This window comes from Bos indicus x Bos taurus, chromosome 4 (assembly GCF_003369695.1).
Source record: "Bos indicus x Bos taurus breed Angus x Brahman F1 hybrid chromosome 4, Bos_hybrid_MaternalHap_v2.0, whole genome shotgun sequence".
NCBI classification, from domain to species: domain Eukaryota; kingdom Metazoa; phylum Chordata; class Mammalia; order Artiodactyla; family Bovidae; genus Bos; species Bos indicus x Bos taurus.
The window spans coordinates 72,566,202-72,673,145 of NC_040079.1; the positions used below are offsets into that span (position 1 = coordinate 72,566,202).

The 106,944-nt window shown below is 46.4% G+C and overlaps 1 protein-coding gene, 1 long non-coding RNA gene and 1 pseudogene across 2 annotated transcripts; 2 read left to right on the forward strand and 1 right to left on the reverse strand.

The window, feature by feature from the left end:
• Positions 1 to 19,949: 19,949 nt before the first annotated feature.
• On the forward strand, positions 19,950 to 79,936 carry LOC113891544. The gene is made up of 5 exons (XR_003510792.1): positions 19,950 to 20,404; positions 38,610 to 38,807; positions 40,952 to 41,096; positions 44,809 to 44,917; positions 79,854 to 79,936. It is a non-coding gene; the product is annotated as an uncharacterized LOC113891544 (long non-coding RNA).
• CDHR3 (cadherin related family member 3) lies at positions 32,887 to 101,677 on the reverse strand. Its single transcript, XM_027539683.1, has 19 exons — positions 101,474 to 101,677; positions 86,069 to 86,271; positions 79,908 to 80,073; positions 76,458 to 76,555; positions 65,211 to 65,305; positions 64,369 to 64,473; positions 58,933 to 59,081; positions 57,909 to 58,098; positions 51,272 to 51,443; positions 49,914 to 50,016; positions 48,693 to 48,791; positions 47,021 to 47,247; positions 44,875 to 45,046; positions 43,086 to 43,336; positions 40,930 to 41,111; positions 38,828 to 38,841; positions 37,320 to 37,351; positions 35,627 to 35,675; positions 32,887 to 33,890 (listed from the first exon to the last, which is right to left on the reverse strand). Exons 1-19 carry the CDS (start codon positions 101,517 to 101,519, stop codon positions 33,586 to 33,588), a joined length of 2,658 nt encoding a protein of 885 aa, XP_027395484.1. The 5' UTR covers positions 101,520 to 101,677; the 3' UTR covers positions 32,887 to 33,585.
• LOC113891543 lies at positions 97,123 to 99,339 on the forward strand (annotated as a pseudogene).
• Positions 101,678 to 106,944: the final 5,267 nt, after the last annotated feature.

Consider the following 106,944-nt stretch of genomic DNA (forward strand, 5'->3'; position numbering starts at 1 on the left):
GCTCTCAGACCTGAGAGAGTTCCAGGTCAAGTTTACTCTAAGTCACCCATGTCACCATGGCCAGTGAGACCTTGTCCCTGGGCACTCCACCAAGGAGACCCCCCTCCACTGGAGGTGTCAGACTGACAGACAAGCTAAACAAGAGCCTATGGTGCCTTCCCGGGACAGATCCCTTCCATGCCCTCTGCCTGCCTCTTGTTTGTATGAAAGTTGTAGTCTCCCAAGTTGCCTCTGAGTCACAAAATTCTGGCTCAACAATTAACAATTGAAAGGATGTGAACATGTAGTGACAGAAGCAGCAATTGGGCCAGGAAAACTGGTAACAGTTTAAATAGTAAATCAGCCACATGGCAGTCATAGAATCCCTAGTTCCTAGCCAAAGTACCTGTGCTGTGCTGAGTTGCTCAGTTCTGTCCAACTCTTTGCAACCCCATGGACTGTAGCCCGAGAGGCTTCTCGGTCCACGGGGATTCTCCAGGCAAGAATACTTGAGTGGGTTGCCATGCCCTCCTCCAGGAGATCATCCCAACCCAGGAATTGAACTGGGGTCTCCTGCATTGCAGGTGGATTCTTTACCAGCCAAGTTACCAGGGATGCCTGAAGTACCTAAATAACAGTATCTGATGCACATTTCCTGAGTTGTTTTACAGATGCTAAACCCCCTACCAAATGGAAGAAGTTAACTACATGATGACCATAATCACGTAGTCCCCAGACTGGCTGAAGCCCCAGGATTGGTAATATCAACCCATGTGACACTACCCTATTACCTCACAATCAGAGAATTATGCTGTTGGCTAATCACATATCCTGTGACACACTGCCCTGCCCCCATCTTGCCTTTAAAACTGCTTTCTTGAAACCAGTCTGAGGGTTTGGGGATTTTTGAGTATTAGTTGCGCAGAACTCCTTGTCTGATACCTTACAATAAAACGCTACACTTTCCCATCAGCACAACCTGGTGTCAGTAGACTGGCTTTACTCTGTGTAGGTGATGGGACGCACGTTTGGCTCAGTAATGCTGCTTGCTTTCTGAACAAAGGGCAGGAGGTTGAGACTGGGCAAAAGGCGCCCCATGAGGGCAGCGGCTACAGAAGAGTGGATTCCAGCAGCTGCTGGATGAGAAGGGCTAGATGGCCATCCCCAGAGAAAAAGGCGGCTCCCAAGAGTCCTCGCCTCCAGGCCAACCAAATGGTGGGCAAGGCACCCGGGAGCAAGCTGCTGACTCGGGCAGCTCTGAGCAGTCTTCTATTCTACAAAAAAGGAAAGGGAAGGGAATAGCTCAGAATGCTGGCCTGGCTCCAAGAACCCGGGTCCTCCGGAAAGCGGAAACAGCTGCTCAGGCGGACAGCGGGCTTGTCCAGCACAGATGTGCGCAGACTCTGGAGAAGGGGGCGGAGCGCAGGCTCGAGTCCCTTAGCGGGCGCGACCGCGCCCACCACACCCCCTCAAGCCTTGCCTCACCAGTGGTGGATTACAGAGAGCCCTGGGCTGGGAGTTCGAGAGCTGGCTCAGCTCACTCGCTTCATCACCCAAGCATGAGTCGGTGACTCACGGGCGCCTCAGAAAGATTTGGCGGGGAGGACCCACACCTCCCCCCTAGCGGAGCTTCCAGGGCACCCTGGGCCTCGCGGCCCTCACGGTCGAGGGCACAGAGAAACGCACCCCCTGAAGGACCCCTGCAGTCCCCCTAGTTTTGTCCCACGCCGGGGAAGCCACGTTTTGCCTCTTGCACGGTTGGTTCACGTCCTCAGCCGTTCCTGGACCAACAGGTACTTAAACAGTGATTATTGTCTGATTAATAATGAGCGCTGTCAGAGGAGGCTTTGGGGCCCACGAATCTCGGCTTCCACTTGGAGCTGTGGGGCCGAGTTGGAAGCCTCCTCCGCTGCAGGGCTTGGCTTTGTCGGATGTAAAATGTGGCTAATACTTCACAGAGCGGATGGGTGCGTTAAACAAAGTAACATATGGCAAGCAGGAGGAGGCCCGATAAATGAGAGTTCTCTTTTTCTGAGCAACTGGAATCCTTGATCACTTCCCTCCAGAGGGAGAGTGTGAAGCCGGCTGAGCCTGTTGGGGCAGGGGCCTTCCTGGTTTCAGGGTCACATCCGCCACCACCAGGAGAGTGGGGCACATCTGCTAGGCTACTGAGCTTACCGAGAGCCCTTATGCTGCGGTTGTGGCCTCGAAGGGGGTGACAGGGTGTGTCCAGGGCCCTGTTTAAACACAGCGTGGTGTGACCCCGCCCTCTGGAAGGGCCTCCCCGAAACCCAGTCCTTAAGCATCTGTTCTCTCCCACTGCTCACCCCGCTCCTCCAGCCTCCCCAGCTTCGCACCTGTTGTTGGCCCTGAGGACGGGTCTAACCAGTAACGGTTCTGGAACAGAGTGGAGGGTTTGCAATGTGAGTGGCTGGTTCCAGGGAGCAGGAATTTTAACCCCTGCTTGACCTAAATCTATACAAGCCTCAGAGCTATTCCTTCTGGTGGAATTCTGTGTTTCAGTGGCTGTAAGAAGACGGTTGTGCATGTCACTTGACAGCACGGAGCGCACTCGGGTACACTTTCCTGAGATCCTCACCACAGATCTCAAGGCAGGCAGGAAAGGAGTTCTTTGCCCCATTTTACAGACAAAAGCATTGAGTCCCAGAGATGCTGAGCATCTTGCCCAAGGTCACACAGCTTATTACTGGAAGGATGGGCACTCATTCCCTCTAGGCTTGGTGCTCTCCTTATAACAGGCCAGGCAGAAGAGAGCCATTGTTCAGCCTCATGTATTGAGTTTGGGTAGATATTTTGCATACACACACACACACACACACACACACACACACACACGTGACACAGCTTCCTGTCACTGTGGGCAGGGAAGGGACATGGGAGGTTATCCCTGACTCCATTCTACAGACCTCACTTTAAGAAAACAGTAGGTAGGGCCTGCTGGCCTTGTCGCATCTCTGGAGTCTGAGAACACCTTTACTCTTGCCCCAGTCACCTTCAGGCTGGCCCCAGGCCCCAGGGCTTGCTTAGTTCCTGTTTCACTGAGGTCCTGGGCTAGGAAGCCTCAGGAGGCGCCTGGGACCTGTTCTCTCTCTCAGGCTGGTGGGGGCAGGGCCTGAGCTCTCCCTCCCCCCAACCCCAGAGGCTAAAAGGCAGGCAGCTGCTGCCAGGACCAGTGCCTTCTGCACAGAAGGAAAAGTGGTCATTTCAGAATCACTTGAGAACTCCTTTTATCACGTTATGTTCAGAAGCCATGCACCCACCCCCAGCTGCGGTGTAGTCCAAGGGTATCCCCTCACTGTGGTGCTGCCCAGAGGCTGCTGTGTGGGCACTGAACAGGGTCAGGGCAGAACCGGGAGGCATAAGAACAAGGACAGCAGAGCCCCAGAGCTTAGATTCAAATCCCAACTCCCTTTCTTAGTTAGCAGTTGGGTAATCTTAGGAAGCCCCTGAATCTGCCCACGTGCCAGATTCTCCATTTGCGGATGGTAATAACACCTACCATGTGGGTTGTTATGCAGTTTAAATGAGGTAATAGGTGTAAATCACTTGTTGTGATGCCTGTTTAGAGTGATTGCTCAAACCATGTTCACGTCACTCAGTGGTCAGTGACGTTAACTCTTTTCATGGCGGTGGTGCCTGGCACGTAGAAATCTTCAGGGCTGCTTACCACGCTTCCCATGTCATGGGTTTCACTTTTAATTTTATGTTGTATCTCCCTAATTGGAATGTCATTTCCTTGAGGGTGGGAATTTGTGTGATTACTTTTATATATCCTCAGTGCTTAGAAGACTATCTGGTGCCTAATAAAAGCTTGGCTTGATGAATAAAAGGAAAAAAAGAGAGAGAGAGGAAGACTGGGAAAGAAGGAAGTAAAACTCCTTAGGCATATGGTTGACAAAGATGGTCCTTGTCCTGGACAGACAAAGGACAGATCAAAGATCTACCCGGCCTGCTGTGTTTATAATGGCCATGCCGGTGGAATTCTGGTGTTTAAAATGGCCATGCTGAACGATGGCAACCATGGTGGCTTGGGCTGGCTTGGAACACACACAGGATGGGTCCTGAAGAAGTGAGAGGGGCTGGGATTCAGAGGTCCAAGAGCAGAGCAGGAGAGCCACCCAGGACCATGGCCGTCCCTCAGTCACACCTGACTAAAGGTCTCACCATTCTAAGAGCATTGAATTTGGAAGTGGCACCCAACCCCGCTCTTAGTGTTTATTTGTTGAACATATCATTATGCAAAATCTCACCGTAGGCTAAGCTGCATCTGGTTCTCACTCTAAATGTGGGTTCTGTCCCTTCAGGATATTCATTTAGCTGCCTATTTAGTTCTTAAAGGCTGACCAGGAAAGGTTTCTAGATTAAGCCTCAAAGGAAATGTGCAAGCAAGGTTCTGGAGTGGGCAGACCAAGGGAGCAGTGGTTGGGTGTGGGGCCTCCTCAAGCCAGCCCGAGTCTGCACGTGCTCCTTGTCACACGTGGCTTCTGCTTCAGCCGATGGCAAGGCAGTGCTGTCCACGAGGAAGGAGAAGGGCTTACAACTGAGTATTACAGTCAGGTACCAAGCCAGAAGTCGGTCTGCCCACGTGGGCACAGTACAGTCGATCTAGTGACATGGGGTTGTGGTGAAGGAAAGTGCACTATTAATTGCAGGGCCAAGCAGCTGGAGCTTAAAGGGCCTGAAATCCCATCAGAGTTTTTAAAAATAGGGTGAGGGAGAGGGTTGCAAGGTGTGTGATCAGTTTGTGGACATTCTTCTGCTTGGTGGTGAGGTAATCAGGAGTCAATACCATCAACCTGGTTCCAGTCAGTCTTGGAGGGGTCTTCCTGCTTGTGGACAGCATACAGTAACCTCGTCGACCTGGTGGAGATTTCAGTATAACACAAAGGACTTGGCTCAGAATATTATCTATAGCCCTTGAGGAGGAACTAAAGGTCCTTGACTTTGCTTAATGGCTGAACTATTATTATTTTGTCTTGTTTGGCTATTTTCTGTCTGCATTTTCTCACTTCACTGGCTAAATTTAGTCCTTAAAACTTGGGGAAGGCCTGGGAGGCCAATGTTTTTCTTCAGATAGGAGGCAGTAGGGGACCTGAGGAGGGTTCTGCCACAGGAAGTCCCCATAGGGTCCTACTTGGTTACAAGGGAGCCCCTCTTTTACCTGGACTTGGTCTAGAAGGTGCTAATTTTCAGGATACTTGTTGCTGTTCAGTCGCTCAGTCATGTCCGACTCTTTGTGACCCCATGGACTGCAGCACACCAGGCTTCCCTGTCCTTCACCATCTCCCAGAGCTTGCTCAAACTCACATCCACTGAGTTGGTGATGCCATCCAACCATCTCGTCCTCTGTTGTCCCCTTCTCCTCCTGCCTCCAATCAACCAGTGAGTCAGCTCTTCCATCAGGTGGCCAAAGTATTGGAGCTTCAGCTTCAGCATCAGTCCTTCCAGTGAATATTCAGGGGTGATTTCCTTTAGGATTGACTGGTTTGATCTCCCTGCTGTCCAAGGGACTCTCAAGAGTCTTCTCCAACACCACCGTTCAGAAGCATCAGTTCTTCAGCGTTCAGCCTTCTTTATGGTTCAACTCTTGCGTCAGTACATGACTACTGGAAAAACCATAGCTTTGACTAGACGGACCTTTGTCAGCAAAGTAATGTTCTGCTTTTTAATATGCTGTCTAGGTTCGTCATAGCTTTTCTTCCAAGGAGCAAGCGTCTTTTAATTTCAGCATATTTACCTTATCATAAATAGTCTGAAGTCCCCATGGGCTTGTGAGGTGATGTGGACGGATTATCTGTCTTAATTTCAGACTGAAAAGATGTTTTTGCAGCCCAGGTGACCAGGCTGAGACCTGAGAGAAGAGCCGAGGGAAGAGGCTAAGAATGAGGCCTGGGGGGGTGGGGGTGGTGATCTGCCTGGGACTGGGGGCTCTTCACCCCTACTGGTGGGGACAGGAAGGGAAAAGACAGGGGTCCCACTCAGACTCTGGGTAGGAAGGTACTTGGGGGAAAGACAAAGCAGACACTCTGCAGGACCCAGCAGGTCAGGCCCCCCTTTCCCTGGGAAAGGCCCAGGGTCACTGAGAACCATCTGAGGCGAGTTCTCCAGACCTGGAGCCCTTCATGTCTCACCCCAGGAGCTAGACCTCATTACGGTCTTGGTTTGCATTTTTCTGGATACTGACAAGATTGGCGTCTCCATGTTTACTTAGCTCTGTGTCTTTCCTCTTTTTCTAGTAACTGTTGGTCCCTTTTAGACCCTTTCCACGTGGCTTGGAATACCAGACTTCATATATTCTTGATTTGAATCCTTTGTCACTTATGTGTGCATATGTTTTCCTGGTTTGTGGCTTATTTTTTCAGTTTCTTTAAAGCACCTGTGGTGGACTGAGGTTCTCAAATTTAAAGCAGTTGAAATTATTCATTTTTAATTTTATGGTTTTTGATTTTGTGTGTGACTACTCCTACCCCATGAGACCCACTTCCATTCTCTTCTGGTTGGATATTGCATCCACAGGATGCTGCCGCTGTTTAGGGACCTGGCCCGGGTCCCATGTGGGATGGGCAGGCTCCAAGCATCCCTTGATGCCAGGAGGACTACCAGGTCAGGGTACACTCTTCACAGTTCCAGTGCTGTCAACTGCACAGCAACAGGCACTGGGCACAAACTACTACTGCTCTTGTGCCAGCCCGACCTCTGCTCTGGGTCAGTACAGAAGGTGCCAGTGAACCCGAGGCTGCAGGAGTCCGCGAGGAGGTGAAGGCATCGCATCTGGCTGGCAGTTCTCAGTACACTGCAAGCAGCACAGAGCTGTCTGCTCACCACATGCCAGGATCTGCCAGGGACCATCTCACAGCTAATGATAAATTCCTCCTGTCAGGGCCACAAAGCAGTGCTTTGTGAGGCCGCGGTAGCCTGCATCCTCCCAGGGCAGGGCTCCAGGCCGAGCTGGTCGGCCCAGGCCACCATGGACAATGGAGCTACAGTGGTGTCTGGGCAAGCAGAGTGGTCAGTGTGAGGAATGGCAACAACAGGCAATCTCTGGCAGCGGCCAAGTCCACACACACCTCCCAAGGTGGCTGGGAGGGCAGGGCGTGTCTCAACAGTCACCTGGGCAGCTTGAACCTGGTCAAGTTTGGCCAGCACCCAGGCAAGGTCTGCAGACACCACAACATGATTTTCCTGTTCTCAGTCTCCCACGTTCTCCAGGAGGCCCTTGATAAATAATGAATCACTCTGGTCCCTGGGCCTGTGTCTGAAGGACATGCTTAGGCAGTGAAGTGGAGAGAAGCTGATAGAAGCCCATGAAGGGAACCCCAATCCTCAGCTTGCCTTTCTGCTCTCAGTTTGGTTGGAATGGTCCCGAGGGAACTGCCCACCTGCAGGTCTAACCATCCAAGGTTGATGCTTGGGTTTTCTGAAGCCCAGCTCTCAGGCAAGAAGGGGGAAGTCTGGTTTTGAGAAGGGATACCAGTACATGTGGTATTTAAATTAGTGTTTTAAAACACCAATAGTAAATACAGTGGTATCAGGAGATTTTTTTTTTTTAAGCAAGATGCTTAATTGAAAAATTTGCATCTTCCCAGTCAGAAGAGCGAGTCTTGGTCTCTGTGGTTCCACCTGAGCGGTCCCACGGCTTGAGTCTCATTTCTGCCTCCACGCTCTGCCTGCCACTTGCCACAACTTCCTGCCCAGGCATCCATCCCTTGGCCACCCCTGGTCATCACACTTTCACACACGGTCTCTCCTCTCTTTCCATGGACTATGATTCCAACAGTTTGTGTATAAAGATTTCCATTTAGCTCAAAATGTTTGACAGACAACCTCCCATTATAATAGATTCATATGGAATCCAATATATATTAGTATTAGACTAATTATATATTAGACTTGTAAGATATATACAGAGAGAACATCCAGTAGGTGAGAAACTCTGTAATGATCAAAGAGACTATGAATTCAGTAACCACATAAAGTGGTATTTTATTTATCCAATGAACATGTAGGCACCTCTGAAAATCAGCAATGCATAGGTATGCACACTTTATTGTTTACTCAGGGGAAAAGCAGTGGAGAGTCTGCAGACCCCACACAAAAGCTCTAGTTTCTTGAAGGAGACCCCTTATCCTCAAGCCTGGGCATTCTCTTGATTCTTCCACTAAGAGAGAACAGGGCTTATAGACCCAGGTCTGGATCCAGCGCATGTGTAGCTAAGTCGCTTCAGTTGTGTCCTACTCTTTGCAACCCTATGGGCTATAGCCTGCCTTGGGATTCTACAGGCAAGAACACTGGAGTGGGTTGCTGTGCCCTCCTCCAGGGGATCTTCCTGACCAAGGGATCGAACCCTCAGTTCTTATGTCTCCTGTATTGGCAGGTGGGTCCTTTACCACAAGAGCCACAGGATCCAGGGTACCTGGTTAAGTGTGGATCTGGCCCAGGCTGTCTGAGCCCGAGCAAATTCTCATCAAGTCTGATCCTGGAAGGACAACTGGTTGGAATCAGAGGTTCTTTACCCTTTGGGGTGATAGACCCCTTGGAATTTTCCCTGAAAAGTGCTTTTTGCAATTCAAGAAATTCTCAGAATCCTGGAGTCCCTCCATAGATACCATGGACCCCATATGGCAACTGATTGGATTGGGAGATCTCAAACATTCTTTAATTTCTAAGAATCTTTTATGATTTCTTGATGCTTACTGGACTTCAATTCCCTGGCAGAAGCTTTCTGGAGGGGTGTTTGCCTCCTCCTCTGCCAGCAGCGTGTGTGGTCAACCATGACTGGGAGGGGTATCATGGTGCCACCTTGTGCTTCTGTTTTGAAACTGCACCTTTTATGGGACCAAGCTCAAGACCCCCACTGTCCACCCTCCACCCCCAATTCTCTGACCTCATTTCCTACTGTTCTGATACTGGACTAATTTTTTTCTGGCTTCTGAGCCTTTGCATTGACAGTCTTCACTGCCTAGAGGTGTGCTTTTGAAGCTATTTATGCAAATATAGTTAGTACTGTCATATAACAAATCATGAAAAAAGGGAGTTTTTTTGAAGCTGATTCTATTCTCATTTGACCTCATATTGAGAAAATATCACATGAGCACATTAAAGAATTTTTTGGAATTTGAGGGGGCTTTGAGAAAAGGCTAATAAAAATTATAGAGGGTATATTAGTCAGCTCTCATTAAGTTTTGCTGCAATAACAACCTCAAAATCTCAGTGACTAGCAGCCACAAAAATCTTTACACTGAAGTTATTTTTTTACTGAGAGTCAGCTATGGCTTTGCTTTCTGAGGCTTCTTCATTGCAGATTGGAGGAGCTAATGAATAGCAGGGCAGTCTCTCACTTTTACCCCCTTCAAGGAGAAAGTGATACTGAATGAAGTAGCCCCGAGCCCCCCTCTCCCCACTGCCCCCCATTAACAGCTTTTATAAGCAAAGAGGCTCAGAGTTGTGGAGTAGAACCTTCCTCTGGCAATGGGGATACTAGGTTCTGCCTTCCCAGAGCAGGAGTGAAGCTGTCACTGCCCCAAAGCAGGAATGGGCTACCGCCTTGGGTAAAGGATTGGAAGCCTGGGCACTGGAGCCTTCCTGGTGCCAGCCAGGACCCAGAAGTGCCCAAGGTTGCACAGTCCCTAAACCTTTCCACTATAATGCTACAGTAGGGGAGTAAGAGAGCTTCTGGGTGCTGTAAGAGGGCTTCGGGCAAAGGCAATAAGAAGGAAGAAAGAAGAATCATAAGGAAAGCATAGGCCAGGAGGAAAGAGGGGCGGACACGGAATACATGAGGGGTGTGGCAGGTCTCTCCAAGACAGCTCGAAACAGGCCTGCACAGCCAGCCTCAGCAGCTCTCTCCTTCGAGGAAGCACCATTAGCCAACAGCTAAGCCTAAACCTCATTCTGATCCCTCACCTGAACCTCTTCCCAAAAGTGAAGGGATGTTTGAACAGCCTACCTGGAACATAGATGGGTGGTTTGTGTCCCTCCCTTGAAAGATCTCTTTTCTCAGCCACAGGAAAACAAGTTTCAAAGTGGATTGAGAAAGAGGGGTGGGGTGCAGATATGGAAAGAATGAGGAGGGAACAGATGGTGCCTGCTAAGACAACCAGATTTTTCCCCCCAGTTAATCTGGGAATGACCTAATTTACATAGTATTTGCATAAATTTCCATTTCAAATTATAGCTGTCCTAACTTCAAGTATACAGGAGAAAATAAATGAGATCAGGCAATCTACTGTAATTGAACTCAAGCTGACTTCTGTGAAAGGCAGGTCAAGCTTTCAAAGTCTGGCAGATGAGAGGAAGGAATTTTGTGGCTGTCCATTAGCAAAAGGGGGCCTGGAGAAAGCCTCTCCACCTCTCAAATTAGGCAAAGTTACCATGGGTCCATGTCGGGTCAGAGATGTGGGGAGATGAGGAAATTCAACCTCTTCTCGATCTACTCCCCCTTCCACGGTGGGACCATCCTGGGAAGAAACAACGTTAGGAATGGAGCAGAAAAAGCAGAGGCCCTGTCCCGAAGTCAAGGTGGTGGCATGGGGCCCAGCAGGCTCTACAGTTGTATGGAAAGTGGGTGTTGCTTCTGCTCATCCCCGACATCTGTCTGGATACTTTGCTCTCCATCCACTCATTCTTAATTTCCACCACATTCCAAAGCCCATCACACACCCTCACAGACACACCAACTCCAAGAGAGTTAGAACACACACGCCCTGCTGCTGCTGTTGCTGCTAAGTCGCTTCAGTCATGTCCAACTCTATGCGACCCCATAGACGGCAGCCCATGAGGCTCCCCTGTCCCTGGGATTCTCCAGGCAAGAACACTGGAGTGGGTTGCCATTTCCTTCTCCAATGCATGAAAGTGAAAAGTGAAAGTGAAGTCGCTCAGTTGTGTCTGATTCTTCATGACCCCATGGACTGCAGCCTACCAGGCTCCTCCGTCCATGGGATTTTCCAGGCAAGAGTACTGGGGTGGGTTGCCATTGCCTCGTCCCACACATGCCCTAGGGGTACTGAAATGTCAGTCACTGTCACATACCAAGCCTGTCCCAGGTCGGAGAGGAATCTTAGGTTGGCTCCATCCACTAGATGTCCAGTCTTTCTGTCTCTGTCTCTCTCTCCATCTGGGATTACATCAGATCTGGGGAAGTGGCAGGGCAGTGAGCTCCAAGGGCAGATTAGATAAGGACAGAGCCATAGCTGGAGGCCAGGATGGTATCTTGCCCTGTGGAGATGTGTTGGCTGCTACAGAAGAAACTCCCACCATGAGGGGAGGCCAGCCAGTGCCCTCAGTAAAGGTCACTGTGTCTGCTGACAACTCCTGAGGACTGAACTCTGCATCTTCAGGGTCTGCATCCCTCCTCACCCCACTGATTTCTCTGCACAGGGCCCACCCCTCTGTTTCCACCCCCTTCTGCCCTGAGAACACGGTGGGGGAAGCCTTGAGCCTGAAACAGCTTTGGTCAAGAAGATTCCCCTAGAGAAGGAAATGGCAACCCACTCCAGTATTCTTGCCTGGAGAATCCCATGGACAGAGGAGCCTGGTGGGCTACAGTCTAGAGGGTTGTAAAAAGTTGGACAGGACTGAAGCGACTTAGAACAGCACAGCGAGTATAACATACACAACAAAAACTTGGCACAAACAATAATATAAAATATCTCATGAGTAACTTTAAAATCTTAATTATAAGTTAAAATGGTAATATTTTGGATATATTGGGTTAAATAAAGTGCCTTATTAAAATGAATTTCACCTGCTTCTACTTTTTTGTGGCCCCTAGAGACTTTAAAATTACATATGTGGCTTCTATTCTGAAGTTGAAGCCAGAGATGCTCCCTCATGGCAGCTGCCTCGAAACAGAGCACAGAACAGCTTGGCTCCTGGCGGTGACAGGGAGTTTGAAGAGAGGAGGTGTTAAAGTCCAGGGAGAGGGGAAAGACATTTATTAATATTTCCCAAAAAACTGACTTTGCCATATACTTTGTTGGGAAGGTGTGACCCAGAGACCATACAAGCCCAAAGAAAAATAAAAACAAGACCAGAGAAAGGTGTTGCTAGTAACAGCAAGATAATTGGGAAGAGAAAGGGCAAGGGGAGAGGTCTGAGTCTAGTGCTAGCCAATTTTTCAAAAGCTGAGCTTCTTGAGTTCTGGCCCCAACCTTCCCTGGGTCAGGCTGTGCAGTGCCTGAGGGCGGCAGGGGCCCCTGGACATCTGCTCGGCCGTCAGTCGGTCCTGGGGTTAGAATGATGCTCCTTCTGGCCAAGGAGAGGCTCAGAGGCAGCCTCAGTAAAGCCAGGTTATCTCATCCAGCTTCTCCTTTAAAGGCCCCTCACCGGCAAAACCATGTCTTTGGGGGTCATCCCATAGCATAAGAAATACCACACTTTAAGCCAGGGGTCAAGGCCCCATAGTAAATATTTTAGGCTTTGCAGGCCAAGCTCGAGTCTGCCATGGTAGCGCAAAAGTTACCCCAGATGATATTCAAACAGATGAGTATGGCTGAGATCCAACAAATACAGACACTGAAATTTGAATTTCATGTAATTTTCATGTGTAAGGAAATTTTTCTTCTTTTGATTTTTTTTCATATAAAATGATTCTTAGCTCATGGGTCTATAAAAACAGGCAGAGGGCTAGATCTGGCTGGTAGGCCATACATTATTCTAAGGAAACTCCAAAGCAGAAGGTTGGGTCCTCATCAATGCAAATTAAAAGTAGATTGATTTGATTTATAGAGGAATCTAAGGAGAATATTCCTTGAATGTGTGCATTTAAAGTAAGATTTGATTGTAACTGTTTCCTGACACAAAGTGTTACCTTGCTTCCTTTCCCTACTTTGGTGTTTTTTAAATGGATATTTGTCATCCTGCAATGGCACCCCACTCCAGTACTCTTGCCTGGAAAATCCCATCGACTGAGGGCCTGGTAGGCTACAGTCCATGGGGTTGCTAAGAGTTGGACACGACTGAGCGACTTCACTTTCACTTTTCACTTTCATGCATTGGAGAAGGAAATGGCAACCCACTCCAGTGCTCTTGCCTGGAGAATCCCAGGGACAGGGGAGCCTGGTGGGCTGCCGTCTATGGGGTCGCACAGAGTTGGACACAACTGATATGACTTAGCAGCAGCAGCAGCAGCAGTGTGCTGCAAAACTTATGACCAGTGTTTTTGGATAGAATAGGATAGGGTAGGATAGGATAGCATAAGAGAGAATAAAATATCAGAATTCATCATACATAGTAAAGTTTGATAATGGAACATTTTACAGCTGTGAGTATATTCATGTGCATATTTTATATATGTATATGTGTACTGGATTGTAATGCTAGAGATGTTTTTTATAGTGGATCTTGGTTAAAAAGTTGAGAGCTTGCCTTGATGAGTATTGGGGAAAAGAGGGGTTGAATTTCCAGTCCTCCTAGATCACCCTCAGGATCTGGAATTTCTCTCCCCACCCCTGTGCCCCTGGGGTTTCCTTTGCCGATTCACCCTGAGAACCACGGGTCACATGTCCTCACAGTGATGCACTGGCAGATGGGGTACTGAGATGAGGAAGGCACAGGCCTCACCTCACTGTCATTTTCAGAGCCCACCACACCATCAGCTAGTTCACCCTGCACCTTGAAAACAGTGGCTGGTGTGTAAGAGAAGCTTGGCAAATGTGTGTTGCCTGAATGAGTGACCAAATCTGGACAGCAGGGTTGCAGGTCCGAGTGCTCTGAGATGTGAGAAAGCGCAGCGCAATTGGGGAACTGAAAGAAACTCAGTGAAAGTGACCTCAATGGCTGTTCTGCCAGCTACCCCTCCCGCCTGAGCTTACAAAGACTGCTCATCAGGGCATAGAAGGTTTTGGGCGCAGACCACTCCTCCCCCACTTTTTCAGTTGTTGTTCAGTCGCTCAGTTGTGTCTGACTCTTTATGACCCCATGGACTGCAGCATGCCAGGCTTCCCTGTCCCTCACCATCTCTTGGAGCTTGCTCAAACTCATGTCCATTGAGTTGGGGATACCATCCAACCATCTCATCCCCTGTTGTCCCCTTCTCCCCCTGCCTGCAGTCTTTCCCAGCATCAGGGTCTTTTCAAATGAGTCAGCTCTTCGCATCAGGTGGCCAAAGTATTGGAGCTTCAGCTTCAGTATCAGTCCTTCCAGTGAATATTCAAGATTGATTTCCTTTAGGATTGACTAGTTTGATCTCCTTGCAGTCCAAGGAACTCTCAAGAGTCTTCTCCAACACCACAGTTCAAAAGCATCAATTCTTCGGCAGTCAGGATTCTTTTATGGTCCAACTCTCACATCCATACATGACTACTGGAAAAACCATAGCTTTAACTATACGGACCTTTGTTGGCAAAGCAATGTCTTTGCTTTTTAATAGGCTGTCTAGGTTTGTCATAGCTTTTCTTCCAAGGAGCTTATAATTTCATGGCTGCAGTCACCATCTGCAGTGATTTTGGAGCCCAAGAAAATAAAGTCTGTCACTGTTTCCATTGTTTCCCCATGTATTTGCCATGAAGTAATGGGACTGGAGGCCATGATCTTAGTTTTTTGTATGTTGAGCTTTAAGCCAGATTTTTCACTCTCCTCTTTCACCTTCCTTAAGAGGCCCTGTCGTTCCTCTTTACTTTCTGCCCTAAGGGTGGTGTCATCTGCATATCTGAGGTTATTGATATTTCTCCTGGCAATCTTGATTCCAGCTTGTGCTTCATCTAGCCTGCCATTTCATATGATGTACACTGGATATAAGTTAAATAAGCAGGGTGAAAATATAGAGCCCTGATGTACTCCTTTCCCAATTTGAACCAGTCATTGTTCTATGTCCAGTTCTACCTGTTGCTTCTTGATCTTCATACAGGTTTCTCAGGAGGCAGGTAAGGTGGTCTGGTATTCCCATCTCTTTAAGGATATTCCACAGTTTGTTGTGATCCATGCAGTCAAAGGCTTTAGCATAGTCAATGAATCAGAAGTAGATGTTTTTCTGGAATTCTCTTGGTTTTTCTATGACTCAACAGATGTTGGCAATTTGATCTCTAGTTCATCTGCCTTTTCTAAATCCAGCTTAAACATCTGAAATTTTTGGTTCACATACTGTTGAAGCCTAGCTTGGAGAATTTTGAGCATTGTTTTGCTAGCATGTCAAATGAGTGCAATTGTACGGTAGTTTGATTATTCTTAGGCATTGCCCTTCTTTAGGATTTGAATGGAAACTGACCTTTTCCAGTCCTGTGGCCACTGCTGAGTTTTCCAAATTTGCTGGCATATTGAGTGCAGCACTTTAACAGCATCATCTTTTAGGATTTGAAATAACTTATCTTCCCAAGGCAATGAGCTCACCTGAAGACAGGGCCATCTACCTTACTCAGTAAGAAATGCTAGTTATCTCAAAGACTTCAGAAAAATCCCAGCAACCCTGTAGAATTGTCTTTATGACTGAGAGTCATAAAGCAGGCAGTGATAGGCTGGGTGTTGAGGTCAAGCAAGGCTGGGCTTGTCAGAGAGACAGATGAAGAAGACTGTCCCAGGAGCATCACCATAAACAGCCACAGCTCCTTCCCTTGTGCAGTCACCACTCAAAGAAATTCCTCCCATGGCTCCTTGGAGACTCCTGCCCTTTGGCTTTGTGCCTCCAGGCTTGTGGTGGCATTAAAAGTGCTGCTCCTTGTCACTAGGCTCTTGTGGTTCTAAGTGTGGTGGAGGCAGCTCTGAGGAGTGACTAGATCCCTCATCCTGGGGTCCTGCCACGTGGGTCCTATCTGAATTCCTGCCCTCAGAAACTGGATTTGACGAAATCCCATAACATGAGTTAAGGAAAACTGGGGAGAGGGACGGAGAAGGCAATGGCACCCCACTCCAGTACTCTTGCCTGGAAAATCCCATGGATGGAGGAGCCTGGTAGGCTGCAGTCCATGGGGTGGCTAAGTCGGACACGACTGAGTGACTTCACTTTCACTTTTCACTTTCATGCACTGGAGAAGGAAATGGCAACCCACTCCAGTGTTCTTGCCTGGAGAATCCCAGGGATGGGGGAGCCTGGTGGGCTACCGTCTATGGGGTCGCACAGAGTCGGACACGACTGAGGTGACTTAGCAGCAGCATCAGGGGAGAGGGAAAGCTCAAGAGGCCATAGGAGAGCCCCAAGACAGAGGCAGACATTGTCACGTTCCCCCATCCTGTCCTCATTCCTGGTACCAGGGTGAATGGGCCCATAGGGTTCACCAAGTTGCTGAAGGAACATGCATGTTCCTGGGCCCCAGGCAGAGGAGATGTGCAGGCATTACCTGGGGTGTTGTGATGCCTCCTGGGTTGGGGGGTGGTAGAGAGGAACTCTCAGTCTGCACGAACATGAGCTTGGGTGTAGCCCCTCCTGCTGGGAGAGGAGGCTTGGTACCAGCTAGCTGACCAACCCCGCAATGCAGGGAGAGCTTCCAGGGACTCATTCCAGGGCTCCCGCCCTTTGCACTGTGACCTTCGGGCAGCTGCACACTCATTAGCATTCATGTCTGCCTTTGGCACAGCCCACTGAACACCAGCCAGCTGGCTGAGACCCTTCGTGTGCAAAGAGTCTGTGTTGTTCAAGATTTCGGATAGTCTTGCGTGTGTACTGATGACCTCAGCTGTGACTGCCGCTCACACCAAGAGCTGAGACTCTGTGACTGGACTCACACCAGTCTCTGCAACGTGAACTTGGAGTGGACCCGGAGAAGGCAGAGCAGGAGACAGAGCAGGCTTTCCCTTGCTGCTTTCACAGTCAGAGATTTGGTTGTGACATTTCAATCTGTGTTGTTCTATCATTTTATTTTCTTGAGGTGAAACAAACATCTGGTGCACAGATCTTCATACATTTTAAATGCCTCTCCCAGCCTCTGCACTGTTGTAACGCCGCCCCTTTCCTTCCCGCATGTTCATTTGAATATGAACTTAATGGACGCTAAATAAGTCAGCAGAGTTGCTGTTTTTCATGCGGTTGAGCAGATGTGTTTCTGAGGAAATGTGCTTGTATGGGCAGCCTCACCCTCTCCACCCAGACAGACCACAGGCACAGCCAGCCTCTGGCACCCAGGAGAGTGCTCCAGCCACCTGTCTGGGGGAATTGAAAGTGTAAATGGCACCCAGCCCCCTCTGTAAAGTTTCCTCCTCCCCCCATCCCCTCCCTTCCTCTGTATGCTAAGGACCGGTGGGGTTCTTCAGTAAGGAAGGGACGGCACGGCCCCTGTCCTTGAGTGGTACCAACCAGTCCAGTGCTGAAAAAAATCATCTGTGCTCCGCAGACTTGATGGATTAAAAGCAGGGATCGATCTTTCAAGTTCCACCCTAAGTTCCAGCACTTTAGGAGATTCCCGGAAAAGCAGGACAGGCCAGGGAATGCTCCGGGTTGACTCATCCTCGGGTTGAAAAATTCTTGCCTAAAATCTGTCATTCCCAGCCTAGGACTTGAGAAGACTCGTGGAGGTTCTTGAGGGCAGCTAAAAGCTGGAGCAATCACCTGGGCTGGCTTTGTCCCCTCTCCCCCACAAAGGACTGTTGCTGAAGCTGTGTTGTGATGGACCCTGGTGTGTGTGTGTGTGTGTGTGTTGCTCCGTTGTGTCTGACTCTTTGAAACCCCATGGACTATAGCCTTCCAGGCTCCTCTTTGTTCATGGGATTTTTTCAGGCAACAATGTTGGAGTGGGTTGCCGTTTTCCTCCCCCAGGGAATCTTCCCGACCCAGGGATAGAACCCGCATCTCCTTCATCTCCTGAATTGCAGGCAGATTCTTTACCTGCTGAGCAGTCAGGGAAGCCACATGCAACCTGGGCTCAGGCACAAAGCAGCCTCAAGCTGGGCATGGGCTTTCAGGATGTCTGTCTTCCCGGTCAGGCAAGGGTTCCCAGTCTTAGGTGCAGCTTGATGTGGGAGAGAGACAGAGGTCCCAGATAGTGAGCCTGGCCCTGCTTGCTCCTATTAACTCAGTCACCTAGCCCTCTCTGGACTTTCCTCTCTTCATCTACTTGGCAAAGGGGTTGAAGCAGATGACCTCAAAGCTATTCACAGATTTAAAACTCCACAGGGAATTTTCTCTCCTCTAAACTCTGCCCACCCCACAGAATTGTTCTGTGACTGGCCCGAGGCGCATCAAAGCCCTGCAAACTGCAAAGCGCTGGGCACACCAGCCTTTCTAGGGACGATGATTCTGGGAGCCCTGTTTGGTCCAGAAATCCTCCCAGATACTGTTCTTAATGGATTTGCCAGACTCTTAGATCAGCGATTTAACAAAAGCCTGGCTGAGCCCGGATTAGGTTTCTGGGAGCCAGGACCTGGGGGGCCTGTCCGGTTGAGCCACTTTCTCAGAGCCACGTGACTGTCACAGACCAGGAGGCAGGCGGGGTGGGGGTCCCTCCCCCATGTCTGTCCCCTGCTCTGAAGTCCTGTGCACAGTGAAATCGAGCAGCAGTGCACCTAAAAAGAACGCCCGATTGAAGAGTGGTGGGTCACTCACACCCACCGGTGGTCAACACACTTCCCACACAGTGAGGGGCCCCAGTCCAGACTTGCAGGTTCCAAGTTGGCTGTCACCTTGGCCATCTTCTCTGGAGCCCATGACATTGCCCCCAGGGAGGCAGGAGGAACAGAGCTGTGAGGAGAACCCTGTAGCGGCTGCTATGATGTATGACGTTTCTGCCACCTTTACCTAGAAGGGCTTCAAAGTGCAGGCAGCCCCAGAAGAAGAGGAACTTCCCCAGGGGAAGTTCTGGTGTCTCCTTGGAAAATCCCACTGAGCTGGAAAAAAAAAACACACACACACAAAAAAACCGGGTGTTTACTGCTTACATGTACAAGATCTTGTTTAACTTGCACACTTCTCCATGGGGCAGACTTACAGCATCATCATCCCCATCTTACAGGGTAGGAAACAGAGCACAAAAATGTTAAATGACTTACTCAAGGTCACAAATGTTTGACCCCAAGTATATCCAATATCAGAGTGCATGCCTTTAACCACTAAGCCACATCTCCTCCAGAGTGGGAATAAGTCACCTTGATTTGTCCATGTAGACCAGAGGCCACTTTTGACTTGAGATACTGTTTGGCAGCCAAGGTGAAAAGAGTCCTTGTTTGGTGAATTAAATACACAATGAACAAAGACCCCACAACTTTGGAGAAATGAGCTACTAAGGCAACTTCAGATACAACAAGGAATTAGACTTTACTGATGGTGTTCTAGACCTTGAAGTAGTCAGTCCAGGGGGAGAGGGTAATATCTTAGACCAACCACAGTCAATGTCAGGCCAGGGGAAACTCCATGTTGAAGCAAGGGGGGCTCTGGTGCAGCCCACCCTTCTCACCAGCTTCCTTCCCATTGCCAAGCCTGCTAGTTATGGATTTTTTTTTTTTTTACTAAGAAAGGAGGCAGCCTAGTATTTTTCAATTTGCTGAAAAATCACACGGTGAGTTAATGCTAGAGCTTGCAGTACTCCATATGTGTGGCTGGTCAGAGATGGGCCTCCCGGGTATGAACCTTTTGTTATTTTGAAAGCACTTTGGCTCAAAGCTGGATGTTCTGGAGTTGGCCTTAGTAGGCTGATGCAATGCCACAGACTAAGCTAGAAACAAGTGGGATACCAGCGCAGAGGGTATTCACAGCCCTCTCCCAGCGACAGGGGAAGTAGGCCATCATCAGGCTTAGGGAAAGGAGTTGAGAATGTTCACATATCTAAAGGCACTCAACCCACAATGAGGGTAGCAGCTGAGAGCTCTGTGTCAAGGGAAAGGGGTGTTTAAATCCAGGCTGTCTCCTCAGAGTTTCTCAAACCCAGTTAACCCTTTGGCTTATAGGAAAATAAAGCTGACAACTTTCAGAGACAGCCAGTACGTGTGATGCAGCAAGAACAGAGGTACTGAACCTGAAGCCAGTTCTTCAGAGTTATTATTAGTATCCACATCCCTCATCATTATGATTTTATTCTGTTATTTATAGGACAGGAGAAGTTACCAGACACATTGATCATGGGAGTGACCAAACACACCATTCCTGGCTGAGAACACTGCCGTGGTCATAGCCTCCAAGGAGAGAAGAGTCCTCAAGGCATTGCTCATCCAGACTTTGCCGTGTTTTGACCATACCATCCTTTGCCCACGTGTGATTGGACAGAGGAGGATGCTTGGCCCAGGACCTCCATGCATGGACCGACTGGTATTGTCAGATGTGGTCCAGCTGAATCAAAGATCATTCAAGTTAGATCTTTCTCTCTTTGGGAGTTGATTTTGGAAATGAAGAGAAAACAAGCCAGCTGGTAGCGGGACAAGAATCATGGAGACACACTTAGAAGAGGGGTGTGAAGATTGTCATCGCTGAGTCACCCTGATGCTGGAAATCCAGGACCAATGGTTCTGAACCCAAATGCCTGTGCACACGGGCTGGCAGCTACCCTCACAGGTGGGTACCATATTGTGTTCAAGGTGGAGGATGTGCCTTTTGTTGTAACTGAAGATATATATTGTTACAACAGTGCACCTCAGACAGAATGTTGAGAGAAGTGTTCAACATGTAGAATGGGAGGACCGCAAATGGGCACATTGTATGGGAGAGGTGTGAGAGGTAGAGTGGACTGACAAGCATGGGCAAAGGAACCTCGTGTTTCCTAGGGTGTGTGCAAACTTGGTTTTGTGAGTACAGAGCACAGTTGGGGCCATAGCAGTTATCCTCAAATGAAAACACAGGCTTGAAGAGTAATCAAGTGAATGATATAAGTGGGGATGTAATTTAATCCCTTTGAAGCCTTGCCAAAAATTCTAGTGTTTGAACATGCACCATGGAATTAGTCAGGACCCTTTTAGTTTTAAGTGACAAAGACTGAACTCAAATTAACTTACAAGGGAATTCATGGCTCATATAATTAAAAAATCTAAAGGATGGTACTGATTTTGGTCCTGGCTGGATCCAAATGTGCAGTATCATTGGAAATTAGGGGCTTCCCTGGTAGGTCAGTTGGTAAGGAATCTGCCTGCAATGCAGGAGACCCAGTTCAGTCACTGGGTCGGGAAGATCCCCTGGAGAAGGAAATGGAAACCCACTCCAGTATTCTTGCCTGGAAAATCCCAAGGACAGAAGAGCCGGGCAGGCTACAGTCCATGGGGTTGCAAGATCGGGCATGACTTAGTGACTAAACCATTGGAAATTAGTATCTATCTCTTACTCTTGCTTTCCTCCAATAGGGTTTATTCTTTGGTTGGCAGCAACTCCCACACTTGACATGATGGCAAGCACTGGCTTCATGTTTCATGCTTACCTCCCCCCAGCTGAGGAGGCTCAGCAGAGTAAGAGTAATTCCCTAGCAATACAGCCCAAGTTCCAGGGATGGCTCTCATTGGTCCACCTTGGGACATGTATCCATCCCTGAACCAATTACTGAGGCCAGGGAAAAGCAGCAACCTAATTGGCCTGGCCTGAGTCCTGTGCCACAGCTTTGGATCTAGGGCAAGATGTCAGTACTACCAGAAGACAGGGCTTAAATTAACAATAGAAAAATGGTTGTCCCTGGAGACATGTTGAATAGGCGGTCACACCAGATATCCACCTCGGCCCCAAACAAAGTAGTTGACTGCAATCTCTCTGAGGTAATGATCCTTGAACTCTTGACATGAACCTTCTTGAATGCTGAATGACTTTCTGATTCCAATATCCATGAAAACTAACTATAATTTAATGGCAGATTTATCTACCAGGGTTCTTATTAACAAACAACTAACTCACTCTAGTATTGTTACCTGGAAAATCCTATGGACAGAGGAGCCTGGTGGGCTACAGTCCATGGGGTCGCAGAGTTGGACATATCCCAGAGACTGAACAACAACAACTCACTCTACTTTGTTTAAATAGAAGAACAATGTATGAGAGGCTATTAGGGGCTTACAGACTCTCTGGCAGAGTTAGAGAAGAGGGCTTGAGGCTCTGCAGCTGTAAACCCTGGTCCAGTCACAGGCTTGATCCCACGGCCTCTGGCTCCTGTTACTGGGAGTATCTCTCCCTGTCCTGCCGCCTCTGGGGGCTCCACACTCCTTGCCATACTTCTCCCCCATCACAAAGATGCAGTCCTGTGTGGCAACTGCTCCCTTGCTTTTTACTCTTCTATTTAAGTTTCAAGTTGCTGCATCCAACTGGCAGAGCCCAGGCCACATGTCTGTGTCTGAGCTGCAGAAGTGATTTGGGGAACTGAGTTCTGATCTCCATCCCAGTGAGGCAATGGCCCTACCATGGCCTATTTCCATAACTTAGGAAGGTTATTCAAATGATCCTGGGCTGGCACCAATATGAGCCCCATCCACTATACTGCACTCCAAATTGTCAGGTCTTCTGCATCTTCTGGGTTCTGGAGAGATCACACAATGGGGCTAATGCTCTTTATTTCCACAAGTGGCTTCCCAGTAGATCTGTGAGTAGCTGATTTTTGTGACCAATGGAACCCAGTTAACATAGGTAATTTGGTGATGTAATTTAGATAAAATTTAGCTTGGGGATAAGTATTTCCTTGCCAGTAAGATTGGATTGCCAGAGCTCATGGTTTTTTCGTCAAAAAGAAAGCCCTCAGTGGGTCTCTTGATGGTCCCTGTAAAATATGGCCTCATGGAGCCCTCCCAGGAGTGCCAGCCCACAGGCATTTAATAGGCATTTTCACAGAGCTCTACAAGTGCCACCCTGGGCTACTATTTAACCACAGACCATCCCCAGCCATTGACAAGAAGCTGAGTTGCCAGGCAAGGGTCTTCTTGGCCTGATAAAGTCCCCCTGGAGTCTAGAATCCTATAGCAGCCCTTGCCAGGAAATTGGATTATCTGACCTCCCTCCTGTGCTCTCCACTGCCTGATCAGGAGCTGAAGTCATTCAATTAAGAGAGAGTTTTTGAGCATTAACTATGTCCCAGGCATTGTACTAACACTGGACATACTCTGCCCCCCAGGGAGCCTTCAGACAAGTAAATTAGCCAAAGCTCAAATGGCGCGAAGGGAAGCAAGGAAGGGGATGAAAATGTTCAAGTGCCATTATTCAGAAAGAGATGCTTAGTTTTCATTTTTAAGCAGACTTATTGATCAGAGTGATGATGGAAGCCATGGTCTTTGACCTCATGTAAAAGCATAGTCATATTTTCCCAACACGTGATCTAACAAAGAAATGTCTGGAATTGGTGAATTCATTTATGTAAAGGTCTTCTAAAGGTAATGCCATTAAATACATTCAGTTCGATTTAATAGATGAAAAGAATTAAACCGGAATAAATAATGACCACATCAGAAAATCTAGCCGCTGCAGTCAATTGAATATACATAACTGACTGTAGTAGGAAGTCTGGTCTTTGGCTCCTGGGAACGCGTGGAATTCCTCTCAGAATACTGACATATTCCACAAAGCAAAATATGGTCTTTGACAGCTAGGGTAAAGAGGACGTTTCTGCTCTAGACCCAGAATACCAGACCACAGGCCTCATCGTTTCCACGGAGGCGGCAGGTGCCCTCAGAGACCACTAGGTGTCGCTGTGAACCTGTGAGAACGCGGCCTCACGCTGCGGGCACATTTCAGCTGGGTCTGTTTTCAATCAACACGTTGTCAGTTTTTCTACCCGAGGCCCCAGGGGTGTGCTAGGAATTTTTATTTCCTGAGAAATCCTGTGATTCAGCTGCCCTTTGTTGGCCCTGCGCGAGAGAATGAAGGCTGTGCTTGCTCTACCAGCTCCCCAGGCGGGGGGCTCCCAAGCAAGGGTCTTCAGGCCACCAGCCACCTCTCCCCTCTCTCTCTCTCTGCTCTTCATCGTTTGCTTCAGCCCTGTTGTCCCCCTCCCTTTTTGCCTCTTCACTTTCCTTTTTATCTTTCTCACCTGGTGCTCAGTGACACTAATGAGCCCTCAGTTGCTCCATGGGAAGGGCCCCATCCTGGAAGAATGGTCCAAGCCCTGGTGAATTTCAAGACATCCAAACAAGCTCCAGCATCAACTAGCTTGTACATTCTGACCTCACCTTCCCCTTCTGATTCTACACTCAGCCTTGCCCCTTCTTCTAAAGCAACCCCAAGATTAAGGCAGTGTTGGGATGGGAGCAACAGGAGGCTAAGCGGAATTCCAGACCCTCGTCCAGCATGAAGGCGCTTAGAAGCCACACCTCCTTTCAGACCCCACCTGCCTCTGCCACTTTCTAGCTCTGAAACCTCTGGGAGGTAACTCACCCTTTCTAATCTTAAATTCTTCATAGGTAAGTGAGAGAGTACCTCCAGATGCGTTATATTAAAAAACATTATAAATACAAAGGACTCCATGAGATGTTCCACATTATAAGCATTCTATAAATGCAAAGTGATTTTAATAATTATTATATGGACACTTAGACACATCAGCATACACTCAAACAAACATTCTCTGGAACTTGTGGCAGGATCATGTGTTAAGGAAAAGAAAAGGGAAAGGGAAGTCGCTCAGTCGTGTCCGACTTTTTGTGACCCCTTAGACTGTAGCCTACCAGTCTCCTCTGTCCATGGGATTTTCCAAGCAATAGTACTGGAGTGGTTTGCCATTTCCTTCTCCAGCGATCTTCCCAACCCAGGGCTTGAACCCAGGTCTCCTGCATTGTAGACAGACACTTTACCGTCTGAGCCACCAGGGTCATGTGTTAAGGGAACAAAATCCAGGGGTATTTATTCAGAGATTCTAACCCTCTCTGTACTTAAGTCAACAGTGATTAAGTTGTTCTGAGTCTAGCTGGGAGATGTCTTCATCGATAAGCATAGTTTGCTTGGCAAAATGCCCTGATCACTGTCCTGTGGTCTTCAAGGAAAAGGCCACTCATGGGTGGAGTTGGCCACTCCCTCCTTCAGGTTTGGTAGGGCTGTCCTGGTTTCCAGCAACCACACTGCTGTTGTGGATTTCTGTGGGTGGCCACAGGACAGAATCCTGACTGTGGGAGCCCTGTGGCTGCTCTCTGCAGGGCCTGCGCCCTCATACTCTGAAAAGCTTGGAGGAGGTTTTAAAGAGAGGACCCAGTGTATTGGAGATGGTTTCTGGACCACTCAGAGGAAGCCAAGTGGCAAAAAGAGCCCCTGCTGACCAACATACATAACTGCTGCCCCTTCGCCTTGGGGAGGAGGAGGCTGTTTCTGAGTGAACCAGATCTTGATTTAACGTCTTTGGAAAGCACTTGAATACTCATAACCAAGATGAGGCTGCTTTTGTTGAGCAGCTGACTGGTAGGGAATATGTGTAGAACAGAGCAAAGAATAGACCATGCCTTTCGCACAGCCCAAAGCTGCATGCGCTGGGCTTGCAGGGCTGCAGGAGGCCAGTGGCTATTTCAGATCCCAGCTCAAGCCAGATGGGAGAGGACGGTCTCAGAGCATGTCTGCTGGTCCAGAAGCTGGTAGTGATGCTGCCTGTGTAAGGGTTGATTTCTGCAGCTTGGGCTTTCAGGGAAGAGATACTTGGTCAGAGGATCCGTCTGAGGGTTCAGTTATCTGACACCTTTCCACATCAGAACACAAATCAAAGAACATAACTGAGCCCTTCAGCATAGGCTCCGTGGAGGCACACCCAGGTTGGTGTCCAGGCTCTGTGACCTCTGGGCAAGGTCCCTTATCTCTCCACCCCTCAGCTTTCTCATTAAAATGCAGCTAACCAGGCTATCCTCAGAGTGCTATGAGGATTTGGAGTTCATGTAACTAGTGTACCGGAGAAGGCGATGGCACCCGACTCCAGTACTCTTGCCTGGCAAATCCCATGGACAGAGGAGCCTGGTGGGCTGCAGTCCATGGAGTCGCTAGGAGTCGGACACAACTGAGCGACTTCATTTTCACTTTTCACTTTCATGCATTGGAGAAGGAAATAGCAATCCACTCCAGTGTTCTTGCCTGGAGAATCCCAGGGACGGGGGAGCCTGGTGGGCTGCCGTCTGTGGGGTCGCACAGAGTCGGACACGACTGAAGCAACTTAGCAGCAGCAGCAGCAGCAGTGTACCCAGCCCATGTTAGACACACAGTTGCAATCCAGAGGTTTGTCCAGACCTGTCTGCAGACTGCTCAGGTGCAGAGGAAGCTCAGTGAGGTCAACCAGCACTCCAGACCATGGGCTACCTCCTCATGCCAGACCTCGACAGTGTTTGGGAAGGGCCGACACTATCACATCCTGGGCCAACGGATGAGAGAAAACATTTTAAAACATTTGTCTATTTCAAAAGTTTGTGACAGCCTAGTGGATTGCTGGTGAGAATGTAAAATAGTGCAAGGACTTTGAAAAAGAGTGTCATGGATTTTCAAAAAGATCAATATAGAAATATCATATGACCTAGCATTTCCACTCCTAGGTATGTAACCGAGAGAAATTAGAGTGTGTCCATACAAGAACTTGTACACTAACATCCAGTGCACATTATTCATAATAGCCACAAGGTGGAAATAACCCAAATATCCATCAGTTGATAAGTAGATAAATAAAATGTGGTATACTCATGCAACAGAACATTATTCAGCCATAAAAAGGAATAAAGCCCTGATATCTGCTACAACGTAGATAATTCTTGAAAACACGCGAAGTGAAATAAGCCAGATAATACAAAAGGACATATATGATATGTTTTCTATTTTTATGAAATAGCCATAGAGACAGACAGTAGGTTAGGGCTTGAAGAGTTAGATAGTGGTGATGGTTTCACAACTCTGTGAATATACTTGAAAACCACTGAATTTATTGGTATGTGAATTACATCCCAAAACCAATAAAAGTGTTACCAAATAAAAAAGACAGCTTAGCATATCATTTGGAGGGTGTTCTGACTGTGGAAGAACAGATGAGATGGGCAGGACAGGAAATGGAGGAGCTCTTGTGAGCCTCATCTATAAATTAGATTAACCAGCTTCCCTCCCTCGGCCACAGATTGTGTTTGGACCCTGCAGGAATCACAAGGCTTCTGAGTGCACTGGGGCCCCACATGGGCAGCGGGATGCTCTCGTCTAAGCACTGGGCCTGTCTCACTTAGCAGGCACCACACGGGAAAACTGCAAAGCTCACAAGCATGCTTAACACTTGCAAGGATCATGTTCTCCCAACCCCAAATCAGGACTGATAATTATGGTTCACGCTCACAGGAATGGTAGGAGATACCATTTTAAGTAGTGACTGTCTCCAAAAATCCCATCTTGAGGCTCCAGTTTTCTAGGACACACTCACCTCCCTATTTCCTTCTAAATTAATTTGCTAAGAATTTAGACTCTCTTGGAAGTCACAGGACACAGGTTTTTTGTTTTTGTTTTTGTTTTTTTGTACAACTCAGATCTCCTGGTAAAAGGCTTTTAATCACAACTGTATTTTTTCAGATTGTGAGCTAATCTAATGCATGGCTTGGATGAATAAGGTACCTGTGACCTTTTCCACAGCAGGGCACTGAGTTCCGATCGAGAAAACGCCATCCAAGTCTGTTTGCTCTGCTTCTATGAAGCCTGTTTGGAATCTTGACAGGACTCAGTTCAATGCATAGAAATACAGAGGGCTTCTCTCTCACAGTGTGCTTGTGTGTGTGTGTGCGCACACACACACACACACACACACACACCACCACCACCACCACAACCACCACCACCATCACCACTCCAGACAGCAATAACAGTAGATTTCACAGCCTGGTCAGGGGGCAGTTGCATTCAGGAAGCATTGTTTGGTGTTACGTGAAATAACTGTATTTGGAAGCTTCCACTGAGGGAGTGGCTAGACCCTGCAGGGGCACCTTTATTTAAGATGGGAATTGGCCCAGGAGAACTCAGGGCTTCTTTTGTAGCTGAAGCACTCCTTCCAAAAGGTTCTTCAAGGTTTCCATGTGCCCAACACCCTGAACCAAGCCACTGCCATCTCATACCTGGATTAATCCAAAAGCCACCTCATTGCCCCCCTCTACTTCCACTCCTGCTCCCTGCCTCCCTCAAGTGAATTCTCAAATCAGCACTCTGAGAGATGATTTAAAACAGAAAATATGTTGCACCCCTAACCCTGCCATGTCTCCTCATCACATTCAGAGCGAAAGCCGAAGTCTTTACCATGGTTTACAAAGCCCTACATGATGAGCCTCTCATCCCTCACTGCCTCATCATACCCTCCACAGACCACACATACCCAACCCTACCTCCAGATACGCGCCCACTTTCCCACAGACACCTGTGCAAAGGCGTTTTCTCCGGTTCTTGTGTTCATCACTGTTCCTCCAGCTAATCCTCAACTTGGTTTTCGCTTTGCACTCTCTGCCTGGGGTGTCTTACCAGTTACCTGCATGACTCTGCCGGCTTCCACTACTTGCCTCTCACCTAACTGTGGGCCTTCCTTGACCACACTATTTAAAGCAGCCATGCCCACCCTTCATAACCCTGACCTTGTTCATAGTTCTCAATAGCTCTTACCACCATTAAAATATCATATATTTATACATAAAGGATATATCTACCTATGACATGTGCATACATATGAAATATGCATACATGTGATATATATGTACATGTGTATAACCTGTTTATCTATCATTTCTATGGAAATAAACAAAGGCTAACTATATGAGAAAAGCAAAGCATATTTATTTGTACCTTACTGTAGTAAGCAAGTCAGCCACCATCACTCTTGGCAGAGACTCAAAAGCGGGCAGAGGAATGGGAAAGCTTTGTAGTGGAACAAAGAGAAGGCTTGGGGTGCTCTGATTGGAGGCTGTCAGCCTGGGGAAGCTGTCGGTGGGCTCACTGGAGGGAGTACATCCTATGGTGTACATTTAGTTTTCTCTGGCTGGTCCTAAGTTAGAAGTGGAGATAAAAATTAGGGAAGATGACTGTTATCAAGTCCTGGCCATTTGGGGCTGATATCCCAGGGACGGGGGAGCCTGGTGGGCTGCTGTCTATGGGGTCGCACAGAGTCGGACACGACTGAAGTGACTTAGCAGCAGCTACAGAACTTATTGTTTAGCTTCCTGGATTGTTACTAGAAACAGCCATTCAGCTTCCTGCAAGCCTGACTTATGGCAGGCTGGCTTCCCGGGCTGTTTACTGTAGATAAGGGGGTTGCTTTCCTAGGCAGGTTGCTGCAGGTTGTGTGGGCCCAAGTTCTATGTTTATATGTGGTTGGGCCATCGTCCATTTTCATATTCAGTCTCTCATCCCTCACTAGAATGTTAACACTAGGAACATTGTTTTATTTACTGCTGTCTTCCCAGAGCCTAAAACAGTTCCTGGGACCTAATCGGCACTCAGTAACTATTTGTTGATCACCATCACGTTTGTGTAAATCTAGTTAGAGAAGATGTACTCTGCTACATGACTCAGGTTGGAAACCAGCCGTCACCTTGCTTAATTCTATCCGGTTCTACAAATGTTTGTTGAATAGTTGCCATGCCTCCGGAAGGCTCTATATTGGCTGCGGTTATTCACCCCCAGGTGACACAGGACAAGCACTGGCTGAAAATTGATTGACAACCAAGAATCTGAATGCTTCAGCCTTCGCTGAACATTCTCTTCTCTCCCACTGCAGACTCACAGCTAGCTCTGAGAGTCCTTCAGCGTCCAGGTCATCCCTCACACTTTCAGAGACTGCTGTGGCCCCATCTGCTTTCTCCCATGCCCACTACCCACGAAACTCATTTATTTCACATTCAGTGCCAGCAGTCGGAGAAGGCAATGGCACCCCACTCCAGTACTCCCATGGATGGAGGAGCCTGGAAGGCTGCAGTTCATGGGGTCGCTGAGGGTCAGACATGACTGAGCGACTTCACTTTTACTTTTCACTTTCATGCACTGGGGAAGGAAACAGCAACCCACTCCAGTGTTCTTGCCTGAAGAATCCCAGGGATGGGGGAGCCTGGTGGGCTGCCATCTGTGGGGTCGCACAGAGTCGGACACGACTGAAGTAACTTAGCAGCAGCAGCCAGCAGTGGCTGCTGTCTTTTCAAAGAACTGGTTATCGTCTCAGTTGTATTATTCCTTTGAGCAGGTGCCACATCTCACCTCCCATACACATAGTGAGGTCTCGGTGATCTGAGTCTACCCCCCATTCCCCACCCCATCCTGTGACTGACCTTTTCCCTGGCCTCAGAATACATCCATCCTCCACATAAGGAAGTCACACCTGACTCAGAGCTGCCATGCAGAGGTTATAAGCAGTATGCTGTTCAGATAACCCAAGACTGGGGCCCCTCCTTGGGCATCTCAAGTATTTTCTAATAAAGGCTCCCTATTAAATTTGGTTTTTTGGCCAAGCTGAGCAACATGCGGGATCTTAATTTCCTGACCAAGGATTGAACCCTTGTCCCCTGCATTGGGAATGCGAAGTCTTAACCACTAGACCACCAGACAAGTCCCCACATTAATTTTTTTTTTAATATTTAAGCGATTCTGAAATATATCCTCTTCCAAAAAGGAAATTCCAGACTTGGGTTAATTTATCTTTCAAATAGAACACTCAAGGAACCAAGAAACAGACCAGGATGGGAGTGCAAATAGAATCTTTGAGGATGGGTCACAGCAGGCTGCCTGTGGCCACAGCAGGCCGAGTGTAAGCTCCGAGAGGGCAGGGCCCTGGGGCTGCTGTGTGACAACGAGTCAGCACCAGGCACATAGTGTTTGCTCCGTAAACATTTACTGAATGGATGGCAGGTGTAAACACACACGGTAAATTTGAAATCAGAAATGCCAAGTTTCAATAGCCATCATTTTCTAGATTCACTATTTGGTTGCTTTAATTTTCTCAGCCATTACAAAACACATTACACAAAAAGGCAAATGATAGATCTACAGACGTGAAGGGAAGTGAAGTCGTTCAGTTGTGTCTGACTCTTTGCAACCCCATCGACTGCAGCCTACCAGGCTTCTCCATCCATGGGATTTTCCATACTGGAGTGGGTTGCCATTTCCTTCTCCCTACAGATGTGAGACAGGGCTATAAGGAGCGTAAGCCTCATTGCCCAGTTTTTCTTCACACGTGCTCTGAACAAAACGGGACAGCAATGCAGACCCTGCTTCCTACTGAACACGAGGGAAAGCTCCAACTTCAGAATTCACCATGGGCTTCCACATCCCTCAGTGGATCCCTCTGTGACCTGACCTCTGAACATGTTTGCTTTAATTTTTAATGACTCAGAATCAGGCAAGTCAACATTAGATACAATAAATTTATATGTGATTAAGTCCTTGGGAAAGAAATGTGAGAGAACTTTTACATGGTTCCCAATGGAGAAGGAAATGGCAACCCACTCCAGCGTTCTTGCCTGGAGGATCCCAGGGATGGAGGAGCCTGATGGGCTGCCGTCTATGGGGTCGCACAGAGTCAGACACGACTGACACGACTTAGCAGCAGCAATGGTCCCTGGCTTGATTTTACTCAGGTAATTTATTTTTCAAACCTGGTTTAAATAATCTAGTCCTAGACCTGAGACTTCTGATTGCCCCTAATTGAATAGTCCAATATGCAAAAGAAAAAGGCAGTTTCTTTTGGCAGAAGTTTCCTGGTACTACTCCTGACCCATATCTTGGGCTCCTCAGTGTTCACATCTTGGGGCTTGGAAGACGAGTCTTCCTGCCCATCACCAGGGAGAGAAATGACTCTTCAAGCAGACCCTGGGCTTCGAGAGGTCCCTCCCTGTGCCTAACTTAAATCTCTCTTTCTGTCCAAGAAGCACGATCCCCTCCTGCCCTGTCATCTCAGGAGAAGGGAGAACAGCTGTTTGCCACCCTCCTTTTAATCATCCTTAATGGGCTCGTAAACAGTTATCAGGCACCCCCTTCAGCCTTTTCGGAGCTTCATTTTACTTACATTGAGGCTGAGAGCTTCTGAGGAAGGCCTTTTACTCGGGGCCCCACAGACTTGCCGAGTCTTAAATGGGTAATCAGCCACTTCACCCACTTTAACCTCCACAAATGAGCAGCTCTGCCTTCTTTGCAAAATTTAAACCTATTCAAGGGAGTTCCCTGGCAACCAACCCTTATTAATAAATCACACTTGCTCTAGGCCAGGATGGGGCATTTTCTAAATGTTTCTTTTTCTTGAGAAGTCACACCAACGACAGCAGGCACACAATAAACAGTGCAGCTGCTCCCTCCCAAGTTCTGCATTTGCAAGATGGATCCTGGCTGCCTCGTACAGGCCATCCTGGGCCTGGGAGAGTTCTCATCTGTTACCCCAACCGGGAAAGTGGGTACTGCTCCAGTGGACTCTCATCTAGTCCTTTCCTGTGGTCACAGCAGCTAAGGAGCAGGACATGGAGCGAAGGTGAGGATTACTTGGCCTCTACCAGGCACACACTGAAAATTTCCATTTTCTGTTCCATCACAGGGAGGCTTTATGTTTGGATCATTGCTTGTGCCCACGGTGAATGTCTCAACTGTATGAATGGCTAGGGCTTCCCGTTGTGTCTCTACTCAGTCCTGTGGTCTCCCTCAAGAGGAGGTAGAGAAGTAGCTGGGCAGGTAGGTTGCAGGGTTGATGTTGTTTTAGCTTTGCAAAAAAGAGTGGCTTTATTTCAAGAGGAATTTTCACCAGGGTGACTAAAATGAAAAGGACTGACGACACCAAGTGTTGACCAAGGAGGAAAGCAATCAGAGCCCTCCATCATTGCCGGTGGAATCGTAAACTGGGGCCACCAACTTGAGACTCCTCAGATTCCAGCAAGGGCTCTGGCCATCCCACTCCTAGGAATAGGCTCAGAAGAAACAAGTGTTTGTGCTACCAAAAGATGTGGAAAAGGAAGTTCACTGTGCTGTAATCTATAATAGTAAAAAAAAAAAAAACTGGGAGCAGCCACCTAAATGTGGGATGGATAAATGACATGTGGTAGATTCCCTCAATGGGATAAGATATACAGTGAAGAGATGGATGGTTACACACAGACATGATGCTTAGTAAAAGGAGCCAGACACAAAAGAGTGTGTTCTGTGTAATCCCATTTATAGGAAATTCCAAAAAGGCAAAAGTAATTTATGACAATAAAGACCCAAATAGTGGTTGCCTCTGGCAGGAGTCTACATGGTATCAAGCTGAGTGCCTTAGATCTGTGCGTCTTATTGCTTTATCAGTTTTACCTTAATGAGAAGGAATTAAAGGTATCTAGTGTGTTTTCTTCTTTCCAGATGAACAACTTATTATTTATTCATCCTTTTTTCCCCACTGCTCTGCCTCTTTAGAAAAAGATTAGAGGTGATTTACAATGGTGTTGAACTGTATTTATCAGTGAAGAAATCTGGGAGACACCAAAATTAAGGCAGGGAAAAAAAAAATGTGGAACCAGATGGGAGGGTAGCCCTCAGAATTTAGGCAGCAGGTCTCCTGCACTTCCCGAGGGTGAATGGAATGGAATGCGGCTTCCTAGAGTCAATACGAAGAAGAAACACAAGTCCACATTCAAGTTAACAGTCCAGCTGGTCAGAGGCACAGATGATTGAGCAAAACCACTCCTGGGCCATCTCAGAAAAAGGCAACTCTGGGATCAAACCCATTTCTGTTTAAAGTTTGTCAAACACTCCTTCTGGGACCCTGGATCCCCTACATTTTCTGCCTCCCACTCTGCCCTTGAAGAATGTAAGGTGAAGCGGCATCCAGACAGTCAAGTTCGCTCACTGCATTGCCTAGTTCACTTCTCTGGGTGCCGTTTGGGGGATGCCCCTCTCGTGAAGGCTGAGTTTCTGTTCTTTGGGGTGCTTGGCATGCTGTCCTGGCTCCTGGGCCCCAGGCCTGCATCCTCAGCCTGGACTTTGATGCTCAGACCATCTCTTTCCTTGTCAGTGCTCCTTGGTGTCCTGGTCCCTTCCTGAGGGACAGGTCTTCTTGGAGCAGCTCCCTGGGGGCTGGACTCTTTCCATTTTGGCATTTGGGTTAAGGAGTCTTTCCACTTTCTGGCTCCAGTTTTTGAGTTGAATTCATATATTGCCCCAGTAACTAGGGGGAAAAAGAAATACACAACCAATATATAAACAAAGGAATCCAAGTGCTTCTCTGCTTCCCCCCTCCACTCAGCTCTCATCTCACCCCCAGCTAGAAAGAAGGAAAGCAGGCTTGTGAAAAACACAGACAAGCTGCAACAGCCTGCCCTTTCCAAGAGCTGAGCTACGTGGCTCTGACCACTCGGGTTGCAGATCTCAATGCTTCCCTAGAAAGAAAGGTTTAAGAGAGTCTCTTCCCCAGTGGCTCAGATGGTAAAGAATCTGCCTGCAGTACAGGAGACCTGGGTTCTATTCCTGGGTCGGGAAAATCCCCTAGAGAAGGACATGGCAAGCCCCTCCAGTATTCTTGCCTGGAGAATCCCATGGACAGAGGAGCCTGGTGGGCTACAGTCCATGGGGTTGCAAAGAGTCAGGCACGACTGAGCAATTACCACATTCACACTTTCACAAGGTCACCTCAGTGGCAGGACTAGAGGCCACAGAAGTCTGGAACTCGATGGGAGCTTCCGATACATTAGGTCTATTTTCTCATGGAGTTACCCATTACGTTCTGATTTGTTTGTTTAAAAAGACCCCCTGAATCCCTGCTATAAGCAGGAACCCACCAAATAAGAAAAGAAACTTTGATTTTTATTTACGTTATGTTAGCAGAGATTTACAGACACAGACCCACAAATCTGGCCTCTTTTGAGATGATGCAAGGGAGCCATTTTTATCATGTCGGTGCCAGCAGACGCTAATTGGTGTTTGTTCACATTAGTCTAGTTGGCTCATTTCTTCCTTTTTCCTTCTCTCAAAAACACAGACGCAGGAGAACAGCCTCGGCCCTTCCTGGCTTTTGCCCCAGAAGATCTAGTTTCCAGCGTGCCCCTGCTCCTGCAGCACGAGTGGCCTCTTAGGCAGAGGATCCCACCAGCACTTATGCTAATGTGGGCACATTATGGTAACAAGTACCTAATAATAGAGGGAAATTTAATTCCAGCAGCAGCAGCAGCCTCCCCTGGAGAGGAGCCATCCTCCTTCCGAGGAGGACCGAGCTGAGCCGTTCACATGTGAGGGTGGCAGGAAGCCAACACACTTGCCTCCCGAATTTGGTTTCCTTCCCTTTATTCACGTCTATAATTGAGCCTTTGTAAGTGAAGGGATGTGTGTAAAGGAGCTAAATTTGGAGCTGATTTCATGGGGGTGATGAGAGCTCTGGAGGCCAGCTTTACCTTATGTTCATCTTGCCGACCAAGAAGAAATTCTTGGCCCTGATCAAGGGGAAAAAGAAGCCAAGCTTGCCATTTCTCCATATCTCTCATTACCAACAGGATGGTGTTAGAAGCATTCAGAAAGGATAGGAGGAGTGGGGAAGAGGGTGGGGGGAGATGGAGTCCCAGTAAGCAGAAAAAAAAAAGTGGGTTATTGAATTCACAAATTCCCTGAGTTGGTTTGTGATTCAGGAAAGGGAGGCTAGACAGAGGCATGGTCCTTGACGGGGAGCCTCTAGGTAGAAATCTTCTGAGGCCTCACACGTGAGATCGTATGCTTGAGAATCAGCCAGCCAGCTCTGCTTTGAGCTGATCTCATGTTATAGGGAAGCCTGGAAGGGTCAGCATTGTGTAGGCACCACAACCAAGTGGATTGACAGACTTGAGTGAAGAGCAGGACATCGGACAGGGTCCTCCATGATTCTATCAGCCTGGAATATGAAGAGCCCACTGATAGGCAGCACTGCCATGTAATTACCTGGGTCTGTGGCTTCTCCATCAAAGACTGTGTTCATCTGCATTGTTTCCTAAGGAAAAGAGACAGTTTCAAGCACAGCTCTACACTCTTCCTCCCAGGCGAGACTGCTCTTCCTTATAGCCCAGATTCCTCACCCAGGGCCTACCTGACATTTATTTATTCCATAGGTGCTGTGCTAGGTGCAGGGGACACAGCGGTGAAGAGGCAGGGGGGTTACTGCTTGCAGTCAAGCAGGAGCCTTTGACAAAGAGGCATTGCAATATACAGTGAGGAAGACTATGATGAGAGAATATAGGATACTATGGGGTCGTTGGGCAGGGGGTGGGAAGAAGCCATTTAATGCAGACTTGGGGGTAGGAAAGCATCCTGAGTAAATTCTATCTAAGCTGCACAGAAGGAAGAGCAGAAATGCCATGCAACACTGGCCAAGGTCGACATCATCCAAGATCTGCCAGGCAGATGTTATACTCAGGACAGGCACAGAGCTGAGGCCAGTGCAACGCTGCATCTGGGGCTGGCCTGCCTCACCTAAGCCTAGGGCTCCAGGCCTTTTTCTTCCCCAGATCTGTACTCTGTGCTGCCCCCCAGGATCTGACCTCTGCCCATAGAAACACCCCCACCCCTCACATAGTGCCCTTCCATGATGCCACTCTTCAGCAGGCTCACGAGGATGGTGTTTGGAGTTTAGTGGGCCTTCCACTCCTGTTTTCATCACATAAGCCATTACCTACTCACTTGCCCACAACTCCCTGCTGTGAAAAGAGAAGGAATGGCTTTCATCCATTTGATCTGCTCAGAAGCTTCACTTTTTACAGTCTTGGGAATTGATTTATTTAATCGATGAATTTCATTGTACATAGTTCTCAGTCTCTGTGTGGCATCACAATAAGATCCAGGAGACAGGGGATCACCTCTTCCTTCTGTTTGTACACAGACTGGTAGTTATAAGCAGCACTTCCTCCTCGTCCCACATATCATTTCCCAAACTCATGGGTCTTGGGTCATAACAGAATCCTATTATCAGGGGCTGGGGAAACCTGGAGTGGTCACCTTCAAAATCTGTCACTTCCCATGGGGTGCATCAGATCAGTGAAATAAAAACAAAGAGGTCAGGTGAAGAGGCAAATCCCCAGCTATCCTGTAATGCTTTGCCTTTACATGAAGTCGTCACAGTTTTCACAATATTTCCCCACCTGTTATCTCATTCCACCAATGAGGAATCTAAAGCTTAAAGAGGCTGAGGGATCCCCAAGGTCAAGGTCACATGGCCAAGCAGAGAGAGCCATTCCCAACCCCATACACTACTCTTTTTCTGTCACTTTTCCCACAAGGTTGTGGAAAAGCAAAGCAAAACTAAATCCTACTGAAGGCTGAAGCACCAGTTCTGGTCTTTAAGTTCCTCCCCACCTCCCCCAGCTCACTCTCCTGGAGAAGTGGTGTGGATAATAAACACCACTATTCAATATTTATGAAATCCAGTTCTTCTGCAAATATATCAGCAGACAAGTTCAGTGGAGGGAACAAATTCTATCAGGAGCTCGTCACACAGCAATCAGTTCCAGTGGCCACGTATAGGCATCTCCCTGAATGATAAACACTTCCACGGGGCTGTGGCAGGGCTGCCTGGGAGGAGGATGCGAGCCTACCACCCCACCCTCCCCCCACCAGGTATCCAGGGGTCAGCTGTCCTTACCACCATGACCTCTCTCTTTGTGTTCTTCATTTCTGCAGGGAAGAGGACAGAAGTTAAGCTTCTTGGACACTAAATTGACCTTAAAATTCTACCTCCACCATGAGACCTCATCTTCTCTGAGTTTAGTATTGCAGGCACAGCAAAGAATTTTCTGTCTCTAGACATGTTTGTCGACAGCCTTCCATCTTCTCAGAAACACACACACATCATACACAATTAAAACAATTTAAAAATTCTTTTTCCATGTTATTGTTATTACTAGAAATTAGCTTTTAAATGGCTTTGTACGTGCATGCTAAGTCGCTTTAGTTGTGTCTGACTCTTTGCGACCCTATGGACTGTAGCCAGCCAGGCTCCTTTGTCCATGAGACTTTCCAGGCAGGAATACTGGAGTGGGTTGCCATGCCTTTCTCCTGGGGATCTTCCCAATCGAGGGATCAAACCCAGGTCTACTGCATTGCAGGCAGATTCTTTACCGTCTGAGCCACCAGGGCAGCCTAGTGCCACTGGGAAGCTCAAAATGGCTTTATAGGTAAATAAGAAATGTGAAGTTGCTACATTGGTTGTGTGAGGATTCTTTGCATCCTTATGCCCCTTTAAAAAAGTAACTAGGATGAGAGCTTATGGAAACTCTCGTTTATTACAACGATCTCATTTGATATGATCACTAACTACTGCAGTCGAATTTCTAACCCTGTTAGACACCCCTTGTGCATGTCAGATGCATGCACCAATGGCTGGCGTGGTCAGAACAACCGCTTATCAAAAACACTCTTTCCAGGTCTTTGCCCATCCCTCCCCATAGCTTGGATTCTCCCTGAGGCCACAGCTTTGGTGGCAGTGGTGACCTCTCCTCAGATGGACCTTGCTCTATTCACCAATGCCCTGAAATCACTCAGGTCTCCCAGCGCATCTGACTGTACCCAGCCCTCATTTCTAACTAGCCTGACCTAAATAACATGAGAAAATGACCAAATCCATTACACTCTGAGAATAAAGTATCATTTATCCATAAAAAAAAGAGACATTGGTCTAATACGGAGCACTAGCTGTCCCCTCCGTGTGTGGCAGTGCATAGATTCTGTGTTTAACCCACAGAGAATTCTTCATTCCTGACCTGCTTGGTGGGGAACAGACCTTTAGATGCTGATGTTGAACTGACGGGAGGAGACTCAGTAAGGAACAGGCAGGACCAAGTGAGAGATCCGAGTGGGCCAAAGGCCCCTTGCAGCCCGTCCTGCCCTCCCCTCCCTCCAGCTGCGTGTGACCTCTGTTTCATTTCATCCACAGATGATGCGGCAGAAAACCACCAAGACAGGACTGTGCCCTGATTTTCCACTAAGTTGGAGTGCTTTTATATATTAGATTGGCTGAAAAGTTCGTTTGGTTTTTTCCACAAGATGTTAGAGAAAGAACCTGATTGAACTTTTTGGCCAACCCAAGAGTACAACAGAGCCAGCAAAAAAACAACAAGAGCAGCAAACAAAGGTAACTAACATCATACGTACCTACTTTCTTCACCCTGTGAGGGGAGAAAGGGTGGACAAGAATTAACCCGAGAGCATTCTGCCCTGGTTTACACTTGACAACATGGAAGCCTTTGGGCAACTATGTCCCCCAGGATTCAGAGTCTGATTAAGAGAAGGACCAGGGCTGGGGACTAAAGTGAAGACTGGACTCCCAGCCCTGCTTCATCACTATTGGGTTGGGACTAAGGAGGTTCTGAGAACTTGATGAGCTTGAAAACTACTGCTTTCTAGAACTTCAGGGACTCTATTTCCTCTGACACACTGAGGGAGGGCCATGACCACCCCCATCAGACGGCCGGGCCATTCTTCCTGGCTGGGCTTCTTCCCCAGCAGCCATCTGACCAGAAGGGGTGGCTCACCCTGGGAAGGTTCAGCGACTAGGAGTTAAATTTTGGCTTTCTGTAACATGAAGAGCTGGACGCTTGATGTTAATACCCTTCCGTAACAATCTTGAATTCTGTAGTTCTGTGACCTTAATTTTATTCTTTGTTACTGGACAAATGTTGGTTGCCTTATGATACAACAAATTGCCAGAGAGGCCAGGTCTGAATCTGAATCACCAGCTAGTTTTTCCTTTTTTTAAGTCAACCTTGTTGAAAACAATATTTCAAATGTAAATGAAAGCAACCAGGTTCAAGGTGCACATTTAACCATAAATTGCATGTGAGTTGCAGTGTCTACGGGATTACCTCCTTTAAGAACTTCTGCCCAAATCCCATTGCAGAGCACCACCATTCTTACAAGCTTAAGCATCACTCTTTTGGAGCCAGTTTTTTTTTTTCTCAAATCAATTTGTGAGTACAGTCCAAATAAAAATGCCTTTTTTAATTTCAGCAGATGCTCAGGGATTTCTTACCTTGAAGTCAAGGTTGCCAATAGCAACGAATGTCCCCAATAAATATGGCAAAATGCAATGCACATCTTTATGCTAATACCTTATACTTTTATACAGTCTTTCATCCATAGACTTAAAATTATTTGACAGTACTAGTTAATCTTCAAAATACCTTTAAAAGATGCATGTATCTTATCACCCCTTCTTTTTGCCAGTGAGAAATTCCAAAATTGGAGGTTCCAATACCACAAGATACTTGAGTGTAGAGCTAAACTTGGAATCTGAAGTCCTGTACTCACTGGGACTCAGCCATGAAAAATCATGCAACAAGATTTTAAAAACGTGTGTATTATGCATTTACTCGACATCAGGAACAGTGCTAAGTGCTTCCTTTGCATTTGCTCATTTAATTGTTTGGTTTTCAAATAAAGAAATTGAGATTCACAGAGGTTGTCATTGCTTAAAACCATGTACCCAGAAAATGGTAGAGCCAAGATTTGAACCCTAGCCTTATCTGACTCCAAAGCACAGGCTGAGAAACCCTCGTGTTCTCATTGTAAGAGCTACTGAGACTCAAGAAACTGACTCTGGAGAATCTTATAACAATTCAATGCTTTCTGCACTTCACTCTAGTACCTCCCTTTAGCTGGTAATAGACACTCTGTAGAGCATCACTGAAAGAGGCATATTAGTGAGCAGGTGAGGATCCAAGGGAGAAGAAGCTGACCTGCGTTTACAGCCCTTGAGAGGGAGGGATCAGGGCCATGTGCAAAAGAAAAATGATTATTTAGTCACACCAAAGCCCAGTTGAGTCACTGGAGCCAAAAGCTTAATTCCCTTATTAGTTTCTCATGCTTCTAATTCCATCCCATTCTTTAAATATTCCACAAATAACAGCACAGCATATTCCACTGCTACTCATGACTGGCCTTGTTTTTGAAGCTTTTATCCAGGGCAAGATTACCAAGAAGTTGAAACCCCAATTTCACTGAGAACACATCAAGGACAGGCAGGTGCCAGGGAAAAGCAAAGGAAGAGTTTTCAGGTCTGGTTTGGTGAAGGAGGTCCACCAGGACAAGGAGAGCTGGATGCCTTCCCTATATCTCTGTTTGCTTCCTTCATTCCAGACACCCTCTCTACCCTGTGGAGAAATCTGAACTGTCTACCTTTTCTTCTCCAGACATCACCAGAAGCAGTGTCCTCTGAAAGGAAATGATGGGAGGAACCCAGCCCACTGGCAACTTACAGAGTTTTCTTGTGCTTTTCAGTCTTGCAGGGACAGTGTCTGTGGATGGCTTTGGCCAGCAGGACGATCATGGACACCAGGAGACCCAGAAGCAACATGGAGCCCAAAGTGATGACAAAAGGCACATACCAGGCAGATGGAGAATACACGTTCTTCCTCAGGATCTGGTAGGTGATCCTTGGCTTGAATGATAGAAGCAGGAGAGTGAGTGGGGGCTGGTGGTGTCTTTGACTTCAGCACCCTCTCATGTTGGGTGGCTGAGTGTTCATTCTGCTCTTTGTTCTTGCTCTAAATATCTGATATCTGTGTGCTCATCATTCTAGCTGCTTTAACCCATCACCTTATTTATAGTCTTGCCATACATCATCCAAGGAAATGGCAACCCACTTCAGTATTCTTGCCTGGAAAATCCTATGTACAGAGGAGCCTGGAGGGCTACAGTCCATGGGGTCGCTGGAGTCAAACATGACTTAGCAACTAAACCACCATACATCATCCATTAGACCAAAGCCCAGCAAATGTAGGGAACTGGGAAGCAACTCTAGGCTTAATTTCATTCACTCTCTTCCCCTTTCCCAAAGATAAAAATTCCATTGGCATTTTTTTCCCTCCCAAATAATGGCATAATCTAGGGACTAATATAGCCATTGTCTTTCACTGGAAAGGCATGAGCCATGAAAGTTGTTTTTTTGTTTTTTTTTAAATACTTTGTAGGCTTCTCAGTGTTCACTCACTACCAGCTGCATTGCCAGCTGAGCAGGCTGTTATCACAGTGAGACCTCAAGTTCAGTGTTTGCTTCCCAGAGAGGGAGACAGATAACAAACAAGTTATAGAGATTTCCAGATGGGGGATGTCACAACTGGGTTGTGTAATAAGTCCCAGAAAGATGGCGGCTCCTTATTCAGAGGCACCAACTGGCTCCTACCATCACTGAAAGCCCTTGAGGACACCTAATGCCTCCATTCATTGGAAGGAGAGGAGAGGAATGTTGAGCAGCTCTTGGTAAGACTTGGAGAAGCAGAATTTGAACACCTATCATAGGTTGCTTTCTGAGGTTCTGATTCCTTCTGTGTACTCCAATTGTGGGGCTGCTTGCCAGGGGCACAACTTTTACTAGGAGCAGGAGGAAAGGGGACAAAAGAGTCTGTATGAATAGAAGCCAGTTGATCAAGGAGTCAGGGGTGATAATCCTCTTGTCAGATTCTAAGACTCTCCCCTCCTTTATTACACTGATGCTATTGTGGCACCTGCTTATTTTCTTCCTACTGTTTAGGACAATTTGTAATTAGTTTATTAATTTGCATCCCTGCTTGTAATCTGTCTCCCCCTCTAAATCAGAGGTGCTCAAACTTTGGTGCAATCTAAAGGCTTATTGAAAACACAGATTTCTGGACTCCATCTGCAGAGTTTCTCATCCAGTATACCTGGGGATGTGAAATTCCAGGTTTCAGCATTCTTCCCTGGAGGTCATAGTGATGATCATGGTCAGGAGAGGTATAACTTTAATGTTCTGGGGTGGGCTGAAGAATCTGGTCTTCTAATAAATTTTCAGGTGATGGTGATATTGCTAGTCTGGGGACTACACTCAGAACCACTGACCTCTACTCGTAATATAAGCTCCACGAAAGCAGAGATCATTTTTTACTTATTTACCTAAGTGCTTGCTTGATAATATAGGTATTATCGTATCTACAGATTGAATGAATGGAATTTTTTTGGGGTCGGGGTGGGGAGTAGAGTACAGTTTGGCAAATAATGACTCTTCAAAAGAAGTAGAGAAGGGCATCTGGCAGCTTAGCCGCTCTCGTGGACAATGATTCGCAATGGCTCTTAGGAGCAAGCAGAGGGGCTTGTGAAGGCAGCATGTCCATGAATATTGGCTCCTTTGTCACAGGACTCTGGATGGTCAATACCTGATCTTTCACAAGTCTGCATAAATTAGGAAAAGTTAATGGTGCTCTAAGCCCAAGGTCTCACCCGGATCTTTTTCTACCACCCAGTGACTAATCCTATCCAATCCATGGTTGGTGGTCCTGTCAGTATCCTAACACTTCATGTCTTTTCAGTCCATCCCATATTTCTCCTAGGTCAGAGGGCCCCACCAGTATCAATCACAGGGGATGTATCTGAGAAGTCCAGCTCCCAGAGCCCTTACCTTGGGAGTTGTGGTGATAATCGTGGTTGGGTGAGGAATGACACTAATACTCAGTGTCACGGTCCCGGTTTCAACAAGAGCCCCAGCTCTCTTCCTGCCGGACAGCAAGTTGTCATTGGTTATGTAGACAAGCAGTTTGTAGTTCCAGATCTTATCTAGCCCACTAGCATAGTCAAAGCGAGTCGCCAGGATCAGGCTTGTAACATTGGACCCAGCGTTGGGAGAGAAAGTGAAATGACTGTTGATGTTGCCTAAATGAGATTTGATGCAAGGATTTGGGGAAAAGGAAGAAAAGAGCATGAGAAATAAAGGTTTAAAAAAAAAAACCCATCCAGTCTTTTTCCTTAAACATCCACACTGCAGATGTAGGTTGTTTCTGATGTACTAGGGTGGGGTCAATAACAGAATATGATCCTTAACTGCTCCAGAGATTTCACGAGTGAAATCTGGTTGTGTTGCTCACAACCAGCTTGGCTGCAGTGAAAACAAGAGCAGAAAAGGGCACCGGCACATGTATCTCAGGAGAATGGCCGCCGTGCTGCTGAGTGTCAGGCAGAAACCTAACAGTCCTGGTGCGGTCAGTGACACTGTCAGCATTCGTTTAGTAACCATGTGTAACTCATGCTCAGACCAATCAGTGGGCAGCAAGAAGGAAGGGGGCACGGTCCCTAGCCATAGGCCAAATTCACTCCACGCTTTTCATGGAACGTGGCTGGTCACACCAGTGACAGATGACCCTGGAGTCCCCAAAAGGAAGGTACCGCCTGCTCAGGCAGGGACTGCAGTCCCCATATCTGCCTCCCTCCACCCTCCCTTGGTGGGGGCCGCAGGCTCACAGTTTCAGGAGCCCAGAGCAGAGAGGCTGCCCCTCCCAAGCAGCCCTTGCTCATTCCTCCGGTGGCTCCAGACCCGTTACCGACTGAAAACCAGTAAATGGAGCAAGGGATGATGCAATTCTTACTCCCTTAGCAGCGAAGTGCCCCGTTGTAAAGACCTGGAGGGTTCTCAGTATGGATTATTTCTATCTCTGGCAGTTGCAGTTGCTGTCTCCAGGCAGGCTCTGCCCCTGGTGACACAGCCTGCTCGAGAGGCTTCCTGCTGCTTGAGTTCCTGCTCTGCCAGGGCTCAGCGGGTGGCCGAGCTGGATTTTTACTCTCTCACGTGAAATTGCTCTGCTTGTTTGGGTTTAAATCTCTGGCCCCAGCACTTCATTAGATGAGCTATTTTGGTCTCATTTCCATTGAGGGGTGCTCTTTTTTCTCTCTCCCACAATGGTATATTTTTAAAGAGAGAAAATGAATGGAGCAGAAGAGAATTCCTGAGGACACATTTCAAAATGCATTTAATCTATTTCATCTATTATTATCCAGAGAGAGGTTTGGGATCCCCTGCCCCCACTACAAGCTTGCAGCAAAAGAGCTGGGGGAGGAGTTGAACTAAAATATTTTTTTAACTACACTAATCTGATTCATGAATCACGCAACAGGCTGGGAATAGGAGGGTGTGGAGTCACCATCAAAGGGATTCACCTTTCCTTGGGCCTTTGGGCAGCTAAGTATGGGAGTCTGGGAAGAATTAGGTGAGAAGGGGGAACCAAGGAGGAAAGAGGGGTTCCAGAACCATTAGACCCCTCGTCCCTGCTTTCCTCATTCAAGACAGCCTATCCTTCACACGGTGCCAGATCAGTATGTGAACTCTGACTCCACCCCTTCTACCTAAACAGCTGCTGCAGCCTCCAACACCAGGAGCCCTCAGCAAGGATCCAGGAACACTGACATCAATATCATACCTGCGCCAATGGAGTAACGAAAAGACCTAGGGCTGGAATCAAGGTCAGTACATGTGAGCTTGAAGTTGTGAATATTTGTGCCAACTTTCAGATCCACTGGGATGGCCAGGAAATATGAGTTTGGGGTACAAATTGGTTTTTCATCATTTTCTTCAATGATGTTCACAGTAACCTAGAGCAGCAAGAAAGTGGCCTTGTGAAGTAGTTATCATTTAGTCCTTACTGTGTGCCAGGCACTGGGCTGTGTGCTTTTTGTGAATTAGTGAGGTTTAACCTCACCCAAGATAGATAATATGATTATTCCCACTTTATAGATGGGGCAACTGAGGCTTAGGGAGATTAGGTAATTGACCTAAGGCTATTCATTCAGTTGGTGAGTGGTGGAACTGGGATTTGAACTCAGGTCTACCTTACTCCAAGTCCTGTGTTATTAACTTTATCATGTATGTGTTATGTGTACATGCATGTGTGATAATATACATAATAATGTATTTCCACAGCCCTCACACACATGCATCTAGACACATGCACTCATCCCCAGATGATGCTGAGTTGTTTTTTCAGTAACAATGATGGATCTGTGGTGACCCTCCTATGCTTCCTTGCTTGCTGCCTCTCTGAGTTGGAAGTTCTATCTTTAACTTTGGAAGATAAAGCAATGGCTCTCAACACTGGTTCCACTTGTCTGGCCCACTCCAAACCAAATGAATTAGACTCCCTGGAAGTTGGTGCCCAGGCACCAACTGTTTTTTACATTCCCCAGCTGATTCTAACACGCAATCAGGGTTGAGAACCACTGGGATAGAAGGGGGCGACCCGGCTTAGCCAGGCTCTCATCTGTAACCCAGGCTATCAGCACCACACTGAGCTGGTGGTGCTGGCAGGCCACAAGCAGGGGCCAGCCTGTTCTCTTTCATCACCATCTTTTATGCCTGGTGAATTGGAATATGGACTGGGATGCCTGCCAGCACAGAACATTGAATGTCAGCCCTGAAAGGGACTTATGTGATCATCACCCTTTTTAAAAGCTTATGAATTTTTGAGTCGTATTCATTCTACCTTTGAAATTTGGGGATTTCAGTTATTCCTGAGCCTGGCAATAAATTGAAATGTTCTCTCTAGTTAGCTCCCAAAGTGGACTCCATTCATTCCTCTCAAAAACCCAACCTAACAAACACAAAAATTACCTTCAACTAAGCACATCTTTTCCTTAGCTAGCAACGCTGAGCCTCACACATCGTTAAAAACATTGTCCCACTAATTCAAAGCAAGTCATCAGAGGAACTAGACTATTCAGGCATTGGGTTATGAGGTGATTCTCCAGGTGAGAGAGAGAAATCAAGGTACAAAGATAAGCATTGCTCAGACCCCCTTGGAAAATTGGGATCAAAGTTGAGAAATGAACTCTGCCTCCTGACTCTGAAACAGTCATTCTCTCTATCACATAGGGATGCCTGCTGCTAGCTGAGTTCATTTTGCCTTATGCTTTTTCACTTTATTAACAAAAAAGACCAAGAAATATTTCCCTCTTTGTGGCCCTCATATTATCCTCAAATAGTCCTAAACACTGTTAGCACAGATCACTTAAACCCAGGCTCCTCAAAGTATGGCTGTGGACTAGCTGCATAGGTATTGCTTGGAAGCATGTCAGAAATATAGGTTCTCAGGCCCTACTCAGACCTCCTGACTCAGAAATGCGTGTAACCAGATTCTCAACATCAGGGATGGCAAAGCAATATAGCCCCATGTCTAGCCAGATAGTTTTTTTTAAGACCTAGCTCACCTGCTGTGATGGGGATAGGGTAGGAATAGGGGAAAACTTCGAATACTTGGGGGTGATGCACAGCACCAGCCCACCACAAAAGCAAGGGGAGATTTAAGAGCAACAGAAGGAAGCTTGTCCCCCAGGGCAGCCTTCCATCTCAGTGCTTCTCGCAGTACACACAAATGTGGGCTTAAAGATGTCAGTCTTTATTTCCTGGCACTCCTGTGTGTGTCTGATTGTGCTGAGTGGGATACCATTAGCCATTTCCTGCAGGAGGTGCCCTTTTAAGATTCTTTCTTGCTACAGCCACACCTGGAGGGTGCCAGGGAGACCCAAAGTCAACCACTTGGGCACGTGTGAATGCACCACAACCCCACTCACAGTGACTGAGCTGCTGTCCTCGTTGTTGGTGGCCTGGATTCTGAGAATATAGACAGGGATTGTTTCATAGTCTGCTTTAGTCACCAGCTGGAGTTCTCCCGTTTGGGGATTAATCCAAAATATATTTGGGTACTGCTGGCTGGCCCCTCCAGCAGAGATGGAGTATGTGATGCAGCTCTGGGGGAAGTCTTTATCTGTCACTTGCACTCGTCCAACCTGGGTTCTAGCTGGAAGAATAAAGTACCTGTGATTACTCCTGAGAATAATATCTGAGATTAGTCCTGCTTCGGGGGTGAGAGGAGGAACCAGGAGCAGACATTCTCAGTGCCATGGGCCAACAGACTTTTGGAGGCCTCTTTGCTGTTCAAACTCTGTGTGTTTTACATCTTCAATTCTATTACATTCAAATTACGTTAATGACACCCACTAGGAAACTGGCCATGTGATCCAAGCAATACTGTGAAGTGTAAAAGACAATTCATGCCTTTATATAGACTCCAAGTATGCCAATTATTATATGATCATAACACTGGAAAGAACATCCTCCCATATACATCTTTTTGCAGCAGTGTTGTCTTTTTTATTTTTCAGATTTTTCTCTAATGAGCCTAGGGTGCTCTTATAAGCAAAATAAAAACTAATTTTTAAGGGTTTAGCCACAGGATGATTAGGATATTTTTGATTTTTAAATCCTGTTGCATTTGGCTTATTTTACAAGTCTTGTTGGTGGGGCTGCTTGAATCCTGTCTTGCTTGTTTTGTAGAAGTTCTTCCTCATAAATTACACTCCTCAAGGGCAGAATTTGCTTTTATTCAAATACATAGGCTGGCACTATGTGCTTGACTCAAAACAGGTGATTAACAATTGTATCAGGATCTATAAATTCATAAAAAGCCCATTCCTGTTGCATTTGTTATTCACTGGGTAAGGCATAAGGAACTAAAAGCATTTTCTTGAGACCTGCTGTTTGTGTTTTGTTTAAAATGTAATGTCAGGAAATGGAGCTCATCATAAAGAGAGAGAATGAAATGAAGAAGAGATGATTTTAGAGGCAGAGTTTTGGGTTTGTTTGGTTTTTAGTACAGAAGTAGCCACAGTCAAAGGCTGTAATAAACTCTGATTATTGTAGAGTTAACAGTGTTCTCTTCAAACTGGGAGAGACAGGGAGAAACTCAGCCTGATTGGAAGGAGCCTGCAGAAATCGAGGAGTCCTAAAGGGTGGGGAAAAGAGGCCTCCAGGGAATCCTGTGATGGAGAGAGAAAGCATCTTTATTTTGTTTGTAAATGAGAGAAATCTAGAAATGGGAAGCCTTCTATTTTTAAATCTCAATTCTGAGTGAGCTGGATAAAAATCACAGTGGAGACCAAGGGAAAACTTGGGCTGCAAAAAGAGAGGATTAGCAGAATCAGGCACCCAGACAAAGAGGCAATCAGGGGGTTCAGAGAAATGCAGTTTAGTCAACAGTTTTTAAAATCTAGATTTCACTTGAAGGGCTCCTCCACAGTGAGGACAATTTAAAAAGAAGTAAGAGATGCAGTAAACAGGAATCAGTGGTGATTTGCTGTGCATAATACCACCAGGGCCTCTGGCAGGGAGCCGCCCTCCACCCAAGTGCCTCCATATGAACCGGTCCCTCAAGGGCCCTGCAGTCCTGTGTTGTAGGTTACTTACGTGGGCTCAGTTCTGACACGGCAAATGCATAGGATGGACTATCAAAGACAAGAGGAAACTCATTTTCTGGGCTTGTTAAGATATAAATGTAGATGTTATCTATAAGTGGAAATAGGAAAAACATTAAATCACAATACAGGCATCCCTCGATCTGTTGCACTTTATTGTAGTTTGCAGATAACTGCATTTTTTGCAAATTGAAGATTGTGGCAACCCTGTGTCAAGCAAGTTGAAAAATATGGCACTATTTTTCCAACAGCATTTGCTCACTTTTGTGTCTCTGTGTCACATTTTGGTGTTTCTTGCAGTATTTCAAACTTCTTTGTCATTATTATATTGTTATGGTAATCTGTGATCAATTGACTTTGATGTTACCATTGCAAAAAGATTATGACTCACTAAAGGTTCAGGTGATGGTTAGCATTTTTAAACAATAAAGTGTTTTTAATTAAAGTATGTTCATTACTTAAAATTTTTTATTATTATTATTTTGGCTGTGCCGTGCAGCTTATGGGATCTCAGTTCCCCAACTAGGGGTCAAACTCATGCCCCCTGGATTGGAGGTGCAGAGTCTTAACCATCTGACCCCCAGGGAAACCCCTGTACAGTGTTTTTTCAGACATAAAGCTATTGCACACTTAACACACTACAGCATAGTGTAAATATAACTTTTATATGCACTGGGAAACCAAAAAAATTCATGTGACCCACTCTATTGCTTTGTGCCAGGTCAAAGAGTTTGAACGGGAACTTGACAACTATGAGGAGACACAGATATGGGGCTTTAAGTAAGGAAGTAATATGATGACATTTGTGTTTCCTGAAAATCACTGTCAGAAATGTGATGGGTGCATTGGAAATGGGCAAGACTAAAGGTGGGCAGAAAGACTCTTAAAGACTCTTAGCATGGTAAGTCAGCTAAGAAGGGGAGGTTCTGCATTAGAGCAGTACTAGTAGGGTGGGGCTGGGGTACAGTGGAGGGGGAGGCACCAGGTCTTTGAGATTTTAGTAGGTGACACAGAAGAAAGGATTTGGAGACTGATTAACTGCTCTTGGTGAAGGACAAGAGGAGACTGGTCTGACTCTCAAGAGTTGGGGGTGTTGGAAGTCTCCGTTTGAATACCAATACATCCCCAGCCCAGGACTGAGCATGGTCTAGCACAGTTTAGTCACTGCAATTTAAGGAAGATGCTTTATGAAATAAGTCAAAATGATACTTGCTTTTATAGTAAGGAGCAGCAACATCCTGTACCTGAATTATCATGGTGTATTTATTGCCAGCTGCTAGATTACTTGGATTTTCATAATCTAGATCACCAATCAACTAGATTGAAACAGAGAGATCGGATTACACAGAATAAACAATCCTTTTAATTGAACTGACATTTTCATATACTGTTGGTGTACATGTAAATTGCAAAACCTTTCTGAAAAGCATTTTGCCCATAGAAGGAGCTTTAAAAAGTTATGTCCATACCCTTACTCACTACTAGAGGACTTATTTGATAGAATTTATCAAGAGACAGAATCTATGTTTAAAGATGTTCATCAAGCACTATTGTCCAGCATAGGCTCAAGGCTTCAAGTAAGTTGAAGAGAAATGTGATACAGAATCCTACATGCAGGGCTATTTCCATCATTTAGAATATTTATGGATATATGTATAGACTATATATAAAGTTTATGCACAGGGAAGCAGACAAGAAGGAAACATATCAACATGTTAATAGTGCTTATTACTGAATAGTAATGCTTTCCTGTGTTTCCTAGTATAGTAAACATGTATTAATTTCTTAAACAGAAAAATATAGAAGTTATTTTTATTTGATGTGATGAATAAAATTGGTATAACTCTTGAGGATGGGAAGTGAAGAAGGGGGTAGATGAGATGATGGCTGGTGGGCTGCTTGTTCTTCCTGAGGCTTTATCTCTGGTGCAAAGACCACCTCCCCCATCAAGACCACTCCCTTTAAGACCCCCAACTCCCCTGTCCTTCTATCTTTCTCCTTCTTTGTCCCCACAACCGTTCGGTGGGAACCTTGTTGTGAAGGATCTCACACAGCTCACTGAGACCTGCCTTTCATGCCCATGTTCTTCCATTTCTGTGTTGGCCCCCATGGAGATACTCCTCTTTTTTCTTATCCTCCTTTGGGTCTCCCATGGTCCTACAGTGTAGAATTTAGCAAGACACGCTCATGACCCCAGGCCCTGCTCTCTCTCAGCTCACACCGCTATGGCCAGGAAGGAGCCCTGAAACAAACAAGAGTGCTTGAGCCCAGAGGAAACAGAGGTGACTGTGGAGGCAGCTAACCAGATGCACAGGCGGCCAACTGCGGGCCACACAAGAGAGAATCCAACCCCTAGCACCCCGGGCATAACCATGCATAACAAACAATTCCTGGAACTTGGGTAAAATAAAGAACAAATGGGGAAAACAGAGTCACTGTCAGTTTGTCAGTTACAGTCGGTTGGAGAGGAAGTTACCTCGGAAATTTCTCTCAGTGGGGCAGCAGGAGCACTACGCATGTTAGACCAACCTCCCCAGTGCCCTCTCGATGATGCAATGCCCATTAACTGACCACGATTTTCCCAGAGCCAGCTGGATCCTGTAGAAACCTGCTGCCTCTCCCCACTCCAGATGGCGTGGTGAAGTTGAATCGGTTGTTTGGTGCTTCGCTGTCATCATCAAAGCAGAACTTGTTCAGGTCCAGAAGCGACGTCCCCCTGGCTGCTCTCTCAGGCACCATAATGCTGGCAAAAAGACACAATTCAATATTTTCCCCAACAAATGGTGACTGAGTGTTCCTTCTAACATAGGCCTTAGGCTAGACAGCCTGACTTTCATTTCAACTGAAAGCAAGTCTGTGGTTAAGGCACTACCCGCCCAACTGGTGTCCCCACTCTGCTCTTGCCTCCTTTCAGAAGATTCTTAGCACAGCAGCCAGAGGGAGCCTGTGAAAAGTGTCATCAGATCATGCCCCTTCTCTGCTCCTAAATCCCAAAAGGCTCCTTATTTCATTCCAAGCCCTAACTCCGATCTATAGCATCTTTCATGATGTGTACCTACCACTCACCCCTACCCCTTACCTGTCTGAGCTCATCTACTAACTCTTCTTGTTCATTGTCCTTCTGCCCTGGCCTCCCTATGCTCCTGGACACTTCCTGGGCCCTGACCTCAGGGCCACTGCAGTTACTGTGCAATGCTCCTCCCACAAATGTGCACACTGCTTGCTCTTTCTCTTTCTTTAGTCTTGAATCAAATGGCACCTTTTCAGGAGGCTCCCTGGCTACCCCATCTAGAATGTCAACGCCCCTTGCCCATTGCTCCCTCTCCCCTTCCCTGCTTTACGTTTAAAGCTTGGCACTTCTTTTTTTTCAATACACTTATATAGTTTACTTACTTATCCTGTCTATTACCTGTCCCGTTCCCCCGACCCCTGGCTCCAAGAATGTAAGCTCCACAAGGGTGAAGATCTTTATCTGCTTTGTTCTTGGCATGCTCAGGAAATACTTGTTGAATGAATGAATGGTAGCTTATGGGACTAGTATAGGAGTGAAGAAGAATATAAGAGAAATATAAATTCTGTCCCTGCCTGCAGGAGTTGATAATCTGATTGGAGGAGATCCCTGTACCCCTCCACCCCTCCACACCCATGCTTAGAAGATTAGAAATTCCTCTACTTGTGTTCTCATGACTTCAAAGGCATAGAAGGTCCTCCTGACACCTTAGCATCATTCATTCAATAGAGGCTTATTAAGGGTGGAATTCTGAGTCCCAATCTCAGTTCACTCCTGGAGCGAGGCAAATATTAATAACACGCAAATGAGTAAAGCTGCCGCCAAACTCAGAGCCGTCTGGTCAAGCCGAGCTTGGAGTGGAAGACTCCAAGGAAGTGTGGTTAACACCTCCAGGCTTCAGTTCATTGAGTGTCTTCATGTGTCTCCAGGTTTCAGTTTTTCCCTCTGGAAAATGGACTTGTCAGTTAGCTTCTGCTACAAAACAAACCAGCCCAAAACCTAGGGGCTTAAAACAATGGGCACTTATTCTTTCTTACAACACTGTTGGTTATCCATTTGCTTTTGGTTCTAGTCCTGCTTGGCTGGTCTCTCCAGTCACTGATGGCTGGCTGGGGACTGATGCTCCTGGAAAGCCTCACTCACATCTCTGGTGGGAAGGTGGGTGGTTTCTGCTTTGTATTGTCTCTCATCCTCCAGGAGGCTAGGCTGGGCTCTTCTCATGGAGATCTCAGAAAGTGCTCCTTCCAAAAGTTGCAAGTGAGGGCAAGTCCCAATGCTAACACTTTTCAAGCCCCTTCCGTGCCATGTTTGTGAATGTTCTGATGGCCAAAGTAATTCACCTAGTTAAGTCCAGATTCAAGGAGTAGAAGGAGATACCCATCTTTCAGAGGGAGGAATGGCAAAATCACACTGCAAAACAGCCTGTGTATAGGCAGAGAGGAATTTGTATGAGCGCTGTTTCTTTTTCTTTCTTTCTTTTCTTTTTTCTGTACCTACTACAATCGTGTTTTGCCTTGGGCAGAATTTCTTATAAAAATATATTGTGGCTGTCATGAGAATGTGCCTGGAAGACTTTCAGCTGAGGGAACATAATGGACCGCAGATCCCAGCTGCTGGGCTCTAAAACCCATTGCTGGATTTGCAGTGAGGTCATGTGCCAATGACAGGGCAGGACAGAGATACTAGGCAGACTCATTCCTGTCCCGTGACAGCTGACTTTGGCTCCTGGACTCCCCATTGCCCTAGCCAAGTTCATGGACTGCATAGCTGACTAGAACATTCTCACCCACGCATCCTCCCTTGTTCCTTTACTCAGGTCAGACTTGCATCGCGATCTGATGGCTCTTGCAGCCTAGCCTAGCTCTGTCCCCATCTTCTCCCGTAGGCATTTCCACTAATAAGAGCCTTGCACCTTTAATCCTGTCTTGGCATCTTGTTCTCGGAGCATCAACATGAGTTAAATTCTCTGATCCTCTGTACTATCACTTCTCTCTGCAACCAAATTATGCTGCTTTCTACCTTCCACATTAGCTCTTCATGGCAGCTAAAATTGGCTCAGCAAACATGGAGCCAAGTCTGACGGCAAGGGTGGTCTTGGGCTGCTGAAGATAACTGGGTTTGCTTCCGGGAAAGTGGTCTTTCTCGCAGGTGTAACTACATTTCCATGATGCCACCATGGGCAAAGATCACCTCTGTATCTCATCCGGACAGGAGTCCCAGCATCTCTGCTCCTATCTTGATTGCATGATGTCCTGGATGCTTAGAACAGATACTGTCTGTTAAATACCAACTCTATGCATCCTACCAAACTTTAAAAACTCTGTCTTTCATCCTCTCATCACCAAGAGGTTTGTATTCTTGTCCCCATTTTACAGATGAAGAATGACTGGTTCAGAGTAATTTCAAGACCTATCCCAGAAAGCTGATACATCTATTGTTGGTGTAAAGAGTCACAGTACATTTTACTTTAAGTTCCATCAGTGACTCTCCAGGCCCTAAAGGGTTCAGAATATGAGCTCTGAGTACCAGTCTGCAGAAGCCAGGAGGCTGCAATCATGCAAAGACTCTAGGGTCCTGAAGCCAGACATTTCACGCCCTCCAAAAAAGGCCTTCACATTCAGTTGCTTAGGGCCACCTGGCATGTTCTTTTCATTCTCTCCTGCCACTTGGTATTTTTCCCCTAAACGCATGACTTGGAACACCACTCCCCCTCATTCATCACTCCCTGCCTCAAAGGCAGGCTGCCCTCACTCCCAGTCATCTGACCATGGTTCCTTCCCCACGCAGAGGTGACAGGCCCAGCCGCCTTATAAGTCGTCGACCTCCTCCGCCTACGGCTCACAAACAGCTTTCCAAGCGCTTTCAGCCAAGCGCCTGACAATTTACAACCAGAGTGGGGCTGTCACGGCGCCTTTGATGCCTCCATTGGGGCCATGGGCTCATTCATCACCAGCCTGGGAAAGCCGCAGGGGCTGTTTCTATCTCTGGGCTGCCCGGACCCACGGGGGTGGCGGGAAACACGGCACAAAGCCACTTGCCTCTTTGGATCCCTGGGCAGCTTGGCACCCTCCCACCCTCTTCTACCTGAGTTCCCAAACCCCGCTGCAGGGTCTGCACCAAGATCCCTGAAGAAGGAATGCACATTCAGAGGCGAGGCTATCAGAGCCTGTGGCAGCACTGGTTCTGTCGTTTGGTTCAGTTTTGACCTGATAGTGTTTTTCCGGTCTGGTGTGGTGGGAATGGAGAACATACCAAGCATGGGAGGATGGTGGGTGAGGCAGTCCAGGGTTTCCCAGCCCCCGGAGCGTGCAAATGAGGCTGGGGTTTGGGAGTAAAAACTTCCACTTCCAAGACGGCAGAAGAAGGAGCCCTTTTGTTGCCCGTCCTCATGCTCTGGCTTTCGAGGAGAGACTGTAGGTTACGCCTGCTGGAAAAGCCCAGAGCCCTCCTGGAACCTTGTTTGGAGTTATCTTTAGTAAAAAACACAGTTAGCTCAGTTCCTGGCTGGTGTTGACCTTCAAGGCTCATTTGGAGAGAAGATTATCAAGAAGAGGACTCTGTGTGGGCTTGTCTGGACAGTCTAGGATATTCAAAATGTGATTTTACCAGCTAATATGGAATGCAGTCTGCAAACTGCCATCTCACACATCAGGGGACTCTGTACTGCAGGAAGCCACAGGATACACTTATCAGAAATGCACTGAGGGGAGAAAATTGACCAGGAAGACTGGAGCTAGCACAGCCTCTCCAGTCATTGATACCCAGCGTTCTTACTCTTCAACCATCTTCCCCCACCTCTCAGGGCAGGAGAACAAAGGAGAAAGCAGGAGGGTCTAGAAGAGCAGGACATGAGGAAGAGAATTTCCCAAGATGCACTGGAGCTACCCAGTAGCCTTAGCATAGATTTAGATTCACAAGAAAGTGAGAGTGTAAAGTTTATGGATCATCTCTACTGCATTCCAGGGACCAAACTTCTCTTAATAGAGGTGGGTTTGATTTATGTAGAAAATGGTGTGAAAGTCCAGTCCTAACTATCTAAGACAACTGTTTCCACCCATCAAACAGATTCTGCTGTTGGGGTTGGGTTAGAACTTGTCACATGTTCAAGGCTATTATTGATTTGATAGGGGCCTCAGCAAGAAGCAGATGGCAAATTAGGATAATTCTGGGAGGTTTAGTTGGAGAAGGCAATGGCACCCCACTCCAGTATTCCTGGAAAATCCCATGGACGGAGGAGCCTGGTAGGCTGCAATCCATGGGGTCGCTGAGGGCCGGACACGACTGAGAGACTTCACTTTCACTTTTTACTTTCATGCATTGGAGAAGGAAATGGCAACCCACTCCAGTGTTCTTGCCTGGAGAATCCCAGGGACGGGGGAGCCTGGTGGGCTGCCATCTATGGGGTCGCACAGACTCGGACACGACTGAAGTGACTTAGCAGCAGCAGGGAGGTTTAGTAAAGGAACTATTACAGTGTGTACACAGGGTACATGAAAACCTCAAAGGATGGTGCAGTATCTCAGGCTAGGAAGAATGGACCTCCCTTTCCACTCCTAGGCCTGGAGGAGCCAGAGGGAGTAGTTCCTAAAACCAGAACCAGGGACAGAAGGTGCTGTGTGCAGGGGGCCACCTTATAGGAACGGAGACCTTCAGGAGGTGAAGGGGCGCATTCAGCTAACCGGAGGGAGGAATCTGGAGGATAAATACCTGGACTTCTATCTCCCCCCTCATTCCAGGGCTTCCCATGAGCCAATTGGAAGCTGCAAGGCAAGGGAGCCGTTGATATCCATGGAAGTCAGCCTCCTGGTGAACAGAGCAGGGTGGGGAAGGCTGGAGGCTGGATTTGAAGAGGCGAATAGCGTCTAGAACAGGGTTTAACTGTTTTGATATCAGACTCAAACCCACTTGATTCTTAGCATTATGCTGGGTATACCAATGAGGAAAATAGGGGGACATTTGAGAAGCATAATACAGGAGTTTGTATTTCTATTGCTTACCCAAGACAGTCTTTGTCCAGGGTCCTTTGTCCTTTGCACAACCACACTATGTATTGGGACTGTGTCCAAAGTCACCTAGAGCTTAAAAGTGAACCTCAAAACCCGTCAAAGATAAACTCAGAGTGAGACTATCTCACTGGGGACATCTGAAAGGGAGACCAGCTCTGGTATTCAGCCTTGCTCCAGACACAGGACACTCCCTCAGCAAGCGTCACTGCCCTCCCAACTCCAGGAGGGACCACCTTCAGACTCTGAAGAAATGGGAGACTTGCTATTAAGAAACCACAGAAATGAAGCTGATCTGGGGAGCTATTCATCTTGTGGTATTTAGACAAAATAGTTAGTGGAAAGACGGTTGCTGCTGTTGTTGTTCAGTTGTTCAGTCGTGTCTGACTCTTTGCAGCCCCATGGACTACAGAACGCCAGGCCTCCCTGTCCCTCATTATCTCTTGGAGTTTGCCCAAGTTCATGTCCACTGAGTTGGTGATGCTCTCTAACCATCTCATCCTCTGCTGCCCAGAAAGATGGTACTGTTTTCCAAAAGGCATATTAACCCAAAATCACAGGGGACTTTATTTAAAAATAATGGTGAGTAGATTGTGAGACAAAAAGCAGGTCAAAATATCCAAAAGAACTTGTATCCCACTTGTATCTGCCTTTCCCCTCTTCTCTGCTGCCTTTTGTTTACAGGCAATTAAGTTGTGTAAAGTGAATTAGATGCTTTGTTTTAAGTAAATACTTGGTTTGATTTATTCATATTACTGATGGCGTGCTTCTCTGGGAGCTCCTAGTTACTGGTCCTAAGTCTGAATTATCTATTATAACTGCTAACCCACAGTACGGTCTTGCCATGAGTCCGAATAAATAAAGAAAAGGCAGAGTCCAGAGAGGGTCTGAAAAGTCCTGTGGACCTGTCACCAACGAAGATGAACGTGTTGTAGAGGAGAGCAAAATAAAAGTATTTTTTAACAGAGTAAGGAAATGGAGAAGGGAGATACAAAGAGGAAAGAAAATGAAAGAGAGAGGAGAAAAAATGGTGAGGAAGGAAAATTTCTCACCGAAAGAGATAGTTCAAATCAACTTATTTTATTGAGCATGTCTCCAGTGACCATGATCCTTCAGTCCCCGCCAGACTATAGCAGAGGAGTCAAGGGCCCCTAAAAGGGGTGACGTGACTGCACATGTCTCAGAAGGCAAATACCTGAAGATGAACTTGGTGCATGTCGAGGGGTTGTCATTAATGTCTTCCACAGTGAAGGTTATCTGCTTGCGATTCTCTTGACCCCCGGAGGGTCTATCCTTCACCAGAACCTCCAGAGATATGATGGGATTTTGTCTTAATTCGCCTGCATCTCGGTCTATTCTGCGTGCCACTTGGATGGCCCCAGTCACTAAGAAAGCAAAGGTCAGAACATGGAGAGAAATGAAGAGTCAGAGACAGATGAAGACTTGGAGTAAACTGGAAAAGAACGTTTTGATGTGAGGACTGGCTTACAAAGAAAATATCCTCTACATACATACAAAAAAAAAAAAAAAAACCCTTATGTAAGTTCCTGTCTTGGACATTGATTGGTCTGGGTTCTCTGTTTAGGAGGCTTCAGGGTTAAATAAAATGCCCTTTTAAAATGAATTTCACCTGTTTCTACTTTTTGTGGCCCCTAGAGACTTAAAAATTACAAATCTGACTTCTGTTTCTTTTGGACAGTGCTGATCTGGGTTCTCTGTTTAGGAGGCTTCGGGGTACCCTCACAATAGTGAACTCATTTGCCCCTAGACACCCACCTGCCTCAAAGGGGAAGTAGTGATACAGCTGTCACACAGGACCCTGTTCAGTGACCCCCAACCCCTAGACCAGCTGCTTTTAGTACACCTATTATAGGAAATTCCCTGCTGGCCCAGTGGTTAGGACTCTGTGCTTTCACTGCTGAGAGCCTGGGTTCAATCCCTGGTCAGGGAACTAAGATCCAGCAAGCCATGAGGTGCAGCCACAAAAACATACCTATTACTCCAATAACTTGTAATAGTCTATAGGGAGTTGGTGATGGACAGGGAGGCCTGGCGTGCTGCGATTCATAGGGTCTCGAAGAGTCGGACATGACTGAGCGACTGATCTGATCTGATCTGATACATATAAAGGCATGCCTCAGACCAAAAGAGAAAATATTTGTAAAACAAGCCAAATGGCTGAATTAAAGAATGCACAAGGATGTATGTGTTTGACTTACACTGATTGATCATGAAATAGCTGTTGACAGTAGTGATGCTATAGAGAAGGAAGCTGGTAAAACCTCTGTCATCAGGGTCCTCCGCTGTGATATGGGCCACGATGATTCCTGGACTCAGCTCCTCAGGAATTGTGTACATGTGCGTCAGGCTGGAACAGAATTTCAGCAGACACGGCTAATTTTCAGGGGCACAGGAGGGTGGAGTCTGGGAGGTGGGTATTTTGGTTCAAGCTAAATATAGTGCTGAGCTGTTGGAATTGCATCAACGTTGTTTGGGAGGGAGAACTCAGCAGCTGAAAAAGAGGGGTGACTGCCTTTTGTGTTTCCAAAGATCACGTCCCTGTGGATGCAAAGAAGTCACCACGCTGTGATGGCAGTGATTTATATCGGCTTCAGTCCCTGCCTCCACGCAGGCCTGATGCCATTTCAGATCAGTCTCAGCATTCACATCTTTTAAAATAAGGATCGTTGGCCTGTCCAGCTGTCTTCTCTTCTCCCAATATGTGTGCAGAAGTCCCCTAAATTCTTTTGAAAATCCCTCTGGACATAATATCCAAAGCTATGGTTTTCTGACACCCATCCCATAGCTGCTGCTAGAGGTTCACAATAAATTGTAAATTGTGAACCTTCTCTGTTCTAGTGCCTCTGCTCACTTTTTAGTTCTTTTTTTTTTTTGGCCGAGGAGGCAGAATTCACGCACAGAACATGTATGCTTGTCCAAGTTGTGTTAACCATGAGGTCAGTTCTCTGAAGGGAGACATGAGCCCCCCGCCAGAAGCCAAGGTCAGCACACTGCCCTCCAAGGATGACTTCTTACAAGGTAACCCCAAATTACCAACTTACCCACCTTCCTCAGACTTCCACTGCCTTGCAACAAGACAGATAGGTTTGAAGTGTTAACTGCACAACTCGGTAATTGAGTAATTTTGCATGTGCCAAGGGAGGCTTATTGTTTAAAATAACTCTGCAGAAAGTCCTTTTGTGGAGGAAAAATCACTTCTGTGGGGCAAATAGTCATCTCTAGTTTCCTGGTCTCCTAAATTTGGGTTTTCCCACGCGGGAGCTTCTCTAAGAGGGGAATACTATAGCCCGTATCTAAAGGATTGAATTCCTTTCATGAGCTCAGAATGCCTCTGTGGTTTCATGCCATCATCTGCAGGGCCAGAGGGAGGAGAAAGGGGAGGGGACCTCTGGGGGAGTCAGAGGCAGGCCCTCCCAGGCCAGGCTTCTCCCCAGATCCTGGGCCTGCCTTCACTTGTGGGGTGACCCCCTGAAGGCTCACTCCACTGTTGGGGCAGTAATCTTGTTCAGGCCAAGAGGCCACCCCAGGGCTCTGGACCTCTCACCACTGGTGGTCCCACAGAAGCCACCATTCATCCATTTATTGGCTGGACACAGCTCATTCTCAGGGAAACTGTGCCACCCACTGGGGTCCAGGGATGGACAAAGTTGGTGTGGCCAGGGAAGCAGGGGTGGCAGGAACCAACAGCAGAGACAGAGGGGAAAGGGATTCGGCTCTGGCTTCTCAGGCTGCACTAAGTCCTCATTCTACTGTGTGAGAGCCCCTGTTTCTAACATGTAGGGTTGTTTGAGGAAGATGCTACATTGAGGGGGTTCTGTTAACTTCCAACAAAGAGGTTGCTAAGACAACCATGCTACCTTCACAGCCTCACCCTTGCTACCCCAAATGTGGTCCCTGCCTTTCTAACCAGCTTCCTGAGGATGCGGCATCTGCAGACAGACCTCTAGCCCCTCCAGACCACTGAATTAGGATCCACATTTTCAAAGATACCCAGGAAATGTGTATGCACTTTAAAGTTTGAGAAAGACTACCTGTGCAAGGAATTGGGCTTCCCAGTGGTGCTAGGGGTAAAGAACCTGCCTGCCAGTGCAGGAGACATAAGGGTGGTGGGTTCGATCCCTGGGTTAGGAAGATCCCCTGGAGGAGGGCATGGCAACCCACTCCAGAATTCTTGCTGGAGAATCCCATGGAAAGAGGAGCCTGGCAGGCTACAGTCCATAGGGTTGCAAAGAGTTGGATACAACTGAAGCAACTTAGAACAGATGCGTTGTAAGGGATCACTAGAGGGAAAAGCCACACGTTCCCAGCCTCTCATAGAACAGACAGGAAATCCCCTTCCTCCCAGACTCCTTTTTTTTTTTTTCCTAAGACAGTGGTTCTCAGCTGTAGGTGATTCTGTTGCTTGTCACAACTAGAGGAACGGCTGCTATTGGCATGTAGTGAGTAGAGACTAGGGATGCTGCTTAACAACCTGTGATGCCCAGGACAGCCCCACCACAGAAAGTATCCTTCTTGACATGTCAGGAGTGCAGCTGTTTAAGACCCTGTTCTGTGGGCTCATCTAGTCCATGCTGGGTGCTCCAGGAACTCAGGTCCCATGAGGAAGACTGATCAGGCTATTGGTGAAGATACAATTACCCAGATATAACATCCTTTCCTTGGCTGACTTGATACTGAGCCTGGCAGAAGAGAAAATCTGTGGTTTATTTGGCTTGAGGATCCAAGGCCCAAGTGTGTATAAAATATCACTTAACTTAGAAGTGTCACCCTGAGACCACAGTAGAGATCTGCTAAATGCACTAAAACCAGGACCCTGGCAGTTCCCTGATAGGGGAAGCTCTGATATTACCACTCCCCATACTCTTCTCTCCATGACACTGGCTCACCAGAGCCTGGGCCCATGGCCACACTCAGGGGAAAGGTTGTGAATCCGGGATGACCTGAGATGGTGTCTTTTAAGCCTCTGAATTGTGTCTACACTATCTGGCACCAGGTTGAAAGGACTGTGAGTGAATGCAAAAGGGGTGGGCAAAAAATAGAAAGACCCCCCTGCCCGACTCTAAAACAAGGATCTCTGCAAAAATATAGAGCACTCTGCCTTTGATGTAGCTGGTGAATGTAAGTCAGGTACTCTTATACTCAGCTGCCCAGCTTTCATAATGGCAGCATCCTGGAGTGCATGTTGCGAGTCCAGGAAACACTGAGACATTTGTCACCATCCAGGAGTACAATGGTGAGACATTTTCAACAACAGAAATAGTACTTGCATTGATTGTGTTCATTGCAGAACCTTAACAAACAGTCAAGAGAGGAGAGTTGCTTCCCTATTTTGCATTTCTACTTCATACTCAAACTCAGTCTACTCAAGTCCATTTGAGAAATGAATTGTGTTAATACTGAACTAAATAACTTATGTTTAGTCTCAAGTTTCCATTAGTCATGAATGGATATAAGAGTTGAACCATAAAGAAAGCTCAGCACCAAAGAATTGATGCCTTTGAACTGTGGTGCTGAAGAAGACTCTTGAAAGTCCCTAGGACTGCAAGGAGATCAAACCAGTCAATCCTAAAGGAAATCAACCCTGAACATTCATTGGAAGGACCGCTGCTGAAGCTGAAGCTCCAACACTTTGACCACCTAAGGTGAAGAGCTGACTCATTGGAAAAGAGCCTGATGCTGGGACAGATTGAGGGTAGGAGGAGAAGTGGGCGGCACAGGACGAGATGGTTGGATGGCATCATCAACCGAATGGACATGAGTTTGAGTAAACTCAGGGAGATGGTGAGGGACAGGGAAGCCTGGTGTGCTACAGTCCATGGAGTCGCAGAGTCAGACATGACTGAGCGACTGAACAACAACAAATGTTTAGTCCAAGCACTGATTTGGGGGAAAAGAAGTATCATGGTTCAAGGAAACCAGGAAACCCTCAAAGACAGTATCTAGTTTGAAACTGAGCAAACCTGTTGAAGGAGCAGATGGCTGAGGGACTAGGTTGGCTCTAACTGAGCAGCCACCCTGCCCCCTTCTAGATCACAAGTCCTTCTAGACCACAAGCTCTTGCAGACCCATCCCTACCAACATCCAGGGGAATACTCTGAAAGAAAGTCGACTATTTTTTCAAAAAAATGTTTAGACAGTCACATAGTTCATGCTTCCTGTCTGGGATGGAGCCTAACAGGTTCATCTCTCAAACTGAAAGTAAGAACCAGAGTTCCAGAGCCATCTCTGGGGGCCTCACCAAACAGCCAAGGTCATGTTCTCTTTGCGCAGAGGCGAACTGCTTTATTTTGAAAGACATAGTTCAAACCAGATGTCCTACAAGTTCTGTCCCGTGGGTGAACTTGATAGTCTGCTTTCCCACCTCACAGACTGGGAAGGGGATCACAGAACATGTCAGCTCCAGCCCCACCACCATCACCTTCCTCTGGGGATCACTGATGAATCCGCATTGCCATGTTGGTCAATACTTGAGTCCGAATCCAGGCTGGGATGTCACAACTGTTTATAAGCTGCCTGTATTGTGCTCCTGCAGAAGCCTGTCAGCAGGAATGTACTGAGTCATCCTTCTGAGCTTAACCTGGCAACAGGCATGGATGGGAAGTATTTCATGGGAGTATCTCTGCTGCTGTTCCCTTCACATTGACACCCAGCATCTGGGCTATAGACTGTGATAATATCCAGAAGTTTCACAACTGTGATGTGTTTTGCCAAAAGGCACTGTTAGCCTGTGAGTGGCTTTAATACCTCAATCTCAGAATACTTTGCAAGCATTCTACATAGTTCTGGGGCCCAGTGGCTTTTTGTTGGTGGGATCTCCTGAGCTGAATTTATTCCATGAATACGGTGAACTGAGGCAGAGCATTTTGCCAGTTTCCTTATGGTGGTTTTTGAGCCTGGCTCAGAAACTGGGGCAGGCAGAATTTTGTAACCAGTAAGTCAGGCTGTTTGCAGAGTCATATGCTAGCTCAGAGTCCCACCTCCCTCTCCTAAATCCTCCTATGGGTGACAGGCTCTGGTCTCCCTTTTGTGCCTACGCTACTGCCGGGCACACTCCCACAGGCTGTCTCCACCAGATTCAATTCCTCATGTCAGCTGAGTGGAGGAGCTGCCAGACACAGGTCCTGGATCCACCACAGCAGGAAGAAACTCAGAGCACCCAGCAGTGAGCAGATCCCTTAGGCATCATCAAAACAGCCCTTCCCTCAGTCAGAGACAATGATATCCCAAGAGTGGAAAATGATATCCCAAGAGGAAGAAAAGTGTCTGGACTAATGACATTCTCTAGGGTTGTGCTCTTACTAACGGTGAGTGCGTTATCCTATGAGTACCTCATATTTACCTTCTACATGTGCCCATTGGCAGGCCTTGCACAAAGCCAAGGCATGTGGCCCCCACCCCCTCCCCAACATCCTCAGAATCCCATGGTGCACATGTCTTCAGGCTGTGGAGGCAGGGGAACTGAGGTGGAAGGTGGGAGTCCAGAGGCCCAGGTAAAGGACCCTGATGGTCTGGAGCCTCTTCCCTCTCCTTTTCCCTCTCCTCCAGGCAGGGCAAGGGGCAGCCCTCCACCGGGGATGAAATGAGTCTGAAGAGACTTGGCCACTTGAGGCCCCTCCCCATGCCCCGAGGCCTACTTGGTGAAGCGTGGGATCTCATCATTGATGTTCACGATGTTCACGTGCAGCTCCGTGGATGCTCCGAGTCCTTGACTATCTCTCACTTCCACGATGAGATGATAACTGTCAGGAAACAGCCCAAGTCAGGCAGGAAGTCAAGCTTTGCTGACACTACCACAAATGAGGTGGAGGGAGTGGGGGAAGTGTCTTTCCCCTTTCTGGCCACCCCCTCTCCAGATGCCCCTGCAGAGTTAGACCTTCTTCCCTCATCTCTAAGACCCTTCCATTCCTCATCCTACAGTTACTGTCCATGGCCCCATCTCACGCTGTCCACGTTGCACAGTCTGTCCTCATCCTTCTTCATGACATCCCAGCAAAGTGCCTCTACACCTACATAAAGAAACCAAGGCTGCCGCAGATGAAGTAACTAGCCCTGCTTTTCACACCTGGTGCAGAGCCCAGAGCCAAACCCCAAGACCTCTGTGTTTGCATCCTTGAACCCTGGCCTCTCCTCACCTCCTTCCTCAGAGGCCTGCTTGCCTCTACCGTTTTGCTCTAATGTCAGTGGACAGCTCCGATGGTTGCCTCCCTGGAGCCAGAAGGGCATCCAAGACAATCCTCCAGATGCCCCAGGGACCCTCTCCCACACCTGCATCCCTGTGGTCCAGAGAGTAGGATTTTTGGACAGGGAAGGAGGCCTTCTGGATGATGGCCTTGTTCCCGATCCCTCTTTGGAGCTCACTACCCTCTGAACCTGGCAGCAAGGCCACAGAACACTCAGGGCCTTCCTGGCTGCACCAGGCCTGCTCTTGGACCCTCAGATAAAAGGTACTTCAAGTAAGGTCATTGGCAAAGGCTACCTGCTGTGTCCTGCTTCAAAGTCAAATTCTGTTGTGGAGAGGAGAGTCCCGTTAGCAGACATTCTGAAATTCTTTGAAGGGGAAATCAGGAGATACTAAAAAAAAAAAACAAGGGAAAAAGCATAACTAAGCACACCTATGCAGCTTTCCCCAGGAAGTGAGATTGTTCACTTCACATTTTATATTCATGGCCTGTAGAACCTTTTTGATGCAACAGAATGAAGGCCCGAATGGGCAGTTCTCTGGCTTAATGGTTCTTGATTCAAGAAAACTCTGAATCAGTTGGTCTGAGTCTTTGATCCTGATCTGTAGTACCCTGACAAGCTGGCCACTGGATCCTACTTCAATTACAGACAATGCACATAAACAGCCCCCTGCTTCTGAGTCCAGCATCCTTATCCCAACCACAATATTCTCACTTCTGGCTTTTATTCAATGTCTTGGCTTTAATCAACACTGTTTCAACACAGCTCCCATGTATTAGGAAATAGGACAATCCTAAAGGAAATCAACCCTAATATTCATTGGAAGGACTGATGCTGAAGCTCCAATACTTTGGCTACCTGATGTGAAGAGCTGATTCATTGGAGAAGACCTTGATGCTGGGGAAGATTTCAGGCAAAAGGAGAAGAGGGGATGACAGAGAATGAGATGGTTAGATAGCATCACCCAGTCAATGGACACGAATTTGAGCAGACTCCAGGAGATAGTAGAGGACAGTGGAGCCTGGCATTCTGCAGTCCATGGGGTTACAAAGAGTCAGACATGACTTAGCAACTGAAAAACAATAACAAAGCAAATATGATTCAGTCTCTTCCCTTAAAAGAACTTGGGACATGATGTGGTATGAAAATGTTCACAAGCATTGTTCATTGAAATGATGGCAGAGAAAAGGGAAGAGACAAGTGCAAGAGAAAATAACCTTAGCAGGTACTGGCGTCAAAGTTAGAAGCTAGCTTGGACTCTTTAACATTAGATTGCAGAGCTGTGGCAACTGGTCAAGTCTTTGTGCAAGTTGGGGAGTTGAGAGCCTGTCCTCCTTGGTTCCCAGTACTCAGCCCAGCTCTCTTGTGGGCCCCGCTGCACAGCATCACTTGCTCTGAAAGGGACACAGGCTTATTTGTTCATCCCACTAAGGGCCAGTCCATAGGAGGCCCACCCTGTCCATCCATGGGTGCTCATCAGGATCATGGAGTCCCTTCCTTGCTCCCGTGATGAAGTCAAGAATTGGGTGAAGGCCGTGGATCAGAAGAGCTGAGTCCAAGTTCTGGATCTCACCTCAGGACCTGGGACAATTCCATTCCTTGCCTGTAGTTTAGGGATGAGACCACCAACACATGTTATGGGGAGGATTAAATCAAATGCACACAGTATAATGAAGAGGGCTGCAGCAACATGTGAGGCTTGCATATTTATAGCCATTTATTCCAAAAGGCTTTAAGGGTAGAAGGTGTCATTATTTGCAACTAGGATGAGGGACGATCCCTGATCAGATCAGAAGTGAAGGTTTTGTGACCAGAGTCACAGCCCCTGAAGTCTAGAATCAAAGCAAACGCTAGCCAAGCTTTCCAACCCAGTGATTTTCTGTGTTGTGATCGCAGCTGAGCTCCCCATAGAGAAAAGAGAATGCACAGAAAAGAGATGAAAGCTCTCCTTTGGGGCCAATATAAGATTCTAAAACCATTTTTAAGTGCTTACTTTCTGTTTATTATTTAATAACATTTTCTAGCTGTAATGAACATATTTTTAACACAAAAATTGGGAAAGACAGAAAAGTTTAAAAAAGAAAATATTAATCACCTATAAAATCTCATCATTTTCATGACTAGCCTTCTGTTCTTTTCTATGTAAACATACACTCTACAAAAAAAATTGAGATGATGTTCTAGTCAAAATCATAATATTTTGTTCTTTTGATTTAGAGCTTGAGCATTTGCCCGTATTCTTGTCTTATTTTACAGCCTGGTTGGTTAATGATGATACATTCTACTGTAACGGCTTGTTTTACGAAGTCTTCCTTGCTGGTTACTTAAGTGCTTCCAACCCATTGTTAAGAGGAAATATTTGGGCAACGCCAAGGACTGCCCTTCTCTCAGTTCCTACCACACTCCCTCTCCAAATTGTATGAACACCTTGGCAGCACTCAGAGATGTGATACTTATCCCAAGCCCCCCACGGATTGACTGGTGGGGCTTGCAGCTGGCAGCATGTGGAGCAGTTCTGGCTCTGTGAGCAGAGCCTTTCCTGCAGAGAATCCTCACATATCCATATATCAGAGGTCCAAGTTGAAGGTGCTGGAATGTAGGGTTCAGAGCCTGGCAAGGCATTTAGTACATGCACCTGAATCGGTTGGCCTTTTCGCATGTGTTTTAAAATGCTCTAGGAGATAGGTCCCCAGATCTGGTTGTTTTCCAGACAGTCGAAGTCTTGGGATACGGAGATGACAGACAGCCCTGCTCTGCTGAAGATGATGGTCAACCAAAGGAACATACAAAGAATATTTGGACCAGGCGCTCTAGGAGAGATAAATGTAGGATATGATGGGACACAGAGAAAAGACTCTTAGATCCGTCTGGAATGTGAGTCACAGGTCGGAGTCTTTGAGTCATGAAGTGGCTCTGGATCCAGACTGGAGCCAGACTACTGAATCTGAATCCTGGTTCTACCACTTTCCAGTTGTGAGAGCTTGTGCAACAAAGAGGAATACTAAGACATGCCCCATGGAGTGATCACGCAAAGTTCTAGAACAGTGCCCAGCCATGATAAGCCCTCCATGTATGCTAACTACTATTGTCCAGTTAGAATGTGGGATCCATGAGGGAAAGGGCTTCATTTTATTCACTGCTCTATCCCTGTGCCTAATACCTAGTAGATGCTCAATAAATATTGGTTAAATATTGGGACTTTATTCTAGCCTTTTCCCATCATTCCCACCTTAAAGAATCTTAACAAAACAAAAAGACAACAATAACAAAAATCTTGCCAGAATGTGGGGAATTTCTTTTAAATTTTTATTAAGAGGCTGACTTCCTGGAATCCTGATTTTTTTTTTCTTTTAGATCCAGGCTAATTTCCTTTATCCCTGAACTTACAAGCTTGTGTTAATGGGAATAGCAGTTTTGTACTTAGAAAGGAGATGATATCCACAGACTAAAAATATTGTGTCATGTGGCCATTTGCCAGCGACTCAGCAAAGCTTTCTGTAAAACCTGGCATTCTCTCCCCTTTTTAAAGGCTTGTTTAATCAAAGCTGCTCCCTTGATATTCATTCTTGGAAAACAGAAATTAAATAGAATGAAAGGCAGTGGCAGCCCCTCTCTGCTCCAGCACTGGCTAAGAAAAGTCCTGAGTAATCAGATCAATTCGGTGAACCAACGCTTGTCAGACAAGCTCTCTAGCCTCCCTGCAGGGAATATTCCTTTACCGCCACCCCAGGTTTCTCTATTTGCAGCCCCTTGGCAGCAGCGTTTTGCTCATGGACACAGAGCTTCAGGGTGGAGGACGTTGAGCGAGTTTCCTGCCCCATTCATCCTTTATTGTGCCACCAGTTTGAGGAGGAAGGAGGATGTGAGAGAGCTGGCCCAGTTTCCTGAAATGTCAGGCTCCCCTGGGAGGATGCGCCACCTCCGGGCTGGCTCCCCCCTCACCCCGCTGCAGTTGACGTCATGGGTGAATAATGATTCAACCTGTGCTGGTTTGCAGCCCTCGGTTGCTTCCAGGCCTGCGGTGGAATCAAGCAACAAGAATTCAGCCTTCCAACTCATAGGAACACAGCAGGCAGTTTCCAGGGGCCAGGTTTCCAGAGGGAAAGCAGGACTCTGATTCCTTCCAAGTCCGAAGAGCTCCAGTAACTTCACCAGCCACTGAGAGCATGCCTCCAAGCTCACCCAGAAGGTCCAGACAGAGCAGCCTCTTCCTACTGGGCTGGGGCAAGTTGTAAATACGACATCACAGTCCAATTATTTTTCAGTGTAAGCTGAATATTTTATAAAAGCCCCATTCCTCCCCCTTCCTCCCCAAACCAGCTCAGAGGTGGGAGGTGGCGGATGCAAGTGAGAGGGAAGGGTACCTAGGAGAAAAGAACAACTACCATAAAAAAAAAAAAAAAGCCCAGTTCAAGCCCTTAACTCAGCTGGACTCAGCTTGTGTAGGTATTATCATGAGGGTGAGCTAGGTGGGTTATAGACAAGTATTTGTTTTTAAGGTGAGCCACGTGTATAAATGCAAAATGCTATAGATATACCATCCTTTACTGAGGAAGCTGCAAACCTTCCTTTCTTCTGTCGGTCTTTTTCCCTAATCAGCCTTGGGTCCTGTTCTTTGATTCAGGCTTCACTAATCATAAGGACAACAATCCCCTTCTCTTCAAGGAAGTATCTCTCCTGATGTCTGAATAGTCATCAGTGGTGGTGTATTTGGAGTAGGAATTATCCAATTGCTATTGCTATTGCTAAGTCACTTCAGTTGTGACTGACTCTGTGCGACCCCATAGACGGCAGCCCACCAGGCTCCCCCATCCCTGGGATTCTCCAGGCAAGAACACTGGAGTGGGGTGCCATTTCCTTCTCCAATGCATGAAAGTGAAAAGTGAAAGGGAAGTCGCTCAGTCGTGTCCGACTCTTCTCGACCCCATGGACTGCAGCCTACCAGGCTCCTCCGTGGGATTTTCCAGGCAAGAGTACTGGAGTGGGTGCCATTGCCTTCTCCAAGGAATTATCCAATAGCACTGCTTTTTCCTTTCTTGAGCAGTCTCACAAGAACCTGGGGTGTAAAGCATTTTGCAAACACTTCTGGTGGTGACTTCTGAGTTAGGCAGATGCCTGGGGGGCAGTGAATGGGATGTATGTGTGAGGGCACCTGTTGTGGGGATGGACGTCCCTGGGGAACAGGAAGGGTGCTATCACTCAGGAAAGAAAGGAGCAGGACACCAAGGACAATTTGCCAGAAAGGGGTAGAAGGGGATGAGCAGGATCCCTTCATTCTGACCGGCATTACCTGGCCCTGGCAAGGGCCTCAGTTCCTTCCCTCGTCAGGAAATAGAATGCTGCTCAAGGCATCTTAAAAGTCCCATCCAGTGGGACCGGCAGGCATCTGACAGAAGTTGCTACCACTTTTCAGAGCCATGAGCCAGATGGAAGCAGAGAGAGAACTGCCTTCCCTGTTGCCTCTCCCGGTAGCCCAGCTGGTAGCAAGGTTATGGCTCTTTTGATTTCATCCTTTGTCTGCCCTGGTGAAGACAAAGCACATTTCACTTTATGCAGAAGTCCTTCCCTAATGGAAAGGCCAAGAGAAAGCCCCTTAATGGAGGAATTGCTGCACTAGATCACTTTGCCTCCAGCTGTGAAACTGATTAACGTTCTTTGAGTCTCTGAGGAGGCTTTGCGGCAGTCACGGTGGCCATTTCCAAGCAGCAGGGGGCGGGGAGTGTGGGAGTTGGGTGGGAGGGAGTGGGGCCCATAGAGCCTCCTTCAGGAGGTGGAGAAAGGGCAGGAGGAAATGCCAATGAATATAATTATCCACATAGGGACCATTCTGCATGTCTTTGTGTCCTGATGCTTGCCTCTGAGCCTGCTCCACCTGCACCCGTCACAACACAGAAGGTGCATGGGCAGGGAAGCAAGTACTGGGTCTCAGCCACCAACCACGGGGACCTGTGATCACACAACATTTGCACTGTGGCTGGTCCAAAGAAAATGAGCTGTACATGTAAAATACACGAGTCTGAAGACATACTATGAAAGAAGGGTGTGAAATATCTCATGAATCATTTTTATGTTGGTTATATGTTGAAAGGATAACAGTTTGGATATATTGAGGTCAACTATGCTAAAATGAATTTCACTTGTATTATTTCACCTTTTTCATTGGGCTACTAGAGCATTTAAACACATAGCACTCATTTCTGACTCACAGTCCAGCTCTATTGGGCAGTGCAGGTCCAAACAATGTGCAACCATATGCTTTAAAACTTTAAAACAGAGGGAGCAAGAACCACCGTATGACCCAGCAATCCCTCTACTAGGCCTATACCCAGAGAAAACCATAATTCAAACAGACACTTGCACCTCCGTGTTCGCTGCAGCACTGTTTCCAATAGCCAGGATGTGGAAGCAACCTAAACATCCATCAACAAAGTATAACACAAAGGATAAAGGAGATGTGGTACAGTGGAATAGTACTTAGCCAGAAAAAGCAATGAAATTGGGTTATTTGCAGAGATATGGATCCACCTATAGAGTGTTACAGGGCTTCCCTGGTGGCTCAGAGGGTAATGCGTCTGCCTACAATGCGGGAGACCCAGGTTCAATCCCTGGATCAGGAAGATCCCCTGGAGATAGCAACCCACTCCAGTACTCTAGCCTGGAAAATCCCATGGATTGAGAAGCCTGGCAGGCTACAGTCCATGGGGTGGCAAAGAGTCAGACACGACTGGGCAACTTCATTTCACTATAGAGTGTTATGCAGAGTGAAGTCAGAAAAACAAATATATATTAATGCATATATGTGGAATTTAGAAAAATGTATGTGTGTGTGTGCTCAGTAGTGTGCAGCTCTTTTCGACCCTATGGACTGTAGCCTGCCAGGCTCCTCTGTCCGTGAGATTATCCACGTAAGAATACTGGAGTGGTTTGCCATTTCCTCCTCCGGGGGAATCTTCCCAACCCAGGGATCAAACCCACATCTTTTGCATCTCCTGCATTGGCAGGTGGATTCTTTACCACTGAGCTACCTGGGAAGCCTGATTTGCAAAGCAGGACTAGAGATACAGATATAGAGAGTAAATGTCTGGATGCCAAGGGGGAGAGGTGGTGTGGGAGGAATTGGAAGATTGGGATTGATGTGGGTGGATGCTAAAACGCTTCAGTGATTGGGATTGACATATATACACTATTGGTACTATGTATAAAATGGATGCCCTGTGAGAACCTACTGTATAGCCCAGGGAACTCTTCTTAATGTGCTGTGGTGACCTAAATGGGAAGGAAATCCAGAAAAGAGAGGATATATGTATGTGTATAGCTGATTCATTTTGCTTAACAATAGAAACTAACACAACACTGTAAAGCAACTCTACTCCAATCAAAATTAATTAAAAATAAAAATTTTAAATTTAAAAATAAATAAAAGGAAGGGAGCAAATACAGTGGTTTTTCTATTAGCCTCAATTTTACACAGTCTGTGACAGACACAGTTTCACTTTATTAAGTTGGCCAAGGGTGGAGATTTGTTGTAAATCTCTACCCTTGGGGTTGGGGGTTCTGGAGCTGCCCTAGAACTAGCTTTTATTCATCCTCCTTCCTCTAGTTGCTGTCACCAGCAAGGTGGCTCCTGGATCCTGGAACCCACCAGGTAAGATGAAAGGTACACACCAAGCCCAGGTGGCTTCCTGCACGTGTGTTGGTGTTTGCTTTAAGTCTGTGCTTGTTTATTCAGGCCAGTGGTTCTCAAAGGGCAGAGGGCATCAGAAGCACCTGGGAAGTTTGCGTTCCAATTCAGCATTGGAACAATTCAGCCTCAACAGAGGCTAGGAATCTGCATTTTTTGAAGCATCCTAAGTATGTCCGCATGTAGGGCTGGAAACACTGTCTGAGAAATACTCATTGTTGCCAGCCTTTTTGACCAGACCAGTCACACAAGGTATCTGGCAAATATGCAGATTCCCAGACCCATCCCAGACCCATAGAGTCCAAAACTCCAAGGGAGAGACCTGGGAAGTGTGGGAAATAGTATCTTAAAGCGGTGAAATAGGTTGCACAGAGAAAGACTCATATTGGATGATATCACTTATATGTGGAATCGAAAAAATACAACAAACTAGTGAGTATAACAAAAAAGCAGCAGACTCACAGATACAGAGAACAAACTAGTGGTTACCAGTGGGAAGAGGAAAGTGGGGAAGGGCGATATAGGGGGAGGGACTTAAGAGGTACAACTATTAGATATTAAATAAGCTACAAGGATGTATTGTACAACACGGGGAATATAGCTGATATTTTATAATACCTCTAAATGGAGTATAACCTTTAAAAATTATGATTCACTATATTGGACACCTGTAACATATACTATTGTACATCAACTATATTTCAATGTAAAAAAAAAGCAGCAGTTCTTAATCTGGGTTTGCAAGAGCTCACTCAGGGTGGAGGATCAGGGTTAGAAAACCTGATGCCTGGGGCCACACCCGAGATCAGGCACATCAGACTCCTCAGGGGTGGGACCCAGATCTCTGTGCTTTTGAAAGTTCCTCTGGTGGTTTCCGGAGAAGGCAATGGCAGCCCACTGCAGTGCTCTTGCCTGGAAAATCCCATGGATGGAGGAGCCTGGTAGGCTGCAATCCATGAGGTCGATAAGAGTCGGACACGACTGAGAGACTTCACTTTCACTTTTCACTTTCATGCATTGGAGAAGGAAATGACAACCCACTCCAGTGTTCTTGCCTGGAGAATCCCAGGGACAGAGGAGCCTGGTAGGAGGCTGTCTATGGGTCGCACAGAGTCAGACACGACTGAAGCGACTTAGCAGCAGCAGCAGCAGCTGGTGGTTTCAATTTACTGCCAAGGTTGAGAAGCACAGGTTTGGTCAATAGGAAATTAACCCATCTCCTTTCTTCTTGTAGGAAGCAAAATATGTCATTTAGTACCCTCAAGCGGCCAGAATAAAATGTCTGTGTACAAAGGTCACGGCATATTACTTCCTAGACTGTTATTACCTTTTGCTAGTCTGAGAAAGTTTCCTTCTAGATTGTATTCACTGCTCCTGCGGGCTGGCTGTGACTTTCCGTGCAGGTGTTAGTTCCAGCACAGGTGTTAAATACTTCGTTAACAATTTCTGCTGCAGTGCCCCATCCCCAAACAATCCTCAACTCACTGTAGAAGCCACAGTTGCAGCCACCCAGTTCGAAGCCCCTGAAACTGCTCTCTGAAATCTTTGGATGGCATTACATTTTCTTTTAAGGGAGCAATACCCATTGTATTGGGCTTCCACAGTGGCTCAGTGGTAAAAAAAAAATCTGCCTATAATATAGGAGACTTGGGTTCGATCCCTGGGTTGGGAAGATCCCCTGAAGGAGGCCATGGCAACCTACTCCAGTATTCTTGCCTCAAGAATTCCATGACAGAGGAGCCTGGAGGTCTACAATTCATAGGGTCACAGAGAGTCAGACATGACTAAAGTGACTTAGCTTGCCGCACTTGTTGTATTTGCTCCAAACCTGGGCTACTTTCCTTCATCTAAAAGGGTAATGACCTGACTTAGGACATACATTTGAGAGGGCCATGACCTTGTTCCTCTGCCTAATTTGGGGAAGATATATTTTTAAAATGGAGATTTAAAAATAAATATTTTTCTTCACAGCTGAGATTCCTTCCACTCTGACCCCCACTGCCTCTTGTACAAACTTCATAGTAATAATTTTATTGAATTATCATTATTTCTTGTATGCACGAAGGTCTCCCACCTAGACTATAAACTTCTTGAGGTACAAAGATGTATCTTATCCATCTTTGTCTCCAGAGAAGCTAATAGGAAGCCTGGCACATAGTGGATTCTTGGTAAATATTGAGATGAACCAAATGTAGGTACTGTGCTTCGGGTTGCTAACGTCATCTCTATCCCCAAATCCCTTTTCCCCCAGTCACTACCAAGCAACAGTTGCATAGCACATGGTTCTGGCCAGTGAGAAGTAAGCAGAAGATCTCTGGGTAGGGTTTCCAGGAAGATCCTGGGTTTTCCACAGAAAAAGGGACAAATTAAGTTGGCCTGCCCTGTTTACCCTGTACCCCTTCCTGCTTTCTTTTTTTTTTTCTTTTTCTTCCTGCCTGGAACTTAGAGGTAAAGCCTGGAGGTACAGCAGCCATATTGTAATAGGAGGTGAACAAAAAGAGAACAAAGCCAGCATGCACTGAATAGAACAGCAGAAAAATAGGAAGAATCTAGATTTCTAAGGGTGGCAGCTGTGCCAGCCCTGGACTGCTTGCATGCCTGCCTCTGGTCTTCTTTTATGGAAGAAGACTAATCCCATATTCACCCCTGTGGTTAAATTTTCTGTTACTTTGGACAAACACATTTGTAACTTATATAACAAGTGTGTTATTAATAAGTATGCATTAAAGCACCTAGTATTGCTCTTAACACATAGTAGGAACCCATTATGAATTTGAATATTAATCACTTATTCATGCAAATAGAATCTTGGATGAATGATTGGGTTGGTTGGTTGTTCTTTTTGACAGGATTGTCTTCTAATGATAACAAACTGATAACCTTAAAACAGCTTTGTTGCAAACCCTGTAGAACCATATTCTATCAGACCTGGAGTTCACTCCCAAAGCTCTCTTCTTCCTGTTAGAAAAAGTAGTCTTGCTGAAGCTGTTAATCATGCAGCGAATGCAGAACAGCCTCCTTGTATTGCCAGTTCCCCAGGTGTCATATTTCAAGTATTTGCTTCTCTGTAAGGCAGGTTTTCCAAGGTTAGGCAGGTGGCGTTAGCTCTGGTTTTGTCCTCTCCAGCCTGGGCTGCCTGGCTGCAGTGGGTACACAAGGCCCTGCTGGTGGGCAGAACTGGGAGCTGAGGCATCCTTGCTCAGAAATAAACTAGGAAGCCTCTTGGCCTGAGGGTGAGTAGTTAGAAGAGCTCCATTGGCAGACCCCTTGAGGAAACTGATTAAAGGTGGAGTTCAGCGGTCTCAGACTGAATGCCTCACGACTCCGTCTCCTGCTTTCCTTTGTGGAAGTCCTCCTTTACTTTGGAATTCCTGGGATTCTCTTAGAATTTTCCTTTAAAACTGGCTCCAAACAGTTTGGCTTCATCTCTTGAAAAGGAAGTGTTATTGCCTGCCTTTGAGGTATACATTGCATGTTTATTTTTGAATAATATAGCTGTTTTTAATTATCATGGAATTAAAAAATGCTGAGCAATTTTGATATACCAGGCTAAGTGACTTTCCGTGCATTATCTAATACTAATAATCTCCTTACTGTGGTACGTGTTATTCTATTATTCTTCCATTTTACTGATGGAGAAATTGAAGCTCAGAGAGGTTAAGAACTTGTCCAAGACTGCACAGAAGCATGGATCCAATGTGGGATGTCTGTCTCCAGAGACCCCTCACCTATTCCAGCCTCCCCGGTGCTCTGTGCCTGGAGGTGGACAGCACTTCCCTCCCATTGCCACTTCCCAACCTGCCCCACTGAGACTCCAGGCCACACAGAAAAGCTGCTTTTCCATTTAATAAGGAAACTTACACTGAGGGGTAGGTTTTGACTTGTGTCTTCTGGATCGAAGGCCTCCACCTGGTAAACGAATCCAGGCTTTGTTCCTTCCACTATGTAGAGGTCTAGACCTGTACCAGGGTCCAAAGGGGAATAAGAAACATTTTATTAGGTAAAGCAAAGAAGGAATTCCAAAACCAGGACAGCCATTCACAGTCAAAGGGAGCCAAGCGTATTGGTGTTGTGGGAAAGAAGACAGCTATAATAAAGGCTGTGAGTAAGACCACTGGCCAGCTTGTAGGGGTGGATCTGTTTATAGGGATTAATAAAGAGCTAGGGTTGGCCAAGCTGGTGTCAAGCCTTTGTGTATCTCCCAGGCTGAGGGGTGACCAGGGGGAAGGAAGTAATAAGGGTAGAGAAGTGGAAAGTAGCCCAGGTGGGAATTTCCAGTGTGAGGCTGCTCCCATTCCAGATCTTCTTTCGTGTGTTCTTTCCTCTTAAACTGAACCAAGGTTACCCCTCAAGTGCACTTAGCATCTCAGCAGAAAGTCGGTGAAATGAGAGGCCTCCTAGTGGAACACAGAGAAGATGTGAAAAGGGAGAGAGAGGGCTGCAGGGACTCAGGAAAAGGGACCAGAAATGGATGTCATCTACTTCAGAGTTCTTGGCGGGCAGCAGAAGGGCGGGTAGGGTCGCTGGGTACCGCCAGCCCTGCCTGAGGAGCTGCCATGCTCTGCTCCATGCTCTGTTCTTTCTGAGAACCTTTCTGAGACGTGACTAAGAATTTTAACATTAACTCACTCTTTTGGAGACGCTGTGCTGAGGGCTTATATATTTTCTCCTTTCATCTTCATAACAGCCCTATAAAGTAGATGTTGTAATAATTATCTCCACTTTACAAACAGGGAAACAGGATTAGAGGAGTTGTGGGGTTGTCTCAGCTGGTAAAGAATAGAATCACAATTCAATAACAAAAAATGAATAAAATATGTGAATGTTAGTGAGCAATGTTATGGGGAAAAATCAGGGAAAGGAGTGTGGTGAGTTGGATTGCCATGTTAAATAGAGGGCTTCCAGAAGGTTCACTGACATTAGTGTCAAGATCCTTAAGGAGGAGACGTAGAGAAGAAGGGGAAGGAGCAGATGAAACAGTAGATAGATGCAAAGATGCCAGTGTAGAGTGTGCCTGGGGTATACATAGGTGGGTGAAGAGGTGTGTGGGAGAGGAGATGGGGATTGGTAGGGGCTCATCAGATCTTCTGGGGCCTTAAGGAGACTCTGACTCTTGTTGTTTAATAGGATCCCTCTGGCTGCAGGGCAGGGAAGCCAGTCAGGTGGGCACTGCCATGGCCCAGGTGAGCCATGGTGGAGATGCTGGGGAGGGGCTGGGTTTTGCATAGACTTAGAACCTGGTGGGATTTCCTAGTGGATTTGATGTTGGGTGTGAAAGACAGAGGCGAGTCAAGGATAACTGTGATCTTTGGGCCTGCAAAACTAGAAGGATGAAGTTGCCATTAACTGAAATAGGGAAGATGAGAGAAGCAGATGTGGGCAGAGATGGTAGGAAGGGGGGCTTCCCAGGTGGCTCAGATGGTAAAGAACCTGCCTGCCAAGCAGGAGACTTGGGTTCCATCCCTGAGCTGGAAGATCCCCTGGGGTAGAAATGGCTACCCACTCCAATATTCTTGCCTAGACAATCCCATGGACAGAGGCAGCCTGGTGGGCTACAGTCCATGAGGTCCCAAAGAGTTGAACACAACTTAGCTGCTAAACAAAAATAACAAATGATGGTGGGGAGGGAGATGGAGTGGGAGTCAAGGGGTCTGGGGGCACATTTCAGTTTAGATTCCAGCACCAGTTCCAGGTGTTGGGGTGGGGGGCAGAGGGGGGAGCACTTCCCATACCACCAAGCAATTCTTTAAGACTGGCTGGGTGTCCCACAGTCCAACTCATTCGGACACTGTCTACCCAGAGATAGTATCAGACTTCACGGGTTCGGGGCTCCATCCTACAAGACAGCCCCTGCCCCTTCAGATGCCAGCACAGGCCTAGGTGGGCCCCTCTGCTTCTGACCAACCAGGTCTAGATTGGAGGTTCCCACAGTCTCCTCCTCAGGTTGGAATAATTTGCTAGAGGGGTGTGCTCTAGTGAACTCAAGGAAACATTTACTTACCAGATTGTTGATTTATTATGAAAGGATATAAGTTAGGATCAGACAGATGAAAGAGATGCATAGGGCACAGTGTAGGAAAGGGGCAGAGAGTTTTCATGTCCTCTCAGGGCACCCACTCCCCCCAGGTTCCACATATTCACCACGTTCTCCGAACCCCTTTCGGGCTTTTGTGGAGGCTTCATTGCATAGGCCACTATGAAGTCACTGGCCGCTGCTGACTGAGCTCAGTTTAACTCCGTCTCCAGCCTCTACCCCCTCTCCACTGTTCAGCCCTCTACTCACATAGCTGTTTCCCCTGGTGGGCATCCTTAGGTGGGGTCCAAAAGTTACCTCATTAATGTAACAAAAGACACCTTTATCACTCTCATCACTTAGGAAATGCCAAGAGGCAGTTCCCTCCTGTGTCAGGAGGGAAAGAAGACCACATATATATTTCTTACTATAAATCACAACATCACAGATACCGATTAGACATCCAAATGGAGATGCTGGGTAAGACAGTTTCTATTTGAGTCTAGAGTTCAAGGGAGAAGCTGGTGTAGCAGCTTCCTAATTATCTTGGAGCACAACTCTTACACGTGTGTAATGTGATTGAGTTTCTAACTTGCTTTGTCCAGAGGATAGTAGAATGCTAGGTTGAAGTTTAGCCATCTTACTTGGTTTTATTATTAACATGCTATACTAAAGCAGATTCCTATGAGAAGACCTCAAGATAGTTTGTATAAAATATAATGTTGATAGGTTAATAAAGATGACTGGAAAACAACACCCCCCCCCCCCGCCCCAAACAAGCAAACAAACAAAAATAATGATGGACTTGGGAGTTGTCAGTGTATACATGGTCTTTGAAGCCAAGAGTTTAGGGGAGATGACACAGGAAGTTATCTTATGCTCCAGTCCCCTATACTGTGTCTACTCTATAGCAGATCTCAGATACACAGTCCCCTGGAGGCGTCGGCATCCATGGGGAGGATGAACCATGGAAGTCAGCGGCTGGTACCCAGTGCTGAGCCTGAAACGGTCTCAGCCCACATTCCTCCAGCATGATCCACTTGCGGTCCTGAGCTCCAGCTCCCTCCACAGGATCAGGAGAGGCCCAAGCCATGGATGGCTAAGGCTTTGTAAATTATTGGGTGTTATTATTGGGAGTCCTCAGCTGGAGGATATTTCATTTATTCCCTGTTCATTAAGCAGCTGCCTTTTCCAGAGAAACAGCTGTTTGTTCATTTACTCTTCTGTTTTTCTCCATCCCCCAGGGTCCTGCCTGATGCCACTGTCTGGACTGCATCGTACACCCCAGTGTGTCTCACCTTTTGCCAAGTTGCCCTGAAACTCAGGCGGCTCATTCACATCTGTCACCTGGACCGTCAGGACCTGCAGGTCAGTGACAGCCACGTCATCCTTCACATAAATCTGCAAGTCAAATATGTGTGGTCCTTCTTCAAAATCTAACTGTTCCATCCCAGTGGTGACAACCTAAAAGCAAATGCAGAAGTCATAGTAACCATGTGTTAAGAAAAGTTCTGTTTTGTGTGTATACATTTTGCAAATGGATATTAACCAGCAAGGAGGCAACCAGCATCCTGAAAACCATCTTTCCCTCACTGTCAGGGGAATGGGCTGCTTTGCCTGAGTCCGTTCTACATAAACCCCATGACACTGCACTAAAAGGACTCCTGTGTGTGAAGCTGCTCTTCACAGGAAGACAAACATTCAGGAGACATCCTAGTTCCATCTACCGGAGATGGAAAACATGAAAGCTTTAAAGCCTGTCACTATTTGGGGTAGGCTCCGAGGCAAGTCCCTTAAATACCCTGCAGACAGTTTGATTTCCTCTTCTTTAAGAGTAAGATGCCTCACTTCCCTGGGATAGCTGTTAAGTTGCCTCTTCACTCATTTCTCCCTTCTAATTTTCCAAGGCCATATCTAAGACTAAATAAGAGGAGAAGGATAAATCTGCAGAAAGAAGAAATGATATTTATTTATATCAATAGCCTCTTTGGGTTTGGGGGTGTATTTCCACACATTCTCCCACTGTAGGAAACGTGTGCTCTGCACAAGTGTTTTGGAGATGTGGGAGGGGCACCAAGAACCAGGGCCAGAGACATATCACTGGAATCTAGTCTGTGACCAGCAGGAGCCTCCGTGGTGTGTAGTGGGAGGGCCCTGCTGAGGTTACCTGGAGGCCAGCCTGTGACCCCTCACATCAACATGCATATCCCTGCCACCAGCATAGCTGTGGAGCTCCAAGAAAGCCCAGAGCCCTTTGCACATCAAGGACTAAATTTCATCAATGTCTTAATTATGTCTCAGTTAATAACCTTTTGGTTATTAGTGCAACTGGGGCCAGGCAAGGAGGCCTTCAGTATTCTCTGTTGAGAAGAACACTTAGCTCCAATCCAGTTTCCATTGCTGGACTTCCGTGTGACCTTGGGAACATTACTTGACTTTTCCCCAATTTTGTTTCCTCATAACTATCATTAGGTAAATAAGTCTCACCCTAGTTAAACAGCTGGAGTATAATACAAGATATGAAAACAAAGAGCTAGATCAGGGTACTGTGGAAATTCAGGGAGAAAACATTCATTGTGAGATGTGTTTAGTCAAGGAGGACTTCATGGAGGAGGTGGTGGGTGTCATGTTTGACTTTGCATAAATCTGGATTGATTATGAGAGGAGAGGATGGTCACGGATGTGAATGAACCCATGCTGTGGAGGGAACACATAGGGAGGAGGGTTGAAAGAGACATCGCAGTACTCCTGTCACCATCCACAAGTAGGGTCAGCCTAGGTGCCACACAAGTGGAGATAACCTGCCTCTCTGCTTGGCACATGGGCAGTGAGAGGCAGCATAACACGAAGGTCAAGAGCTTAGACCCTGGAGCCAGACCGGTTTTAAAGCCCAGGCTTCCCATGGCTTAACCTTGCTGTGTCTCAGTTTCCCTAGCTGTAAAGTGGGGATACTGATGGCATCTGCTTCCTAGGGTTGTGAGGATTCCACGAGCTAATCCATGGGTTACTTAGATCACTGTCTGGGGCTGAGTGAGCACCCAGCAAATGTTGCCTTTTATTGTCATTAGATGTTGAAAACTGTTCAGTGAATGGGTACCCATCAGAGCTGCTCCCCCATCACGACTATCGACTCTGCTTCCTGACTTACCCCCTAGCTTCCAGCTAAGCCTGGAGCCCTCTTCTGAATCCCACACTTCCAGACCCTTCACCATAGTGTTCTCTATTGACAGCCCTTCTCCTTGGGACTGGCTCAATCATCCTAGAGGAAGGAACTAGAACAGTCAAGTAAGGGTCTCAAATGTTGTCTCTTGGAACCAGAGGAATTGGGTTGCTGCCAATACATGGAAAAGTTGCTTTTGTTGTTGTCTTTATCAGCATCCTTCGATAGCTCAGCAGGTAGAGCAGAGGAGTGTAGACTTGATAGATGTGGACATCCTTAAGTTGCTGGTTTGATTTTGGATCAAAGGAAATGCCTTGCTTGTTTGTTTGTCGGCAGAGTAGTGCAACAGGAGCATGCTGGGCTCATAACCCAGAGGTCAATGGATCAAAACCATCCTCTGCTAAGTGTCCTCTTCTGGAGAAGGGAATGGCTAGCCACTCCAGTATTCTTGCCTGGAGAATTCCAGAGACAGAGGAGCCTGGTGGGCTACAGTCCATGGATTGCAAACAGTCGACATGACTAAGTGACTAACACCAGCATGAATTAAATGTTCATGTGCCAGGCTCTTGCCAAGCTGTTTTGTGGAGTATTTTATTTAATCATCACAACAACTAGGTTATAGGTTGGGAAAACTTCCCCTATTTCATGCATCAGGAGACCAGGGCAGGGAGGGGAGAGAATTCCAAGAATCATGGCTGAGAGTGGTGGAGCCCCCTCCCCACCATTTAAGAAAAGTATTTATTTGCCTGTGCCAGGCCTTACTTGTGGTGCGTGGGATCTTTAACTGTGCTATGTGTAATCTTTAATTGCAGCATGTGAACTCTTAGTTGCAACATGTGGGGTCTAATTTCCTGTGCAGGGATCAAACCCATGTCCCTGCATTGAGCATGGAGTCTTAGCCACTGAACCACCAGGGAATTCCCTGATGGAGCCTCTTTGATGGTGGGCAAACTAGCTGCAGAGTTTTGGTAAAAGACAATGTTTGGTTTTAGGTTTGAGGTTGTTTTGGACAAGACTGAGCAAATCTAAAGTGTCCACAGTTCTCATGACAGCAGATAAGGACAAAGGGGTATCAAGTTCAGAGGTGTGCTAATGGCAGGGGAGCAGCCGCGGCTGCCCCGTGACCTCAGAGAGTGCCTGCTCTAGCAGCTCGGCTGTCACACCTCCCTGACTCCTGGGAGTTTTCCTTCTTAGTGCTGCTCCAGGAGGAAACCCCAGCGATGAGCCTCAGGCATCCATCTTGCTGGGCAATGATGAGGCAGTGCAGTGTGGGAGTGATGAACAGGGGTTCTTGGGGCCAGCCTGCCTGATCTCAAATCTGAAGTCTGCCACCAATTAGCTATGTGAACTTGGGCAAGTTGCCCAACCTCTCTATGCCTCAGTTTCCCCACCTTTAATATGCAAACAATAATAGCATAGCACTTCATAGTGTTGTTATGAGGATTAAATGAGCGAATTCACAGAAATGTTTAGGGGAATTCCTGACATACGTTAAGTGTTCCGTAAATGTGAGTTACTGTCATCATCATCATTAATCCTCCTCATACCCCTCATACGCCTCCATCATTAATCCTCCTCACTCCCCGAGTCTCAGCAGCTGTGTCCCAAAGCAGGGTGGCCTGGCCTCTGGCATGACTGGAGGTCACCCTTAGGAAGTCCTACACGACTGAGTCCCAAGGCCAAGAGTGACAGACCTCTGAGCTGGAGACCCCAGAACCTCATGGCTAGGTGACCCTGCAGAGTGTCCAGGAGTCAGGTTCTGCCATGGAGATGGCATTGTCATGTTCTGTAGGAACAGCCCTTGTGAGCAGTTTGGGTTGGAGAATAGGATCTTCCTGGAGGGGATACTTGATGATATTGGGTAGTTTCTGGGGGAGAAGCAACCAGTCGTTAAGAACGTGTGAACCTGTGGCCCATTCTAGTACCGACACAAGGTCCTGGGTAGCTGCAGGCTGTGGTGCCAGGAGGGCACCAGGATTGGGACCAAATGCTGAACATTTAAGCCCAGATCAGTGGAGTGGCTAAGACATTCTCCATTTGTAGAGGTCAGGAACAGGATGGAATTCCTCCTTGACTGACAGCCCTGTTTGAATCACATGGGATGTAGGAGGGGAGATATGATAGTGAAAGATTTGGATACTTATCCAAACAGTAATAGCTGTGCATGGCAATTGGAGGGGACAGAGCCTGAGACTGGGAGTAGGAAGACCTGAGTCAAGTTCTTATTTCATCCTTTCTGGCTCTGTGATATCAGACAGATCAGTTAACCTTGCTGTCTCATTGTGATCTTCTTTATAAAATAGGGATTTACAATTTTAATAGTGATAATATCAGTGTTAGTAGTAACAATTAAGAGATCAGGATGTGAATGTGCTTTGAAACCTCTGACAATCTGAAATAGTTTGGTCATCCTCATCATTAAAGGCAATAGACTGCAAGAGGCTGAGAAAGAGGGCTCTCAAGTGGAAATAACCCAAACATCTGTCAACTGATGAACAAATAGACAAAATGTGGTATATCCATATAGTGGAGTATCATTCAGCCATTTAAAGGGAATGAAGTACTGATCCTTGCTACATGTGTGACCTTTGAAACTTTACGCTTAAGTGAAAGAAGCCAGTCATTAAAAAAAAAATACAATATGATTCAATTCATACAAAGGGACCAGAATGGGAAAATCCATTAAGACAGAAAGTAGGTTAGTGGTTACCAGGGCCAGGGGGGATAGGAGACAGGGGAGTGACTACTAATGGGTTTGGGGTTTCATTTTGGGGGGATGAAAATGTTCTAAAACTGGATTGTGGTGACGGTCTGTGAATAGAGTAAAAACCACTGAACTGTACACTTTCAATGGGTGAATTACATGCTATGTGTATTATATCTCAATAGAGCTGTTTAAAAAAAATAGAGCTCTAAAGCCAGACTGCCTGCCTTCCAGTGTCAGCACAGCAATAGCTGTGCAACACAGGGCAAGTTATTTCACGTCTACTAAATTTTTCCTCATTTCCCCTATCTGTACAAAGGGGACAATCATGCAAATAAAATCACTGGATTGTTGTGAATATTACAAAAGAGCACATGTCAAGTCCTTTCCGCAGCGTCCAGCGTATACTGTGTGCTCTGTAAGTGTAAACAATTGGCAAGGCCTAGAGGCACAGATGAGCAGCAGCTGTTAAAGATGAACCAGATGTCAAGGGAGCAGGTCTACAGGCAGGGAAGTCACAGAAACGGCAGCTGGGCCCCAGGAATGTGCACTGGATACTGAGGTGGAGGTTGCCTGAATGTGTGCTCCTTGCATGCCAGAGGCCCGCCCCTGGGGTGCGGAGAATACAAGATGCTGGGCTCTGGCCCCCAAGTCCATGGGCTCCACAGGTGTGTTCTGAGGCCCAGATATGCACACTTTTTGAAAGTTCCCTTAGTGACTCTAATCATCAGCTGGGTTTAAGAATACCTTGTATGTTTCTCAGAGAGGCAGCCAAGCTCAGACCAAGCAGGCCCACTGGGTACCCCTAGAACCCAGAACAATGGCAGGTGGGAGCTGGGGCAGGGCTGATGATGACTGTAGGAGAGGTTCCTGTGCCCACTGAGGAATGAGGTAGACATGGGAGAGAATGCACTTCAACAGGGTCCCTACACCCTAAAGACATCCTTAGAAGGCCTTTGAGGTTGTCAGTAGAAAACATGCAATCAGTAGGTTCATCCTGCCTAAGGAGAAGTGACAGCTTTGGGAAAGACCAGATGACAAACTAGAAAACAGAGCTGCAGTGGCATAGCTCTTGAATGTGATTGATTGGGTCTGAATTGTCCAAGAGGAACAAGAGCCACGCAGTATGGCTAGACATCCAGACTTATATTTTTATTAAGGGTGTGTTCTTCCGTATGAAACATCTTCTCACAAATTTCCTACTGAAGAATCACCAGGTACTAGTTCATCGGGGTCTGGTTTCTAAGGAGATCATTACACAAACTATTCCACCCGAAGAATTCGGCTACCATTGGCACTCCTAACACCTGTTATCATATGAGGGTGGTTGGCAATAAGAAGTGAGCCTTTTATTTGTAACAAACTGAACATACTGTTCATTTGGATTGGATTAAATGGAGGGAAAAAGGTCCAAAAGCTACAGGGGCATCTAGCACAGAGGGCTCTAGAATGCCCGGAACAGAATGTCCAGATCTTACAAGAGGGAAGATTAAAGCAGGAGAAGAGGAAAAAATGACCACTGATCCAGAATTCCACCCATACCATCTTCAGGGCCCCTCTGTGAGCAGCTCCCTTGGGAATGAGACAGTGCTTACCTCAAAGTCGGTGTCCGACAGCCAGTTCACCCTGAAGGCCCGAGTGAGGGGACTGGAGTTGATTATCAGGGGGAACCCTGGGACCACAGGTGACAGTGATGCTGATAGTTTCATAGCAAACATGTGCACTGAAGTCTCAGGTGGAGAATTCTCTGCCACTTTGCTCATAGCGGGTAAGTGGATTAGGTGTAGTGCCTGTCCGCCTGCAGATTTAAAAAGGATGCAAAACGTCATGAGCACAAAGCCTTGTCCTGAAAACAAGGACTTAGCAGCTTGGTTTGTGGCTTCAACTCGTAGCTCAGGGCAAAGCTGGAAGCCGGTCACTCCCCAAGAATGAAGACTCTTGCCAAGAGCTGGAAACGGGAATGTGAGATCTTCTTGGAGCCAAGAAAACAACCACCACTATACAACCACGAAATCTGCTTCTGTCATTCTGGAAATAAAGCTGCTGTTTTTCCTCTTACCTCTCTGCTTCCTTTTGTGTTTCTCCAGCTTTTGTAGAAAGCCAGGGAGAGGGAAACGTGATATCTTAGAACATAGACACCTCCGTGAAGGACCCAGTCTGGCCACAGCATCCTCTGTCTTACAAAGACCAGGGAGCCTTCAAGAGTTTATTTTCCTTCTCTGTATCAGTGTTAGATACAGAGAACATTGAGAATGGAATGTGCATGACTGGAGAACTCCAAAATCACACCAGCTCTCCCCACATCCCTAAGTATAATCTCATAAGCCCTCTTGGAGGAGGTCGCCATTAACCCCACCATAGAGCTGCTAGACTTACACAGGACTGGGAAATAGACCCTTGGAGGGCACAAACAGAACCTTCTGCACCAGGACCTAGGAGAAAGGAGCAGTGACTCCACAAGAGACTGACCCAGACTTGCCTGTGAGTGTCCAGGATTCTCCAGCAGAGGCGTGGGTTGGTGGTGGCCTGCTGCAGGGTTGGGGGCACTGAGTGTAGCAGTGCATGCATGGGACTTTTTGAAGGAGCTCACCATTATCTTCATTACCTCCACCATAGTTCAGCCCCAGGTAAATAGCAGGGAGGGAACACAGCTCCACCCATCGACAGAAAATTGGATTAAAGATTTACTGAGCATGGCCCGCCCCCCATCAGAACAAGACTTACTTTCCCCCTTTGTCAGTCTCTCCCATCAGGAAGCTTCCATAAGCCTCTTATCCTTCTCCATCAGAGGGCAGACAGACTGAAAACCACAATCACAGAAAATTATCCAATCTAATCACATGGACCACAACCTTGTCTAACTCAGTGAAACTATAAGCCATGCCATGTAGGGCCACCCAAAATGGATGGGTCATGTTAGAGAGTTCTGACAAAACATGGTCCACTGGAGAAGGGAATGGCAAACCACTTTAGAATTCTTGCCTTGAGAACCCCATGAACAGTAAGAAAAGGCAAAAAGATAGGACACTGAAAGATGAACTCCCGTCTGGGTCGATAGTACCCAATATGCTATTGGAGATCAGTGGAGAAATAACTCCAGAAAGAATGAAGAGACGGAGCCAAAGCAAAAACAACATCCAGTTGTGGATGTGACAGGTGATAGAAGCAAGGTTCAATGCTGTAAAGAGCAATATTGCATAGGAACCTGGAAGGTTAGGTCCATGAATCAAGGCAAATTGGAAGTGGTCAAACAGGAGACAGCAAGAGTGAACGTCAACGTTTTAGGAATCAGCGAACTAAGATGGACTGAAATGGGTGAATTTAACTCAAATGACCATTATATCTACTACTGTGGGCAAGAATCCCTTAGAAGAAATGGAGTAGCCATCCTAGTCAACAAAAGAGTCTGAAATGCAGTACTTGGATGCAATCTCAAAACGACAGAATGATCTCTGTTCGTTTCCAAGGCAAACCATTCAATATCACGGTAATCCAAGTCTATGCCCCCGCCAGTAATGCTAAAGAAGCTGAAGTTGAATGGTTCTATGAAGACCTACAAGACATTCTAGAATTAACATCCCCAAAAGATGTCCTTTTCATTATAGGGGACTAGAATGCAAAAGTAGGAAATCAAGAAACACCTGGAGTAACAGGCACCTACAAGACATTCTAGAACTAACACCCCCAAAAGATGCCCTTTTCATTATAGGGGACTGGAATGCAAAAGTAGGAAGTCAAGAAACACGTGGAGTAACAGGCAAATTTGGCCTTGTAGTACAGAATGAAGCAGGGCAAAGGTTAACAGAGTTTTGCCAAGAAAACACATTAGTCATAGCAAACACCCTCTTCCAACAACACAAGAGAAGACTACATACGGACATCACCAGATGGTCAACACCAAAATCAGTTTGATTATATTTTTTGCAGCCAAGGATGGACAAGCTCTATACACTCAGCAAAAACAAGACGGTGATCTGACTGTGGCTCAGATCATGAACTCCTTATTGCCAAGTTCAGACTTAAATTGAAGAAAGTAGGGAAAACCACTGGAGAAGGCAATGGCAGCCCACTCCGGTGCTCTTGCCTGGAAAATCCCACGGATGGAGGAGCCTGGTAGGCTGCAGTCCATGGGGTCACAAAGAGTCGAACACGGCTGAGCGACTTCACTTTCACTTTTCACTTTTATGCATTGGAGAAGGAAATGGCAACCCACTCCAGTGTTCTTGCCTGGAGAATCCCAGGGACGGGGGAGCCTGGTGGGCTGCCGTCTATGGGGTCGCACTGAGTCGGACATGACTGAAGTGACTTAGCAGCAGCAGTAGCAGCAGGGAAAACCACTAGACCACTCAGGTATGACGTAAATCAAATCCCTTATGATTATATAGTGCAAGTGAGAAATAGATTCAAGGGACTAGATCTTATAGTCAGAGTGCCTGAATGAACTATGAACAGAGGTTCATGACATTGTACAGGAGATAAGGATCAAGACCATCCCCAAGAAAAAGAAATGAAAAAAAGCAAAATGGCTGTCTGAGGAGGCCTTATAAATAGCTGTGAAAAGAAGAGAAGTGAAAAGCAAAGGAGAAAAGGAAAGATATACCTATTTGAATGCAAAGTTCCAAAGAATAGCAAGGAGAGATAAGAAAGCCTTCCTCAGTGATCAATGCAAAAAAACAGAGGAAAACAACAGAATGGGAAAGACTAGAGATCTCTTCAAGGAAATTAGAGATACCAAGGGAACATTTCATGCAAAGATGGGCTCAATAAAGGACAGAAATAGTATGGACCTAACAGAAGCAGAAGATATTAAGAAGAGGTGGCAAGAATACACAGAAGAACTGTACAAAAGAGATCTTCACGACCCAGATAATCATGATGGTGTGATCACTCACCTAGAGTCAAACATCCTAGAATGTGAAGTCAAGTGGGCCTTAGGAAGCATCACTACAAAGCTAGTGGAGGTGATGGAATTCCAGTTGAGCTATTTCAAATCCTGAAAGATGATGCTGTGAAAGAGCTGCATTCAACATGCCAGCAAATTTGGAAAACTCAGCAGTGGCCACAGGACTGGAAAAGGTCAGTTTTCATTTCAATCCCAAAGAAAGGCAATGCCAAAGAATGCTCAAACTACCGCACAATTGCACTCATCTCACACACTAGTAAAGTAATGCTCAAAATTCTCTAAGCCAGGCTTCAACAATATGTGAACCATGAACTTCCAGATGTTCAAGCTGGTTTTAGAAAAGGCAGAGGAACCAGAGATCAAATTGCCAACATCCGTTGGATCATCGAGAAAGCAAGAGAGTTCCTGGAAAACATTTATTTATGCTTTATTGACTATGCCAAAGCCTTTGACTGTGTGGATCACAATAAACTGTGGAAAATTCTGAAAGAGATGGGAATACCAGACCACCTGACCTGCCTCTTGAGAAACCTGTATGCAGGTCAGGAAACAACAGTTAGAACTGGACATGGAACAACAGACTGGTTCCAAATAGGAAAAGGAGTATGTCAAGGCTGTATTTTGTCACTTTGCTTATTTAACTTATATGCAGAGTATATCATGAGAAATGCTGGGCTGGATGAAGCACAAGCTGGAATCAAGGTTGCTGGGAGAAATATCAATAACCTCAGAGATGCAGATAATACCATCCTTATGGCAGAAACTGAGGAAGAACTAAAAGCCTCTTGATGAAAGTGAAAGAGGAGAGTGAAAAAGTTGGCTTACAGCTCAACATTCAGAAAACGAAGATCATGGCATCTGGTCCCATCACTTCATGGGAAATAGATGGGGAAACAGTGTCAGACTTTATTTTTGGGGGCTCCAAAATCACTGCAGATGTTGACTGCAGCCATGAAATTACTCCTTGGAAGAAAAGTTATGACCAACCTGCTGCTGCTAAGTTGCTTCAGTCGTGTCCGACTCTGTGCGACCCCATAGACGGCAGCCCACCAGGCGCCCCCGTCCCTGGGATTCTCCAGGCAAGAACACTGGAGTGGCTTGCCATTTCCTTCTCCAATGCATAAAAGTGAAAAGTGAAAGTGAAGTCGCTCAGTCATGTCCGACTCTTCGCGACCCCATGGACTGCAGCCTACCAGGCTCCTCCATCCATGGAATTTTCCAGGCAAGAGTACTGGAGTGGGTTGCCACTGCCTCCTCTAGACAGCCTATTAAAAAGCAGAGACATTATTTTGCCAACGAAAATCCATCTAGTCAAGGCTATGGTTTTTCTAGTAGTCATGTATAGGTGTGAGAGTTGGACTATAAAGAAAGCTGACTGCCAAAGAATTGATGCTTTTGAACTGTGGTGTTGGAGAAAACTCTTGAGAGTCCTTTGGACAGCATGGAAATCCAACCAGTCCATCCTAGAGGAAATCACTCCTGAATATTCATTGGAAGGACTGATGCTGAAGCTGAAACTCCAATACTTTGGCCACCTGATATGAAGAACTGACTCATTTGAAAAGACCCTAATGCTGAGAAAGATTGAAAGCTGGAGGAGAAGAGGACGACAGAGGATGAGATGGTTGGATGGCATCACCGACTCAATGGACATGAGTTTGAGTAAACTCCAGGAGTTAGTGATAGACAGGGAGGCCTGGCGTGCTGCAGTGCATAGGGTCACAAAAAGTCAGACATGACTGAGTGACTGGACTGAACTGAACTGAGAAACCATAGTAATGCAGATACAAACCAAGGCACAGCAGACAACCCCCAGAAGTCAGGATGTAGGTGTGGAGAAGCATCTTTCTCAGAGAGTCTAGAAGGAACCAACCCCGTTGAGACCTTGATTTCAGATTTCTCGGTTCCTGAATTGTGAGAGAATACATTTCTGCTGCGTTAAGCTATTCAGTTTATGGTAATCTGTTATAGCAGCCCTAGGAAACTGATACAATTGCCACTTATTCAATGTTCCAAATAAATGCATTCTGTAAAATGCTTTCCCTCATTTACTCCTCAGAGCAATCCTTTTGGATAAACAGTAGTATCATCATTTTATAGATGAGGAAACTGAGCTGAAGCACATACAGTGAATAATAAGTAACAAAGTCAAAATTTACACCAAGGTCACCTTCTCAGCCAGCTTCTAACCTTGGCCACCATTAACCACTGGGGACAAAGTCCCTAGAATCGGAGGAGGTACAGGCGGGACAGATCTACAGGGTGGAAGAATTTCTAGAAACAAACAAGCCATGGGAAAACATTGACTTTTATAAGAGAATGTTTTTACTTCAAATTTGAGGGAGGGGAGACAGAGGAGCAGGTGGAAATGCAGGAAAAATTGAAATATAAACACATTCATTGATACAAGCATTCCTAAATCTAAAATCATCTGATTTCGTTTAGAGACTAAAATGCATTATGCATAAGTTATATTTTGCTGGCAGAATTATCTGGTTTTATGGACAAGGACTGTGCAAGGACTCAGAAATATCAATACAGCTGAGGTTTAGGGTGATGTGAATACAAATGGATTTTTTTTAATCTATTAAAATTGACTTTAATATTATAGCATTCTTGTGATTAAAAAAAACCCAGCAGCAATATAGTATGTCTAGAGTATTTAGAGGCAAAAATTTCCCTGAAATAGTTTTTCAAAATGAGCAAAATAATCAATTGCTCTGGTGGGTTGGGTTTTGTGGGTATAATTCCCTCAAGCCCTCTTTTCCCACCATTGGAGTCTCCAGCACACCGCCCTGCCCAGCCAAATTGTTCACAAGAGTGTTCCCTTTCGGCTCAGCAGGGCGAGACAGTCACGAGCAAACGGAAAGACTGGCAATTTGTTTCCAAGGACCCCACCTGATCTTGCTGCAGTGATTTGTGCCTCTCTAACCAACAAGGAGGTAAAGAAAATATTCGGAGAAGGCAATGGCACCCCACTCCAGTACTCTTGCCTGGAAAGTCCTATGGACGGAGGAGCCTGGTAGGCTGCAGTCCATGGGGTTGCTAAGAGTTGGACATGACTGAGCGACTTCACTTTCACTTTTCACTTTCATGTATTGGAGAAGGAAATGGCAACCCACTCCAGTGTTCTTGGCTGGAGAATCCCAGGGACAGTGGGGCCTGGTGGGCTGCCGTCTGTGGGGTCGCACAGAGTCGGACACGACTGAAGCGACTTAGCAGCAGCAGCAGCAGCAACCAACAAGGAAAGAGGCTTCTATGTATGTTTAAGCAAAGATGTAACTCATTAGATTTTTCTCATGAACAGCCCAGGTTAGGGCTTCCCTGGTGGCTCAGTGGTAAAGAATCCTTTTGCCAGTGCAGGAGACACAGGTTCAATCCCTGATCCAGGAAAATCCCACATGCCATGGGAGCAACTAAGCCTGTGCACCACACCTATTAAGCCTGTGCTCTAGAGTCCAGGAGCCACAACTACTGAAGTTCGTGTGCCCAAGAGCCTGTATTCTGCAACAAGAGAAGCCCCTGCAGTGAGAAGACCGCACTCTGCAACTAGAGAAAAGCCTGCGCAGCAACAAAAACCCAGCGCAGTCAAAAATAAATAAAATTTTGAAAAAAATTGGCAAGCTTTCTCTGTAAAGAGCTTGATAATAAATATTTTAAAAAGAGAGAGAATAGCCCAGGGTAAGGTAGTGCACAGCCCAAAGGAACAGACTAAAACTAGTAACCACTCACCTTCACTGAGCACCTATGCACTGGGCATCGTGCTAGGTATGCCTGATTTCATCTGCTCTAACTGTGGTCCCTGGAAGTAGGCATCACTGCCACCACTTCACACCCCTGAGACTACACACCCAGTAAGTGGCCACCAGGGTCCTGGTTCACGCATCTGGGTCTGTAGATAGCAGACTGCGTGTCTCTAGGCTTTTGATCCATGCTTGTCGGATGACCCTGCACGTGAGATGGATTGTGGATATTCTATAACCTGGTAACACCATAGCAAGACGGTGCTGGGGCTGGTAAGAGATTGGACTCTCCACCTAGACATTAGATTTGGGTGATGTGACATGTAAGAGGCCTTTTAGGGGAACAGCATAAGGAACAGTGCTGGAGTATTAGCTGGGTACAGTCTCACCAATGAGAGGCTTGCTAAGCCCTACTCAGAGGTTCCCACAACCTCAACCTCAACAGGGAGATTACTGCAGCCACCAACCTTGCTGTGGTAAACTGGAGAGATTGCTCACCAAATATCCCCAGCAGATAGCCTCTACTTTGCTTTGTGGGTAGTATATCCCTTGATCTTGTTGCATTAATCATAACTTTGATAAACTCTGGGTTTGAGAGGCTAATTCTAGAGAAGAACCAGTCTTCCAATCCAAGGCATCTGACTCCAAGGGCAGGGCTCCTTCTCATGGTTCCATGCTGTCTCCTTACACTTACAGGGCTTGCCCGGGTCTCCCTCGAGTGGCCCACTTTCTTATGGTGGTGAGGGAAGTATTGGGGAGGGAAAAGCGGATCTATCCAGGGACCCTCAGGCACTTTGTGTTGGAAACTGTCTGGATAAAGCCAGACTGTATCTGTGAATATTTCTGCGGACATTCTTGCCGGACCTGTTCTGCTCTTCATCTGGTGGTCTTTCCTCCCAAGAAAAGGTTATGTGTGCCAGGGTTGTGTAGCTGAATCCTAAAAACTTTAAGGCAGACACTCCAGGGACATTGATAAGGCAAGTGGCCAAGCTGGGATCTCCCAAGTCTTAGTCCAAAAACCAGTTCCTCCAGTTTCTTAGCTATTAAAAGCAGTGGTGACAGTATTAATAGTAATAACTAGTAGCAAGGGTCCACACTCTAAAAATAGAGCAATTAAAATGTACAGAATTCACCAAATATTCAATTTGTTCGTTCTACAGATAAGTTTAAGGGATGTGTCCAAAGGCACTCTGCTAATCAGGCCTTCCCCGGCAGAGGGAAGGCCAGGAACCAGGGGCCATCTCTCCCTAAGACATGATGCACTTTCCTTCCGAACTTTCTCTGGTGGTCTGAGTGCTGGAGATCAAGAAAGAGGCTTTAATAGAATTTGACTTACACATGCATCTTAATTAAGAAGCAAATTAGAATTGCTGGATGGGTACACTTTGAAAAAGAAAAGGCACACAAAATGATTATCAGTCACTGAGCCCACTGAAACATCTAGCCTATGGCTGAGAGCTTCGATGGATGATGGGTTTGCTTGTTTCCAAATAAGCAAAATCACTGCCTTGCCAGAAAGGGTCCAAGGAGGCCCCCTCACTGGAGCCCACGTTGGGATAAGGAAGGCCTCCGTAGCCTCTGTTCCAGGGGACGAAGCTGGCCACCTGGGTCTCTGACACCAAAGGTGATGAGGTGGCTCAGGAAGTGTGGGGACATTCCTTCTTCTCCCTCAGGGGATGCAGCTGCTCTCTGACTTACTACTCTGTTTTAGTACACAGGGCAGTACTCATCTGAGGCTGTCGCTCAATACATGCCTCTTCCTTCTAGTAACTAATCAAAATCGTAGTGAAAGAATCCAGAGGAATGTTGTGAAAGGGGCAAGAGAATTGGAGTCAGAGCCAATCTGAGTTTTGCTGCTACTTGACTGTGTGGCCTTGGGCTGGTCCCTCAAGTTCTTTGGTCCGTATGTCCACTCTGTCTCTCAGGGATGTGGGGCTACACTGCAGTGGCCATTAAACATTTCCAGTTGTTCAATTGTTCAAGGAGATGCACAGGACCCAAACGAGAATGTTTCCACATCCACAGTTGATTACAGAAAATGGAGAAGGTATAGCAGTTACATTAAAGTAAGGATGTGTGTCCCAGCTGAATGCTACCTCATTCAGAGGTACCTAAGAGGACGGGAGAGGCCCAGAGCCAGCAGGCTCCTGCTATCTTCTTTCCCTAAGGCCATAGCTAAGTGTACTTGCTCAGACCAGAAACCACCAACTACATCACTGATACCTTGGAAACAGTGAATCCAAATTAGAGTCTCTGCTGGAACTGTTTGTATTGAATATTTCACTGGTCCTGTAGGCACCATCCTGTTACATAACTAGCCCCAACAGCAGAGCCCTCTGATGGGCTCACCAAGACCAGGGGCAAATCGTCAATCTCACCCTCATCAATGAACATTGCTTTTAGGCTGGGGCAGACTATCCCCAACCTCTAGGGACCCATGGTTACAATGCAGTGCTATTAGTCAGCAGGCTCCATGCTTTGAACGAGAGTTAGTTGTGTGCAGGAACTTTAGCAAAGCCACTCAGACTAATTCCAGTCCTACTGGAATTCACTCTCATGGGTACCATATAAGAACATGCATATGCTCAGTATACTATAAAACATTATAGAATGTTGTTGTTTTAGTATATGCAACATCTTCCTGTGTCTTTCATTTTCACAGTGTTATACCTTCCTGGATGGGATGCTCACCCACCCACTTTGGGGGGCTGACTCATGCCCCCGAAAGGCTAATGGAAGGTAGGACACAAAAAAGGTATCAGGCTTGTTGACCTGAGTTTTGTCGACTGAGCACCACCCATGGTACCCATGAGAGTGAATTCCAGTAGGACTGGAATTAGTCTGCGTGGCTTTGCTAAAGTTCCTGCACACAACTAACTCTTGTTCAAGATATGGAGCCTGCTGACTAATAGCACTGCATTGTAACCATGGGTCCCTAGAGGTTGGGGATGGTCTGCCCTGGCCTAAAAGCTAAGAAAAGGTGGTGAGACTTCTAATGATTCTGTAAATGACACTAGGTCATCATTAGCAAGAGAGGGAGGTGTTTGTCTTGGAGCATCACTCTGGTTCAGAATGAGAAGGGCGGGTTTCTTGCCAACATCTAACTCTGTGGAGATGGAAAAGCAGACAGATTCCAGTAACTTGAGTGCTTCAGCGGGAGTGAGGGAAAGACAACCAAGTTCCCTTGGAAAAGGAAGAGGAAAGTGGGGCTGAGAGGAGGGATGGCCTTTGCTTTTCTGAGGTTGTCTTAATAGGAAAGAGACATGGTAGAAAAGAGGAATCTTTTTGTAACATTCTTTGGATCCCATATATAGGATTAATCACCCACAGAAAGACTTTCTGGAAATGGACTACATCTTCCTGCCTTTTCAAATGATGAGAGCATTAAGAAGGACGTACACCTACCTGGTCCTCACGGAGTGTAAAACACTGAGCCTTGGGTCTCTTTTGATTTCCTAACTCACCTAGCTGGGGGCCAGGCCCAAGTGGTAGACTCGTGGATCACCCTAGAGAGATCAAGATGACCTCACATGTGGAGCTCAGCGGACAAAACTCGTCAACGAGCCTGGTACCTTTTTTGTGTTCATGTGGATCTTCCAGATACCAAGGAGAGCCTTCTCTCATTAAACATCCTGGTATTTTTCATTTCCATGAGACTCAGACAAAAGCTAGTTCCCTGGAGACTTTCTCAAAGTGGAGACCGTCTCAGTGTGCAGTGGATTTAAATACACTGAGGGGCCTTTGCTAAGTCCTCCATCTCCCAGGAGTGACACATGTTCCTTTGATACTGATGGAGCCAGAGATTGTTTTACCCCAACTCTTTCTTGTGCTACAGCTGAGTCTTGTGGAGTTTATGTTTTTTAAGGGCCTTGCTTTCTAAGTTGTTGCTGGAAAGGGACACTTTAGCATCCCAAAGAGAAAATGTTTTCTTTCCCTCATCTTAATAGGAGGTGAAAAAGACAGACGCCAATCTCAGTGCCAATATTAAGCAGGCAGAGGATCTAAATTTCTGCATTTAGCGGATATCAGTAAATGAGGAGGGAAAAAAACAGGCCCCCAAAGGGATAATGATCAACAACAACAAAAATTTATTAGCTACCCTGTATGTGTTGGTACTCAGAGACCACAGAGGAATAAGAAGTATGAAACCTGTTATTGTAGGGCTGGCTTTCCAGTTGAGGATTCCAGGACAGACACATAATGGATGAATTATAACTCCTGCTACTTTTCGGTGAGCACTTATTCTGTGTTAGGTACTCTACTAAACCCTTGACACCCATTCCACGTGCAGGCAAGAGGAATGTACCCAGCTGCAAACACATGTTGTATCCACATGCAGAGTACAGCAGAAAGAGCACCCACCAAGAGCTAGGGCACTCTGGGAAGGCTCCGTGGACGGGTGGGACTTGCCTGGACCTGGAGGATACACACCAGTTAGACCAAATGAGAGGAACAGAATACTGGAAAATGGTACTTTGTCTGTGGTTACTTTGGTGATGCCTGTTTCCAATCTGCTGAAGGCAGGTACTGTGACTGCTCCCCTCCCCCAATCCTCTGTGACCCTGGTGTTTTTGAGATCAAGGGTAAGGAGTAGGTTTTCAGACTCACCTAAGAAAGTAAGAGAGGAGCAGTCTGCATCACAGCAGACCTTCCAAAAAATTGTATTTGACCCGTGGAAGCAAAAGTGCAGTACAGTGTGTGGTCTTTTGGAGGCGGGGGGTTGGGGATTAGCATGTGGTTTTTATTTTAAAATCTCAAGTATTTCTTGCAGATTTTTGTGATATGTTTCTTTCACACATCTGATGAGGAGATACCAAATGATAATGTTTCAGTATGAGATGCTGGGTTTTTCTAACCTCACTCTTCCCCTAATGACAATAAATGTCACCTCTTAACTCAAATGATTATGGTCCTAAAAGCCTATATTTCTGGGAAAATCTCCAATGTTTAATTCAAGTAAGAGTTTGAGCAGCTCAAGGCCCAACTTCACACTCACAGTTCCTCCTGCCCTCTAAAAGTTCAAGGTTAAAGAGAGTTCAATATTATTAGGAGACCCGTGATTTATTTATCTATTAACAGATCAAAGGGGAAAAATCAAATAGTCTTATTTATAGATCTTGAGAAAAAATTTGATTTAAAAATCCATTTTGGGCTCAGTCAGATGGGCTCAGAGACGCTTCTGGAAGTAACCGCGATGGCTGCCCAAGGAGAACCCCAAGTTCAGTTCAAACTTGTATTGGTTGGTGATGGTGGTACTGGAAAAACTACATTCATGAAACGTCATCTGACTGGTGAATTTGAGAAGTATGTAGCTACCTTGAATGTTGAGGTCCATCCTCTTATGTTCCATACCAACAGAGGACTGATTAAGTTCAATATACAGTATACAGCTTGTCAGGAGAAATTTGGTGGACTGAGAGATGGCTATTATATAGAAGCTCAGTGTGCCATTATAATGTTTGATGTAACAGCAAGAGTTACTTACAAGAATGTGCCTAACTGGCATAGAGATCTGGTACGCATGCGTGAGAATATCCCAGTTGTGTTGTGTGGCAACAAAGTGGATATTAAGGACAGAAAGTTTAAGGCAAACTCAACTGTCTTCCACCAAAAGAAGAATCTTCAGTACTATGACATTTCTGCCAAAAGTAGCTACTTTTGAAAAGCCCTTCCTTTGGCTTGCTAGAAAACCGATTGGAGACCCTAACCTGGAGTTTGTCGCCATGCCTGCTCTTGCCCCACCAGAGGTGGTCATGGACCCAGCCTTGACAGCACAGTATAAGCCGATTTAGAGGTTGCTCAGACAACTTCTCTCCCGGATGGAGATGATGACCTGTGAGAAAGTGAAGCTGGGGCCCAGCGTCGGAAGTCGAGTTTTATAGGCAACTGTCCTGTGACGTCAGTGGTGCAGCGTGTTTGCCGCTTTATTACACAGCTAAGCAGAACACGTGCTTAATCTTTGGATGCTGAAGGAGATGGATGGGCTTTGGAGTGAATGTGGCAGTTTAAAAAAAATACCTTCATTTTTTGGACCCGCCTATTTAGGTGTTTTGGAACACAGTCGTTTCCTCCTTGAGTTTCAAATATAAGACTGCCATAGTCACATGACAGTATTGAGAGGTGGAAGCTTGTTTGTTACTGTCATTGCCATTCCTTTTCATTTAAAATCAGAATAAAGTTGTATTCCAAATATCTAAGCAAGTGAACTCATCTTCTGTTTAAATGAGCATTTTAAAACCACTAACAGGGAAAGTTGTGCCATGTCAGTACTTGAATTGCCTTCACTATTACCACTTAATTTGAAGTCAATTAGTTTAAATGCTCCTAATTTTCTGTATACTTGAATCATTTCACACAAATGTAATGATGAGTCAACAGTATTGTATTTGATAAGTTGTTAAGAGGCGTAAATAATATCGATAGTTAGGCTAAAATAACATCTACCCCACCTGGCTTTGGGCTTAGGTAGTGTCACCTAGAGATGAGATTTGTGTGACCTGTCAAAGGTAGCATTTACTTCAGATGTTTCAAACAGGTAAGAATTATCTTTGCATTTTTTGGCAGAAGTGACCATTTTCTAATGTAAAGCTTGTCGAAGTCCAATGAATTCATACAAATGGTTGCAGGAACTTGAGGGACTTCTCATTTGTTAAAAGTGAATATAATTGTGCATTTACTTTTTTGTTCTTTGATGTTACATGTTTAATGTAAAGTTGGTATTCTAGGAAGATGTTCCACGTTTACCTGCTGTTAAGTACTCCCAAGCTTTAAAGGTTATCAAAGATTAAAGATTTCATTGGACATATCACAGTTTTGATGGTTTTTCTCCCCCCAAAGAATTTTTGTGGGCAGTGCAAGAATACCACAGGATGCTGCAGCATAAAAGTAGATCTTAGGTAAGCTTCTCAGTGATGTGAACCGAATGCCAAACTTTCAGCAGATTAACCACTTATATTGTATGGTTTCCACATGTAAACATGAATTGGCTCTGTCTTGCCTAAGTTTGATCTCGCTGCACCATACTGTCGCAATTAGAAATCAAGACGAGCTATTTTGCTCTTGTAAGTACTACTGTACTATAGTTCAGTTTACCAAAGTTCTTTAAAGAGATGTCCAAGTATCCTTAAAATCCATTTTTATTTATAAGCGAATAGCCTAAATAAGAATAAAAGCTATCTCCTTAACATATAAAACATTTCTATTTCATACCAAAAGTTAACATGACGCTTTATGGAGAACAAGACAAGAGTGTACACTCTTATCATTATTTAACAACAGTCTGAAGGTATAGGGCCAGTAGTTGAAAAAGAGAAAGAAAAGAGATATAGGAAAACAAGGAAGGAAAAGTATAAACATTTATTATTTTCAAACCTGAAAAATCCATGAAAATCAACAGAAACATCATTACAAATAAGATAATTCATTAACAGAATTCCATACATTATATAAGCATCAATTAAAAGATAAAAGGCAGAAGAAGATTTCATTTACAAATGCTAAAAAATAAAAGAAAAAGAACTAGAAATATAATCAAAATGTGCAAGATCCATATGAAAAAAATCTCACAATACTCATGAGAAAATGAAGACTTGAACATATTTCTAGAACCCTGTTCTTGAATATAAAGACTCAGTGTCATACATAATCAGTAACATTTACTAAGCATTTACTAGATAACAGACACTCCTCTAAGTGTTTTACTGTATAACTCATCAAAGATGTAAATTACCCCTAAATTAATCTGCAAATGTAATATGATTGGATTCCATACATTATGCATATACTACCTATTCAAAAATAAGATTTAATTTAAAAAGCTCAATTTCAATAATCCAAGCTGACAACACTGAAAAATCATCCAAGATTCTTGAAGCTCTTGAATAAGGAAGAGGGAGTGCCAGGAACACGAGGTGAATCTTTGCCTTCTATAAGAAATGTTCTTCTCTCAGGACTAAGGCGCTAGCCCCTCTGTACCTCAGTTTCCACATAGGGTGACTTGGCAACCTCAGCTTGCCCCTAGAGAGCTCCAGAGTAAGGCCAGAATCTGCACAAAGACTAGCTGACGTACACACAAAGCTCTGCCAGGAAAGTTCTTTCCCCAGCTTTAGGTCTTGAAAGGACTATACAGGCCAAGAGGGGAAGTGAAACAGTCCGTATGAACATGGATTAGATGGGGCTTTTGGGGTACCCTCTTCTCTGGATATCCCACCCAGCCTCACAAGGCTCCCTGATGCTGACAGTCCCACACTTGAACAGGGCCCCCCAGGGGCAATTTCCTCCTTCAGGGACTTTATCACACAATGATATCTAACAAACTGAGTGGGCCAAGTCAGGGGGTAAAATGGAGTTCCTACCTGACAGTACACCCAGGAGAAGCAGGAAGAGGACGACCTCCTGCATCTTTGATAGTTCACTTCTGTGTACATCTTCTAGCGCATCTCTTCTAGCGCATCTTCCAGGGCCTGAACCCTGCGTTATTACACCTGGGGTCTATTCTAGGTGCTGATCACCTTCTGTTTCTGGCTTTGTTGCCACTCGAGAAATCAAACAGAGGCTTTGGTGTCACTAAGGGAGACTCTAAACACCACAGGACTATTTGTTCTCTGATTACCTGCTTCTGTGATGGCATGGTACCAAGAGGTCAGCCAACCAGCTGATGGGGTCAGCTCAGAGCCCATCTTGAAAGTCCACATCCAAGGTGCGTCTGCACAGAGAGCCCCAGAAGAGAAGTCAAAAGACCAACAGAAGAGCAGAGACACTGAGGTGATGTGAAAAGCTGAACACAGCAGTGTCATCCCTGACAGGCTCAGTCGTCCTGTCACCAGGCACCTTGTCATCCACAGGAACGGGTAGGAAGTAAGAATTTTTCTGCTGTTCTGAATTCATGAGTCAGACTCAGACTTGGAGATTAAAGCATTCATTCTAAAGAGAGGAGCCAAGAGCTGGGGCCAAGGAGACAAGCCAGACCCCTTCTCAAGGCAGACTCCATCCATGTCCCCACAACTCCCTCTCCTGCCCCGGCAGCCCTCAAAGACGTCTGTGAAGGAAGATTTTGGTGGAAGTTTGAATGCACAGGGAAGTGATGTGGCCCATCCCTGGGGCTGCATTGCCCTGCTCCATGCTTCCGTGCCCTGTACAGCCCTGTGTGAGGCTGCAAGCCCTGGTGAGTGAGACACAGCTGGAGTTCAGCATCCACTCAGACAAGGATCAGTGGCCGTGCAGAGGGAGGGTGGGAGTAGAGCAGCCTGTTCCCTCAACGTGGTGCAGAAGGAAGATAGCGGACACAGTGGAAGGAAACAGGACTTGGACCCTCTCTTCTGGTCCTTTGACTCAAGAAATGCCTGCTGGGGGAGGGGTGCCCACCCAGCAGCCCAAGGTTGGTGGCAAGAGACGGGTGGGGGCACCAGGGACATGAGCCACTGGGAGACCCTCAGGAGCTCTGAAGACTACATCTGCCCCACTAGTGAACCAGCATCTGGATACACAGAGGTCAGCCCTGGCCAGTTAGTCTGTAAGAGCCCCCAAAACTGCCACAACAGATCGAGAGACACAACACGGAAGGCCGGCTGAGGAGCCATGCTTGTCCCCTTTCCTCTCCTTCCTCCACAGGCAAAGAAACCAGACAACACCCCATACCCAGGTGCCAAAGCTGCAGCAGGGGAGAGGCTGAAAGCAAGATTTAAGTTGAGTTTGAGATGGAAACTGTGAAAGCTATCAAGGACGATGACTAACTGAAAGTGAACAGGAAACAAGCTATTAAGGAACAAGAAAGGGAGATGTAACAGAGGCAGATGAAAAACAATGCCTGGAGGAAACAAAACCATTTCTGTTTATATACCCCTGGATTGAGACTTCTAGATAAACCAGTTACAGCTGCTCCTAGGCACAAGGAAAGTAAGGCTCAGAGAGGATGTGTAACTTGCCCATTACATCCAAAACTTCGCCAAGTCCTTTCTAGCCTCCTCAGTGCCACCTGCAGCCTCTTTTTCCAGTTTGGCTGCCACCGCTGGGGCTTAGGGGCTTCCCTTGTGGCTCAGCTGGTAAAGAATCCATCTGCAATGTGGTTCGATCCCTGAGTTGGGAAGATCCCCTGGAGAAGGGAAAGGCTATCCACTCCAGTATTCTGGCCTGGAGAATTCCATGGACTGTATAGTCCATGGGGTTGCAAAGAGTCTGACACAATGGAGTGACTTTCACTTTCACTGGGGCTTATTTAGGTCCTGGCATCTGACTGCGATTGTCCCCATAACATCCAATGCATCCTGTAGGAAACCGTCAGGTTATTTTCCCAAAAGTACAATTTTGATCCCTCATTCTTCCCTTGAGAAAAGTCAACTTTTCCTATATAAAGCAGGAAGTGAGATTCAGAATATAATGTCAGTCTGTAGGTAAGTTTCTGTCTAAAATAGGTAAATGGCAAGGAAAACATAGGTTTGTTGTGTGAGCTTAGGCAAATTACCTACCCTTTCAGAATCTCAGTTCCGCTTCTACAAATCAGGAAGAATAACCTGTGATGCAGCATTATTGCGATAGTCCACGAGCTAATGAAGTGAAAGAAACTGGCCCGTAGCATGTGTTCTAGCAATACTGTATTTTTCCTAATAGGGCTATAGTAAAAGCTGCAACATAGTAGGTAGTCAATAAACGTGGGCTGAAAAAGAAGATGACTAAACAGTTGCCAAGTTACCAATTCTCACCTCTCAGTTTTTCCTGTCATATTAGTTACTGTAAATAATCCATTTCATTATGCATAATTAAAGCTGAAGTGATGCCTCAGATTAAGTTATGGAAGACGTCAGAATAATTAAGGCTTTGAATGAAAGAAACTCACATCTGTTTAGTTTTCAGCCTGACTGCACAGCGTTCTTCATGTTGCCTTGTTTTCACCAGAAATAGGGGAATCTCCCGTTCCCTCCCCTCCCTGGTCCCAGGATCGTAAGGGTCAGATTTTGGAATTTGCTATGGGATTTTTTTCCTCCTGTAATGACAGCATCTATTTCTAGCCCCTAAGGTTGTTTCTACCATTATGGTGGTATATTGTCCTTTTGTTGGCTCGCATCTCCTTCTGAAATCGTGTGGTCCAGGCATCTAGGACCCAGCTGGGCCAGAATCACACAGAGGCTGAACAGGACCCTGAGGCCCCCTGCTCTCTTGTTCTGACCTCTGAGATCCTAAGTCCTGATTCCACCCAGGTCTCAGTCAGGTGAGATGAATTGGGTAGCTTGAGGGCAGGCACCCCTCTGGGGTCACATGGAAGACCTGGGGACACTTCCACATCATGTCTGGCCCAGCAATGGTTCAGACCCATAAAGTACCTGAAGGGACTTTTCTGGGATCCAGCTACTGCAAGTGTCTAATTTGCTAACAAAGGCCTTGTGTTCCGAAGATTCGTCAAATTGGAACTTGGAACATACTTTCCTACAGATGGATGACTTGCCACCTACAAACCCTTACATTATCTATAATGTACTTGATACACAAAACGCTATAGACTTCACACGAGAATAGAAGCACTGCTGTGAATGTTCGAAAAGTCCAGCTCCTTCAGTAGGTGTGTGGGCAGGGAGGGCCACCTTTATGTCTGTGGGGAAGCTCTGTCCGTGGTTCCCATTCATCCAGTGCTGGAAAACTGGGGTCTTCCAGGATCCAAACCCTGGGACAGGACCCCCAGATCATACCATTCACGTGCCCTTGCCTCACAGGCCCCTCTTGGGCAGAGAGTGCTCAGGGCCCAGCACACATTCTCAGCAGCAGCGGCCATGCTGATGGCATGAAGCTGCTTGCAGGAACGGGAAGCAGTCCTAGACAGAGGCTTCCCCATGTAGCTGCTGTACCAGCACGCACACAGCTCCAGCACTCCACTCCCAGGGTTCTCTCACACATCTGTCTCCCGTCAGCCCTAGCATGCCTTTCCAGGCCAGAGAAGCTCTTAAACTTTATTGCATCCTGGTTGCTTCACATGTAACACTGAGCCAGATACATGGCTAGTGATCAAAATATTGTGGACTTACTGAATTTACTTTCTACTCCCTTGCCCTGTGCCATTCTCTCCCCTACCCAAAACACCCATCCAGTGAGAGCCCCTCAGCTCTGGTGGGGAAGGAAATTAAATTGCACAGCCTTCCCTACTTCTGGAACCTCAGGAGCACTCACTCCGAGACTGGCCATGAGGATCCCCTCTGAAGCTGAGCCTCAGTAGGAAAGGAAAAATAATTTCCCTCTGCCCTCTGAGTCCTCAGCTGAGACCCCAGTAATAAAAGACAGATTAGCCAGAGAAAAACAAGCAAAAGTTTTAATATGTATACTTCATGGATACACGGGCCTCCCTTGGTGGCTCAGCAGTAAAGCACCTGCCTGCCAACACAGGAGACATTGTGGGTTCAATTCCTGGGTTGGGAAGATCCCCTGGGGAAGGAAAGGGCAACCCACTCCAATTCCATGGACAGAGGAGCCTGGTGGCTAGAGTCCATAGGGTCACAAAGAGTCAGACACAACTGAGCAACTAAACAACAACAACATGGATGCACAGGAGATAGCCAGGGAAAAAGTGATTCCGGGGTAGCTTAGAATTCAAGATGAAACACCATCTTAGTAGGGAAATAGGAGGTGGGGGGGTACCTAATCTTACAGGGAAGAAAATTATTTGGGGGAAAGATTTTTAGGGCCCTTAGAAGAATAGAGAGGAGGTGTGATGGTTTTTGATAGAGTTTGTCTGGATGTGGTGTCCACCTCTAGGCAAAACACCACATCTCTTTTCAATTTGCATTTTTCATCTTGCGATTGAGGTTGAGCATCTTTCCCCAATATTAAGGAATCAATACTGCTTCCTTTTCTTTAAATTTTCTGTTCATTTCTACCATTTTTCTACTGAATTTTTGATACATCTCTTGCTGGCTTGCGGGAAGTCTTGCTATGTTAAGGAAATTAACACTTTGTCTGTAACAGGCATTGCACATATTCCCCAGTTTACCATTTGATTTTTGAATTTGTTTATAGGAGTTTAGGCCATGTAAAAAATGTTTATTCTTACATAGTCAAATTTATCACTTGTAAATTTGGAACCATGGCTAAGTAGCACACAAAATCTCTCTGAGATAATTTTTAAAATTTCATCTTTTCTTCTAGTGCTTTGTTATGGTCTGGATGTTTGTGTCTCCCTAAAATTCATATGCTGACATCCTGATGCTCAATCTGATGATACTAGGAGATGGTGCCTTTGGGAGGTGATTCCCTCATGAGGATCCTGGAGCTCCCATGGAAGGCATTAGTGGCCTTATCAATGAGACCCCACAGTGGCCCCAGAGGGCTAGCTCCCCCTTCCAGCAAGTGAAGATACACTGGAAAAAGGGTCATCACCTGACCGTGTTGGCACCCTGATCTCAGACTTTCAGACTCCAGAATGCTGAGAAATACATTTGTGTTGTTTATAAGCCATCTGGTTTGTGGCATTTTGTTATAGCAGCCTGCATGGACTAAAGCATACATTTATCATTTTATTTTCCACTCCAAATATGATCTATTTGGAGTCATCCCTTCAGGTGTGAGGTGGGATTCAGTGGGAATTTCTCTGTCCACAGCTGTCTCAAAATTCTCTTTAGCCAGCTGAGCCAGAGCCCTCCTGGTTGGCGCCACAATTTGAGGACAATGGAATACTTTTTACCTACATCTCCAAAGGGTGGTTATGCTTGGGACAGAATTATTAAGTCAAGGAAACGCCTTGGGGAGCTCTGAACCAGAAGACCATGGTCAGGAAGAAAGAGCAGCTTCTGCCAAGAGATGCCAAATGCACATATGCAGGACTCTACATGTGTATGAAGGTGTTACC

Excerpts from the sequence above, each read along its gene's own strand:
- CDHR3 (XM_027539683.1), bottom strand. The coding sequence starts at position 101,519 with ATGCAGGAGGTCGTCCTCTTCCTGCTTCTCCTGGGTGTACTGTCAG. Across the intron at positions 59,082-64,368 it reads GAGATCCCACGCTTCACCAA|CCTGACGCACATGTACACAA; the intron begins GTAGGCCTCGGG and ends ATTCTGTTCCAG. Across the intron at positions 33,891-35,626 it reads TGGAGAAGCCACAGACCCAG|TTACTGGGGCAATATATGAA; the intron begins GTAATTACATGG and ends TTTTCCCCCTAG.